At 46.6% G+C, this 143069-nt stretch overlaps 3 protein-coding genes and 4 non-coding genes across 9 annotated transcripts; 6 read left to right on the top strand and 1 right to left on the bottom strand.

Moving 5' to 3' along the window:
• Positions 1-2946: 2946 nt before the first annotated feature.
• On the top strand, positions 2947-17039 carry ING4 (inhibitor of growth family member 4; the record flags this gene model as incomplete). Its single annotated transcript, XM_089663004.1, has 5 exons — positions 2947-3061; positions 5855-5963; positions 6039-6183; positions 13284-13345; positions 15437-17039. Coding segments are annotated over 5 exons (471 nt in total), but the record flags the coding sequence as incomplete, so codon positions are not given.
• Positions 17040-23832: 6793 nt separating this feature from the next.
• LOC149435103 (uncharacterized) lies at positions 23833-94686 on the bottom strand. 2 transcript variants are annotated; one of them, XM_089663011.1, is made up of 5 exons: positions 94386-94686; positions 72218-72314; positions 42421-42577; positions 28238-28333; positions 23833-24422 (listed from the first exon to the last, which is right to left on the bottom strand). In XM_089663011.1, the coding sequence occupies exons 1-5, from the start codon at positions 94491-94493 to the stop codon at positions 24305-24307; spliced, it is 576 nt and encodes a 191-aa protein (XP_089519137.1). In that variant the 5' UTR covers positions 94494-94686; the 3' UTR covers positions 23833-24304. The 2 variants fall into 2 exon arrangements, with proteins under 2 accessions (XP_089519137.1, XP_089519138.1); XM_089663012.1 differs by lacking the exon at positions 28238-28333 and having other exon boundaries at positions 94386-94685.
• On the top strand, positions 35880-110264 carry NCAPD2 (non-SMC condensin I complex subunit D2). Of its 2 annotated transcripts, none has more exons than XM_089663010.1 (32): positions 35880-35964; positions 37602-37728; positions 44141-44216; positions 48314-48372; positions 50707-50888; positions 51216-51355; positions 54290-54417; positions 61366-61489; positions 63373-63520; positions 63633-63830; positions 63936-64070; positions 64175-64262; positions 67586-67757; positions 67839-67957; positions 71389-71610; positions 72964-73138; positions 76148-76232; positions 76314-76447; positions 76531-76663; positions 79984-80068; positions 85096-85245; positions 87247-87422; positions 89871-89976; positions 90075-90198; positions 90279-90434; positions 92498-92675; positions 92761-92855; positions 96251-96331; positions 98758-98941; positions 108022-108151; positions 109673-109810; positions 110063-110264. In XM_089663010.1, exons 2-32 carry the CDS (start codon positions 37611-37613, stop codon positions 110146-110148), a joined length of 4125 nt encoding a protein of 1374 aa, XP_089519136.1. In that variant the 5' UTR covers positions 35880-35964; positions 37602-37610; the 3' UTR covers positions 110149-110264. The 2 variants fall into 2 exon arrangements, with proteins under 2 accessions (XP_089519136.1, XP_089519135.1); XM_089663009.1 differs by lacking the exon at positions 35880-35964 and adding an exon at positions 37342-37460.
• LOC149435107 (small nucleolar RNA U85) lies at positions 44275-44578 on the top strand. Its single transcript, XR_016308556.1, has one exon. It is a non-coding gene; the product is annotated as a small nucleolar RNA U85 (small nucleolar RNA).
• LOC149435106 (small nucleolar RNA U85) lies at positions 48491-48794 on the top strand. The gene has a single exon (XR_016308557.1). It is a non-coding gene; the product is annotated as a small nucleolar RNA U85 (small nucleolar RNA).
• Positions 53913-54214, top strand: LOC149435105 (small nucleolar RNA U85). Its single transcript, XR_016308558.1, has one exon. It is a non-coding gene; the product is annotated as a small nucleolar RNA U85 (small nucleolar RNA).
• On the top strand, positions 57863-58164 carry LOC149435104 (small nucleolar RNA U85). Its single transcript, XR_016308559.1, has one exon. It is a non-coding gene; the product is annotated as a small nucleolar RNA U85 (small nucleolar RNA).
• Positions 110265-143069: the final 32805 nt, after the last annotated feature.

The raw sequence follows: 143069 nt of genomic DNA, 5'->3' as shown, positions 1-143069 counted from the left end.
CGACAGCCTTAGTGGCTGAGGAGCACCATGGTAGTTGATTGAAGCTTCCAGTCGGAATATCTGCTTGACTGTACATCCCCTACATCCTGTGTATCCCGTACATCCCCTGCATCCTTTACATCCTGTACAATCACCTACATTCCGTACATCCCCTGCATCCTGTACAATCGCCTACATCCCGTACAATCCCCTACATCCCGTATAATCCTGTACAATCCCCTACATCCTGTACAATCCCCTACATCCCGTACAATCCCCTACATCCCGTACAGTCCCCTACATCCCGTACAGTCCCCTACATCCCGTACAATCCCCTACATCCCGTATAATCCTGTACAATCCCCTACATCCCGTATAATCCTGTACAGTCCCCTACATCCCGTACAGTCCCCTACATCCCGTACAGTCCCCTACATCCCGTACAATCCCCTACATCCCGTATAATCCTGTACAATCCCCTACATCCTGTACAATCCCCTACATCCCGTACAGTCCCCTACATCCCGTACATCCCATACACCCTGTACGGCAAGCAGATAGATCTGTAGAAGACCTGCATGACATCAGTGATCTACTGATCGCTGGTGCAATACTTTCCAGGCTCCTGTAGACAAAAGTAATAAATGCACATTTTTTTACCTGCAAAAAAAAAATGTGCATTTATTACTTTTGTCTATAAGGTGAACTTATCTTTTAAAATCACTTTTTTTTTTTTTTTTTTTTTTTTTGCATTGCAGCCTGAAATGAAGATAGACAGCTTTTGTTTTATCCAGCTGAAAGAACACCAACATGCCAGGAAAAAACTAAAACAAAACCCCAGAATTACTGAGTTGGAAAAAGGATCCCCCCCCCTTGTGTCAGTGTTTTGTTGAACCCTCTTTTGCTTTAATTCCAGCTTTTAGTCTGTTGGGAGATGTCTCCACTAACTTTGCACAGCTAGACTTTGCAACATATGCCCACTCTTCTTTGCATAACTGCATTCACTATATCCGCTCTCCCTGGACCCTGCATTCGCTATATCTGCTCTCCCCGGACCCCCATTCGCTATATCTGCTCTCCCCGGACCCCCCATTCGCTATATCCGCTCTCCCCGGACCCCCCATTCGCTATATCCGCTCTCCCCGGACCCCCCATTCGCTATATCCGCTCTCCCCGGACCCCCCATTCGCTATATCCGCTCTCCCCGGACCCCCCATTCGCTATATCCGCTCTCCCCGGACCCCCCATTCGCTATATCCGCTCTCCCCGGACCCCCCATTCGCTATATCCGCTCTCCCCGGACCCCCCATTCGCTATATCCGCTCTCCCCGGACCCCCCATTCGCTATATCCGCTCTCCCCGGACCCCCCATTCGCTATATCCGCTCTCCCCGGACCCCCCATTCGCTATATCCGCTCTCCCCGGACCCCCATTCGCTATATCCGCTCTCCCCGGACCCCCCATTCGCTATATCCGCTCTCCCCGGACCCCCCATTCGCTATATCCGCTCTCCCCGGACCCCCCATTCGCTATATCCGCTCTCCCCGGACCCCCCATTCGCTATATCCGCTCTCCCCGGACCCCCCATTCGCTATATCCGCTCTCCCCGGACCCCCCATTCGCTATATCCGCTCTCCCCGGACCCCCCATTCGCTATATCCGCTCTCCCCGGACCCCCCATTCGCTATATCCGCTCTCCCCGGACCCCCCATTCGCTATATCCGCTCTCCCCGGACCCCCCATTCGCTATATCCGCTCTCCCCGGACCCCCCATTCGCTATATCCGCTCTCCCCGGACCCCCATTCGCTATATCCGCTCTCCCCGACCCCCCATTCGCTATATCCGCTCTCCCCGGACCCCCCATTCGCTATATCCGCTCTCCCCGGACCCCCCATTCGCTATATCCGCTCTCCCCGGACCCCCCATTCGCTATATCCGCTCTCCCCGGACCCCGCATTCGCTATATCCGCTCTCCCCGGACCCCGCATTCGCTATATCCGCTCTCCCCGGACCCCGCATTTGCTATATCCGCTCTCCCACAGTACAGAGAACATGGAAGTGCAATTATTTTAGTAAATATAAACTGCTAAATTAATTTTCTCAACAGCAGTATATAGCAGTCTTTTGACTTCTATCAGTGTCCAGCAGAGCACTGGTTAAAGCTTGTAGGAGGAGCTTTCTTTCTGCTCTAGGAGGCTGCAGAACCCCTGACCTCTGTCTGGACAGTGCTGATTGGCCCTGTGTTGATCACATGCAGGAAAAAAAAAAACTTTTCTAGCAATACACAACAAACTGAGCATGTGCAGAGTGACTCCACACGATATGTCTTATCAGGTGATAAGAGGAGGACACTTTAAGAAGGGGAGGATCAGAGAAGACAGGATCAAACAGTATTTTTACACAATGCAGAGGATTAACCCCTTAGGTCCCACAGTGAGTATACCAAGCATGCTTTACTGCATCTACAGGCTGATTGTACTGTTGTGGGTTTAGTAACACTTTAAATGAGCTCCTAAAAAATAAATTGCTAGGCAGTAGAGCTTTTATGGCAGACTTTGTATGTCTCTTCCCCTAGCAATTCTTTCTGCATTTCCAGAGGCACATACCATGGGCAGTGCACATTTGCGGTCTATGAGAGAATGGCGCCAGGAGATAATAAAACCGCCACGTGCAAGGGCAGGATATATATTGTCAAAAGAGAGAGGATACCGACCTGAAAAAAGGAGCTGAGAAGAAGGCAGCAGTGACGGGGGGGGGGGGGGGGGGGCCAGGGAGCTGTCAGTGCTGGAGCTGCAAATCCCGGAGGTCATTCCGCCACAATGTGCCAGCTTGCTATGGAGAGTTCCATACTTTGGCTGGAGCTGCCAACTCTTGGCTACTTTACAGCTCTGCTGCAAGGCAGGTTTGCTTTAGTGGACATGGGTGGGTTTTACTGTTTTTAAATCTTTATTTTCCCTGTCCCCCAGGTAGATAAACACATTCGGAGGCTGGACACGGACCTGGCTCGGTTCGAAGCTGACCTGAAGGAGAAGCATATTGAGTCCAGTGATTACGACAGCTGCTCCAGCAAAGGGAAAAAGAGTGAGTGGCTGACCATGACCATTCAATTTGTTGTTGATTCATAGTTCATGCTCATTGAAGGTCTCTAGGTGTGGCTCAGCGGGGGGTCGTGTGGGAGCTCAGCGGGGGGTCGTGTGGGAGCTCAACGGGGGGGGGGGGTCGTGTGGGAGCTCAACGGGGGGGGGGGGGTCGTGTGGGAGCTCAACGGGGGGGGGGGTCGTGTGGGAGCTCAACGGGTGGGGGGGTCGTGTGGGAGCTCAACGGGGGGGGGGGGGGTCGTGTGGGAGCTCAACGGGGGGGGGGGGTCGTGTGGGAGCTCAACGGGGGGGGGGGGTCGTGTGGGAGCTCAACGGGGGGGGGGTCGTGTGGGAGCTCAACGGGGGGGGTCGTGTGGGAGCTCGGGGGGGGGGGGGGAGGATCGTGCGGGAGCTCAGCCGGGGGTCGTGTCGGAGCTCAGTAGGGCTGTAAAAGCAATCATTTCTCTTTATCTCTGGATGCATTCTTGCAACCGTTGAGAAATACTGAGAGAGCTGTGATTGGTCACATGGTACAAGGCTGTTGTGAATAGCCCTGTACCATGTGATCTCTGTGATCATTCACAGATTTCACACGTAGTAAGCAATGATGTCAGAAGTGACATCTTGCTTACACCTATTCATGTGATCACTGATTGCCCAATCAGTGATCACATGATCGGGACCTCATACAGAGGGTCCTGTACAATGATCGGACACAGTGAGCACCGGATCCCAGGGAGCATGCAAAATCCAAAATGGCAGGCGCCGTTTATGAACGGCAACCCGCCCCTGCGCTGCCACCGTCCGGCCGTTTATATACATGGGCCAGACGGGAAGTGGTTAATTCAATAATATAATCAAACCAAAAACACTGAAATGTGAAATAGAGCGCCAAGTTCGCACATCGCTGAGCAAAGTCGCAGAATCGTTTTCAGAGTCTGATGAGGAATTTTCCCCACGAATCATTATCACTCAATTCTGCAAGTGGTTCTGATTTACTATCGCTGTTCTCTAGCCGGTCTAAAACCGCGTCTGACCTAAAGGGACGCTTTTTGGACGCCATGGACGTTTCTCAGTTTCCAGGCAGAAAGAACAGTAAAAATGCAGGCAGGGCGCCGGACAAAGCACTCGGGACAAAATGTATGTGAAATGGTTTGATACAGGAATGGAATACTATCAGATTACAGTGTATTGTGTGAATGTCAAATTTTTACTATTTTGAATCTCCCGCCTGTTTCCCCCCCCCCCCCTACCCCCATTCATCCGGACGCTCGCAGGGAATGGAACCCGGAAGACTGATGCCAGCATCGGCCGGAGGACATGGCCAGGGGACACAGCGGGAGGACCTCGCGGGATCGTGGGACAAGGTAAGGCTCGAGTGATCTCTGCAGTGTAATCCCGAGTGTTGCTCGGGGTTACCGCTTCTAATACTGAAATTAACCCCGAGCCACACTCGGGATTACCACCTGGAAGGTTAATTAACCGCTGTAGCAGGAATACAGCTATAGGGCGATGGGGGTGCGCAAATATATATACAGGCGTACCTCGGTTTACTAATTTAATACGTTCTCCGGGACGTTTCGTATTGTGCAAAATTCGTAAACCGAAACACGGTTTCCCATAGGAATGCATTGACAACCAATTAATCCGTTCCGGAGGTCAGAAATAAGTAAAATAAAAGTCTTTTATCTGTTCAAAACTCTTTATAAAGTGCACTTTAAAGGCATAAATACTGTACAGGGACATGATTAATCAAGTATTAACTCGATGCAGAAACCGCTACAACACCTCCACACTCGACGCCACGTGCTACCATAGACTCCAGCATGCACGGGTGCAGCGCTATAAACCTCCCAGGCGCAATGCATCCTGGGGAAACTTACTTTGTATTGCGAAAAAAAATTTGTAAACCGAGGCATTATTTTCAATGGATCTCAATTAATCGTAAACCAAAAATGACATTACATAGTTAGTCTGGCTGAAAAATTACAAAAGTCCATCCAGTTCAACCATAACTGCAACACCATTCACAGCCTCACCTGTTGATCACTGCTTTGTATGGCTCTGTATAGCACAGCCATGCAAAGCAGTGTGCTTACAGTGTAAAGTAAAAAATCTTCAGGGGGGCAAGTGGTTTATGGCAATAAAACCTGGAAGCTGATTGGTTTCTATGCAGAAGTGAGACGGATTTTGAACCCTCCAGCTTTACCAAATAAACCCCACAATATGGGCATGTGTCCATATGAGGGCACTGACGCTACCATTATTCCACCCCTTTGTATACAAGTTCTATGGGGTGGGAAATTATCTGCATTTTTATCTCATTATTTTACCGGAAAGGTAACAAGTATCTGGAACACACAAAACTCAAAGGTGGACATGGACTGAGTTGGGAAATGTTGGCAGGGAGATCACACAGTTGCAGTACTGCAGGGCTGGAGTGTGAGAGGAAGAAGCAGCACAAGAAGCCTAACAGTCCATTTGCTGACGAAGCATGCTAATAGGAGGAGAGAGCAGAGTGACAGAGAGAGGAGCCCATCGCTGTGCTGTTTCTCCTTTTACTGTCCAATCACAGGCTGGGGGTGGGTCCAGGATGATTTAGGCTTAGAGGAAGTGGGTTGAATGATGTTGGCCTCAGACTGAGGACCTCAGCGAGACGCAATGTTCTGCAAGGGAAATCTCTAGATCGAATCTGAATATTACACAAAATGCTGGCTTTGATTTTTCATTTTTACTTAGTTTTTTGCTGGAATTTAGCTTTTACCCCAGACTTACACTCTGCTTATTCTCTCTGCAGAAGGAAGAGGCCAAAAAGAGAAGAAAGCCCCAAAGGTTAAGTCAAAGGTCAAAAATTCTGACGATGAGACGGCAAAAAGCGGTCAGAAGAAAATCAAACTCGTTCAGACGTGAGTGATCCGTTGGGTTTATTCATTGGCCCATGTATCCTGCACCAGTGCTGACCCTTCTCCTTTCCTCCCCAGGACAGAGTACGGGACCCCAGCTACTAACTTCACCAAAGTCCACCCATCCGATGTGCTCGATATGCCAGTGGATCCCAATGAGCCCACGTACTGTCTGTGCCATCAGGTGTCCTACGGAGAGATGATCGGCTGTGATAACCCAGATGTAAGCGTGTGTGCAGTCAGCTCTTTAACTGTTTTGCTGCCAGAGCATCTCAGGTTACATAAAACCCCCAAAATAGTATATATTGTCTGAAATCTGGTGGTTGTCACAATTTTTGTTATGTCACACGATATTATCGTCATGAATAATCGCTCTCCCGCCACCCTATAGTAGAAGTACAGACCGGTAGGGCTGCGCAAAATCACGTGTGTGTGTATGTATGTATGTGTGTGGCTATATAGATGTGTGTATGTGCATAATATATATATGTGTGTGTGTGTGTGTATATATATGTATGTGTATATGGGTATATATATATATATGTGTGTGTGTGTGTGTGTGTGTGTGTATATATATGTATGTATGTGTATATATATATAATGTATGTATATATATATTATGTATGTGTGTGTGTATATATATATATATATATATATATATATATATATATATATATATATATATATATATGTGTGTGTATGTATGTATGTATTATGTGTGTGTATGTATATATATATATACATACATACATACATACATACATACATACATACATACATACATACATACATACATACATACATACACACACAGTGGGGCAAAAAAGTATATAGTCACCACCAATTGTGTAAGTTCTCCCACTTACAGAGATGAGAGAGGCCTGTAATTGGCATCATAGGGAGACCTCAACTATGAGATACAAAATGAGAAAACAAATCCAGACAATCACATTGGCTGATCTGGAAAGAATTTATTTGCAAATTATGGTGGAAAATAAGTATTTGGTCAGCTACAAACAAGCAAGATTTCTGGCTCTCACAGACCTGGACCTTCTTCTTTAAGAGGCTCCTCTGTCCTGCACTCATTGCCTGTATCAATGGCACCTGTTTGAACTTGTTATCAGTATAAAAGACACCTGTCCACAACCTCAAACAGTCACACTCCAAACTCCACTATGGTGAAGACCAAAGAGCTGTCGAAGGACACCAGAAACAAAATTGTAGACCTGCACCAGGCTGGGAAGACTGAATCTGCAATAGGCAAGCAGCTTGGTGTGAACAAATCAACTGTGGGAGCAATGATTAGAAAATGGAAGGCATACAAGACCACTGATAATCTCCCTCGATCTGGGGCTCCACGCAAGATCTCACCCCGTGGGGTCACAATGATCACAAGAACGGTGAGCAAAAATCCCAGGACCACACGGGGGGACCTAGTGAATGACCTGCAGAGAGCTGGGACCAACGTAACAAAGGCTACCATCAGTAACACGCTACGCCGCCAGGGACTCAGATCCTGCAGTGCCAGACGTGTCCCCCTGCTTAAGCCAGTACATGTCCGGGCCCATCTGAAGTTTGCTAGAGAGCATTTGGATGATCCAGAAGAGGATTGGGAGAATGTCATATGGTCAGATGAAACCAAAATAGAACTGTTTGGTAGAAACACAACTCGTCGTGTTTGGAGGAGAGAGAATGCTGAGTTGCATCCAAAGAACACCATACCTACTGTGAAGCATGGGGGTGGCAACATCATGCTTTGGGGCTGTTTCTCCGCAAAGGGACCAGGACGACTGATCCATGTACAGCACAGAATGAATGGGGCCATGTATCGTGAGATTTTGAGTGCAAACCTCCTTCCATCAGCAAGGGCATTGAAGATGAAACGTGGCTGGGTCTTCCAACATGACTATTATTATTATTATTATTATACAGTATTTATAAAGCGCCAATAGTTGGCTCAGCGCTGTACATTAACAAGGGGGACAGAACATGTGACAGAACAATACCAATACAATGCAAAACATGAGGGGATCGAGGGCCCTGCTCTTTCGAGCTTACAATCTAGGAGGGAGGGGGTGGTGGCACAGGAGGAGATAGCTGTGGGGGATGGAGTGGTAGGAAGAGTGGAGGAGGTCGGCAAGTTAGCAGGGGTGGGGTAGGCTTCCCTGAAGAGATGGGTTTTCAGGGTGCGCCTAAAGGAGAGGAGAGTAGGTGATAATCTGATGGGTTGGGGCAGGAAGTTCCAGAGGATGGGTGACGTCCTGGAGGCGGGCATGGGAGGAGGAGACCAGGGAACTAGAGAGAAGGAGGTCTTGTGAGGAGCGGAGTGTGCGTGTTGGGCGGTACTTGGATATTAGGTCAGTGATGTAGTTCGGGGCAGTATGGTGGACAGCTTTGTACGTCAGCGTTAGGATTTTGAATTTGATCCGTTGCGCAATCGGGAGCCAGTGGAGGGATTGGCAGAGGGGGGTGGCGGAGATGGAGCGGTTGGAAAGGTGAATGAGTCTGGCAGCCGTATTCAGGATGGACTGAAGCAGGGATAGCCAGCGGCGAGGCAGGCCAGTGAGGAGGGAGTTGCAGTAGTCGAGTCGTGATATGATGAGGGAGTGGATGAGCTGTTTAGTGGTTTCTGGGGTTAGGAACGTGGGCATTTTGGCGATGTTGCGGAGGTGGAGTCTGCACGAGTTTGTTAAAGATTGGACTTGGGGCTGGAAGGATAGGTTGGAGTCCAGAATGAAACCCAGTACTCTGGCCTGCAGGGCGGGTTTGATGGTAGCGTTGTTGGATGTGACGGAGAAATCAATGGGGGGTGGTGTCCGGACTGGGGGGGAGGAAGACAAGAAACTCGGTTTTGGAGAGGTTCAATTTAAGGAAGTGGAGCGACATCCAGTCTGATATGTCGCTCAGTAGGTGTGTGATTCGGGCTGAGACCAAGGGGGTGAGGTGGGGGGTTGAGAGATAGATTTGTGTGTCGTCGGCATAGAGATGGTAGTTGAAGCCGTGAGAGTGTATGAGTTGGCCAAGGGAGGAGGTATAGATGGAGAAGAGAAGGGGCCCGAGGACAGAGCCTTGGTGGTAGCATTATAGGTAACGCTGAAGGAGCGTTGTGACAGGTAGGATGAGAGCCAGGAGAGAGCAGAATCTCTGAGGCCCAGGGAGTGTAGTTTTTTGAGGAGGAGGGGGTGGTCGACTGTGTCGAAGGCCGCAGAGAGGTCAAGGAGTAGGAGCACTGAATAGTGGCCATTAGCTTTGGCAGTTAGCAGGTCGTTGGAGAGTTTGAGTAAGGCAGATTCGGTGGAGTGTAGGGGACGGAAGCCGGACTGTAGGGGATCGAGGAGGTTGTTGTCGTTGAGGTGAGAGCATAGGCGGGTGTAGACTAGGCGCTCGAGGAGTTTAGATGTAAATGGGAGCAGGGAGATGGGTCTGAGGTTGTTCGGGTCATTGGGGTCCAGGGAGGGCTTTTTAAGTATGGGGGTGATGTGTGCATGTTTCAGAGGGGAGGGGAAAGTGCCTGAGGAGAGGGAGAGATTGAAAATGTGGGTGAGGGAGCGTAGGATGGAGGAGGAGGAAGGTCGTAGGAGTTGTGAGGGGATAGGGTCGAGGGGGCAGGTGGTGAGGCGGGCATCAGAGAGGATCTTGGAGACTTCCTCGATGGTAGTAAGGTCAAAGGTGCGGAGTGTGGGGGGAGCTTCAGTATGAGGAATGTAGGGTGGGGTGGAAGAGGAGGTCAGAGCAGTGGTGGGGCCGTGGGAGAGGGGTGATGAGGGGGTAGCTGAGTGAGGGTGAAGGGGGTTGGAGAGAGTTTGAGCAGCGACGAAGTCCCTGTGGGTTATGTCGAGGGGGAGGGGGGATAAGGGGGTAGCTGTGTGAGAGGGGACGGGTTGAGAGGGTGTGTGAGTTGCGGCAATGTCCTTGCGAATTGTGTCAATCTTGTTTTTGAAGTGATTGGCAATCTCAAGGGCAGTGAGTGAGGTGCTGGGTGGAGGTGGGGGTGGAGAGAGTAGAGAGTTGAAGGCAGAGAAGAGTAGGTGAGGATTGGAGGAGAGGGCCTTGATGAGGGTCAAGAAGTAGGCCTGTTTGGCAGCATGGAGGGAGGAGGTGTAGGTGCGGAAGGCAGATTTATAGCGGGTGAAGGCTTGTTGGGATTTGGTTTTGCGCCATAGTCGCTCCAGGGCACGACTTTGTCGTTTGAGGGTTTTGGTGTGATTAGTCTGCCAGGGCTGGAGCGGTCGGGGTCTGATGTTGCGTGTGGTTAAAGGCGCTAGTGAGTCAAGGGCTGTTGAGAGCGCATTGTTGTAGGCGGTCAAAGCCAAGTCGGGGCAGGACAGGGGGAGGATGCGGTCGTGGAGTTGGTCAGCTGCAGAGTGGAGGGAGGCAGGGTTAAGGTTGCGGAGGTTACGGCTGTTAGTAGTGTGACATTTGGAGGGGTAGGCGTTGGAGGACGAGGAGATAGAGAAGGTGATCAGGTTGTGGTCAGAGAGAGGGAAGGGGGTGTTAGTGAGGTTGTGGGGAGCGCAGCGGTTGGAGAAGACAAGGTCCAGGATATTTCCGTCAGAGTGGGTGGTGGATTGTATGCACTGTGCAAGTGCAAAGGAGGAGGTTAGGTGGAGGAGACGGGCTGTGTCTGGGTTGTCGAGGTTGACAGGGATGTTGAAATCCCCAAGGATGATGGTGGGTAGCTCAGAGGAGAGGAAGAAGGGTAGCCAGGAGGAGAAGTCATCCAGGAAGCGGGGTATAGATCCAGGAGGCCGGTATATCACAGCAATCTTCAGGGGGGTTGGGGAGAATAGTCGGACGCAGTGGGCCTCGAAGGAGGAGAAGGATAGGGAGGGGGGGTTTGGGAGGACTCGGAAGGTGCTCTGCGGTGACAGGAGCAGACCAACCCCACCACCTTTACAACCGTTAGGCCTGGGTGAGTGGGTCCAGGTGAGACCTCCGTAGGAGAGTGCAGCAGGGGAGGTAGAGTCAGTGGGCTGGATCCAGGTTTCCGTGATCGCTAGGAGGTTGAGGGAGCGGGAAACAAAGAGGTCGTGGATGGCGGTAAGCTTGTTGCACACCGAACGGGTGTTCAGGAGTGCACATGAAAACGGGGGGGAGATTTTAGGGAGCAGGGGGACAGATACTAAGTTGTGGGGGTTGCAGTAGGACGTGGAGGTGGGAGGGTGTTGAGCGGGTGAGGGAGGTGGAGGGCCAGGATTCGGGGAGATGTCCCCTGCGGCTAGGAGGAGGAGAAGGGTGAGAAAGGTGGCATGGGAGCGGGATGTGCAGGAGCGTGTGAAACTACTAGTGGAGGTGTTGGGGTCAGTGGGAGAGTGGAGTAATAGGAGGAGGTGGTGGGTGCCATAGAGGGGTGAGGGAAGCAGTGAGGACACAATATACAATTGTTTGGGAGGGGCAGAGGGATATAGTGAATGGATTTTGGGAATGGAGGAGAGGAAAATGAGAAGGAGTGGAAGAGGCATTTTGGGGAGGTGAAGAGAGCAATAGTAGGGAGATGATAGCAGTGAGGGGGAGATGTACAGGTTGTGGGGTGGAGCAGAGGGGTAAAGAAATGAGATTTGGGAACAGAGGATAGTAATATGATAGGGAGAAGAGGGGTGTATTATATAAAGGTACACAGAGTGGGACTCAGGCATGTAAGAGGTTTCCCAGGGTGTTTGCTTGCAGTCTTCCAGCATGCAGTAGAGTTTCTTGCTGTTGTGTCTTCCTGCTGCTTGGGTTCTCCTGCTTTAGTTCAACTGCTGCGTTTAACTGCTTCTTCTATGCACTCGTTCTAAGCCGCACTCAATCTGAAGCAGCACCCCCATCAGAGACTGTGCCCCCCATCAGAGATCTCCCCCATGAGCTGATCTAAATTTATAGGGAGATGCTCAAATGAGCATTCAACTCCACCCCAATTAGAAGCTGATAAGGATCACATGAGTAGTGAGGGATGTTTCCCTCAGGAAACAGACACCAGTCGTAAAACGGGTGCAGCTAAAGGTGAGAGCGACAATGATCCCAAACATACCGCCCGGGCAGCGAAGGAGTGGCTTCGTAAGAAGCATTTCTAGGTCCTGGAGTGGCCTAGCCAGTCTCCAGATCTCAACCCCATAGAAAACCTTTGGAGGGAGTTGAAAGTCCGTGTTGCCCAGCGACAGCCCCAAAACATCACTGCTCTAGAGGAGATCTGCATGGAGGATGGGCCAACATACCAGCAATAGTGTGTGCCAACCTTGTGAAGACTTCCAGGAAACGTCTGACCTCTGTCATTGCCAACAAAGGATATATAACAAAGTATTGACATGAACTTTTCATATTCACCAAATACTTATTTTCCACCATAATTTGCAAATAAATTCTTTCCAGATCAGCCAATGTGATTGTCTGGATTTGTTTTCTCATTTTGTCTCTCATAGTTGAGGTCTACCTATGATGCCAATTACAGGCCTCTCTCATCTCTGTAAGTGGGAGAACTTACAAAATTGGTGGCTGACTAAGTACTTTTTTTTTTGCCCCACTGTATATGTGTCTGTGTATAGATAGATATGTGTATGTGTATATATATATATATATATATATATGCACTGATGGGCGGCACTGATGATGCTGCACTGGTAGGCAGCAATGATGGGCACTGGTGGGTGGCACTGCTTGGCACAGGTGGGTGGCACTGGTGGGAAGCATTGCTGGGCACTGATCAGTGCCTATCTGTTCTCTGACAATTGCCGGTTATCGGCAGCACTTTTCTCATGCTGTGACAGCTTCAGGAAAGTGCAGCCGATAACCAACAACTGTATTTACCCGGTGATCTGCTGTGTCGTTGGACGCAGCTGATCACATGGTAAAAGGCCGCTGTGATTGGCCATTTACCTCATCACGTGATCAGCTAGGACACAGCAATCACAGAGATTGCCGGGTACGCACCGCTGGGGGTGCGTGGGAGGGTATCATATGACGCCCTCCCACAACTGGACAACTGCACTGTAGCCGTCATTTGACTATAACGCGGTTGGCGAGTGGTTAACTAACGTACATGGTCACTGCTGACCTAAGGTTGGCCTGTCCCTTCTGGGTGGGGGATGGTATTTCGAACGATCTATGAAACCTCTTTCCAGGCCCACGTACGATAATTCTGCCAGCAGTTTAAAAACTAAAACTGAATAGTTGCTGTTGGCCACACCCCTGCTGTTTCCCAACTTTATAGAGTAGACTTGTTGGTCTCTGCTCTCATCATGGGATAACTTGTAGCACATCGTTGAGTATTTTTCCTTTTCGGTCTATAATGTACCTTCTCTCATGTTTGTGTACTTTATTCTCACTGTCTTGGTTGTTCTTCCGCAGTGCTCCATTGAGTGGTTTCACTTTGCCTGTGTCGGGCTTGCTACAAAACCTCGTGGAAAATGGTGAGTCTGCCAATACCATACTGGTTATGTAACCATGCGCTCATGTTCCCTGTGTCTGTGTGTTTCTTCCTCCTTATGGCTGCCTCTCCACATTATGCTTTGTTGTCTCACCCCCTCAGTCCGTCTTCTGGCTGCTTTGGAGGACAGCAGACACAGAGGGGGCCGCGTCATAGGACGATGGACATGGGTGGGGTGGTGGTGATTGGAAGACGACAGGGGCGGGTTGTGAGTGCATAGAAGACAACGGGCATTGGGGGGCACTTTGGAGGATGACCAACACGGGGGGGTGCATTGGAGGACTACAGACTTGGGGGGGGGGGGGGGAAGGGCGCGATCAGGAAATGACGGGCACGGGGGGGCCACGTCGGAGGACGACAGTCATGGGGGGGTGGGGGAGCAGAGTGCGCATCAGAGAACGATAGACATGGAGTGGAGAGCGTGTGTTGGAGGCCGACGGGCACAGGGGTGGGTCGCTGCGCTGGAGGATGATGGGTATGAGGGGGTGGAGGGCACACATCAGAGGATGTCAGGCACTGGGAGAGCTGCATCGGAGGACGACAGGCACAGGGGGGGGGAAGAACTGCGTTGGAGGATGATGGGCTTGGGGGAGGGGGGCCACGTCGGAGGACGACAGTCATGGGGGGGTGGGGGAGCAGAGTGCGCATCAGAGAACGATAGTCATGGAGTGGAGAGCGTGCGTTGGAGGCCGACGGGCACAGGGGTGGGTCGCTGCGCTGGAGGATGATGGGTATGAGGGGGTGGAGGGCACACATCAGAGGATGTCAGGCACTGGGAGAGCTGCATCGGAGGACGACAGGCACAGGGGGGGGGAAGAACTGCGTTGGAGGATGATGGGCTTGGGGGAGGGGAACCTTGTCGGAGGATGACGGGCATGGGGGAAAGTCGAGTCGGTGTATGACTGGCACAGGGGAGAGCTCTGTCAGAGGATGACGGGCACGGGGGGGGGGGAGCTGCGTCGGAGGATGACGGCCACGGGGGGGAGCTGCTTCGGAGGAGGACGGGCACGGGGGGGGGGAGCTGCTTCGGAGGATGATGGGCACGGGGGGGGGAGCTGCGTCGGAGGATGACGGGCAAGAGGGGAGCTGCGTCGGAGGATGACGGGCACGGGAGGGAGCTGCGTCGGAGGATGACGGGCACGGGAGGGAGCTGCGTCGGAGGATGACGGGCACGGGGGGGAGCTGCGTCGGAGGATGACGGGCACGGGGGGGGAGCTGCTTCGGAGGATGACGGGCACGGGGGGAGCTGCGTCGGAGGATGACGGGCATGGGGGGGGGAGCTGCGTCGGAGGATGACGGGCACGGGGGGAGCTGCGTCGGAGGATGATGGGCACGGGGGGGGGAGCTGCTTCGGAGGAGGATGGGCACGGGGGGGGTCCTCCCTTGTTTTGTTTCCCTCAGAAATATCTCTCACTGCATCAGTCTTTGTCATTACCATTCCTTCCTGCTCCTCCGTACCATTGTACCATCCACTTGGCTCCTAGTGTCACCTTTCTGTCTCCTCCCCAACCCCCCATCCCCCCAGTTCCATCTCTCTTTTTTCCTTCCTTGTCTATTAAAGTGGAACTTTAATCAGAAAATGAAGTTCTGCTAGATCACTTCATGCTGGTCCCTTTTGCAGGTGTAGCTATATGAAACATTAAAATATAAGTGCCTATACTATTTAAAATCCAGTAATACACTGGTCTCACGCCGCTCTGCACATGCTCAGTTGCTCTTTATTTAAGGCACTATGCTGAAAATATAGAGGCCGATCTGCTGACAGCCTAACGATTTACTGCTGCTCAGGAGCTCTGGGCTGTAGCAAAATGGCCGCCTCCAGCAAGAAGAAACAAAGACAATGCTGGAGGCAATTTACAGCACAAACTCATTTTGGTGGCATAATTATTAATATGGAATGTATGTTCCTTGCTAAAGAACATTATTTTCTATCAGGTTGTTATGGGTAAAGTTCTGCTTTAGCATCTCCATTCTCAGTCTCCTCTTTCTGTTCTTGCCCCAGCATCTTATTGTTGATATCATTCCTTCACCTAGTCCTTTGTATTTACCGCTCCCCCTCCTTTCTTCTCTCTAGGTATTGTCCACGCTGCTCCCAGGAAAGGAAGAAGAAATAAGCACAGAGCAGGCTCCCCTTAGGGGAGAGAGCAGCGAGTATTTGGGTTGTGTGGTACCTGCATTTCTCTGTCTGTCTCAGGAGGAGTGAGTGCTGATCAGCCTGATGGGAGATATAGGCCATGTTTGTGACAGTATTAGACTTTTCCTCTCAGACCCTGCAGGAGGCGCACTCCCATAGTGACCGCATTCACTAGTGTTGGTTATTGGGACTACACACCATGCAGGGTCTGTCTCCAGCTCTTATCTGGACTTCTGTCCTTCTAATTCCCCATGCCTTCTTTGCTGATCTCTCCCATCCACCATTTTCAGGCTAATTTATTAAGGCAGAACCAAGAGCAGTGAGGATATGAAATGCAGTAGCCCCCAGCAGCCAATCAGAATGTATAAATTACAGTGGTCAGATTGCTGATTGGTTGACGCTGGATATTGGCCTCTGCCTTATTAGATGCCCCTGTTAATGTTGCCTGCTCTCCCCGTCCCATTGTATAATACTCCCAGCGGTTCTCTGTCTTTACCTTGTCCCATCTTGTAGAGTTCTTGGTTCTCGCCTCTTGTACATTTCTCTCTTGCCATGTAAACTACCTCCAAATTTTCTATTCCTGTTACAGATGGTCCTGCTGGGGCTTTTCTTACATTGTGACACACTCCTAAGCTGTGTTGCTATGAATTGTTTCCTTTTTTATTCTATATGAACCGGAAAATGGAAAAATGTGGTTACAAAACGCAAGCAGCTTCTGGTGCACCCCATAGAAAACACTACAAGTGCCATCACACTCCTCGGTTTCCTCCTCTTTACATTGGAGCGAATGTTTACATCTCCATCTCTCTCTCCACTAAAATGTCAACCTTTCCTTTGCCTTCTCATTTACCTTAAAGTGTATGTCTGGGCAGAATAAACAAGAAAAAACCATACTAAGGCTGCATGCCAGGTAATGTAAATTGGGCATAACCTTTTATTAATTGCATGGGTTGTTCCTTCCTTCTTTCTTCCTCTGTCCTTCTTCTTTCTTCCTCTGTCCTTCTTCTTTCTTTCTCTGTCCTTCTTCTTTCTTCCTCTGTCCTTCTTCCTTTCTTCCTCTGTCCTTCTTCCTTTCTTCCCCTTCCTTCCTTCCTTTCTCTCCCTCCACCCTTCCTTTCTCTCCCTCCACCCTTCCTTCCTTTCTCTCCCTCCACCCTTCCTTCCTTTCTCTCCCTCCACCCTTCCTTCCTTTCTCTCCCTCCACCCTTCCTTCCTTTCTCTCCCTCCACCCTTCCTTCCTTTCTCTCCCTCCACCCTTCCTTCCTTTCTCTCCCTCCACCCTTCCTTCCTTTCTCTCCCTCCACCCTTCCTTCCTTTCTCTCCCTCCACCCTTCCTTCCTTTCTCTCCCTCCACCCTTCCTTCCTTTCTCTCCCTCCACCCTTCCTTCCTTTCTCTCCCTCCACCCTTCCTTCCTTTCTCTCCCTCCACCCTTCCTTCCTTTCTCTCCCTCCACCCTTCCTTCCTTCCTTCCTTCCTTTCTCTCCCTCCACCCTTCCTTCCTTCCTTCCTTTCTCTCCCTCCACCCTTCCTTCCTTCCTTCCTTTCTCTCCCTCCACCCTTCCTTCCTTCCTTCCTTTCTCTCCCTCCACCCTTCCTTCCTTCCTTCCTTCCTTCCTTCCTTCCTTCCTTCCTTCCTTTCTCTCCCTCCACCCTTCCTTCCTTCCTTCCTTCCTTCCTTTCTCTCCCTCCACCCTTCCTTCCTTCCTTCCTTCCTTCCTTTCTCTCCCTCCACCCTTCCTTCCTTCCTTCCTTCCTTCCTTCCTTCCTTTCTCTCCCTCCACCCTTCCTTCCTTCCTTCCTTCCTTCCTTCCTTCCTTTCTCTCCCTCCACCCTTCCTTCCTTCCTTCCTTCCTTTCTCTCCCTCCACCCTTCCTTTCTCTCCCTCCCTCCCTTCGTTCCCTCTCCTTTCCTTTCCTTTCCCCCTTCCTTCTTCCAGGTAAATAATGGGTTCCAAGCAGAAGCAACATGCTGTCATTGAGTACTTGATGGAGGGGTACACGCTGTCCGACGTTCACAGAATGAGGTGACACCATTGAGTAGAGCAGCGACTTGCCATTGGTGACTCCTCTCAATGGTGTCATCTCTGTAAACATTCTGTAGCCTTCTGTGGATGTTGGACCGCCTGCACCTCTCCTTCATTAAGAACTCAATGACGGCACATTGCTATTGCTTGGAAGCCATTATTTAACTGCAATGAAAAAGTAGAAGGTTTACTATAGAGGAAGAGTTGCTCGACCAACATGTGAAACTTGGACAACCTATGTAAGTTGAGTAACCCTCTCTAGTAACTCTTTTTCATTGCAGGTAACTAATGGATTCCAAGCAGAAGCAGCGCGCTGTCATTGAATTGTTGATGGAGGAGGGGTGGAGGCTGTCCGACATCCACAGAGGGCTACAGAATGTTTATGGAGATGACACCATTGACAAGAGCAATGAATTGCCATTGGTGTCATCTCCATGAACATTCTGTAGCCTTCTGTGGATATTGGACCGCCTGCACTCCCCCTTCGTCAAGGACTCAATGATGGCACATTGCTATTGCTTGGAATCCATTATTTAACTGCAATGAAAAAGCAGAAGAGAAGTTACTATGAAGGAAGAGTTACTCTACCAACATGAAATTTGAATGCGTTAATAAAAAAAATACAAAAAAAAAGAAAAAAAAAAAGGTTATGGCCACTTTTGCATTACTTTTGGTACATGCCTCATATTGAGTACATCTCTGCAATGCTTGCACAGTTCCCAAAGTTTTATCTCATTTTTGGCTAACCTAAAGCAAGCGAAATGTTCTAAGCAAAGAGCCATTTAACTGTTCTTAAAGCTTTAGGGGGGTCGGATTGTGGCTACTGGGTATAGAAAATGCCCTGACATCAATGTCCTTTCATTGGTTTTAATGTGAGGAATAGTTCCCCATTGATGGTGTCAGTAGGGGGATGGTGCCCCATCATTGGTGTCAGTTGGTGGAATGGTGCCCCATCATTGGTGTCAGTTGGTGGAATGGTGCCCCATCATTGGTGTCAGTTGGTGGAATAGTGCTCCAAGGGCCAAATAAGGCAGGCAAAGGGCCATGGGTTGCGGGGAAAAAAATGGCTCTATTCCCCCATCATCAGTGTTGATGGGGAAATCCCTCCTGCAGCACTATTATGTTCTGCTGGCAGGGTGCCTTCTCTTTCGGCAGAACACAATGATCTGTAGCCACCAGCAGTAATCACAGGTAGAAAATCCAAAAAGCTGGTTGTACTGAAGTCTATTGATGGATCACTACAACCAACCTGCCCATAGATGAATCGAATCTCGGCTGCTGTCTGCTGAACCAGCTCAGATTTGATCCGTCTATGGCCAGCTTAACAATTGTCAGTTTGCCCAGAAGCCTTTTAGCTTCTCCACTAATTACTCCTAATCTACTGATAATTTTGTCTGGGTTGTGGAAGGGCCTACGCTGTCCTCGCGTCCAGTGCAGTACACTTGATGACGTCATCATGCAACCACTGCCTGAATAGAAGAGTCTTCAAAGGGGTGGAGCTATTCATTACTGCAGGGGTAATTTTTTATTTCTGGGGTGTGGCTTAAAAACCCTACAATCCTCCCACTTCTATCAGGTACTGCTCATTGTGTTGGTGAGTCTCTTGAACTTCCATTTAAAATTCTAAGAAGTTGAGGCTGTATATACAGCTGAAGTGAGGTGATATATATATATGCCTAATATTGGGAGGTCACCACCCTACAGACCAAAATACCAATAAACAAAAAATGGGGAATCTAAAGGGTGACCGACCAGTACCAGCATATGAAAAGTCGAAAAGATACACATATATAATAGTATAAAATAGCATCACGGTTTTATTCAACGAGAACATACAAACAAACTACATATAATAAAATGATTGAAGAATCATGATTTGCACAATACACTTGTTGGGTGATAACGCGTTTCGCGGTAACAACCTCACTCAAGTGTGACAAATATAACATCTCTACAAAAAAAAAAATCCAAATTTTATATATATATATATATATATATATATATATATATATATATATATATATATATATATATATATATATATAAAAAAATTGTTATGTACCCATGCATATACATGTGTTTATATTTTTATTTGTGTGTAATAAAAAAAATATATATATATGTATGTACACACACTTTATATATATATATATATATATATATATATGTATATATATATTTACGTGTGTGTATGTATGTAATATATATGTGTGTGTGTGTTTATATATGTATGTATGTATGTGTATATGTATATATATATATATATATATATATATATATATATATATATATATATATATATACTGGCCCATAGGAGGAGAAAGATGGACACAACATCAAGAAGGATAATAGGCAAACAAACAAAAAAAAGACACAAACCACACAAGCAACTTACAAAAACCTTCAGATGTGGTCGTCTCCATATAGACCGGGAAGGGGTCATACAAAGGAGATACCATAGACCGGCGACAATGCTCAGGAGATCCTCAATTTTATAGTATCAATAAATGGGTAATAAATATCTCTAAAAATAGATCAATAGACTGTAGTCATTAACCCCTCACCCTCCAGAGGATTTACCCCCCCCCTCCCCTTCCTGACCAGGCCATTTTTCGCGATACGGTGCTGCGTTACTTTAACTGACAATTGCGCGGTCATGCAACGCTGCACCCAAATTAAATATATGTCCTTTTTTTTTTTTTTTCTCACAAATAGAGCTTTCTTTTGGTGGTATTTGATTGCCTCTGCGTTTTATTTTTTGCGCTATCAACAAAAAAAGACTGACAATTTTGAGGAAAAAAACAATATTTTTGCTTTTTTGCTATTAAACACGTCCAGTAAAAAAATGTAAATCAAATTTCGTTATAACTTTAGGCTAAAATGTATTCTGCTCCGTGTCTCTGCTATAAAAAAAAGGGCAGGAAGGGGTTAACATGAGGGCCGATCAAAGGGTTAACTGTGTGCTATGTGTGCTGCAGTGTAAGCACACTGCTTTGTATGGCTGTGCTATGTAGAGCCATACAAAGCAGTGTGCAGGATCTGACAGGGGAGAGAACTGTATTGTTTGCTTACAGTTCTCTCCCTCCTTTGGTAATACTCCTTGATCGCTGGGTGCCGGCGAATAGTGGCACAGATAGGGCTTGCATGCGCCCCCTACCTAATATAAAGCACAGACCCTGTACTAATGGCACTGGGCAGGAAGGGGTTAACATGAGGGGTAATCAAAGGGTTAACTGTGTGCTGTGTTTCACTGTGTCAGCACATCTGCTATGCAGAGCCATACAGTGAGGAACAGAAGTGTTTGAACACCCTGCGATTTTGCAAGTTCTCCCACTTCTCCATCATGGAGGGGTCTGACATTCACATTGTAGGTGCATTCCCACTCTGAGAGACAGAATTTAAAAAAAAAATTCAGGAAATCCCATTGTATGATTTGTAAAGAATGTATTTGTCTCGCACTGCTGAACATCAGTATTTGAACCCCTGAGAAGATCCGTGTTAATATTTGGTACAGAAGCCTTTGTCTGCAATTCCAGAGGTCAGACGTTTCCTGTAGTTCCTGACCAGGTTTGCACTGCAACAGGGATTTTGGCCGACTCCTCCACACCGATCTCCTCTAGATCTGTCCGGTTTCGGGGCTGTCGCTGAGCAACACGGAGTTTCAGCTCCCTCCAAAGATGTTCTATTGGATTTAGGTGTGGAGACTGGCTAGGCCACTCCAGAACCTTGATATGCTTCTTACGGAGCCACTCCTTGGTTATCCTGGCTGTGTGCTTCGGGTCGTTGTCATGTTGGAAGACCCAGCCACGACCCATCTTCAATGCTCTGACTGAGGGAAGGAAGTTGTTGCTCAAAATCTCACAATAAATGGCCCCATTCATCCTCTCCTTAATACAGTGCAGTCCTGTCCCCTTTGCAGAAAAGCACCCCCAAAGCATGATGTTACCACCCCCATGCTTCACAGTAGGTATGGTGTTCTTGGGATGCAACTCATCCTTCTTTTTCCTCCAAACACGAAGAGTGAAGTTTAGACCAAAAAGTTCTACTTTGGTCTCATCTGACCACATGACTTTCTCCCATGCCTCCTCTGGATCACCCAGATGGTCATTGGCAAACTTCAGACGGGCCTGGACATGTGATGACTTGAGCAGGGGAACCTTCCGTGCAATGCATGATTTGAAACCATGACGGCGTAGTGTTCTACCGACAGTGACCTGTGAAACTGTGGTCCCAGCTCTCTCCATGTCATTGATCAGCTCCTCCCTTGTAGTTCTGGGCTGATTCCTCACCTTTCTTATCATCAGTGATACCCCACGAGGTGACATCTTGCATGGAGCCCCAGTCCGAGGGAGACTGACAGTCGTCTTTAGCCTCTTCCATTTTCTAACAATTGCTCCAACCATTGATCTATTTTCACCAAGCTGCTTGGCAATTGCCCCGTAGCCCTTTCCAGCCTTGTGGAGGTCCACAATTTTGTCTCTGGCGTCTTTGGACAGCTCTTTGGTCTTGCCCATGGTAGTAGTTGGCGTCTGACTGACTGTGGGGTGGACAGGTGTCTTTAAAGAGCTCAGGCAGGTGCTACTAAGTTAGATTAATGAGTGGAGTAGAGGTGGACTTTTTAAAGGCGCAGTAACAGGTCTTTGAGAGCCAGAATTCTCGCTGTTTCTTAGGTGTTCAGCAGTGCGAGACAAATACATTCTTTACAAATCATACAATGGGATTTCCTGAATTTATTTTTTAAATTCTGTCTTAGAGTGGGAATGCCCCTACAATGTGAATGTCAGACCCCTCCATGGTTTCTAAGTGGGAGAACTTGCAAAATCGCAGGGGGGTTCAAATACTTCTGTTCCTCACTGTACAAAGCAGTGTGCAGGAGCTGACAGGGGAGAGATCTTTGTTGTTTACATACAGGTCTCTCCCCCGTCAGTGATACTCGGCGATTGCCAGGTGCCGGCGGGGAATCACCGGATGGGACCCAGTGATCGACAGCTGAAGCCGCCAATGGCTACGCGCGTAGGGCGCGCGTGCAGCGGGTGGGCGCGCGCCCCTCCCCCCCACCTAGAAATGCATAAACACACACACACACACACACACACATATATAAAATATTTTGTATGTATATATAATGTGTGTGTGATTTTGCGCAGCCCTGCCTCCCTGTATTTCTGCAATAAGGCGGCGGGAAAGCGGTTAAATAAATATTGAATATATGTGGATTATGTTTCCTCGTCCACAACCTACATACTCCAACCGAAAGACGATGTAGTTTTTCAATCCTTTTTTCATTTGTAGTTTGTGTGATCACTTTGAATAAAACCGTGATGATATTTTATACTATATGTGTATCTTTTAGATTGTTCATATACTTGTACTGGTAGATCACCCTTGATTTCCCCCCCCCCCCCCCCCCCCTTTTTTTTTTTTTTTTTTTAATTGGTATTTGAATCTCCTGAAACTTTCCTCTGCATGTTGAATAGTTGCAGGTCACCCATGCTTGGTTCTTGCAGCTGGAACATTTTAGGCTGGCCATACACTATGCAATTTTCTTGAGAATTTTGCCTTAGATTTACCAAAAACCATTTAATACGAGGTCAAATCTAAACAACACTTCCAATTAGGCTGGCCATACACTATGCAATTTTCTGCCCAATTTCCTGTAGATTTACTTTCAACTATGTAGTGCAAGGGCCCGCCTAGGTGGATACAATTGAAAGTGTTGTTTGGATTTGACCTCGTATTAAATGGTTTTTGGTAAATCTAAAGCAAAATTCTCAAGAAAATTGTATAATGTATGGCCAGCCTAAAATGTTCCGGCTGCAAGAACCAAGCATGGGTGACCTGCAACCATTCAATATGCAACGGGAAGGTTAAGACATTCAAATACCAATAAACCTGAAGAAAAAAAAAAAGGGAATATCGTGTATGGCCAGCCTTAGGCTGATCTAACAGTTGCCCAGAACCCTCGCAGGGGCGTCCAACTGGCGTCCCACCAGCTGTTGCAAAACTACAAGTCCCATCATGCCTCTGCCTTTGGGAGTCATGCTTGTAACTGTCAATCTTGCAATGCCTCATGGGACTTGTAGTTTTTGGCAACAGCTGGAGGGCCACCAGTTTGGCCCCCCTGTGAGCGCGTCTCCACTACTTCCCCCTAATCTCCTGCCATTTCTTTCTGTCCTCCTTCCTCTGAAATGTGGTGCTGATATAACCGTCTTCCTCTTTATACGAAAAATATGAATTGCGTACTTTATGGTCAGAACTTTGGAATACGGTTGGAGTTTGTATCTGTAGATTTCGGCGGGGGGGGGGGGGGGGTTCGGATATATGAAAAATGGAGCGATAGCACGGCGATATCTAGGGTCCAAGTGCTTTCAGTTGCTCCAGGTTTCATAAATCGCTCCCATTCTGGCTCATTTATAGTCAATCGCGTCGAGCGGCGACAGCATGCCTGGCGCCATTTACCCGCAGCAGCCAACCCGCTTTCACTTTACTGAACCCTAGGTCGCAGGAATAATCTGATTGGGTGATACGGGTTCTGGCCCTGTTGCCTGTCCTCGTTGCTTTATGCACCAGATTGCTGTATGAGCTTGCCGGCGTGTGTGTGTTTGCGTGTGCGTGCGTTTTGAGCGTGTGCGTGTCTCAGAGAGGATTCTTTATTTATTTTTGGGGTAGGACACTTCTGCTCATCAGCTGGTGCTCAATAATTCTCGTGGATCCTGAGCCAACCGGACTGCCAGAATTCATCGTTTTTACTGTTTCTGATTTACTGAACCGATCCGGTAAAACACTAATTTGTACATCCTTCGGGATTCTCTCCGGTGGCACGAATTCTCTCCCCGTCTTGTCCTTCGCTAACAATCTCTGAGTGCACCTTTTCACAATCAACTGTTGTTTCCCAGAAATTCCTGATTAAAAAAATAAAAAAAAATTATTTAAAAGTAAATCCGTGTGCTTTTGTGTTTCATTAACCCCTTCACTGCTGAGGGTAAAACAAATCTAAATGCCTAAGCACAATTTTGCAACGTTGACATGTGTTCGTAAGACCGTCCATATCATCACAACTACTTCGTACATCCAGGTGGATTATACCCAGGGGCGGACTGACCGTTTGGAAACTCAGGCACTGCCCGGGGTCAGTAGGGGCCCCATGAGATGCCCCTGGTACCTTTTTCATAGGCTTTTGTGAGTGTGGGCAAGGACACAGGGGCCCCATGATCCCCTATTGCCCGGGGGCCCCATGAGTTGTCAGTCCGCCCCTGATTATACCGTGTTTTTTTCAGGACAAATTGGGCTTTCATTTGGTGGTAAATGGTAATGGATATCTCCTGAATTTTTTTATTATCAAAGGAAAACTGGCCCAAAATAGTTAAAAAAAATGTTTTTTTTTATATTTAGCTGTGTGTTTCTTGTTACTACCATAACCTACCACCATAGAACAACCCACAATAAATTTTCCAGCTCTTGGTGATTGCAGTGATACCACATATGTGTATGTTATTTGTTTGTACCCGGAGTACAGCCCAGAAACAATAGTGTGCATTTTTGTTTGGTTTTTTTTTGTTTGTTTTTTTTTGTTTGTTTTTTTTAACGTAAAACACACTGACATTAAGGCTACGTTCACACTAGCCTTGTGTGCAGGCGGCAGAGAGGCGTTTGGGAAGCGTTTTTACCGCTTCCCAAACGCCTCTGCCAATTCTGCACATTACAGCACATGGTGCTGTTCTAACAGGAGCGTTTGCGTCGCGTTGCGTCGCGGCAAAACGGACGCCTCTGGTCGAGTCAGGAGGCTTTGAAGCCTCCTATTCTCGTCTATGGTGCCGCTCCGCAAACGCCCGGCCGGCGTTTGCGGTGCGGTTGCGACGCGGTTGCGGGGTGTTTGCGGAGCGGTAACACCACTCAAATGCATTATAGGCGTTTGTGGGGCGTTATTAACGCTCGGCAAACGCCTAGCAACCGCTGCTAAACCGCGCATGCGTTTGCCGAGCGTTAAAAACGCTCCGCAAACACCGGACCAACGCTTGCCAAACGCTATAGGGGCGTTTGGCAAGCGTTGGCAAAACAGCCTAGTGTGAACGAGCCCTAACTGACACCAATTTTTTTTTAAAATCCTGACCTTGACCTTGACCCAAACACTAACCCTGGTACTGAACTAGATCAAACCTTGATCTAGGTATGTTTTCTTTATTTTTTTATTTTATTTTTTAATATTTATTTATCTTTTTTTTTTTTTTTTCTTTTTTTTACAAACACTTTTTTTTTTTTCTCTCTCTCTGTCAGGAGTTAGAGAGATACAATGTATAATATAATGATACAATGTATAATATAATGATACAATGTATAATAGGATGTATATAACGATACAATGTATAATAGGATGTATATAACGATACAATGTATCTCTCTCCTCCATTCATAGAGAGAGAAAACAAACAAGGGGGCCGGGCTGCACAGTGACTGATCGCTGTGATAGCCTCTGATTGGCTATCACGTGACCCGGATTCGGGGGTCCCGATCGTTAGAACGGACGCGGGGCTCTCAGTGACACCGCGGTCTCTGTGCTGGGAGCGCACCGAGAACAGAGACAGGTATGCAAATATGCGGCCCCACAGAAAAAGAGCCCAGTTCTGTGAGGCCGCACATTTGTGTGCCGTCGGCGTCAAGGGGTTAATGCAGCAAATAGAAGTTCTGCGTGCTCGTTCACACTCGTTTTGCTATCTGAAGAGTGATCCACATTCGTGTTGCTCTTCGGAGAGCATTTGACAAGGCGGTGAGGAGGCATTGGGGTTGATTTACTGAAGCTGGAGAGTTCAAAATGTGGTGCAGCCGTGCATGGGAGCTTCTAACATCAGCTTGTTCAATTAAAGTGTTACTAAACCCTCAACCGTACAATCAGACATTCAAATAGAACACCAACATTTTTACTGCCTTTTACAACCTGAGAAAATCCCAAAATAAACATGCGAGGTTTAAAGTGTTACTAAACCCACAACAGTACAATCAGTCTGTATCTGCAGTAAAAAATGCTGGTTATACTCACTGTGGAACCTAAGGCGTTAATCCTCCACGATGTGTAAAAACGCTGTTTGATCCTGTCTTCTCTGATCCTCTCCTTCTTCCAGTGCACCCCTCTTATCTCCTGATAAGACATCGTGTGTGGAATCACTCTGCACATGCTCAGTTTATGTATTGCTAGAGACGTTTTTTTTTTTTTTTCTCCTGGGAGAGTGCATGTGATCAGCACAGAGCCAGTCAGCACTGTCCAGACAGAGGTCAAGGGTCCTGCATCCTCCTAGAGCAGAATAAAAACTCCTCCTACAAGCTTAAACGTGCTCTGCTGGACACTGATAGAAGTCACAAGACTGCTATATATTGCTGATGAGAAAAGGTATTTAGCTGTTTTATATTTACTAAAATAATTGCATTTCCATATTGTGTGTATTATGGGAGACCGGATGTAGTGAATGCGGGGTCCGGGGAGAGCGGATGTAGTGAATGCGGGGTCCGGGGAGAGCGGATGTAGTGAATGCGGGGTCCGGGGAGAGCGGATGTAGTGAATGCGGGGACCGGGGAGAGCGGATGTAGTGAATGCGGGGGCCGGGGAGAGCGGATGTAGTGAATGCGGGGGCCGGGGAGAGCGGATGTAGTGAATGCGGGGGCCGGGGAGAGCGGATGTAGTGAATGCGGGGGCCGGGGAGACCGGATTTACGATATCCGCTCTCCCCGGACCCCGCATTCGCTATGTCCGCCCCCCCCCCCCGGACCCCGCATTCGCTATGTCCGCCCTCCCCCCGGACCCCGCATTCGCTATGTCCGCCCCCCCCCTCCCGGACCCCGCATTCGCTATGTCCGCCCCCCCGGACCCCGCATTCGCGATGTCTGCCCCCCCCCGGACCCCGCATTCGCTATATCTGGTCTCCCACAGTACACACAACATGGAAATGCAATTATTTTAGTAAATATAAACTGCTAAATCCCTTTTCTCATCAGCAGTATATAGCAGTCTTGTAACTTCTATCAGTGTCCAGCAGAGCACCTTTTAAAGCTTGTAGGAGTTTTCTCTCTGCTCTAGGAGGATGCAGGACCCATGACCTCTGTCTGGACAGTGCTGATTTGCTATGTGCTGATCACATGCACTCTCTCAAGAAAAAAAAAAAAAAAACTCTAGCGATACTCACCAAACTGAGCATGTGCAGAGTGTCTCCACAGGATATGTCTTATCAGGAGGTAAGAGGGGACACGCTGGACGAAGGGGAGGATCAGAGAAGACAGGATCAAACAGCCTTTTTACACTGTGCAGAGGATTAACCCCTTAGGTTCCACAGTGAGTATAACCAGCATGCTTTACTGCATCTACAGATTGATTGTACTGTTGGGGGTTTAGTAACACTTTAAGGATTTAGGTTCAGTATCACCTTTAGTGCACTTTAGAGGTTTCTGTATGGGCCGGATTGTATTGATATACTCCAAGAAAAATGGAGAATACTCATGAAAAATCATATAACACGCGTGTTTCTTTTAATTTCCCCAAATACTTGACGGTATCATTTTAGAATGCAGGAAAGAAGGGCAACTGGTCAGTTTCCAACACCAGGAAGAATTCTCACCTCCTAGATCTCCTAGTTCTGTCCCTTTAAGTAAGGCTATGCTGCTCTGCACAGACTGTCCCTTGTCCTCCCCTCCCCCGTTGTCATCCGTGTTCATACAAGCTGCCACCACTTACTTCGGAAGCAATTTGGCACGTCGCATGTGCTGCTGTCTACGTGATCTGGCATCCTGCAGAGCTCTGTACAGAAATGTAAATTCCTGGGCACTAAATCTGCAAATGGAAAATCGGAGTTAAACGAATAATAATTCTTCCCTGTTTAACCATCGTGACTGAATGGGAATCGTTTAACCCCTCGAGTGTCAGCCTGCAATACTTCTTCAGGTCAGTTTTCAGCACTGCGATAGTTTGACAATTACTCTGTCATGCAACACTGTACTAGGGACACACTGATACCTTTTTATTTGATCGTCGAGTACGAGTATCGATACTTTCAGTCAAGTGCTCGCCGATATCAAAGTCCCGATACTTTGCGGTGAGATTTGCATCAATACAAAAATGTGTGGACTGCAAAGAGTAGCATGCGATTTGAACAGGAATGTGATCCCTGTCCCAATTACATGCGACTTCCTCCACTGTTCCTGTGTGAACCTAGACTTGTCATATCCCCGAGTTCACACAGGAGAGGTGCGGGAAACCTTCCTGCACTGATCACATGCTGAGCGGAGAGTGGGGAAGAAGGACTTGCGGGGATGTATTCCATGGACGCAGATGCTCCAGATTCTCAGATTTGAAATCCCCAAGGCTTCCTTTCCTCTCCTTGCAGGGATGACAGTTCAAGCTAGAGGGCTTCTGATTGGTCAGCACCATCACATGGAAGGTGTTGGCCAGCCAGAAGTCATCTAGCCTGTACTGTCATCTCTGCAAGAAGAAAGAAAGCCGTTTCACGGGTTTAGGGATATAAAATTCCTGCAGCTTTCTCTCCTCTCCTTGTAGGGATGACAGTACAGGCTAGTCTGCTTCTGATTGGTCAGCACTGTCACATGGAAGCTGATGGCCAGTCAGAAGTCATCTAGCTTGTACTGTCATCCCTACAAGGAGAAGAAAGAAAGCCGTTTCACAGGTCTGGGGATATGAAATCCCTGCAGCTTTCTCTCCTCTCTTTGTAGGGATGACAGTACAGGCTAGTCTGCTTCTGATTGGTCAGCACCGTCACATGGAAGCTGAGGGCCAGTCAGAAGTCATCTAGCTTGTACTGTCATCCCTACAAGGAGAAGAAAGAAAGACGTTTCACAGGTCTGGGGATATGAAATCCCTGCAGCTTTCTCTCCTCTCCTTGTAGGGATGACGGTACAGGCTAGATGGCTTCTGATTGGTCAGCACCGTCACATGGAAGCTTTTGGCCAGTCAGAAGTCATCTAGCCTGTACTGTCATATCTTCAAGGAGAAGAAAGAAAGCCGGTTAACAGGTCTGGGGATATGAAATCCCTGCTGCTTTCTCTTCTCTCCTTGTAGGGATGACAGTACAGGCTAGTCAGCTTCTGATTGGTCAGCACCCCGAAATCGGTCCGCAAAACAGTGCGATGTGCAGAATTGCAATTGCACAGTCATGCAACGCTGTACATCAATGAAATTCTTGTCAATTTTTCCCCCCACAAATAGTTAGAATAATGCAGAACCGTATCACAAAAAAAGCTCTATTTGTGGGGGGGAATGACCTGAATTTCTTTGATGTGCTGCGTTGCATGACCGTGCAATTGTCAGTTAAAGTAATGCAGAACCGTATCACCAAAAAAAAAAAAAAAGGCCCGGTCAGAAAGCGGGGTAAATCTTCTGGAGGGCAAGGGGTTAAAGCAGCTGATGAGGAGATATGCCTCCTCCCCACCTGTCAAATGCTCTGTGAAGCGCAATCTGAATGTGAATCGCACTTCAAAGAATAAACCTTTAGTGAAATAAATCGTTTGTCTGGCTCAGCCCGGCCCAAAGGAACCATTTAAACTTTACTAAAGCCGGAGTTCTGCTTTAACCAGACCAACATGGATAAATAATAGAAATGGGTTGTTAGGGATTTCTATGCCCTTTGAAATGCCGGATATAATAAATGCTGGTGACTGTCGCCTGCGCTGATGGAAGCTGATATGTGAGAACAGATGGAGCCGGGTTAATAATAAAGACCGTCTCTGCCTCCCATCCCGCAGGTGGCAAAGTACGCGTAGGAGCGCCATCCTGCCCCCGCCGTGCTAGCACTTGGCACGCAGCACAACTTCTCTATATTCGTCTTCTACTTCTTTTTGGTACGTATTATACCACATTCATGAAGCCCCCCCGTTCAAAAACCAAGGGGGCCCGCATACCCCGTATTGTACTGTACATATCATCACGTCTACTTTGTACATCCAGGTGGATTAATAAATAAGTGTATAACCACCTCCACCCCAAAATTTCCAAAAAGTCACACTTTCTCCCCAGAAAGCAATTCAATATTATAACCTTTTTGTGATAGAATTACAAAAACATATTAATATTCAAATTACATAATAATAAATACTCAAAAACCAAAAAAAGTCCAATAGAAAAGTGTCCCAATAAAAAACAGTAATGTCCAAAAAGAAGTCCCAAATATTCAAACTTTATCATCCAGTAGGAAGAAATCCTATTTCATCCCGTGGTACCTCAAAAAAAACAAAATTGAATAATCTAGTGCATTACCTTTGTAAACAATATATATTCACTCAGTGCAAAAAAACACAAAAAACACAAAAACTGTGCAAAAACTATATATATATATATATATATATATATATATATATATCTCGTGCACATATGGATTAACTGTGACCACTCCGTGAACACTGCAACACTGTGTATCCACCGACACCAATAGTATTACATACTATTATTACCCTCTGTATCAATATAACCAGCATCCAGTCAGAGATCTTCTATTTCCTCTCCAAAGAAATTTTTCCAAGGTCCTCAAAAGACAAGAAGGGTCTCAAGGCTCATATTCAAGGTATATCCCTTCAGACGAAGTCCAGAAGTGACGAAACGCGTTAAGGGTGTGACGTCGATACACACGCACGCAGACCGGAAGTGTCGCCGCGGCCATTTTGTGGGTTGTTTTCACATGGCTTACTGCATTTGTTTGGCAGAACTTGCATAGGAACCATGTTGGGAGCTGGATATGTGGAATTTTAATGTAAGTGGCTATTAAAACCTTTTATATATACCTTGAATATGAGCCTTGAGACCCTTCTTGTCTTTTGAGGACCTTGGAAAAATTTCTTTGGAGAGGAAATAGAAGATCTCTGACTGGATGCTGGTTATATTGATACAGAGGGTAATAGTATGTAATACTATTGGTGTCGGTGGATACACAGTGTTGCAGTGTTCACGGAGTGGTCACAGTTAATCCATATGTGCACGATATATATATATATATAGTTTTTGCACAGTTTTTGTGTTTTTTGTGTTTTTTTGCACTGAGTGAATATATATTGTTTACAAAGGTAATGCACTAGATTATTCAATTTTGTTTTTTTTGAGGTACCACGGGATGAAATAGGATTTCTTCCTACTGGATGATAAAGTTTGAATATTTGGGACTTATTTTTGGACATTACTGTTTTTTATTGGGACACTTTTTTATTGGACTTTTTTTGGTTTTTGAGTATTTATTATTATGTAATTTGAATATTAATATGTTTTTGTAATTATATCCAGGTGGATTATACCGTGTTTTTTTTCAGGACAAATTGGGCTTTCATTTGGTGGTAAATGGTAACGGATATCTCCTGAATTTTTTTTTTTTTTATTATCAAAGGACTATCAAAATAGTAAAAAAAATCTTTTTTTTTTTTATTGAGCTGTGTGTTTCTTGTTACAACCATAACCTACCACCAAAGAACAACCCAAAATAAATTCTCCAGCTCCTGACGATCGCAGTGATACCATATATGTGAATGTTATTTGTTGTTTGTACCCGGAGTACAGCCCAGAAACTATAGAGCGCATTTTGTTTTTGTCTTTTTTTTTACCTAAAACACACTGACATTAAGGCTACGTTCACACTAGCGTTGTGTGCAGGCGGCAGAGAGGCATTTGGGAAGCGTTTTTACCGCTTCCCAAACGCCTCTGGCAATTCTGCACATTGCAGCACATGGTGCTGTTCTAACGGGAGCGGTAGTGTCGCGGCAAAACGGACGCCTCTGGACGAGTCAGGAAGCGTTGAAGCCTCCTATTCTTGTCCATGGCGCCGCTCCGCAAACACCCGGCCGGCGTTTGCGGCATGGTTGCGGAGCGTTTGCAGAGCGGTAACACCATTCAAACTTCATTCTAGGTGTTTGTGGGGTGTTTTTAACGCTCGGCAAACGCCTAGCAACCACCGCTAAACCGTGCATGCGGCGTTTGTGGAGCGTTTGCCGAGTGTTAAAAAACGCTCCGCAAACGCCGGACCAACACTTGCCAAACGCTATAGCGGCGTTTGGCAAGTGTTGGTAAAACAGTCAAGTGTGAACGAGCCCTAACACTAACTGACACCAATTTTTTTTTTTAAACCCTGACTTTTGACCCTGACCTTGACCCAAACACTAACCTGTCCCGGAATCACCATGTCCCTGGCAGCCTCCCCTAACCTGTACTGTGCACTCCTAATCCCTTGTACCCTCCTGATCCCCCCTCCTTGTACTGAGACTTCTGCCCCCCCCCCCCCCTGTACTGTGCCCATTGTGTCGATTAGTCTTCGATTTACGTCATGTTTTCTTATTGTTTAAAATCAATTTGATTGAAAGTACTAATAAATATACACGGCTCAAAACAATGCAAGGAAGACTTTGTAATCAGAGTCTAGCATCAAGTCAGTGAGACTCCTGGGATATTGATCTGGTCGGGTAAGTCGCAGAGGGGGTTGTTAATCAGTTTCAGCTGCTTTGGTGTTCATGAAATTAACAGGTGCACTGGATGGGCAATAATGAGACGACCCCCAAAACAGGAATGGTTCTACAGGTGGAGGCCACTGACATTTTTTCTCTACTCATCTTTTCTGTTTTTCACTCGTTGTGCATTTGGCTCGGGTTAGTGTCAAAACTGGACCCTACAGAGGTTGCACAGGCACGGAAGGGAGGGTGGGCATAGTTGTCACTCTTGATGAGGGCTTATGACAGGTCCAGTGGCTTTATTACCCCCACAACACTGCAGGATGATTGCTGATGGAAATGAAAATGATCGACCTACAGAGGACTGAACTCAAAGACACCCCGAAAATCAAAGTGAAAAAATGATGCAGCAGGCGAGTCCATTGTGCTGAAATGTCATTGCAGCAACTCAGAATGGTCCTCAGTAGTTTGTGTGGCCTCCACGTGCTTGTATGCATGCCTGACAACATTGGGGGAGGCTGCTAACGAGACCACGGATGGTGTCCTGGGGGATTTCCTCCCAGATCTGGACCAGGGCATCACTGAGCTCCTGGACAGTCTGAGGTGCAACCTGGTGGCGTTGGATGGACCGAAACATGACATCCCAGAGGTGTTCTATTGGATTTAGGTCAGGCGAGCGTGGGGGCCATTCAATGGTATCAATTCCTTCATCCTCCAGGAACTGCCTGCATACTCTCCCCACATGAGGCCGGGAATTGTCATGCACCAGGAGGAACCCAGGACCCACTGCACCAGGAGGAACCCAGGACCCACTGCACCAGGAGGAACCCAAGACCCACTGCACCAGGAGGAACCCAGGACCCACCGCACCAGGAGGAACCCAGGGCCCACCGCACCAGGAGGAACCCAGGACCCACTGCACCAGGAGGAACCCAGGACCCACTGCACCAGCGTAGGGTCTGACAATGGGTCCAAGGATTTCATCCCCATACCTAATGGCAGTCAAGGTGCCATTGTCTAGCCTGTAGAGGTCTGTGTGTCCCTCCATGGAGATGCCTCCCAAGACCATCACTGACCCACCACCAGAACGGTCATGCTGAACCATGTTACAGGCAGCAGAACGTTCTCCACGGCTTCTCCAGACCCTTTCACGTCTGTCACATGTGCTCAGGGTGAACCTGCTCTCATCTGTGAAAAGCACAGGGTGCCAGTGGTGGACCTGCCAATTCTGGTGTTCAATGGCAAATGCCAATCGAGCTCTATGGTGCTGTTAGGAATGGACTGGCCAGCAATGGTGGGACTCACCTGCCTTTTGATCTGCAGTACCAGGGCTGGCCAGCGGGTGTTCCCAGCAATCAGAGACTCAACTCTGCAGCCAGCTAACACCTGTAACTGATGATGCTGGGGTATTTAAGGGATGGCCAGACCCACAGACTCTGCCTTGGTGTTGTGTTTGTCCTGGGCCCTGTATCTGTCCTGCATCCTGTTTCTGTTCCTTTGCTGACTTCTCCTGCTCTGATCCTGGCTTGTGACCCTGACCATCCCTCTGTCTGACCCTCTGTACTACGCTGCTTGCTACCTGCTGAACCTGGCCTGTGACCCCGACCATTCTCCGCTTGCTCCCCCTGTACCTACCTGCCCAATTGATATTGACCCGGCCTGCCTGACGACGCTTGCTTGTATGTACTGTTATCTGTGGGTGGTTTGGTTTGGTTTGTTTGCACTGTATTATGTTTTAGTATTGCACTGCGTTTATGTTTGTACTGTTAGTGTTAATAAATTATATTGTTTATAACATATCTGAGGTCTGCGTTTCCCTGCTTCAGTCACACACCTCTGGTCATACCTGGGAGCCCTGACAGGTGCCGGGCAGTGAGCACAGGGCCCACTAGAGGACGTCGGGTCCTCAGGTCACCCTCATGAAGTCTGTTTCTGATTGTTCAGAGACATTCAGACCAGTGGCCTGCTGGACGTAATTTTGTAGGGCTCTGGCAGGGCTCATCCTGGTCCTCCTTGCACAAAGGAGCAGATACCGGTCCTGCTGATGGGTTAAGGACCTTCTATGGCCCTGTCCAGCCCTCCTAGAGGAACTGCCTGTCTCCTGGAATCTCCTCCATGCTCTTGTCTCCTGGAATCTCCTCCATGCTCTTGAGACTGTGCTGGGAGACACAGCAACCCTTCTGGCAATGGCATGTATTGATTTGCCATCCTGGAGGAGTTGGACTGCCTGTGCAACCTCTGTAGGGTCCAGGTATGGCCTCATGCTACCAGTAGTGACACTGACCCTAGCCAAATGCAAAACAGAAAAGATGAGTTTGGGAAAAAAAATGTCAGTGGCCTCCACCTGTAAAACCATTCCTGTTTTGGGGTCGTCTCATTGTTGCCCATCTAGTGCACCTGTTGTTAATTTCATTAACACCAAAGCAGCTGAAACTGATTACCAACCCTCTGCTACTTACCTGACCAGATCCATATCCCAGGAGTTCATTGGCTTGATGCTAGACTCTGATTACAAAGTGTTCCTTTCATATTTTGGGGCAGTGTGTATAAAAAAAAAAAAAAAAAAAATTATATATATATATATATAAATTTTATTTATATAAATATTATTTTTTAAATTTATTTTATATATATTATTATTATTTTTTTTTAATCTGTCCATTTCGGTTTTCGGAATGGACAGAAATGGACAGATTCACCTCTTCCAGCCCATTGGCTGGCTGGCCTGCTCATCAACTCAGCCGTCCAATAGTGCCAGCAAGCTTTGCCTCCCCAGCGCGATTGCCCAGCGGAGCCGTCAATCTTTTTTTCTCGGCCTTAGTTCATTGGTTCATTTTAGCTTAGGTGTGATTGGTCAGCCGGCCCGGCTTGCTAGTTTCGGATTGGCCGGCGCTCTGAATGCGTAAGACCCGTACGCTGACTGGTGATTGGCTGGCTTTTGGCGGGAGGAGCGGATTTGAAGTGATCGGTGGGTGCTGGCGATTGGATATCCGCTGTCCGGTTCCGGTGTGCGAGGAGGAGGGGCTCCGGGTGAGTGCGGCCGGCGCTGGGGGGGGAGGGGTTGTGACTTGTTTTTACATCTGAAGGATTCAGGAGAAGTCTCTTCGTCACAGCTGCTGGAGGTCTTCACTGGCTGCATGCTGCTTACTGTCTGGGTGGTGGGGCCCCCTGGGAGCTGCTTGAGTCCGGGCCTGTGGGTGGTTGTGGTGATAGTGGGGGCCCTAGGGTGCTTGAGGTGAGCGTAAGGGGCCCCGGGGTTTCTTCAAATCAAGTTGGTGGGGTGAGGGGGCACTTGGGATGAATATGGGGGGCCCCGGGGTGAGGGGCATGAAGGTGGTGGGCCTTGAGATGGGGTGAGGGGTCACAGGTGAGTCGCCAGGGAGAATGAAGTTGGGTTGCTTGAAACTGGGGTAGCCAGCCCCAGTGGTGCTTGGGACGTAGGTGAGGGGCCACGGGGGTGCTTGGGATGTAGGCGAGGGGCCACGGGGGTGCTTGGGACGTATGCGAGGGGCCACGGGGGTGCTTGGGATGTAGGCGAGGGGCCACGGGGGTGCTTGGGATGTAGGCGAGGGGCCACGGGGGTGCTTGGGATGTAGGCGAGGGGCCACGGGGGTGCTTGGGACGTATGCGAGGGGCCACGGGGGTGCTTGGGAGGTAGGCGAGGGGCCACGGGGGTGCTTGGGAGGTAGGCGAGGGGCCCCGGGGGTGCTTGGGAGGTAGGCGAGGGGCCCCGGGGGTGCTTTGGAGGTAGGCGAGGGGCCCCGGGAGTGCTTTGTAGGTAGGCGAGGGGCCCCGGGAGTGCTTGGGAGGTAGGCGAGGGGCCCCGCGGGCGCTTGGGAGGTAGGCGAGGGGCCCCGCGAGCGCTTGGGAGGTAGGCGAGGGGCCCCGCGGGTGCTTGGGATGAGGTAGGCGAGGGGCTTGGCTTTGGGAAGATGAGCTCCAGTGCTGCTTGATATCAGGAAACAGGGGGCCCTGTGGATCCTGGTGACGGCTCTGTGCTCTGCGTGTTGTATGACCGTTCATCCGTGTCAGGTTCTGTATTTCTCTCGCATGTTCACTTTTAAAGTGGCCCTGTCATCCCGCCTATGGAGGAAGGCCAGCCCTGTTACTGCCAGGGTCTGTATCTGTAAATGCCACTTCATTGCTCCCCAGCTTCTGCAGGTATTCAACCCTCCTGAATGGAGTGAGAACCAGCTGCTGCACACAATGCTCCTCTGTCTGTACATCTCTATGGGATGTATGATTCGACGGGAGGGTCCACATTGTGTGGCGGGGGGGCTTTCTTTTATAAGTGACAGTCACTTCACAGCAAACCCGGCCTCTGCCCATTCAGGGTAGATCTACAGGAAAGCTTTAATTCCTCCCCCAGCAGCGAACTGACCCCCCCCCCCCCCTCTCTACAGGTTCTCACAGAGGCCTATGGACTGATTGGCCCAGTGCCATCACATGCCCCTCCATCCCTGGAAGTAGTAGATATTGCCTTTCACTCCCCACACTGGACGAGCCATTGGATGACTGGAGGGAAGGTGAGCGTACATTGGGGGTGTACGGAGCTTTAAAGGTGAACTCCGGGATTTCTTGCCTGCCCTCCTTATTGGATGCCGCTGTATCGACTTTCCATCCTAAGTGCCTAGATCCATATAACATTTCCTTCCATTTTCTTGCAGGCTTCCATCATGTCTGTGCAGTTCATCATCCCTCTGGCCTTCAGAGACCTCCTGAAGAGCGGTGGTGTGGGGCAGTATGTGGTCCAAGAGGTCCAGCCTGTGCGGCAACTGCCATCCCAGCTGAGCGGTGAGACCTGAAAATTGTCTTCTGTCATCCTTATCTTTGTTGTGGTGGTGGCCGGTGTCGCTTGTCGTGGTGGTGGCCGGTGTCGCTTGTCGTGGTGGTGGCCGGTGTCGCTTGTCGTGGTGGTGGCCGGTGTCGCTTGTCGTGGTGGTGGCCGGTGTCGCTTGTCGTGGTGGTGGCCGGTGTCGCTTGTCGTGGTGGTGGCCGGTGTCGCTTGTCGTGGTGGTGGCCGGTGTCGCTTGTCGTGGTGGTGGCCGGTGTCGCTTGTCGTGGTGGTGGCCGGTGTCGCTTGTCGTGGTGGTGGCCGGTGTCGCTTGTCGTGGTGGTGGCCGGTGTCGCTTGTCGTGGTGGTGGCCGGTGTCGCTTGTCGTGGTGTTGTCGGTATCGCTTGTCGTGGTGGTGGCCGGTGTCGCTTGTCGTGGTGGTGGCCGGTGTCGCTTGTCGTGGTGGTGGCCGGTGTCGCTTGTCGTGGTGGTGGCCGGTGTCGCTTGTCGTGGTGGTGGCCGGTGTCGCTTGTCGTGGTGGTGGCCGGTGTCGCTTGTCGTGGTGGTGGCCGGTGTCGCTTGTCGTGGTGGTGGCCGGTGTCGCTTGTCGTGGTGGTGGCCGGTGTCGCTTGTCGTGGTGGTGGCCGGTGTCGCTTGTCGTGGTGGTGGCCGGTGTCGCTTGTCGTGGTGGTGGCCGGTGTCGCTTGTCGTGGTGGTGGCCGGTGTCGCTTGTCGTGGTGGTGGCCGGTGTCGCTTGTCGTGGTGGTGGCCGGTGTCGCTTGTCGTGGTGGTGGCCGGTGTCGCTTGTCGTGGTGGTGGCCGGTGTCGCTTGTCGTGGTGGTGGCCGGTGTCGCTTGTCGTGGTGGTGTCGGTGTCGCTTGTCGTGGTGTTGTCGGTGTCGCTTGTCGTGGTGTTGTCGGTGTCGCTTGTCGTGGTGTGGCCGGTGTCGCTTGTCGTGGTGGTTGTCGGTGTCGCTTGTCGTGGTGGTTGTCGGTGTCGCTTGTCGTGGTGGTTGTCGGTGTCGCTTGTCGTGGTGGTTGTCGGTGTCGCTTGTCGTGGTGGTTGTCGGTGTCGCTTGTCGTGGTGGTTGTCGGTGTCGCTTGTCGTGGTGGTGGTCGGTGTCGCTTGTCGTGGTGGTGGTCGGTGTCGCTTGTCGTGGTCGGTGTCGCTTGTCGTGGTGGTGGTCGGTGTCGCTTGTCGTGGTGGTGGTCGGTGTCGCTTGTCGTGGTGGTGGTCGGTGTCGCTTGTCGTGGTGGTTTTCGGTGTCGCTTGTCGTGGTGGTTTTCGGTGTCGCTTGTCGTGGTGGTTGTCGGTGTCGCTTGTCGTGGTGGTGGCCGGTGTCGCTTGTCGTGGTGGTGGCCGGTGTCGCTTGTCGTGGTGGTGGCCGGTGTCGCTTGTCGTGGTGGTGGCCGGTGTCGCTTGTCGTGGTGGTGGCCGGTGTCGCTTGTCGTGGTGGAGTCGCGGTGGTGGTGGCCGGTGTCGCTTGTTGTGGTGTCGGTGTCACTGCTAAACTATGTATGGGTATAGTGAATGGCAGAACACCGCACACCCTGGCCAGTTGTCTAGATTTACATTACATGCTGCAGACCTCAACACATACCTTGTTAGCTGTGTGCTGTCCTTTGACCAGTCGCAGACTTTGGGTGTGCTACACATGCCCCAAAAATGGTCACAAGGCATGTGTAGCACATCCAGTCCTTCTGCTGAGACCGTACACAACAACTTGTCTCTGGTTAACCAAAGTGGCATTGCTGAGTACGCAGACAATTTTTATCGAGAACATTGCTCAACCATGAATACAGAAATATACAAAGTAACTTCTTATTTATTTCAGGTACTTATATAGCGCCATCAATTTACTCCGCGCTTTACATATATATTGTACATTCACATCAGTCCCTAACCCTCAAGGGGCATACAATCTAAGGTCCCTAACCCTCAAGGGGCGTACAGTCTAAGGTCCCTAACCCTCAAGGAGCGTACAATCTAAGGTCCCTAACCCTCAAGGGGCGTACAATCTAAGGTCCCTAACTCACATTCATACATACACATACTAGGGACAATTTAGACAGGAGCCAATTAATCTAGCACCAGGTCTTTGGAGTGTGGGAGGAAAGCAGAGCACCCGGAGGAAACCCACGCAGGCACAGGGAGAACATGCAAACTCCAGGCAGGTGGTGCCGTGGCTGGGATTTCGAACCAGCGACCCAAGTACTGCCAGGTGGAAATGCTAATCATTTAGCCCCTGTGCTGCCCATCATCTTATATTTGTATCTTTTTGTTCATCTGCAGATCAACGGGATGACTTCCATCTGCAGATGATGCCAGTTAGGCCCCTTTCACACGAGGACCCATCAGGTCCGCCTGTCCCTTTTTTTTTTTTTCAAGCAGACCTGCTCTCTATGGAGCGGCGGGTATAAATGGACATGTGGCACTGGGGAGCAACAGTTTATTGAGGGAACCATGAATGCCAACATGTACTGTGACATACTGAAGCAGAGCATGATCCCCTCCCTTCAGAGACTGGGCCGCAGGGCAGTATTCTAACATAACGACCCCAAACACACCTACAAGACCACCACTGCCTTGCTAAAGAAGCGGAGGGTGAAGGTGATGGACTGGCCAAGCTTGTCTCCAGACCTGAACCCTATTGAGTATCTGTGGGGCCTCCTCAAACGGAAGGTGGAGGAGCACAAGGTCTCTGACATCCACCAGCTCCATGATGTCGTCATGGAGGATTGGAAGGTGGAGGAGCGCAAGGTCTCTAACCTCTACCATGACGACATCACGGAGCTGGTGGATGTTCGAGACCTTGCGCTCCTCCACCTTCCCTCTTCCACTCCTCCAAGACGACATCACGGAGCTGGTGGAAGATGGAAGGTGGAGGAGCACAAGATCTCTAACATCCACCAGCTCCGTGATGTTGTCATGGAAGTGGAATGGAAGGTGGAGGAGCGCAAGGTCTCTAACCTCTACCATGACGACATCACGGAGCTGGTGGATGTTAGAGATCTTGTGCTCCTCCACCTTCCCTCTTCCACTCCTCCAAGACGACATCACGGAGCTGGTGGAAGACGGAAGGTGGAGGAGCACAAGATCTCTAACATCCACCAGCTCCGTGATGTTGTCATGGAAGTGGAATGGAAGGTGGAGGAGCACAAGGTCTCTAACATCTACCAGCTCCATGGTGGAAGAGGACTCCAGTGGCAGCCTCTGAAATTCTGGTGAACTTCATGCCCAAGAGGGTTAAGGCAGTGCTGGAAAATAATGGCGGCCACACAAAATATTGACACTTTGAGCCCAATCTGGACCTTGTCACTTAGGGGTGGACTCGCTTTTGTTGCCAGCGGTTTAGACATCAATGGCGGTGTGTTGAGTTATTTTGAGGGGACAGCAAATTTCCATGTTATACAAGCTGTACACTGACTACGTCACATTGTATCAAAGTGTCATTTCTTCAGTGTTGTCACATGAAAAGAGAGAATCAAAGATTTACACAAATGGGGGGGTGTACTCACTTCTGGGAGATACTGTACATTACCTTATACAAGCTGGCCCAGTGGGGGTCTCATTTATTGAGTACTTTTTTGCCTTTTCGATTATCATTTTATCTAACAGTTTTTTTTTTTTTTTTTTTTTTTTTTTTTTTCTTTCTTTCTTTTACTATAAACCACCTAGAGCTTAAGATCCTGTACCTGCTATGTGTGCTCTGTTGATGCTCACAACTACAGGGGTTAGACAAAATAAAAATGGAAACACTATGTGATTTTCAGGTGTGAAAGTGATGACATGTTTTGCGTTTGAAAGCAGAAGTGATGTAACACTTTTGCTTCCGCTGTGTGATGAGACACCTAGCTAACAGGTGGGAAGCCTCACTTTCGTCATTCACTGCTAGTGATACGGAGTCATGTCAGAGCTTACTGGGCTTCAAAAAGGACAAATTGTTGGTGCCACTTGGTCCCATGAAGACTGATCCCCTGTTCACATATATGGGGCCGTGCGGGCAGCGTTTTGTGGGGCACGAGAGCCCTTTCATTTGAATGGACTCCCGTGCCCTGTGACACGCAGGGAAGAAGTCCCTGCACTTCTTTGGAAAACACAGCCAGTACGCAGGGGCCGACTGAGAACTCATGGGGCCCCCGGGCAATAGGGATCATGGGGCCCCTGTGTCCTTGCCCAAACTCAAAAAAAGCCTATGAAAAAGGTACCAGGGGCATCTCATGGGGGCCCCGTACTGACTCCGGGCCCTCGGGCAGTGTCCGAGTTTCCAAATGGTCAGTCCGCCCCTGCCAGTACGGTTGCGTTTTCCATTGCAGGTCCGCATTCCTCTGTGCGGCTGCAGGGATTTTCGTGCGAATCCGAAGAAGCACCACCCACACAGATGTGAACCTAGGGTTAGATTTAGCTTGGCAGTCACTTTTGCAGCAGTGTTTGGGTTTTTTATTTTTTAATTCCGGGTCACAATCCTGCACAATGTACTTTGTATCTTTCGGTCAGTTGACCGTGCCGACCACGCTTATACTTATCACACAACATTTTCCCGGAAACTATACGCCGCCATCACCTCTGACACGCCGCCTCCCGACACCTCTTATAAATTGTCAACTTCAGTCCAGAGGCACCAGCTCAGCAGCACCAACAATTTGCCGTCTTTGAAGCTCCCTTAGCTCTGCAGATTGCAAAAAGCCACTTAAAACAATATATGTATTACCTTGTTCTCTTCGGAATGACAAAGTGATCGCCGAATAGACGGGCCCATAGCGGAAATGAGAATTTCTCTGGTCCATAGACTGTGAACGAGTGCGGGAGGCGAAGTGGTTGAAGTAGACCTTGCGGTAAAATGTGGAGAATGCTGATTACTGCAACACCTGTGAAGGCAAACGGATAATAAAACAATTTGTAGTGAGCGCTCTCAAATTATATACAGCAGCTAGAACACTCCAGGTAACCACAATACCTTCAAAATATATGTATATAAATGTAACAATAAACAGTGCAGCGCTAAAAAAATAAAGGCAATATAAAGTCTATGCGATATCCATGGTGTTGTCTGGATTAGATGAAGAACTTGCAGAGTATGTACTGCTTCAAAATAATAGCAATGCGCACTCACCAGAAACGCATGTACAGCCTCCCCTCTGATGTGCCTGTAGCACGAAAGGCCTAAGGAGGAGCTGTGCAGAGCGTGACGTCATTTCCTACCGCCGGAGCCACGAGGAGGCCCGGCGGCCATCTTTATTGGGGTCAGTAATGCTGTCTTTCACTTCCTAATATATGTTGTGATGTGCATACTGCCCTATTGCTGCTTTTGACAAATCACCTAAGAACATACTACACTATCTCTGGCACCTGTTTCTTGGGGCTCCTTTGTGGATCTATTACTCCCACAGAGAGGGTGCCTATACCAGCCAGAAGAGGGATCAATACTATCAGTGTGGATTACCTGACTAACCTTAAGGGGACCTCTGGATCTGATTTGGAGTCTTTGATGACCCACCGTGAGAAGGACGCCCACCACTTGATCTTCGATGGATCTGACATCTGGGATGATTATTCCTACATACGCATAATCCATGCGTTTCTGGTGAGTGCGCATTGATATTATTTTGAAGCAGTACATACTCTGGAAGTTCTTCATCTAATCCAGACAACACCATGGATATCGCATAGACTTTATATTGCCTTTATTTTTTGAGCGCTGCACTGTTTATTGTTACCTGTGAAGGCAGCCTAAGGGCCAGTTCACACTCCATGCATTTTCAGTTGCTTTTTTTTCTGCATCCAAAACGCACAGAAAGTAGGTTGTAGGGTTGTTGGTGTCATAGTTCACATCAGGGCTTGCCGTACCAGTGCGTTCCGGTTGCAGAAAAAAAAATAGAACAGGCTGCATTTTTCTGGAACGCAGTAAAACGCACCAGCCTAAGAGCCAGTTCACACTACATGCATTTTCAGTTGTTTTTTTTTTCTGCATCCAAAATGCGCAGGAAGTAGGTGATATGGTTGTCAATTTCATAGTTCACATCAGTGCTTGCAGTTCCAGTTGCAAAAAAAAAAATAGAACAGGCAGCATTTTTCTGGAACGCACCAAAAACTCACTGTCCCTATTTAAATTGAAGAAAAAGAGGGGGTGAAAAAATGAACCAGAATGCATCAAAAAGCGTAAAAAACGAGCATACAGAAATTCATCCTGAATGTATCTGGACTGCGTTTCTATGGTGTGAACCGGCACGAAAACCTGCAGACAGAATCCCAAGTGAAATGGAAACCAAAAAAAAAAACATTTGGCAGTAGAAGAGTACAAAACTGTAATCTGCTGTTCTATGGAGGTTTAGCTGATGTATTTATTGTGCTGTGAATGTATTCTACTCTTGTTACTTTTTTTTTCCTTTTTCATATTCATTTTTTTTGTTTTTTTTCTCTCCCCGTTTCAGATTATAAAGCGGCTCTCCGCTCTCAGGGTCCACAGTGCGTCCTTCAGCACTTTGATGCCCTTTACAGCATGGTATAGTAAGTATCTCCTTCATCTGATGTCCTCTTTCAGCGGGAAGATGTTTATCTTTATCCAGCCACATGATGAGTCCAAGGTGAGTGTGACTCCTCCTTCCTCTGGGTGTGATCTCTGCCTGTGGCCCCCGGTCTGTAATCTTGGTGGCCGTGTAGAAGGATCTCGCTGCCGCTGTAAGGCCAGACCTACATCAGCTTATTCGCAGGTCTGTCTCATTCCATTCCTGCCCTCCGAAGTCAGAGTGTGCAGATTCTGAGGGGACCTACAGACTGAGCGGGGTCCATCGAGGGGCAGGGCAGAGCTCATTACTCGCTAAGAGGTGACGGGGGAGATGTGAGCACATATCTTTGGTAATCTGATGGCAAGTCGACATCCATGGCTGCATTTTATAGACTTTGCTGGATGTGGGTCTGCTCCATGGAAACAATCGATCAATATTTACTGAAGATGTTTTCTATTCACTAAGAGTTGCTGTAGGACACAGCGATCATGGAGATCACCGGGCGATCATGGAGATCACCGGGCGATCATGGAGATCACCGGGCGATCATGGAGATCACCGGGCAATCATGGAGATCACCGGGTGCATGCCCCTGGGGTTAGCGGGAGGGCGTGTTTTGGGAGCACATCCTATAAAGCCCTCTCAGGATTGGACAACCGTGCTGTAGCCATCGTTCGGCTATAGCGCGGTTGGCAAGTGGTTAAAAATCTTTAGGGCACATCATGCTGAACGAATATCTTTGTTACTCGAGTTATTGGATAAACTGTCTGGGGTGACTTGACGTAAAGCAGTTGATTTCTGGCGCTATTGTTTGCAACCAATGAAGCTATGCCCAGTTCATAGTTTCTGCCTCCCATATCTTGTACTGTATAGGTCTGCTTTACATATACCGATCGGTCTGTTTAGTGGACTGTTTCATTAAAACCCAACTCCAGGAAACCTGAAAAGCCTCCCTTGCAGTGTGGCTGCACCCAGACTGTGGGGGTTAACTACTCCTTTTTTTTTTTTTTTTTTTTTTTTTTAATTCTAGGAGACCTAAAATCACTTTTACTTGCCCAAAGCTCCCCTTAACCACCACCTCATACTCCACCTGTTCTCCATGTCCTCCTGACCAGTGCAGAGCTCTAGTCCCTACTTTGGCCCTGATGACACCAGAGGACCTTGGAGTGCTGGAGCATATGGGAAAAGAGGCTGCAGGGGGATCAGGTAACTAAAAGGGCACCAAGTCCCTTGAACATAACGAGCAGTTAACCCTGGCAGTGTAGGTGCAACCCTCCTGCAAAAGAGGATTTTTAGATTTTCCTGGAGTTTAGCTTTAACCACTTGCCGCCCAGCCACTGTAGAAATAGGGCGGCACGGGCAGGCAAAACCACGTGTGTTTTGTAAACAGGAGGCGCGCCGCCGCCCTATCTGTCCCGCCGATCACCGCCGCTGATGTCAGTCGCCGGGTCACAGCCAGTCCTTACCGGCTGTTTCCCGGCGATCGGCGGCAAACAGTGACAGACAGCACAGCTGCAGTAGCTGTGCTCTCTGTCACTTCCCTGACAGCTCGAGGAGCTGATGGAAAAAGAAGAGTTTCTCTCTCTCGATCAGCGGTGTCCCGTGCAGCACACACCCCCGCCCCCTAGTATAACACTCCCCCTCACTCCTATAACCCTTCCCTGCAAAATAAAGTTAACCCCTTCCTCCCCATTGCCATTAGTACAGTGTCAGTGTTTTTTTTTTTTTTTTTTTTTTTTTTTTTTTTTCACTGATCACTGTATTAGTCTTTTTGGGGATGTCAGTGACCCCAAGTCAGTACCCCCCAATGTCAGAATGTCCGCCGCAGTCCTGCCATAAGTCGCTGCCATAATTCGCTGATCGCCGCCATTATTAGTATAAAAAAAAAACCTAAAAATCCCAGTATCTTTCCCGCCATCTGTAAACGCTATAACTTTCACGTAAACCAATTAATTTACACGTATTGGTTTTTTTTTTTTTTTTTTTTTTTTTTAGCAAAGACATGTTGCAGAATACATTCTGGCAGAAATTTATGACTAAATTTGATTTTTGCATTTTTTCTTTTTTTTACTGGACATGTTTTTATAGCAAAAAGTCCAAAATATATATATTTTTTATTTTATTTTCCTCAAAATTGTCAGGTTTTTTTTTTTTTTTTTTTTTTTTTTTTATAGCGCAATAAAAATAAAAACCGCACAGGCAATCAAATACCACCAAAAGAAAGCTCAATTTGTGGGGAAAAAAAGGATGTAAATTTCATTTATGTACCATATTGCATGACCGCGCAATTGTCCGTTAAACTAGCGCAGCGCTGTATAGCAGGAAAATGGTGTAAATTGCAGTATCTATACCATAGTTTGTAGACGCTATAACTTCACACAAAGCAATCAATATACACTTATTGGGATTTTTTTTTTTACCAAAAACATGGAGCAGAATACATTTTGGCCTAAATTTATAACCAACTTTGAGCTTACTATATATTTTTTGTAGCTGAAAGTAAAAAATATTGTTTTTCTTCAAAATTTTTGGCCTTTTTTTGTTTATAGCGTGGAAAATAAAAAGCGCACAGGTGATCAAATACCACCGAAAGAAAGCTCTATTTGTGTGAAAAAAAGGACGTAAATTTCGTTTGGGTGCAGCATTGCATGACCGCGCAATTATCAGTTGAATTAGTGCAGCGCCGAGTAGCAAAAAGAGGCGTGGTCATTAAGGGGGGTAAATCCTCAGGAGGGCGAGGGGTTAAAGTGAATTTGACTTGTCGGCTATATTTTGTTTTCCCCTTGTGTACTGGACTGTGTGGTGGATTTGTGGGATTTGTAAATATGGCAACTCGGGATCACTAGCCAGGCACCTGTAAAAGTAAATGGTCCTTTTTATTGGTCTCTCAAAACAAGCAAACTGTTTTCTTCAGCAAAAAAAGTAAAGCAAACCTTTCAGTCCTGGAATAAAGATGATCACACAACATGGCTCACCACCAGTATCTCAGTCCTACATCTAGGTTTGGGGTTCCCATCTGTTTTGGGACACAAGACAAACCACAGGAGCTCCAGGGAGTCCACACTTGATCGCCGCTGTGATCCACTCCACTGCACTCCACCTCGTAGACGTGCTGATTCTTTCCTGCAGCTTTTCAAGACTCCCTTGCAGGTGTCTTAACCCCTTCAGTCCCTGTAATCTGGGTTTGTAGGCTTTCCCACCCCAAACATCTCTCCTGAACCTCTGAATTCAGGGTCCCAAAGAGCACTGAGTGCACTGTAAATCGGTCCTCTCCTCTCTATGTGGACTACTCGGGAACCCCCCCCCACCCTGCATGGGTGAGGACACCCGAATACTTGTATATATTTTCAAGTCATCCCCCTTAACCACTTGCCTACTGGGCACTTATACCACCTTCCTTACCAGGCCAGTTTTCAGCGCTGTTGCACTTTTAATGACAATTGCGCGGTCATGCAACGTTGTACCTATATGAATTTTTTTTTTCTCACAAATCGCTTTCTTTTGTTGGTGTTTATTCGCCACTGGGTGTTTATTTTTTGCACTATAAACAAAAAAAAGGTAAAATATTTGAAAATAAGTTTTTTTTGTTTCTATTATATAATTTTGCAAACCAGGTAATTTTTCTCCTTCACTGATGAGGCGGCACTGCTAGGCACCGATCATCAGTGCCGATCCCTGCTCTAACAGCTGGTTCTCAACAGTTCTTTCCTCACTCCCTGACAGTGTGAGGAAAGTGCAGCAGAGAACCGGCAATTGCATTTCCCAGTGATCAGCGTGTAATTGGACACAGCTGATCACGTGTCAATAGGCCGCTGTGATTGGCCTTTTACCACATCACCTGATCAGCTGTGTCCCTGGGACACGGAGATCACCGGGGGCGTGTAGGAGAGCGCGTTCTGGGAGGATGTCATATGATGGCCTCCCAGAACTGGCCGGCCGCAGTGCAGCCATCATTCGGCTACCTGCGGTTGGCAACTGCCACAACCCAAATAACAGGAGGACATATCTCGTGGTCAGGACCCATCTCTGGTATCCCGTGCAGATTATATATTGTCAGGTTTTTCTCTTTCCTGTTCTGACCTTCCTTTCTTCTTCCAGCCATTTCCGCACTTTGGATGCCTCCTTGAAAGAAGATTTGCTGGAGCTACTTGTGAAAGGTATATCTCTACTCCTACTAGAAGCATTCTTCAGTCTGGTGTTGTGTTTTTTTGTTTGTTTTGTTTTGTTTTTTTTATGTTTCAAGAATTTTGTGTATGATCTTTAAAGATTTCCCCAGCCACATGATGAGTCCAAGGCGAATGTGACTCCTCCTTCCTCTGGGTGTGATCTCTGCCTGTGGCCCCCGGTCTGTAATCTTGGTGGCCGTGTAGAAGGATCTCGCTGCCGCTGTAAGGCCAGACCTACATCGGCTTATTCGCAGGTCTGTCTCATTCCATTCCTGCCCTCCGAAGTCAGAGTGTGCAGATTCTGAGGGGACCTACAGACTGAGCGGGGTCCATCGAGGGGCAGGGCAGAGCTCATTACTCACTAAGAGGTGACAGGGGAGATATGAGCACATATCTTTGGTAATCTGATGGCGAATCTGAAATTCACGGTTCCCTTCTTAGACTATGCTGGAGGCAGGACTGCTCTGGGAAAAACTATCCCTTTTTACTAAACAAACGTTTATATTGAAATGGAGTTGCTTTCTATGAGGAGACTTTGCTGTCCGTTAGTGGTGCACCGAAATGAAAATTCTGGTGCCGAAAACCAAAATTCAAAATCCACTTGACCGAAAACAGATGTGCTTTTTTTTTTTTTTTTTATTTATTTAAATGAATATATATATTTTTGGGAAAAAAATGCACATTAATGAAAAAAAGTACCCCAATTTGTTCCTAAAATATGAAAGAGGATGTTATGGCGAGTAAATGGATACCCAACATGTCACACTTTAAAATTGCGCACGCTCGTGAAATGGCGTGAAACTGCGGTACTTAAAAAATCTCCATGGGTGATGCTTTAAAAATTTCTACAGGTTAGCAATGCAAAGTTAGAGGAGGTCTGGTGCGAGAATTATTGCTCTGACGTTCGTGGCGATACCTCACGTGTGGTTTGAACACAATTTACATATGTGGGCATGGCCTGCGTATGCGTTCACCACTACATGCGAGCACAGGGGCACCTTAAGCGCTTTTTTTTTTTTTTTTTTTTTTTTTTTTTTCTTCCCCCCCCCCCCCCCCTCTCTCAATCACTGAGCTAATGTGACCCCAGCACTGACAGAGGGGCGAGGGAGGGTTAAACTAGGATACTGGGCTGGCAGCTGACATCCTCCTTAGCAGCTGATGTCATTGGTTGTCAGGATGCCAGCAGCCTGGGTCGGCTTTTTGTAACTAAAAGGCGAGCTTGTTCCACTGAACGGCTTGTATATAAGTTATGGGCAATTTTTGGACATTTTGCCAAGGCACCCCTAAAGAAACCTCAAGACATCCTGGTTGAGGAAGGCTGATCTAAGGTACCGAACTCGCATTCCTACCCTCTAGGGACAATTTTTAGACCGGAGCCAATCAACCTACCAGCATGTCTTTGGAGTGTGGGAGGGAAACCCGCACAGGGAGATCATGCAAATTCCAGACAGGTGGTGCCGTGGTTGGGATTTGAACCAACGACCCTAGTGCTGCCAGGTGGAAGTTCTAACCACTTGGCCACTATGCTGCCCGATGTTAGTACATAACCCCCAATATAATGTAGAATTGAAGTGTTTTGCAGGCTTGTAGTAGGAATCAGGGGCGGACTGACAACTCATGGGGCCCCCGGGCAATAATGGATCATGGGGCCCCTGTGTCCTTGCCCAAACTCAAAAAAGCCTATGAAAAAGGTACCAGGGGCATCTCATGGGGCTCCCTACTGACCCCGGGCCCTCGGGCAGTGCCCGAGTTTCCGTCAGTCCGCCCCTGGTAGGAACATTGGCGGGTAAGGTGTATTGGGGCAGAGGTCATGTGATGAATGGTTCTTTGTATGTTTTAACACACTGAGATAAGTCGGTGCAACATAAGTCAGTGTTTCCCAATCCATTGCTTGTGCAACACATCTGTTGGTTCCCGCACATGAGATGTCAGATTTCCTAGGGCTGTTTGGCAAAGGTATATCTCTGCTCCTACTAGAGGTATTCTTCAGTCTGGTGCAGTGTATTCATAAAAACTATTTTTAGTCCAAAGATTATACTGACTTGTTCTAATGTAAAAGCTGCACTGCAGTCCATGGTAGTTGTCACTTTTTTACTCATTCTTTTACACCAGTAATGACTTTTTTTTTTTTTTGGTTGTGGTTGTGGGTGGTTTTTTTTTTGTTTGGTGTTGTTGGTGTTTGGTTGTTGGTGTGTTGTGGTTGGTTGGTGTGTTTGTTTTTTTGTGCATTGCAGGGGTATCATGAGCTAAAGCAAGCATGTGACTAGGGAGCCTTTGTAAATTCATGCAGTTTACTAGGATGCCTAATATCCCATCTTTTTCCAGCCACTTCCCAGCATGCGGCTGAGCTCCCTGCAGTCCTGGAAGATCTATCGCTGGCTCAGGCCGATAAGAACACTCAACTCAACACACTGAAGATGAATTGCTTTCTCCTTGTACATTTGGTTGAGGCCTTTGAGGTGGAGACTTACAAAGCCGCGTTGGGGAATGTGGAGCCCAGCGGTAAGGTAAGAGGTGAACCCGGTCTACGGCAGTTCTGATTGGGCATGAGCACTTTCCTAAAGGAAACCTTTCATTGGAACATTGGGACTCCCATTATGACCACTCCTTGTGCAAATCTTCGTTTCCTGGCTGTTGTGCCGGTTCTCCTGGTTTCAATACGGTCAACCACTGACCCCAGAGTTTGCTGGTAAAGGATTTGACTTTCCTGAGCTGTATCCCTGTTCCAAATTAGTGACATGCCATTGACAACAGATGGTCAGCATAGCAGAAAGGCAAATGGCTTCCAATATATTTCTCTCGTGGCAGGATTACGTGAGATTTGTTTTTCTCAGGGAAGGAAGACAAAGTCCAAAGCAGACGGCTTTCTTTGGGAAACGGAGCGAGAAAAAGTCCTGCAGACCATCACACACCTCCTCCAACTAGACATCCGGAGACTATGGAGCATGTCGCTGATCGAGGAGGAGTTTATCAGGTCTGACCCTTTTATTCTTGGCAAAGGGAATGGGGTGTTATACATCTAACACATTACAGAAGAGATCTGAGGTATCTGTCTTCACAAAGAAGCCATCAAAGATATTTAACCACTTCCCGTCCGTCCCATGTACATAAACGTCCGGAGGGGAGCAGTACAGGAGTGGGTTGCCGTTAATAAACGGCGCCCACATTTACAGCCTGTGCGTGCTCCTTGGGAGGACACAGCAGAACACCGATCACATGATTGGGCCCTTACACAGAGGTCCCTGTCACGACCCGCGGTCGCCGCCACCAACAGGGCGACAATCGCACAGCCGCGACTAACAGTAATACGTCACGCCCACGGCGTCAGACCCCAGACCTTCTCACCAAACTCGTGACCGAAGGACCAGCCGATCTAAAACCGCGGTGTGACGCGCGTAACAAGGCCACTCTCAGCTGCACCCTACACAGCGATTGCCCAGCTAATGGACTACAATCTGTGCCTGCAGCCTGAATGCGCTTGTTACTGGGTCGGGTTAATTACGCAACTATTATCAATAAATACCAGCGCAAACCCACATAATAAATTGCATCACCCAGCCTATTAAACAAACTTAAACTGTGACACAAAACCACTTTTGTGCTAATGAAATAAAAAAAAATATATATAAATAAATAATTTTTGAATTAATAAGTCCAGTGACAAAAATAACAGTCCCGTGACAAAATAAGTTAAATTGTAATTATATTGTAATTTTCATTGGATTCTTCCGTGCCTTTGATCCCTTCACCATCCACCAGTGCAAAAACCAACATTAACCGCACTCGCCAGATAATAGTGAGTGCGATTAATGTTGGTTTTTGCACTGGTGGATGGTGAAGGGATCAAAGGCACGGAAGAATCCAATGAAAATTACAATTTAACTTATTTTGTCACGGGACTGTTATTTTTGTCACTGGACTTATTAATTCAAAAATTATTTATTTTTATTTATTTATATATATATTTTTTTATTTCATTAGCACAAAAGTGGTTTTGTGTCAGTTTTTTAAGTTTGTTTAATAGGCTGGGTGATGCAATTTATTATGTGGGTTTGCGCTGGTATTTATTGATATAAGTTTTTTTGGTTTTTGCACCTGTGTACAGCAGCATCTCACGGGGAATTGTGTGTTTAATAAGAGAGTCCTGGGCGCTGAGGTTTTCTTTTTTACATAATTACGCAACTAACCCTCTACTGCCACCACCACTTTTGTCGGAGACTGGGAAACTCCCGTTATCAAATATACACTATAATGATTGAAATATTGATCTATATAGCACGGCCCGCGGACCTGCTATACAGAGATATAACAAACAGTAGCGTCTCTTCAAAGGCAGGGATTCGTGAATTGCAAGTAAGCGCTTAGAAACAGTTTAACACTTTCAGAAGGAGAGATTTATTACTAAAAGCGTCGGATGCAAATAAATATTTACAAAGAGATGTCACAAAAATATATATATGTATATAAAGACACAGCAAAGAGATAATTAGGAAGAAGATTACAGGGTTGAGTTACTTGCCCATATGCCTGGGTTTGCAGTCCAAGTTGTGAGCAGGGTGATTTCTTTGATCTCCTCTTGTTACGATGTTGCTGGGAGATCTGTGTGTGTGTGTGTGTGTGTGTGTGTGTGTGTGTGTGTGTGTGTGTGTGTGTGTGTGTGTGTGTGTGTGTGTGTGTGTCTCTCTCAGACTAACTCACTTGACTCTCTTAAAAGTCCCTCTCAAAGGGGAGGGGGGGGGGGGGGGGCTCTGACTGCACGTTTTGGGAGTGGTCATAGGGAAACTCTAACTAAATTACCAGCTTCATATCCCGTGATATGAACCATACAGTTGACCTGAGGAATGTTCAGTCCTGGGTCAGTTTGATAATGTGTGGGCTTACATAGCTGTGGGTGACCAAAGTGACACCTCCGCAGACGGGCTGGCTCCACTTCTCATGTCTTAGCCTGGTTGTTCCACATCATCTGCCAGGAGATAAAGTCTGCCTCACAGGAATGCAAAGGGGGGGGGGGGGGGATGTGAGGAATGATTCAAGGAATACCTCAAATACAACAAGGTAAAGGAGAACTCTGCTTCCAGCTGGATGAGCTAGTTTGCTACAGTCCCGTACAGTGATCACTGATTGGCCATGATCACATGAATAGTAGTAAGCATGATGTCACTTCCTGACATTGTTTACTACTAGTGAAATCTGTGAATGATCACAGAGGTCACATGGCACAAGGCTATTCACAACAGCCTTGTACCATGTGACAAGCTGTGACTAATCACAGCTCACAGTATTTCTCAATGGCTACAGGAATGCAGCCAGAGAGGAGACATTGATTTTACAGCCTTTATGGGTGTAAAAGCAATCAGTGTGTGGGGGGGGGGAAAAAAAAATCTTCATCACCCCCCCACAAGTAGTAGTGTCACTAGGGTGACAGTATGTTAACAAAAACAAACTCAAATAATAAAAAAAAAATTAAATTTTTGGTTATAAACTTTTTTTTTTTTTACTATTTAAAGTTTGCCCCTTTTTCGTCTTATACTGCCATATGATGAGTCCAAGGCGAGTGTGACTCCTCCTTCCTCTGGGTGTGATCTCTGCTCATCGCCCCGGTCTGTAATCTTGGTGGCCGTGGAGAAGAATCTCGCTGCCGCTGTAAGGCCAGACCTATAGCAGCTGTATTGCAGGTCTGTCTCGCCTATGTCTGCCCTCTGAAGCCTGAGTGTGCAGAGACCGAGAGGACCTACAGGATGTGCGGTGACCAGCAATGGGGCAGGGCAGAGCTCATTACTCAATAACGGGTAAAGAGGAGATGTGAGCTCATATCTTTGGTAATCTGATGGCAAAATCTATGACCTCCACTATGACTCTAATTGAATGTTTGCTTTGCCTTTCATCTGTCCTCCCTTTTCTATTTCAGCATGGTAACCGGCTGCTGCTATAAAATGATGGAAAATCCAAGTATGGGAGCTCTGAAGAACAAGCCGCTGTGGGAGGCATTATCGCACCTTCTGGGTGTGGCTGTAAAACGCTCCAATGATACCTTAAGTAAGTACAGGAAGTTTGATTCTTAAAGTGATACTAGAATAAAATGGTTTTTTACCTTTTTAATGCATTCCTTGCGTTTAAGCTAAAAAAAAAAAGCTTTTTATTTCTATTTCCTTCCCTTTCCCTGTGACTAGGAGGAGAAGGGAGACTAGATGTAGTGCTGTGCACGGCTGCATCTTTTTCCCCCTTCGTCCTCTTAACACAGGGACTTGAGCCATTGGCTCCTGCTGCTGTCAATCAAATGCAGAGAAGAGGAGGGTTGGGGCCTCTCTGCAATACCATTGCACAGAACAGGTGAGTATGACATGTTAAGTCCTGTGAGTCCCGTCACTTGATCCACTATTAGTCAGTGGCAGCTGCAGGGAAGAGGAAGGACAGACTATGGCTGTACCATGGAAGCCTATGGGTGATGTCATCGCTCCGGTCTTTCACAGCCCCTTGCCACGTGCTCTCCCCATTCCTCTACAGCCGACACTGGCTGAGGCGATCATGTGACCAGAACGAGCTGAAAGTACTACTATTTTTGCAAAGCTTAGTTAGTATAGATCAGTGATGAGGAACCTTTTGACACCCGAGTGCCCAAACTGCGACCCAAAACCCACTTTTTATTGCATAGTGCCAACACTGCAATTTAAACCTGAATATTAAGGTTCAGTTTAGAAAAAACTCTTACATTAACATTTTTTGTGGTTTTTTTTTTTTTTTTCTTTTAAAACGGAAGATAACAGAGGTTTCAATGATACAAACAGCTGACTGGTGGGGCAGTGTTTCGCTGACCACCAGCGTGGCGGGGCAGTGTTTTGCTGACCACCACCGGTGCAGCACAACATTTAGAAATGTCAGTCTGTTTAAATATGTATAAAAACTCACATCCAGTGCAGCAAATCCACAATCTTGTTTGCAGCATCTGGCTGCTGTAGCAGATCCACTGCTGGATGACCGTGCTGGCTGAAGGTACGAGCAGCTAGGGAGGTAGTCGTGGCTTACGATTTCGAACGTGCATGCACGGGACCCAATACTCGGCTGCAGGACATTAGTAGGGCGACTTGGCTCATGTGCCGGCGTCTATAGACATCCTCCCAGAAGGTGCCTTCCACGCGCCCCCTGGGGCACGCATTGGGCAAACTCTGGACACAGCTGATCACATGGTAAAGGACCACTGAGATTGGCCTGTTATTGCAATCTGATCACAATCACAGCTGATCACATGTTAACAGACTTGCCGGTTATCGGCAGTCTTGCACTGTCTGTGAGGAAGGGACACCCGATTCCTGGAAAGGCTGTCAGCACTTTATTTGCACTAAGTGTCCTGATGATCAGTGCCACCTTGTCAGTGCTGCCTTATTAGTCCCCATCAGTCAAGAATAATTACTTATTTGCAAAAAGTGTGTTGGGGAGGAGGGAGTTGTTGTTGTTTGTGTGTGGGTTTTTTTTTTTTTTCCCCCTCCTGTTTTTTGGCAAAAAAACCCAGTGGTGATTAAATACAACCAAAAGAAAGCTGTCTTATAAAAATTTAATTTGGATACAGTCTTGCTTGACCGCACAATTGTTGAAGTGTGACAGTGCTGAAAGCTGACAATTCGCCTGAGCAGGAAGGGCGTGAAAGGGATCAGTATTAAAAGTTAAAAAAAAAACAAAAAAAAAACCACATTTTATCGTTTTTGTTTTTTTTTTTTGTCCCAACAGGCAGGAAATTTTAACCACAGCAGACTTTAAAAAGCGGTCCTAAGTAGTCAGCTATCGCCTCCTGTGGATGGAGGCAACTTCATGCCAGTTTTAACCAAAGAACAACCCCCAACCACCCCCCCAGCTTTCCTGCTCTACCTCCCTGTTTACCAGTTTGTTTCTGTGGTAGGTGAGCAGCACCTTCTATCCCTAATCCCCATGGACTGCCCTTCTGACTGTTGGGAGTGCTATCCAGGGCTCCCTTCTCATGCTCCACAACAGCCATCTTCCTGCCACCTAATTCTAATGCGGTTTCAACATTTTCTCCTTAACGGAAGGCACTGCATGTTGCTTCAATGGATGCACTGAGCTTGGAAACAGGCATAGGGCCTTGAATTCTGACCCTTGCAACATATGGAAAGGGGCCTCCAGCTGGCCACTTCTACTTCCTACTGCGGGGACAATGAAATCAGTAGCCCTTAAAGTGCTTGTTTATGCCTCTGCATCATAGATCAAGATGGAACCACCCAGATTCTTCTTGGGCTTAGTGGCTCATTGTCTAAAATTGGTTCTTAAAATCAGTGGGATCCCTTGTTTAAATCTTCCACAAGGTCCAGGATTGTTTCCCGGCGTTAGTTTTTGCTGGAAAAGAAAATCCACATACAGATGGATTGGGCCATTTATGTGAGAATGAGATGCTGGATTGTATGTGTGTGTGGTGCCTGCTGAGGATTGGCTCTCTGGCCTCTGAAGAGTGGTTATGTAGAGGCTGAGCCGTTTGGAAGGAAGTACATCGTGCACAGGCCTTTAGCAGCTGACCGCATGACTACAATTTTAATTCCTCCTACAGTGTTTCAGTAGCATATTCTAGAATATAAAATAGGGGATGGAGACAGAGGGATGGATATATGTGTGTATGTATATGTATGAGAGATCTATATATCTATTTATTTTTTATAATACAGTAGTAGCAAATTGGGTTTTGTTGTAATATTAACTGCCTCCTGCCCGCCATATAAGGAAATGACAGGCGCAAGGTGGTTCTCTCGTTCTGGGAGGACGTCCTCCCACTCTGACTGTGCATGCGCGCTGATCGCTGGTGCGCTGTGTCCCTGGGGAAACGGCGGATCACTGATCAACGGAAAGAGCCGAGGATGTCAGTTCTGTCATGTGATCAGCTGTGTCCAATCACACCTGATCGCATGTAGATAGGGAAATGTTTTTTTTTTTTTTTTTTTCCTCCTCTCCTCATGAGCTGTCACGCTGACGGCTCATGAGGAGAGCCGGTAATCTGCATTACACAGAGGGGACATGTACACTGATTATTAGGGCACTGATCATTAGGGCACTGATGATCAGTGTAGCCCAGCAGTGCCACCAGTCAGTGTCCATCAGTGCCTACCAGTGCACATCAATGCCACATCAGTGACCATCTGAGCTGCCTTTCAGTGCCACCTACTAGTGCCTCCTCATCAGTGCAGCCTCATTAGCACACATCAGTGAAGGAGAAAAATCACTTGTATACAATTTTATAACTGAAAATTTTGAAAAGTTTTTTTTGTTTTTTTGGTTTAACAAGAAATAAAAAAAAAAAGGTGATTAAATACCACCAAAAGAAAGCTCTATCTGTCAAAAAAAAAAAAAAAATATTCATATGGGTACAGTGTTGCATGACCGCGCAATTGTCATTCAAGGTGCGACAGCACTGAAAGCTGAAAATTTGGCCTGGGCAGGAAGGGGGGATAAGTGCCCGGTAAGCGAGTGGTTAAATCTTAGTCCTGCCAAGTGATGACACAAAAAGGCAAATGTGACTTTCCTTCCTCTGGGTGCGTCCTCTGCCCATCGCCCCGGTCTGTAATCTTGGTGGCTGTGGAGAAGAATCTCGCTGCCGCTGTAAGGCCAGACCTATAGCAACTTAATAGCGGGTCTGTCTCATCTATTTCTGCCCTCTAAAGTCTGAGTGTGCAGAGACTGAGCGGACCTACAGGCAGTGCGGTGCTAGATAAGTGGGCATGGCAGGGGTCATCACTCGCCAACAGGTGAGGGGAGATGTGAGCACTTATCTTTGTTAATCTGATGGCAAAATCAATTACATCTGCTATGCTGTTATGAATGTCTCGGACAAATGTTGTTTTTGTCTCTGACTTTCTTTTCATTGTTGCAGTAAGCTGAGGAGAAACGCAGCAGGCCCTTCTGATTACCTTGCCTTCCGCAGTGGGATGTGCAAGGGATTAGGATTCCAGCAGGGGGCAGAGTTCATTGCGTGCTGACATGGGGGAGGTGAGAGCCCAGATCTTTAAGAATCTCATGACCGTTACACACAAGAACAAGGGTACAATGCGTTGCAGGCTAATTTTTGCAGAAAAAAAAAATTCCATCTGCAAATATACAGTGCATTTTATTTATTATATTTATTTTGCAAAGGGGTCTTTGGTTTTTAAGTAATCACAGCTATTCTTGGGTAAACAACCAAGACCTGTCTCAAGCAGGCATGCACATGCATGTTCCGTGTCAGCAGCTCACCAAGGTGGGAAGTAGGATGAGGAGGGCGGCCCTGAGCTGGAAATGGGAGCGGGTAACTGTCAGAACCACGTTTTAGTGGAACTCTGCTTTAGCTTGCATAGATTTGAATGGCTTCCATTGAAGTACATGGGCTGTGATTTTGTCATGTGACTGTGTCCGAAGTCACATGACGTGTTGCACAAATGTGAATGGAGCCTTAACAATTGTACTGTCAACAAGCACTTGGTGTAACTATTCTGCAGTGTTTATCCCCCGGGATAATCTTGGATGGAGTGTGGGTTTTTGTTTTTTTTCCCCTGCATGGAAATAACCCCTCGCCCTCCAGAGGATTTAACCCCCCCCTTCTTGCCCAGGCCATTTTTTGCGATACGGCGCTGCATTACTTTAACTGACAATAGCACGGTCATGCAACGCTGCACCCAAATGAAATTTATGTCCTTTTGCCACAAATAGAGCTCTTTCAGTGGTATTTGATCGCCTCTGCATCTTATTTTTTGCCCTATAAACAAAAGACTGACAATTTTGAAGGAAAAAAAATATATATATTTTTGACTTTTTGCTATAAAACCTGTCCAGTAAGAAAAATGTAAATCTAATTTCGTCATAAATTTAGGCCAAACTGTATCCCGCTCCATGTCTTTGCTAAAAAGAAAAAAAAAATACATGTAAATTAACTGGATTACGTGAAAGTTATAGTGGCTACAAATGGTGGTATGTATGTTTTTGGGTGTGTTTTTTTTTTTTTTTTTTTAATACTAGTAATTGGTGGCGATCAGCAACTTATAGCGGGACTGCTGCGGCGGGCATTCTGACACTCGCTAACTGCCATTGACATCCCCAGTGACACTAATACAGTGATCATAAAAAGCACTGATCCTGTACTAATGAAACTGGGCAGGAAGGGGTTAACATTGGGGGTGATCAAAGGATTAACTGTGTGATACCTTGTAAGCATGCTGCCTTGTATTGCTCTGCTATGAAGAGCACAACAAAGTAGCACGCTGGAGCTGACGGGAGAGATCTGTATGGTTTACATGCAGACCTCTCCCCGTCACTGTTCTTTAGCGATCGCCGGGTGCCAGCGGAGAATCTCTGGCCGGGACCCCCTACCCGGAAAAGCAAAATCCTCTATGTATTTTTCGCAGCCCTGCCACCCTGTAGCAGTATTTGTGCTATAGTGCTGCGAGGAAGCAGGTAAGCAACTTTTAGCCTGGGTTCACATGTGGGGTACATTCTCATAGGAACCGCACCACATTCCTGCACAAATCACATGTGATTTGTGTGCAGTGCGATTGGAGCCATACATTTTGTATGGCTCTATTCGCATCACACCCGCACCAAAAATGTACAGGACCCTTTTTTTGGATCGGATCGCTTGGGTATTCACACCCCTGCGACCTTATTCTGCACATCGCACCGCATTTTGCAGACCACTTTCAGGTGTTGCCATACACACCTTCAGTGGTTCACATGAACTGGGTGCGATTCTGATGCGGTGCGGAATTCACACTGAAAACGCTGCAAATTCCGCACCGCATCAGTGTGAGCCCGGGCTTTAAGCTGCACTTGAATTTAAGTTGTTTAATTCGTTTTTCTATTAAAATAATTCCGTGTACTTTAAAAGCGTACTGTTTTAAGGACCCCCAGTAATTCTAGATGTGTAGTCCTCACCCTATAATTATCACCTTTTTGCTGAAAATCTTGTCTGTATGTAAATGTGGGGAAAAATATATAAAGGCCAGTGAAATATACCATTCATGACATCAATGTGTTTTCATTGTAGTTGCAAGAATATTTTTACTGTTTCATAGAAGCTGTACTATAGCTTCAATGAATGGAGGAGGCAGACCTTTTCATTCATCGGCCTGCCCTCCATTCATAGCTTTTCATTAAAGTAGAATTATAGGCAAACTCCCATTGGGTAGATTTTACTTTTAAAAAAAAAAGTTTCTGTCTCCTAGCCAAAGTGAAAGGAAATCCCTGCAAAATTCAAAGAATCCATCGGGGGCCCCCAGGTCGCCGGACCACCTTCCCCATTGGAAGATTTTCCATTTTTAATTACTGTTCTGTCAACCCAAAATTTTCCCTATATTAATAGGTGCATCTCCCTAGTTGGGACAGAGGTAGCGGTGAAAACCTAAGTAGGTTTCTACTCCATCTCCACTATTCAAAAATTATTTTGGATAGCGTCATCAATTTACGCAGCTCTTTACATATATATTGTACATTCACATCAGTCCCTAACCCTCAAGGGGCGTACAATCTAAGGTCCCTAACTCACATTCATACATACACATACTAGGGACAATGTAGACGGGAGCCAATTCACCTTCCAGCATGTCTTTTGGAGTGTGGGAAGAAACCGGAGTACCCAGAGGAAACCCACGCAGGCACAGGGAGAACATGCAAACTCCAGGCAGGTGGTGCCGTGGTTGGAAGTCAAACAAACGACCCTAGTACTAAAGTTTTTATGCCTTTTTAGATATACTTTAATGGAATCCCATAGGGACACGTCAGATTAAATGCAAGGACCCCTATTCTCCCCCCCCCCCCCCCCCCCAGGCTAAAGAGGATGGCCACACACTGATCAAAATTCTTCTGGTCCTCTCCAAATCAGCCAAATTTTGACCCATCTATGGACAGCCTAAGTGGAATGAATGTTTAGCACTTTCTTGAACCTATTTGCATTTTAAGGGCCTATGCAAGCTCTTCTCTTCCCTCTTTTATTTATTTCATTGTCTCTCTATATCCTGTTTTTAGGTGTCAGTGTGAAAGTAATCCAACTCCTTCAGCACTTTGAGCACCTGGCTCCTGTACTTGTCCATGCGTTGACATTGTGGGCTATGGAGTATGGGATGAAGTCTCTAGTGGGGGAGATCATGAGGTGAGTGGCTCGTCCTACAACAGTGGGCAACTTTTTTAACAGTGTGTGCGTACAAAAGTGAGTCCACCCCTCACATTTTTTGTTTTATATTTTACTATATCTTTTCATGTGACCGCACTGAAGAAATGACACTTCGCTACAATGTAAAGTGCATACACCCCTAAGTGACAAGGCCCAAAGTGTGGCCGCCATTATTTTCCAGCACTGCCTTAACCCTCTTGGTCATGGAGGTCACCAGAGCTTCACAAGTTGCCACTGGAGTCCTCTTCCACTCCTCCATGACGCCATCACGGAGCTGGTGGATGTTAGAGACCTTGTGCTCCTCCATCTTCCATTTGAGGATGCCCCACAGATGCTCAATAGGGTTTAGGTCTGGAGTCGAGCTTGGCCAGTCCATCACCTTTACCCTCAGCTTCTTTAGCAAGGCAGTGGTCGTCTTGGAGGTGTGTTTGGGGTTATGTTGGAATACTGCCCTGCGGCCCAGTCTCCGAAGGGAGGGGATCATGCTCTGCTTCAGTATGTCACAGTACATGTTGGCATTCATGGTTCCCTCAATGAACTGTAGCCCCCCAGTGCCGGCAGCACTCATGCAGCCCCAGACCATGACACTCCCACCTCCATGCTTGACTGTAGGCAACACACACTTGTCTTTGTACCCCTCACCTGGTTGCTGCCACACATGCCTGACACCTGGTGACACCAAATTCAACTGATTTGGTTCAGATGACCACAGGACATGGTTCCAGTAATCCATGTCCTTAGTCTGCTTGTCTTCAAGCTGTTTGTGGGCTTGCTTGGGCATCATCTTTAGAAGAGGCTTCCTTCTGGGATGACCAATTTGATGCAGTGTGTGGCGTGTGGTCTGACAGGCCGATTTCCCCCCACCCCCCCCCCCCCCCCCACAACCTCTGTAGCAATGCTGGCAGCACTCGTATGTCTATTTCCCAAAGACAACCTCTGGATATGACGCTGAGCATGTGCACTCAACATCTTTGGTGGACCATGGCGAGGCCTGTTCTGAGTGGAACCTGTCCTGTTAAACCGCTGTATGGTCTTGGGCACCGTGCTGCAGCTCAGTTTCAGGGTCTTGGCAATCTTCGTATAGCCTCGGCCATCTTTATGTAGAGCAACAATTCTTTCTTTCAGATCCTCAGAGTTCTTTGCCATGAGGTGCCATGTTGAACTTCCAGTGACCAGTATGAGAGAGTGAGCGATAACACCTGCTCCCCATTCACACCCGAGACCTTGTAACTTAAACAAGTCACATGACACCGGGGAGGGGAAATGGCTAATTGTGCCCAGTTTGGACATTGGCTCATCAGTGATCACATGAATAGTAGTAAACAACATGTCACTTCCTCACACAGATGTCCCGTACAGCGATCAGTGTTCCGTTGTGTCCTCCGAACACAGCGGGCACTGATCATGGTGCCGCACGCTCCACGGGAGCTGCACAGGTAATGGATGCGGGGGGCATTTAGAAACGTCCACCCACCGAGGCAGAGCTCCCGTCTGGCCGTTTATCTACATAGGCCGGATGAGAAGTGATTTAAGTACTGAATCCAGGCAACAGGAGGCTGGCGGTTTTGGGTTTGGTTTTGGTTTTGGGTTTGGGGTTTTGGGTTTGGGTTTTGGGGTTTGGGTTGGGGTTGGGTTTTGGGGGTTGGGTTTTGGGGTTTGGGTTTGGGTTTTGGGGTTTGGGTTTGGGTTGGGGTTTGGGTTGGGGTTGGGGTTTGGGTTGGGGTTTGGGTTGGGGTTTGGGTTTGGGTTGGGGTTTGGGTTTGGGGTTGGTTTTGGTTTTTGTTTTCCCCTCAGACCTTGTTTACTTTTAAAATCTAAAGATCCTTTATAATGTCGCTGGAAACTTTCTGCTAATTTTACAGGAAGATTGGCCAGAAGTCTTGTCAGGATCTTTCCAAGGAAAGCTCAAGTGTGAAGACCTTGGCCACCTTTATTACTCAGCTGGCTGAGCGGATTCCTGCCATTGTCATGCCCAATATCAGCGTGCTGCTGGACTACCTGGATGGCGAGGTGTGCTGAGGAGCCATTCGGTTATGGTGCATGGTTTTTTTTCATATGATCCCATATTTACTTGTGGTTTTTTTTTTGGTTTTTTTGGGTTTTTTTTTTTCTGTTTTTGCAGCCTTACACGATGAGGAACGCAGTGCTGACTGTCATGGGAGAAATGGTTGTCCGTGTGCTTAGCGGCGATCACCTGGATGATACAGAGAAGAACACCAGAGATAATTTCCTGGACACTCTGCAGGAACACATTCATGATGTCAACACCTTTGTGCGTTCCTGCGTGCTGCAGATTATCAATCGCATTGTGCAGGAAAAGGTGCCTTTCTAGTGTATCATGAACTGTACCTCTTACCACACTATCATTGACTTAGAGAATTCCTACATATCAACATCACTCTAATCCCCTCGTTGTCTTTTCCAGGCTCTGCCTTTGTCACGTTTCCAGGCTGTGGTCACTCTTGTGGTTGGTCGCCTGTTTGATAAGTCGGTGAAGGTTTGTAAGAATGCCATACAAGTTCTGGCCTCCTTCCTCGCCAACAATCCTTTCACTTGTAAGGTAATAGTCAGAGGGTCTGTCAGAAGTTACTGTGTACTGATTGAGTTGGATTATGTATGAAATTGGAATCCTAATTTTGGATTTTTTTTCTCAATCATTTACAGCTTAGCAGTGTGGATTTGAAGGAGCCTCTAGAGAAAGAGACTAAAAAGCTGAAGGAACTTAAGGAGAAGCAGAGGGTTAAACCCCCAGGTATGTGTGACTGAACAGACGTGTGGTACAGATTGGGTCCTTTTTGCATCCTATAAATCGGGGGTGGGCATTTTACCTTTCCCAAAGGGCCACACGAGAAACTGGGACTGTTGTGAAGGACTGAATTTCTTCTCAATATTAATTTTGGACCTGGGAAGGTCCATAAGTACATAAACCTATAAAAACCTAGCGCTAAAAATAATGGGTACAAAATAGGTCTTTCAGATGAGCACTCGTGGGTGGTAAAAATGGGTGGCTGAGTTGCAGTTTTACTGCCCATCTGAACTGTAAATTAACAGCTTGGATTGGGGCTGTTCACATGCCACAATGCATTGCACCGCTGTATTTTTAAAGTGGAGCTCCACCCAAAAGGGAAAGTTCTGCTTTAAAGACTGGTCCCCCTCTCCACATTAAGAATTGGCACCTTTTTGGGGAGCGGGTACCTGAAATTGACAGGTACCTGTTCCCACTTCCGCTGCGATCGCCTAGGCCAGGAGTAGGAAACCTGCGGCTCTCTAGCTGTTGTGGGACTACATTTCCCATGAGGCATTGCAAAGATTTACAAAACTGACAGTTACAGCTCTGACTTGCAGAGGCATGATGGAACTTGTAGTCCTGCGGCTCTCGGGTTGCCTACCCCTGGCCTAGGCGATTGGAAACGGAAGTTGTCGTCCTACCCTCCCTCACCTGAAGTCTTGTGGGACACGTGACAGGTCCCAGAAGACAGGGCCATTCAGGAAGTGTAGCACTACTCTAGCATGTGCAGTGGGCACCCGGCTGTTAAGCCGCAAGCTGTCACAGCCGGGTGCCCACACTGAAGATGCCGGCGCCCGTAATTCAGGATGGCTGGTGAAACGGGCTGCGGCGGGATCATGGGACAGGTAAGTGGCTGTTTTTTTAAAAGTCAGCAGCTACAGTGTGGTTTTTTTTTTTTTTTTTTTTTTTTTTTTGTAGCTGCTGACTTTTTTTTAACGGAGTGCGTGGAACTCCGCTTTAACTCTTATAGTGCAGCATTAGAGGGGTAAATCGGGTAGTGAGTAGGTGCTATAACATCACCTCACCACCTGTCAAATGCCCTAAGAAAAGCATGACTGGAAGGAGAGAGCGACTGACTTCAGTACAGCAGGGATTTCTGCAGAGCTGGAGTACAGATGCATGGGACCTGGGGTTGGCAGGAGGTGACACCGAACTTGGCCAGGTAGCTGAGTGGTGGGAGAGTGTCAGGACCTCTGCTAGACAATGCTGTCCTGCCAGAACCAGGCCTCCCCGCTGTACCGATCAGCTTCCCAGACTCTCTCCTTCTAGTTCTTGCAGCTCTCCACACGGACATCTGAGGTAGGCTGACAGTGGAGGCATCAAGAGCCCAGGTCAGCTAAGAATTGTATTAGTTTTGCTGACATTTATTTGCCTTCTAACTTTTTGATTATTATGATGCCTATTATGCTAATAACTAAATAATGTGCACTTATCTTCTTGGATCTAGTATACCAAAAGTGTGTGTGCATGCTTGACAAGGAAATGATGGACGGGCGTCGGTTCTCTCGTTCTAGGAGTACATCATAGAATGTCCTCCTACTCTAGCTGCACGGGGCGCAGTGATCGGTGGTGCACTGTCCCTGGGAGACAGCGGATCGCAGTAAACAGCCAATGACGTAGGCTCTATCATGTGATCAGCTGTGTCCAATCACAGCTGATGCATGTAAATGGGAATTGCCAGTTATCGGCAGTCCTCACCTCACGATGACAGCGCGCGAGGAGGACAGCCGGTAATTGGCATTCCTCAAAGGGGACATGGTCACTGATCTTCAGTGTAGCTCCATCAGTGCCCATAATTGCCACCTATCGGTGCTGCTTAACAGTTCCAATCAGTGCTGCCTTCCAGTGCCCATAAGTGATGACTGTCGACCATCCCTGCAGCCTCATTAGCGCACATCAGTGAAGGAGAAAAATTACTTATTTACAAAATTTTATAACAGAAAAACTTTTTTTTTTTTTTTTTTCTTTTAGGGTTTTTAGTTTTGTTTCGCAAAAAATAAACACATTCGTGTTTAAATACTACCCAAAGTAAGATCTATCTGTCTCAAAATTATGATGAAAATTTAGTTTGGGTACAGTGTTGCATGACCATACAATGGTCCTTCAGAGTACGACTGCACTGAAAGCTGAAAATTGGCCTGGGCAGGAAGAAGGGGGTAAAAGTGCCCTGTAGGCAAGTGGTTATTTTAATCAACTAGCCTGGATTTGTTTTTTTTTTTTCCCTGGTAATTATTTGATGGATTCTGGTTTCAGGGTTACATTCAGACACTTGTCAGAGGGAGGGATTTAGGAAACCTTGCATGGTCCCTTTTTTTTTTTTTCTTTTTTTTTTTCCCTGGCCTTTTGAAACTAACTATTAATCGAACAAACCAGTCACACACTCAGCCCAAATGTCAGCAAAATACCAGTTCCAGTATCATTCAAAGTTTTTGTTATGCGATGCAGGGATAATAACAAAGCATTGTAGAGAGAGCATGCCTGATGTACATACACAACTGTGATCATGATGTATAACTTAAAAAAAAAAATAAAAAAAAAAAAATTATGCAATAAAAAGAAAATATAAACCATTCAATGCCATGTATAATATTATTATTATTAATATATATATATATATATATATATATATATATATATATATATATATTTTTTTTTTTTTTTTCTTTTTAAATTTTAAAGGGCAATCTCTGTTTGGTAGACCTGGTTTCTGTCTGGACAGTGCATGAGTTATCAGTTTCTTTTTGTTTTTGGTTTTTTTGTTTTGTTTTGTTTTTTCAGGGTTGGCGGGTAAAGAGATCCATTTTTGGGCATACAACTGGCCTGGAATAATACCCAAGTAATGGGGACACATTTTTATCCTTCTTATACCCCCCCCCCCCCAATCATATTTAATAGGTCTACTGCTGAAGCTACCAGAAAAACCAGACTTATAATAGCTAAAACATCTCACATTGTATGCTCTTTAAATATAATGTTGCTGGGGCTTCCACACCCAAACCATTACACAGATTACCCTGCTGCTCCCCATGAGCTGTCGGTAAGGAAACCTGCAAGTGATATTGAATAGAGTCCTGGAATTCCCTGATGACCATACATTCGATTAAAGCTGGATATCAAATATAAACTTTACCGGGGGGCAATGTAGAGATCCAAGTTTGGTGAACATAGCTGATATACTGCTGTATAAACATTTTTATACTTTGTTTATTTCACTCTTTCTGTGACCTTTGTGCTTTCTCTAAAATGGGTTCCCCCTTCTTCCTCCCCCCCCCCCCCCCCCTTTTAAGTTGTAGTAATTTCTCCGGAGGAAGAATGGGAAGCCATGCTCCCTGAACTAAAGGAAACTTTGCACGCTGTCGCACAGGAGAGTAGTGGAGATGATGACTTTCAAGAAGAAATTGATACAATAGAGAAGTTACATGAGCGTGTTCTGCATCTCCTGAAGAACACCAGTTACAAGTCAGTGCGGGGGGCGCTGGGATGTAGATAACCGGCACCAATGCTATGGCATTTCTCTTCTCAATCTCTGCCTCTTTGTAGACACGCCATCTTCTTGGTGAGGAAAGGCATCTCGAGCTTCCCGGATGATTCCTTGTTCGGAGTGGGTGAAGATGCAGAGGACGAAGACCTGCTGGGGATTCTGGAGGAAATCTTCACAGGTAGCGTCTGATTTATATTGAGATTTAAGATGGTTAACCCTTTCACGCCGGCGCCTCCCGGCTCTTTAAGAGTTTCAGAACCCGGGAGTCAGGGCGGGGTTTAGGGTCATGTGACGTGCGATCACATGATCGGGAAAGGTCCCGATCGAAAGAGGAGATCAGGACCTTTCCATGAGTACCAGACGTGTGTGCTGGGAGCGCACAGGGCGCGCACTCTCGGCACATATGTCCTTTTTTAATGGAACGCAAATGTGTGGCCGCTCGGCGTCTAGGCCCAGACGCCGGGAGGCCGCACATTTGCGTTCGGCTGGCATGAAGAGGTTAAACAGTTATGGGGTGAACCCACAGTACTAAACATACTCTACATGTGCACCGTACGGTTTGTGTTTTCTGTCAAAGGCGTATGTCAAGGCAAAATTAAGACCAAAAGTTATTACATTTCTGCAAAATTTGCAAACGTTTCCATGTGTTTTACCCTCTTCACGTACTGCAGGTACAAAAGGATAACTAATGTGTCAAAATAAAAAAGAAAAGCAAATGGCATGCTTGGTGTTTCATCCTACCTAGTTTCTGAATAGATGGGGGGCCTGTCACCACTGGGTGGTACCGTGGTAATAGGAAGCTATTTGGTGCCATGTCCTCTAACTTGAGACGCATGCTTGAAATATGAGCTTTATAGGCACATAAACTATATACACCATTTATTATAAAAGTCTTCACAAAGCTACTTGTCACAATATAAAAGTTCCTGCACTCAGCAAGTGGAGTACGGCGTGTTCCCCCCAGTAGTCAGATGCTTCTTATTTATATTGCAAATGTAGGTAGCCCAATGTTCCTAGCTGCTGATTGAGATCTGTCTCGCACCAGTCCTCCTGAAAGTTTGTAGATAACATAGCTTGCCAAGAATATAAAATGACAAAGACCAATGGTTGACAATGTTGTATGTACATTTTTGCTGTTGTGCCACAAAACCAATAAACATTTTATTGTGGGAAAAAAATAGCTTGCTCCTAACTTCCTGTTTTTAAGCTGACAACACAAATGTGGAGGTATTTACTAAAACTAGAGCCGGCAGAATCGTGGTGACCGAGCTTCTAGCTTCAGCTTGATTAACCTCCCTGGAGGTATTCCTGAGTGTAGCTCGGGGTAAAGTTTTAGCACCACAAGCGGTAACCCCCCCGAGCTACACTCGGGAATACACTGCAGCGCTGCTCCGGGATCTCTTCTGCACTTACCTTGTCCTGCGCTCCCGCGATGTCCCCCCTGCAGTGTCCCCGGCAATGTCCTCCGGCCGATGCCGGCATCTGTCTTCCGAGCTCCATTCCCTGCGAGCGTCGGGACGTACGGGGGATGGAAGTGGTGGGAAATTTGAAAATTGTAGAAGTGACATTCACTAAAATCACATAGTATAACATTCCTGTATCAAACCATTTCACATACATTTTGTCCCGAGTGCTTTGTCCGGCGCCCTGCCTGCATTTTTACGGTTCTTTCTGCCTGGAAACTGAGAAACGTCCATGGCGTCCAAAAAGCGTCCCTTTAGGTCAGACGCGGTTTTAGACCGGCTAGAGAACAGCGATAGTAAATCAGAACCACTTGCAGAATTGAGTGATAATGATTGGTGGGGGAAATTCCTCATCAGTCACTGAAAACTATTCTGCGACTTTACTCAGTGATGTGCGAACTTGGCGCTATATTTCACATTTCAGTGTTTTTGGTTTGATTATTGAATTAAATTCAATTTTTTTATGATTTATTAAATTCTAATTTATGATTTCGTGTTTCAAATTTTAAAATACCCGGGATGTTTACTAGACTTTTGTTCGTACAGATTTAAGCAAGTTATTCCTAAAAATTACAGGCCTACAATAAAAAGACGACATATTTCCATGCAAAAGTACCGCTTTGAGCACAGAAATACTGACATAATCAGACCGCTAGGGAGGTTAAAGCTTTGAAAGTGAAAGCTTGAAGCGAATTGTTCCCATACCCAGCTGTCTGCTCCAGTGTTAGTAAATTCTACTCAAGGTCTTTGGGGTCATCCCTGCCCTACTACATTTCTGATGCTGCCATCTTCTTGTATATCCCCCTCCTTCCCCATCATCTCCATAACCCCTCATTGTGTACGGGAAGGTATAGGCTTATAAGATTCCTGGAAGTTGTGCTCTTTCATATTTTGGCCTTCCATGTCCTAATGTCATTGCCCCTTCACCTCAAGAAGAGGTCTTTTTAGGTCACGCATTCTGATGTCTGTAAAACTGAACATCCTTGACCGTGTTTGCATGAATTGTAGATCCCTTTTGCAGTTGGCATTTACAAGCAAGCTTGCCTAATAAAATATCCATCCACTGTCTGTGTGTATAGGTGTCTTGTTTGCGCACCAGTACTATTACACTATGAATCTGTCAATACTATATCCGTAAAAGGAATATAAATATTAACCACTTCCCGTCCGGCCCATGTATATAAACGGCCGGACAGGAGCAGTGCAGGGGCGGGTTGCCGTTTATAAACGTCCTCCTGCTCCCTGCTTGTGCGCGCTCCCTGGGAGCATGCAGCACCACAATCCTGTGCCCACTGTGTTCTCCGGACACAGTGGAACACAGATCGTTGTGCGAGGTCCCGATCGTGTGATCACTGATTGGCCAATCGGTGATCACATGAAGAGCAGTAGGCAAGATGTCACTTCAGACATTATTGCTTACTACGTGTGAAATCTATGAATGATCACAGAGGTCACATGGTACAAGGCCATTCACAACAGCCTTTTACCATGTGATCAGCTGTGACCAATCACAGCTCACACAGCCTTTCTCAATGGCTGCAAGAATGCAGTTGGAGAGAAGGAGAAATGATTGCTTTTACAGCCTTTATGGGTGTAAAAGCAATCGGTGTATAGAGAAAAAAAAAAACTTCATCACCCCGCACAAGTTGTACAGTGTACTATGGTGACACTGTACTGCTAGGGTGACAGTATATAAAAAAAAATCTATATAAAAATGTAAAAAAAACATTTTTGAATGTTATAATTTTTGGTTATAAACTAATTTGGGTCTTTTTAGTAAAAAAAAAAAAAAGGTAACCGAATAAATTTTGACCAAGATTTTAGAAGAAAGATTCATTATTTGCAACGTTTTATTTAAAAAAAACTTCTCTTTTTTTTTTTTTTTTTTTTTTCAAAATGTTTGGACTTTTTCATTTATATAGCAAACAAATATCCCAGTGGTGAATAAATAGCACCAAAATAGTTTTTATCTGTCTCAAAAAAAGCTAAAAAATTAATATGGGTACAGTGTTGCATGACTGCGCAATTGTCATTCAAAGTGCGATCGCACTGAAAATTGGCCTGGACAGGAAGGGGGTGAGTGTCCGGATATGAAATGGTTAATATAATATATATATATTTATTTATTTATTATTTTTTTGAGCAGCAAAGGACAAAAATATGGAATCTCCATCAGTTGAGGAGCAGGTCCCTCCCACTGATGAAGAAAGCAAGAACTCTGAAGCGAGTCAAGAAGAGCAGGACAAGACCGAACTGAGCAAGCAAGAAATGCTGGTCCAGTACCTGACAGACGCTCACTATTTTGCCTTAAAGATTGAGGAAGCCATTGATGTCATCAGCAAGATGATGTATGAAGCTGCATCGTCTGGTGAGTGCAAAGAATTGATTGGCCAAGCTCTTTTTATAAACCACAAAAAGCTAGAATATAAAATACAGATAGTAAATATATGGGATAAAAGTCCAATTCTTAAGCTGATTTTTGTGTTAAAAGTTAGTGTTTGAAAGCCTCCACTGTTCGTGTCTGCGTCAACAGACGTAAAAAGTGTCTGTGACATCTGATTGGCGTTTGAAATGTTTGAGACTCCCCAGGTCAGTGATCTGACATTGCTACAAGTGGGATTTGCCTTTCCACAGACTTGTATTGTAATGCAAAACCCATATGAAGGAAACAAAAGCCTGTTAGCGCAGTCCTTTGTGCGAAACTACTATGGCCCCTCCCCACCTCCTGTTCCCCTGTATTGATTTTTGGGATCTGCAGACATTTCATATGCTTGGTCCCGCCAACAGGTTTTTGAGGGCCTTGGAGCCCTGAAGTGTGGTTTTAGATTCACTGAAAACCGAATGTATGAATATTAACCCCCCTGGCGGTATTCCCGAGTGTAGCTCGGGGTAAAGTTTCAGCACCACAAGCGGTAACCCCGAGCTACACTCAGGAATACACTGCAGCGTTGCTCCGGGATCCCTCCAGCACTTACCTTGTCCTGCAGTGTCCCCGGCAATGTCCTCCGGCCGATGCCGGCATCTGTCTTCCGGGTTCCGTTGCCTGCGACGTCTGGACGTACGGGGACGGAACTGGCGGGAAATTTGAAAGACAAAAAATGACATTCACTAAAATCACATAGTATAACATTCCTGTATCAAACCATTTCACATACATTGTGTCCCGAGTGCTTTGTCCGGCGCCCTGCCTGCATTTTTACTGTTCTTTCTGCCTGGAAACTGAGAAACGTCCATGGCGTCCAAAAAGCGTCCCTTTAGGTCAGACGCGGTTTTAGACCGGCTAGAGAACAGCGATAGTAAATCAGAACCACTTGCAGAATTGAGTGATAATGATTGGTGGGGGAAATTCCTCATCAGACACTGAAAACGATTCTGCGACTGAGCTCAGCGATGTGCGAACTTGGCGCTATATTTCACATTTCAGTGTTTTTGGTTTGATTATATTATTGAATTACATTTATTATAATATTTTTATGATTATTTATTATATTCTAATTTATGATTTCGTGTTTCAAATTTTATCATCCCCGGGATGTTTACTAGACTCTTGTTTGGACAGATTTCAGTGAGTTATTCCTAAAAATTACAGGCCTACAATAAAAAAAACATATTTCCATGCAAAAAAAAGTACCGCTTTGAGCACAGAAATATGGACATAATCAGACCGCCGAGGAGGTTAAAAATGATTAAAACTTAGAAACCTTTTTTTTCTTCTCTGCAGTGGTACAGGAAGTCATCGAGTTCTTTGTCACGGTGTCACAGTTCGGGGTGCCTCAGGCTGTGATTGGTGTACGCCGCATGCTGCCACTTATCTGGTCGAAGGAGCCTGGTGTTCGTGATGCCGTGGTGGGTGCTTACCGCCAGCTCTACCTTTCTTCTGGCTCAGAATCTGAAAGGTAAGTGGTTTGTCCCCTACCAGCTGTAGTCAGAATACCAGAGCCATCTTTCTAGATGTTCAGGTCTGACCATGTGGTATTGTTAGCTGTTTGAGTGGAGCCAGCCGGAGTTCTTTGCTACAGGTCATCCTGTATGAGCTGGGCCAGCACCTTTTTATTCATTTGTGTGTGGCAAGTTTACCTGGGTTCACCTGGAATGGGGTTTTTCTTGTACAAAATGAGGAAGTCTGTCAGCCAGGTTGGAACTGACCTATAGACTTGATCTGAGAGGGGGGAGTCACCATGCAGTACATTTTAAGCAGGAAGTCGCCTGTTCTATAGATGCATGTATGCTTTATGAATGGGGACATGGGACAAATATAAAATAGGGGCTATCCCAATTTGGGTGCAAAAGTGGAAATGCACTTTTAAAGTGGAAGTTTACTCAGAAAATGAAGTCCTGCTAGATCACTTCAGGATGGCCCTTTTTTAGCAGGTATATGGACTATGTAAAACTTAAGTGCCTGTACAGTTTAAAATCCAGTATTACACTGTCTCAACCTGCTCTGCACATGCTCAGTTGCTTTTTTCTTTTTTTTTTTTTTTTTTTTTTCTTTTGACACACTGCTGAATATCTGTGCCACTAGAGGCTGATCTGTTGACAACCTAATGATTTTACTAAGGAGGGGGTTGGTGCTACGCTAATCTAAATGAATCTAAAACTACAAAAGGTGGGAAAAATGGATAACCCACAGAAAACGTAACATGTGAACCACAACGTAAACCGCACAAATAGCACAAGTGCACTACCATATGTGAACACAACGCTTATTATTATTATTATTATTATTATACAGGATTTATATTATACAGGATTTATATTATACAGGATTTATATTATACAGGATTTGTATTATACAGGATTTGTATTATACAGGATTTGTATTATACAGGATTTGTATTATACAGGATTTGTATTATTATTATTATACAGGATTTGTATTATTATACAGGATTTGTATTATTATACAGGATTTGTATTATTATACAGGATTTGTATTATTATACAGGATTTGTAAGTATTATTATACAGGATTTGTAAGTATTATTATACAGGATTTGTATTATTATACAGGATTTGTATTATTATACAGGATTTGTATTATTATACAGGATTTGTATTATTATACAGGATTTGTATTATTATACAGGATTTGTAAGTATTATACAGGATTTGTAAGTATTATACAGGATTTGTAAGTATTATACAGGATTTGTAAGTATTATACAGGATTTGTATTATTATACAGGATTTGTATTATTATACAGGATTTGTATTATTATACAGGATTTGTATTATTATACAGGATTTGTATTATTATACAGGATTTGTATTATTATACAGGATTTAGATTATTATTATTATTACAGGATTTAGATTATTATTATTATTATTATTACAGGATTTATATTATTATTATTATTATTATTATTATTACAGGATTTATATTATTATTATTATTATTACAGGATTTATATTATTATTATTATTATACAGGATTTATATAGCACCAACAACTTGCTCAGCTCTTTACAATATAACGGGAGACAATGCAGTTCAATACAAGAGGGATAGGAGGGCCCTGCTCCTCAGAGCTTACAATGCAAATAAACACGTCCTCCGTTCAAGACACGTGCCATAGTAATATACGTGAACTATACATATGAAAGAGGAATAAAGTAGTAAAAGTATATAAATAATGAGATATTGAATAATAAACTGGTATAACAATCAATACATGAAAAGCCCAAAAGTGATTATATACCAGTGCAAGACTATACATGGATGACATGAATGTCAGAAAAGAATAATAAACAAATGATGGGTGACAAATAAGCAACACATCATAAATGGTATAAATATTGCCACAGAAATGTGAATAAACACAAGTGCACTAACATATGTGAAAACAACACAAATAGACACGTCCTCAGCTCAAGACATGTACCATAGTGATAAAAGTGAACTGTACATATGAAAAGGGAGGAAATAATGTAAATGAAGTGGTAAAAATATATAAATAATGAAATGCAAGATAAACTGGTATAACAATCCATAAAAAAACCCAAAAGTGACATACCAGTGCAGGACTAGATATGGATGACATGAATGTCAAAAAGGAATGTAAGTAAAGTATGGAAAATTAAGTACAAACCTGTCATAAATGGCATTAATATTGTCACAAAAAATGTGAATGAGCACAAAAGATGGTGTAAAGTCCACGATACACGAATACGTGTAAAGTCCAATATATGAATTCGATAGGTGAAAGTGATCGACTTGACAAGAAATCCACCACCGGCTAAATTGCCTCCTCAACCTCACTCAGCGACCCCCTAGGGGCCAACATGCTTCCAAGGCGCTCAACGCCAAACAGATCAGCATCCCATGGGGGCCTTCTGCACTAATCCAGGAATAATCAACAACAGTGGTGGTATCCCCTTCGTGGAGAAAAATGCACCGGACAGCCTCTTAAACTATCCCCTTTTTTTTCCACACTTTTCCAAAGTAGAACAAAAAGGGTGCTGCGGATCAGACCTATACAATCTGCTTCTGTAACCAAGTAACACACCGTTCCCCCCCCGCCTTCACTGAGGAAGTTGCCTGGCGGACATAGGCCCATGTGTTTGGTTTGGTTCCTTCTACTGACCTTACAGGACACCGTAGTGACTTGGGGTTCAGCATTCTAGAAGTAGTTCTGCTTTTCCATAGTGTGGTTTGGTTCCTTCTACTGACCCTTACCTTTCTACAGGACACCGTAGTGACTTGAGGTTCAGCAGAAGGAACCACGGTGTGCAGTGTGGTGTGCATGTGTCTGTTCCTGAAAAATTCTTTGGGCATCTGTTGAACAAAACAAAGCTCAGATGAACTGGTGGTGGGCCAGGCCTCTTCTTTTGTGGGTGATAATTGGCTATATAGTTTTAATCCAGCAAATTTATTTATTTTTTTTTATTTAATCTTTCTTGTAGGGTGAGAGCTCAGAATCTGATACGAAATCTTTCTCTGCTTATGGTTGACTCTTCTGCCGGAGTGATCCAGTGTTTGGAGGAGATAGTGAGTATGAAGTATTTCTTGGCTTAGTTTTGGGTTTTGTTACATTTGAGTTGAGCTCTACTTGTATGTCAAATCCAATAGGTTCTGGAGTTTGTGCAGAAGGGGGAAATCAACCCTGCCGTGTCCCAGCTGCTTTGGGAGAAGTTTACTCTCAAGTCTCCTTGTTCTGACCTGGAGCGCCAAGCTGCTGTCATGATGCTGGGGATGATGGCTCGGTAAGTCGTCGGTATATGTGCCCTGATCAATGTGTTTTTAGAAGCCGCTTTCTGTAACCTTACTGGCCTATACTGCTTTTCAGGGGTCAGCCGGAAGTTGTGCTCAGTAATCTGGAGACTCTAGTGAAGGTGGGTCTGGCCCAGGATGGGCAGAAGGATTATCGGCTCGCTCAAGACGTCTGCAACTGCATCTTGAAAATTTCCGATGGCCAAAAGGTTGGTCTAAACTTGTGAATGTGTAGTGAGTGATGTGAAACCCATAGCAACAATTTCCCTCTAGATTGATTGTTGTGTTTTGTTTTGTTTTTTTTTTGTTTTTTTTTTTTAAATCAAGTAGTTTTTATTGGTATTTTTGCAAGTCATACAACGTATCAACTAACAAACTATGACATGGAACAACATGTCAGCACCAGCAAACGCCAAGCTGATCGTCATATGAACAGTCCAAACAACAAAAGAAGAAAGGGGGGAAACCCAATAACTGAGGTTATAGGTGTCTTGGAAATTCGCTTTAACGAATTTCTCCTTACCGCGAGTACTTGCAGTTGGATGCGCAGAAATCCCCCATAAAGCTGTGCGAATCTCGCTTACCACGACTGCAGCTAAACTACACGATTCCTGCCCATCCAACTACTTTTAGCTTCTGTTGAGATGTAGGTGATGGAGCTCCGTTACCCTAGAATAATCACACGACACTCTAAGGCTGGCGTTGCAATTCACATAAGGGCCGGTTTCAGACTCAGCCTTTTGGTTTTATTACAAATACACACATGCCCCCCACATGAATAAAGTCAATCCCCTCCCACCGAACAATGCAATGGGGAGTGCCTATACACAGGATGTACATTCCGATTGGAGCATAGCCTTTCCTATTATCTATCACTGGTCCTCCCCCATGAGCCTTCTGAGGTCAGCAGACTTCCTCCCCTTCCTCCCATGAGCCTTCTGAGGTCAGCAGACTTCCTCCCCTTCCTCCCATGAGCCTTCTGAGGTCAGCAGACTTCCTCCCCTTCCCCCCCATGAGCCATCTGAGGTCATATTTCCCAGCTCCTAGCAGTATGTCCATTCCCTGTACAAGCAACCCCTAGAAATATCAGTCTGTACCTGGATGGGCCCGATACGATCTTTATTAAAACACATCCATCCAAGATACAGTTCAGGTCGATAATGGGTTGTAAGATATGCATAAGCCTACACGTGGAGTTCACACCGCTTGCGCATTGCGTTACGAAGTCCATGTGGTACTATGCTGCTGATATGTGGATACAGGCCCGTGGTCTACTGCCAGCGGCATTCGCATCGAATGCCGTGGTGGTATACACGCCGGTCTATAAGTGCAGATCCGCCATCTCATCCATACCGAGCTGAGTACTGTAATACATACATTGTACATGCGCATGGCCCAATTGCAGCCTTCAGAGCTTTAATGAAGCCACACGAGAGACATATGAATAACACTCATATATGACACATTTAAAGTTCGACCAACAATACAAAATTTCCATGACATAGGGCATATACAGTAAATCAAAGAACAAACTTTTTTTGTCATATACAAAGATCGTGCAAAATTGCAGTACACACACATAAGATACTCAGAACCAGTGTGGTCAGGATCACCAGTAAAACCCGTATCCTAGCACATCATATCCTAAGGATCCCTCAACAGCAGTAACATTGCACCCACCACAGCAGAAATCTAATGTAACGGAACTGACACCGACTGATCTTGGGTACTTCTGTTAGACTACCGCTTCCCCGTCCAAACACCGACAACAGACACCACAGCTGACCACACAAAACTAGACGACACCCGTCTGTCTGAACATGGAACTCTTTATTGAACTGGCTTTTTACACACTCAGGGGACAGTCTTTTCCCCCCCCCCCCCTCTCTGCAGAAGAGGCAATCTGCACTGAGTAACAAGAGACACACAGGTATTCAAACTTCACACCAGCAGACAGTCCCATCAGGAGGGAGGGCTGCTGGAGACCCCCCCCCCCCCCCCCCCCCCCACTAAGCTAATACACATAAACACATACATCCAGTAATAGTTTGCTCCCAAGCAAGACACACAATAGAACAATGGGATGCTACCACATGGCATTAAACAATCACCAACCCCCCACCCCAATATTAGGACAGGTCACCCCGTACCCCTAACAGGCACAGGGTGACTTACACATAAGAGGGATATGGGGAGTTGAGACAGGGGTCTCCCCACCTCTCCAAAGTGAGCTGGGCTCCTTGGACCCCCACCCAAAATGACTCCCGTCACATCTAACGCTCATCCGTTCCCATGGATAGTGATGGAAATGTTGAATCACGAGACTCCAGCCACAGCGACCATATTTTCCTTAGATCAGTCCCTATGCTTATAAGTCAGCTCCTCCCTTCTCAAAGTAGCATTTGTAACGTTACACCATGGACTATAAGTTGTTGGCCAATGGGAAACCCATTTTTGAAGGATAAGTTTAAAGGCTATATACAGAGTTCTAATCCACAACAAGTGCATCTCTACAGGAAGGATATCCTCAGAAATGATACCCAATAACGCAACTTTGGGATCAAGTTGCACTCGCGTGGAACAGATCGAGTTAAAGGTATTCAATTTAGAGGACCAGTATCGGTGAAGCTCAGGACAACGCCATAGCATATGAAGAAGTGTACCAGTATCTAAGTGACACCTACAACACAACGGAGAGTCTAATCTTCCCCAGGAGTAAAGCTTTTTAGATTCATTTTAATAGACTGCAAATAATTTCCTCAAACTGTTCCTTGCTTTTGTAGAGGATCAGAGAAAACCGTTCCAGTGCTGTGTGCTGGAACGGGGCTCTTTTAGTAGTTGCTCTGCCCAGTAATCATGTGATCAGCTCCCATTTTAGGAGACGTGCCAATGGAATCCCTTCCTCACCAAAGCAAAACCTGTGAATGTACGTATTGCTGGGGATGACTGTAATTTGACTTTGTTGTACAGGAAAACACTTCCCCTTTTGAATGGAGCTCTGCTTTAATGGTGAACTTTTCCTTAACTGGTGGCCTTTTAAAGAGGAGCTCCAGTCTTCTGTGTTTAAAAAAAAAAAAGTCAGCAGCTACAGAAACTGTAGCTTCTGGCTATTAACAAATGGCCCCTCCACCTGTCCCAGGATCCTGCGGTGTCCTCATCCCAGCCACCTATCCTGGCGCTGACACGCCCACTGTGCATTCGTGAGCCACATTGTGAATGGTCTTCTGGGACTGGGGGAGGAGAATTTCCACTTCCAGTCGCCTAGGTGGTGGAAGCGGGTACCTGTGGAGCTCCACTTTAAGATTCCATTGTTGTTCAGTGGAATCAAAGAGGGATTTTGTTTGTGTGTTTTTTTTTTTTTTTTTTTTTTTTTTTTTTTTTTCTTAATTTTTGAAAATCGACCTGATAGACTGATGGCAACCCATTTATTTCAGCAGTGATCTTCCCATAAGATTTAACAGGGAAATCGGATAATTTTAGATTTTTTTTTTTTTTTTTTTTTTTTTTTTTTTTCTTTCTTTCTTTGCAGTCGCCCCTTGGTAAAAAATCAGCACCCTTACGCCTTCCGAATGACCATTGTCTCTTCCAAAATCTGAAAGAAGCTGTTGTGGGAGGTAAGGCTTGAATTTTTCAACTGCATAAATATAACTCAGTTCTGCGGTCCCGTGGTGGTGTGGGGGGGGGGGGGGTGTTGTGTTATTGAAGGCGTTCTTGACAGACTTTTTAAACTTTTACTTAAATTTTATTTTAACTGGAACCACAAGGTGCCTAGTGTCCCCCCTCCATCAAATAGTCGAGTCTCAGTAGCCAATAATAGCGTAGCGTTTGGTTCCTGTCTTCTATTTTAACCCCTTGCCTACCGGGCACTTATACCCCCTTCCTGCCCAGGCCATTTTCCAGCTTTTAGCGCTGTTGCACTTTGACAATTGCGCGGTCATGTAACACTGTACCCATATGAAATTTTTATCATTTTTTTGTGACAGAGCTTTATTTTGGTGGTATTTTAATCACCGCTGGGTTTTTTATTTTTTCTTACACCAAAAACCACTGAACATTTTGAAAAAAAATGTCTTTGTTTTTGTTATAAAATTTTGTAAATAAGTGATTTTTCTCCTTCACTGATGTGCGCTAATGAGGCTGCAGTGATAGGTGGCACTGATGAGGAGGCACTGGTAGGTGGCACTGATAAGCACTGACAGGCATCACTGATGGGCACTGATATATGGCACTGATATCTGGCACAAGGCACTGCTGGGGCTACACTAATCATCAGTGCCCTGATGATCAGTGTACATGTCCCCTCCGCGGAAAGCCGATTACCGACTCCTCCTCTGTCAGCCTGACGGCTCGAGAGGAGAGAAATGCCGATAACCGGCATTTCCCTGTTTACATGTGATCAGCTGTGATTGGACACAGCTGATCAGATGACCGAGCCAACATCTTCGGCTCTTTCTGCGATTGGTGGTCCACTGTGTCCGAGGGACACAGCGCACCGCCGATTGCCGAGCTCCCTGAGCCGCGCATGCGCAATGAGAATGGGAGGACGTCATATGACGTCCTCCCAGAACGAGAGAACCATCTTGCGTCCATCATATTACTATATGGTGGGCGGGAGGCGGTTAAAATGGGTGAAAGGATTGTTTTCATAGGTCTCGTTTGTTTTAAAAGCACCTCTGTCAGAATAAGAAAATGGAGAGGCACACAATGCAAAAGTATTTTTGGCTTACCTGTAAATTCCCCCCCCCCCCCAACCGAAAAGCAGCAGCTTACTATTGCTTTAAGGAACCATGGGGACCGGACAGGCAGCACAATCTGCATGATTCCTTGAACGATTGCTGTTACCAAGGAATTAAATGTAATAATCCTCTGGAAAGACTGTCTAAGGCAGAAATATGATCCTTAAAGTGTTTACTTTACAGGGTTGTACTTTACAGGGTTGTACTTTACAGGGTTGTACTTTACAGGGTTGTACTTTACAGGGTTGTACTTTACAGGGTTGTACTTTACAGGGTTGTACTTTACAGGGTTGTACTTTACAGGGTTGTACTTTACAGGGTTGTACTTTACAGGGTTGTACTTTACAGGGTTGTACTTTACAGCGTTGTACAACGGGGACTGGGAGGGGGCTGAGAGGGTGTAGGCTTTAAGTGTTCAACATTTTGGAGAAAGAGTACTCACGGCCAGAGGAAATTGCAGATCAGACTGAGCCTGGGTTCACACTGATGCAGTGCAGAATTTGCACCAGTTTCTGTACGAATTCTGCACTGCATCATAACCGCACCCGCGTTCATGCGAACCGCTGCAGGTGTGTATGTTAACGCCCCGAAATCGGTTGGCAAAACAGTGCGATGTGCAGGTAGGCATGCTTGATATGCACAGACTCCATGAAGTCCTCTTACTGACGTGAAGCAATAATGAGCTGGGTGGACTTCATCCTAGACTTATGCACTCCCAATAATTTTTTGAGACCCTTTGAACTCTAGTATAGGCCAATTGACTTGGTTTTGGAACCGTAAAGGGCTTTGGGTTGAAGCTGTGAAAACTTCCCCCCTCCAGGACGAGTTGGTTGACTATGCTTCTTGCAGCGAAATTCAGCAAATCAGCATTTGAGCCACGGGATTCTGCTCATATGTACTGACATCGCCTAGCCTAGAGAGCTGCCGAATGGAATCCTTCAAAACATCCACTGAGAATTTCAAGGTTCTCCACTGTCAAATTACAGGATCACCATGATCAGATTAGCTGGACTGGAGTATATATTTTGTCCATACTTTGAGCACTTGGCAGACCACCATCAGCTGCTGGGCTTGTCCCACCAAGGCGATATGGCCCTAAAGAGGACTTGAACCTCTTATCCATATCTACCCTAAAGCCCAGAATCTTTCCTCCCTGGACCCAGTAGTGGCTTGTTCAGGTAGGACATGGCCAGCTTTACGGCTGGAGAACTCCCCCATAGGGTATTGCTGCAAACTGCTTAGTAGGCAGAAACCTCTTCGTTGCAGAAGTGATGTATGCCAATTGGCTCATCCAAAGGACGATGCACAGGAAAAGATTTGGCAAGTTTAAGCAGCTGCCAGCACCCAAATCTAGTGATCTTCACAGAAGTGGTTTCTGGAAGTGACATTGTTTTCTGACCGCATCTGCCAAAAACCAACACTGGTCCTCTGTGTCTGTGACAGTCCTGAACCCTGAGCCTCTTGAGGACTCCTAAGGAGAACGCCTGATCCTCAGCAGGTTCTCCCTTCTCTTTCCACCCCAACATCCTTGACCACAGGATGGTCCAATGATACCTTCTCCTTCAGCTCTGGAGGAAAAGAGGGCCATCCCAAAGGAATAGCAACAGGCAACCCCGACTTTAAAGCAGAGTTCCACCCAAAAAGGGAAGTTCCGCTTTTTAAGATTGGTCCCCCGTTCCGTTCCTCCGTAAGGATTGGCAGCTTTTGGGGAGTGGGTATCCAAAATTGACAGGTACCCGCTCCCACTTCTGTGGCGATCGCTTAAGTGATCGGAAGCGGAAGTTGTCCTCCTAGCCTCCCTCCCCGTAATCTTCAGGAACACATGACAGGTCCCAGAAGACCGGGCTATTCAGGAGGTGCAGCGCTACTTGCACATGCGCAGTGGGCACCCGGCTGTGAAGCCGCAAGCTGTCACAGCCGGGTGCCCACACTGAAGATGCCAGCGACTGGAACACAGGACGGCCAGTGAAACGGGCTGCGGTGGAGGACACCACAAGCGAGTGGCTGTTTTTTTAAAAGTCAGCAGCTACAGTTTTTGTAGCTGCTGACATTTTTTTTTTTTACAGTGTGAGCAGAACTCGGCTTTCAGGGATACCAACTCCTTTAGTCCACAGCTATGGACCCATTGAGCAATCTGCAATCGTTTGGTACCAGATACTATGGACCCATTGAGCAATCTGCAATCATTTTGGTACCAGATATTATGTATTCTGGTTAGCGCTGCTTGCAGAATCCAGTGCTAACTGGTAACATTAGACCTGCCCCCGATCTCTTGCTGCAGGATCTGGGTATTGATCCTCTGGGCCCCAAGGCCATAGGTGATTATTCTGGATAAAGCCCTCTTCCCTCACAAAGGTGTATGGAAATGGATAATCCAACACAACAAACACTTTACTCCTGCGCTAGGAAAGGACTCAGTAGACCCAATAGGAATGTTCTGGAATATGCACTGCTTGCTGCCCTCAACAGACCGGGGTGGTCCAAATACACTGGATACAAGTGGAGAAACAGAAAAAGGGCGCACCGACCTAGTGCATTATCATTTAAAATAATTTAATTGAAGAAACAAAATGGGTATCATACTCACAATGGACATAATAACCCAGGCATGTCAAACTGAACAAGATGTATGATCCAAACAACATCTGAGTCCATACGATGGAACCCTGGATGACCAACTGGCTAACGCGTTTCGAGGACACAACCTCTTCCTCAGAGCCAACACTACAGGAGTCTGCACTTCTCTTTATATGACCGGGTCATGTGATGTCAGGCTCCGCCTTCAGGTGGTTCTGATACAGCCCTTTTGTTACCATTTAGTAAATTGTATAAAGAGAAGTGCAGACTCCTGTAGTGTTGGCTCTGAGGAAGAGGTTGTGTCCTCGAAACGCGTTAGAAGTTGGTCATCCAGGGTTCCATCGTATGGACTCAGATGTTGTTTGGATCATACATCTTGTTCAGTTTGACATGCCTGTGTTATGTCCATTGTGAGTATGATACTTCTTTTTTGTTCAATTAAATTATTTTAAACGATAATGCACTAGGTCGGTGCACCCTTTTTCTGTTTCTCCATTTGTATCCATCGTATGGAAATGGATGGTTAAATCCATAGATTAAGTCCAAACAGATTTTCATATAGACTTTCAGAGGCAAATCCACCACCGGAGGACACTTGCACAAAACTGCAGCTGTGCTGAGTAGGGGGAAACTTTCTTCCTTCCTTCCTCCTATTTTCCCCGTTTTTTTTTTTTTTTGTTTTTTTTTTTCCTTTTTCACTATCTTTCTGTCTCCTATTTTCCCTGTTTTTTTTTTTTCTTTTTTTTATTTATTTTTTTTTATTTTTTTTCTCTTTTCCTTTTTCAATTGTGTTGGACAGCATGTCTTCTGCTGGGTACTGTGGCTCTCCCATTGACTACCACAACACTTCATGGCTCAGCAGTGATGTAACAGCCAGTAGAAGCAACCAGGGCACACAGCAGTAAATATGCTATACAAAACACCCAGAACTGTCATCGGCAGCCATGGCTCTTAAACCTAGTGAAGTTTTTGGACTTGCTGGAAAGGTAAGTATTCGTAATTGCCAAGTGTGGTGTTTTTTTTTTTTTTTTTCTTGACAATGGAGCAGATTTCAACTTTGGAAGATAAACTGTGGGCACTCCTGACTGTGGCTTAGAACATGGCCAGAATTTTAGAATGGGTTGCTGCATGTGAATAATCAGCTAATTTGAGCAAAATGTACATTTTCTATGAGTCCTCAAAACACTGTGTGGTGGTAGTAGACCCCCCTCAATCCCTCCAACCCCGGTGTTCTTTTCAAGAAATCAAAATGAGTTCTTGTCGCTATACTTTTAATACAGGATTGTATCTGGTTGATGTGCTCCTAAATCTGCTTTCATCTATGTCAGGGATCGCCCATCAGAACCCGTACTGGTTGCCCTTCAAAGAGACTGCTGTGAGGTTGGTCTATGAAATGGCAGAAGAGCCGGAGGAAATCTGTGCTGAATTGTTACAAAGATGTAGCCAGCAAGTTTTGCAAGAGCTGAACAACCAAGAAGGTAAGAGGATGATGTAAGGAAAGTTGTGAGATGGGGCCTCTGCTCAGCGAAATCCGCCTTTTTTTTTTTTTTTTTTTTTTTTTAAATTTGTTTTTAAATCATACCCTCAGTAGCCAGTACATGTGCAAGATAGCATTTAGTGGATTTCAAATACAGTGTTTATTCTCCCCCCCAACCCCCCAATCTACCTCCCATGACCACAAACAAACCCAAGAGACCACCCAAGTCTGCAAGCAACCAAGAATGGGGGTTCATTTTTAATCCCAATGACTCAAGGACTTCTGGGATTGGGTTAGGATTTTCTATAGACCTGAATCCAAGCTGTCCAACAATGGACAGGGATAGAGGCGTGAATTTAAAGGGTGTTTTTTATATTTTCAATACCCGTTGCTGCAGTTACTCAAGAACATAGTTTGTGAAGTTGATCCTGTAGGAATCTGTCTAAATACTTTTTACAACACACCAGTTATGCAGTTTTAGGATCCCACAAAAAATATGTCCAGTCAGGTACAGGCGCATTCTTTTAAAGTGATAAAGGCTCAGTTTAAATTTAAAAAAAAAAACTACCTGTTCTGTGCAATGGTTTTACACAGAGTAGCCCTGATCCTCTTCTGTGGGTCCACCATCAGCACTTCTGGCTCCTCCCTCTTGGGTGCCTCCAGAGTAAACTGCTTGCTATGGGGGCACTCAAGCAGGTGCCTTCCAAGCCACTACCCTGTGTGTCCATTCACACATGGAGCTGCTGTTTGACTCTCCCCCTCTCTCTTCTCATTGTCTTTCACTGCTGTCAATCACAGCTAGTGAGCTAATGTCTCAGCCAAATGAGGCAGCAAGCTGAGACTTTCGCCGGATCGTGATGGGGCTCAGCTGAGTATTAGGGGGGCTGCTGCACACAAAAGGGTCTTTGTTTAGTTTTTTTTTTTTTACCTTCATGCATAGGAATGCAAGTAGGTAAAAATCCTTCAGTCTTTACAACCACTTTAAAGGACTGTCTAAGCAGTTTGGACTAAAATTTTAAACAGCATTGAGTTGCGTGTTCAAAAGTCCGTTGGGAGGGTCTCTTTTGTTGTACTGAGAAATGGGTGTGAAAAAAACTTCAATAGCTATTGTACTTTTTCTGGTTACGGGCAGCTTGGTCTGAATATAGAGTAAACACTTGTGAAATTATTATTATATAGGATTCATATAGCGCCAACAGTTTGCTCAGCGCTGTACATTATAACTTTATAATGGGAGACAGTACAATGACAATACAATACACGAGGGGTTCGAGGGCCCTGCTCCTTGCAGCTTACAATCTAGGAGGGAGGGGATAGTGGTACAGGAGGAAATAGCTGTGGGGGATGGAGTGGTAGGAAGAGTGGAGGAGGTCGGCAATTAGGTGAGGGTGGGGTAGGCTTCCCTGAAGAGATTTTCAGAGTGTGCCTAAAGGTGAGGAGGGTAGGTGATAGCCTGATGGATTGGAGTAGGGTGTTCCAGAGGATGGGGGAAGCCATGGAGACAGGCATGGGAGGAGGAGACCAGGGAAATAGAGAGTAGGAGGTCTTGTGAGGAGCGGAGTGTGCGTGTTGGGTGGTATTTGGATACCAGGTCGGTGATGTAGTTTGGGGCAGTATTATGAACAGCTGTATACGTCAATGTTAGTATTTTGAATTTTATCCGTTGGGCAATCTGAAGCCAGTGGAGGGATTGGCAAAGAGGGGTGGTGGATACGGAGCGGTTAGTAAGGTGGAAGAGTCTGGCCGCAGCATTCAAGATAGACTGAAGCGGGGATAGCCTGCGGTGAGGTAAGCTGATGAGGGAGTTACAGTAGTTGTGAAATAAATCAGTCATTAGTGTTTATGTAATACCTGTCGTGTGTGATTTTTTTTTTTTTTTTTTTTTTTTTTTTTTTTTTTTTTGTTTATTATATGGAAAATGCAGCGCAGCTTCGTTTGCGCTTTTAGCAGTTCATGTGGACACCAGGCAGTTAAGCTGGTTTTTATTGTCTTCTTTCTTTAGAGTCTGTCATTCCTGCTTTCCTCCTCACCCATCTGCTGTCTCTAGCTGGAGATGTGGCCTTACATCTGGTGGTACATCTGGAGTGCACTGTCAGTGCAGAGCTCAGGAGGCATAGGCTGTTGAAGGAGGAACAGGAAGCTGAGAAATTGGGAAAGAACAAGCGGAGAAAGTCTAAGGTAAGTGCTGGAGGGTGTACAATGCAAAACGCCAGCCATCAGGATTTCTAGTCTTGTGCAGTGTGAGAGGATTAGAACCTCCTGTTGGTTTGCTTTTTATCACCTCAGACACAGGTGAGGGGAAATTCTTCTCTTATAACTTTTGTATTTAGAACATTTTTCCTGCATTGAAATTTCCCTTCTCCCCTTGTTCTGAGATCTCTAAAATTTCTTTCTTGGTAGAACAGTTAGTGACCAATGCAAACTGATGGCGATGGAGAAAAAAATTGAGCTAACACTTCCACACACACTAATCAAAGCTAGATAACTTTAACCTCTTCCCTACTGTGCTATAGCCGAAAGACGGCTATAACGCGGTTGTCTAGTTCTGGGACGATGTCCGTGGACGTCATGCCAAAACGCGCCCCCCAGCAGCGCACACCAGGCACCACCGGTGATTGCTTTGTCCTACAGACGCAGCTGATCACGTGATGCGGTAAATGGCCAATCACAGCAGCTTTTCACCACGTGATCAGCTGTGTCCAATGACACCGCAGATCACCGGGTAAATACAATTGCCGGTGATCGGCTGCACTTTGCTCGCACTGTCGCAGCATGAGGAAAGTACTGCGGATGACCGGCAATTGTTACAGAAGTGATCGGCGCCGATCATCAGAGCACTGAGTGCCCAGCAGTGCCACCCATCAGTGCAGCCTCAAGCACATCGGTGAAGGAGAAAAATGACCGGTTTGCAAAACTTTATAATAGAAACACACTTTTTTTACATTTTTGTTGCTGTTTGTTTATAGCGCAAAAAATAAAACACCCAGCAGCAATTAAATACCACCAAAGAAAGCTCTATTTTGTGTGGGAAAAGAATGATAAACATTTCATATGGGTACAGTGTTGCATGACCACGCAATTCATTCAAAGTGCGACAGTGCTGAAAATTGGTCTGGGCAGGAAAGGGGTAGAAGTGCCCGGTAGGCAAGGGGTTAATATAGGAATAAACAATATTAAAGGAAGCCTGTACTGAAACATGTAAGCTGGCATTGCTGGTCTGGAAATTTTACACTTTTGCCTCTAAACTCGATATGACTGGGAGCAAAAAGGCCGCTTGGAAATTAGGAACTCCTGCTCTCTGCATGGTCAAGTTTTGAAGGCACTGGGTCATATCAGTCAACAAGAGTTGTACTTTCTTTGGCTAAGCCACCAATAGCTTTTGTTTCACTTAACCACTTTCAAATCCGGACACTTTTTCTTATTTTTTTTTTTTTACCCCCTTCCTGCCCAGGCCAATTTTCAACTTTCACCACTGTCACACTTTGACAATTGCGCGGTCATGCAACACTGTACCCATATGAATTTTTTAGCATTTTTTTGAGACAGATAAAACTTTATTTTGGTGTTTATTCACAACTGGGATTTTTATTTTTTTGCTATATAAATGAAAGTCCAAAGATTTAGAAAGTGTTTCTTATAAAATTTTGCAAATCTTTTTTCATAAATCTTGGCCAAAATGTATTCCGCTATCTTTTTAGTAAAAAAAAAAAAAAAAAACCTAAATTAGATAACCAAATTTTCAAAATTTTTTTACTTTTTTTTTTTTTTAACATACTGTACTGCTAGGGTGACAGTATCACCATAGTGACACTGTACTACTTGGGGGTGAAGATTTTTTTTTTCTTTTTTTACACGGATTGCTTTTACACCCATAAAGGGCTGTAAAAGCAATCATTTCTCCTCTCTGGCTGCATTCCTGCAGCCATTGAGAAATACTGTGTGAGCTGTGATTGGCCACAGCTTGTCACATGGTACAAGGCTGTTGTGAAATCTGTGAATGATCACAGATCACATGGTACAGGGCTATTCACAAGTAGTAGGCAATGATGTCAGGAAGTGACATCTTGTGTACTATTCATGTGATCACTGATTGGCCAATCAGTGATCACATGATTAAGTCCTCACACAGAGGTCCTGTACAGCAATAGGGCACTGGATTACGGTGCCACGCGCTCCCAGAGAGCGCACAGACTGAAAATGCGGGCGCCATTTATGAACGGCAACCCCACCTGCCTTGCTCCCGTCTGGCCGTTTATGTACATGGGCCGGACAGGAAGTGATTAAAGAACTAAAGGTTAAATTTCCTGGTTCTTATCCTGTCCGACTTGGGAGTTTTTGGGTGAACATATTGCTCCTGTTTTTCCCTCCTTCAGGATGTCCAAAGAGTTCTTCCATTGCTCCTAAGTAGGGTTTATGGTGGGGCTCTTCCTTCATGCCATACCTCCGGTACCCAATTTGTGACGAAGTCCGTCACTTGAGTTACACGCAGTGGTTCTGGTTAACAAACTGCTAAATGTGTGAAAGTCCTAAATTCATCAAAAGAAGTGTTTTGCCTGTAAAGACTTGTAATAGAATAGTCCTGAACCTGGTAGAAAATGTCTGTCGTCCTGTGCTGTGTCCCTTCAGGGCAATGAGAGTATGGGAGAAGAAGACATGGGGCTGGTCGGTGTGTCTGCTGATGATGCAGATGCTGAACTCATCCAAAAGATTTGTGAAAATGAACTTCTGAATAGTAAGTGTTCGATTTGGTTTTGTTTACAAGTCTGTCTGTCTGAAGGTGGTGTGTAGAAATTGATAAGCTCGGTGACCTCATATTTTGTCATCCCTTAGCCCAACAATGTCTCTCTGCATTCCTGCCTCTGGTGCTCAAGGTGTGTAAGAATTCTGGAAAAGACAGCGATCCTGTCCTGTGCACAGCTGCCACTCTTGCCCTCACTAAGTTTATGATGATCAGGTAAGGTTAGGGAATTCTGTTGCCTTTTTATTCTATATTTTTCTGAATGGCTCTATAATCGTGTTCTACCACCTCTCCAGCTCCGATTTCTGTGACTCCCACCTGCGTCTTATTTTTACTCTCCTGGAGAAGTCATCTTTGCCTGCTGTCCGCTCTAATATCATGATTGCTCTGGGAGATCTCAGCATCCGCTTCCCGAATCTCATTGAACCGTGGACTCCGCACCTCTATGCAAGGTAAACCAGAACCATAAATTTGTTTTTGGGTTTGTTTTTTTTTTTTTTCTTTTTCTCCCCCTTACCTGGAAACGCAAGTTATACTTTCCTAAGTCCCCCCTTCCAGATCCCTCACCCTCCAGGTGTAGGGGGCACTAATCCACATTCTGATTGGCCACCTACTGTCCCCTTACGTCACTCCCTTTCTAAAGTCTGAGAGGACCTTAAAACCAGATGGTAAATAGGAGGTAAAGATAATAAGAAAAAAATTGCCATATTTATCGAATATATCCTTCTAATATCTCCGACTCACTTCTAATTTAAGTGTGGATTGTAAACCCAGCAATACTATGAAAAACAAAATGGCAGTTGACTAGTGCAAACCTGCCTAAAAGATGGTTTATATTCCTATGCGGAGTAATCTATCACAAAGTGAAACAAAAAACAAGAAGCGCACCAACCTTGCGCATTACCTCAGTAACATAATTTATTAATAGAAGATAGGTACTCACAAACAGCGAATAAAATCAGGCATGTAGTCCTCAAAGGGACAAAGCCAGCGCGAATCCCATCATGGGGGTAGACACTCAATATACCTGATGCGTTTCGAAGGCTATGCCTTCTTCCTACCTTCCTGGTGTTGGTTCCATCTATTTGCCGCCGGTCTGGGCCCTAGAGCGCAGGAGAAATCGCAGCTGAGTAATCTATCATTACATTGGTGAATGCAATGTTGAATTTATTTGATCTCCTAGATCGTAGAAAAGATAGACATGGTGAACATGGTACAATCATGTTTTAAACTCAAAGAATTAAAATAAAGAACCGTTCGGCATCTTCAAGATGGCTGTATGGGTAAAAGTAATCAATACGAGGCTGTAGGGATTCTTCTGTGTTCATCAGATGAAATTGCCATACTTGATGACCTAGTAAACTCATTCTCCTCTTTTAACTGTTCCTTAATGAACATCAAAAAATGTATGAAAGGTTCCTAGGTATAAATTGTGGATAATCACGAATTCAGAAGAATCAAATTGCTTGTCATCATTTCAGCCTAGTAGGATGCACATATGCAGGTTAATTGGGTGATTAATAATCATCTCATTACCTTCTGTGTGAGTGTACCATATCTTGTAGGTATGGATATTCTTGTGTAACCAGAAATGGTGGAAAATAATCCAAAGAGCTGGATTTGTAATTGTAAAGTTTTCTAAAATGAATAAAAAATCCAGTGAATTGATACATAAGCGTTGCTCATATATTAATATAGTGAATTTACCATAGTGAAAACCTGATCAATTCCCACTGGTGAAGTGAAGAGCATTCATATATGGATAATGATGATGAAGTCCAAAAAAATATTATGGAAGTCTCTATAAATTGCATTCAGATATTCATGGTTCCTTTTTAGATGTGCCCCTCTAGGGGTTCTTAAACCTCCTCTTATGTAAGAGCTGATGCGGTTCCTATGGAGGTTCATCAGACTAATGTCCCATATCAAAACACACGGTATAAATATACCTATAGAGGTAAATAGGAGGTGTCCACATCACCCAGCGATTTAAACACCCAAAGAAGGGCAGTAGTTAATGTAGCCCCTGCGCAAAGACGCCCCCGGGAAGGCAGCGTCCCCAATACCGTGTGTGTGTGTTAATCTTCGCCCGCCCCCACCAATTTTGATTTCCCTAACAAGAATGATTGGTAGCTTACAGGCCATTTATTTAGGGAGGATGCATGAATTGGACCCTAGATGACTGCCCTCTATACAATTTTAGTACCAGTTGTACATTGTAATACTTGAACTAGATTGTAAGCTCGAAAGAGCAGGGCCCTCGATCCCCTCATGTTTTGCATTGTATTGGTATTCTGTCACATGTTCTGTCCCCCTTTGTAATGTACAGCGCTGAGCAAACTATTGGCGCTTTATAAATACTGTATAATAATAAAAATAATAACTGGTATAGTGAACCTCCCTGCACAATGTCATATCTCAGTTTTATTTTCTTCTGCCAAAAGGCAGTGCTTAACGGCAAATATTCTGGTACCAGACATACTGCCTTTTATTCACTCCAGTTCTTCTCCTACAGACTCCGAGATGAGTCCCGGGAAGTTCGTAAAACCTCCGCCATTGTAATGACCCATCTGATCCTGAAGGACATGGTCAAAGTCAAAGGACAAGTCAGTGAGATGGCCGTTCTTCTCATCGATGCTGATCAAGAGATCTCCTCATTGGCCAGGAATTTCTTCACAGAGCTGTCCAACAAGGTGTGCCGAGTGAGATGTTTTTGGGGTAAATGTCAACCACTTACAAAGAGAAATTGTTTACTAGTCTTTTCTCTTGTGCCCCCAGGGCAACGCTGTTTACAACCTTTTACCTGATATTATCAGCCGCCTGTCTGATCCGGACTGTGGAGTGGAAGAAGAGGCTTTTCACACCATAATGAGGTGACTACAAGGGGGTTATTCTGACACAATTCTCCTGTAAGAGGTTTTATCCAAAACTTTTTCTGCTCACAAATCTTTGCACTGATCACTACATCTCATTAATACCTCCCTCTTCATGTCACGTCAGGCTGCCGCCATCTTTCGTTCCCTAAATGTTCCTTCGCAGAAACCGACTCCTATTTTTTTTTATGATCGTCCAAAATTTGCTAGAACAAGGAATTTTATTTCATCCCGGGATGTTTCCTTACTTTGATACTGCACTTATATGCTTTGCCAGCAGGGGTCCTCAGCACCAGCAAATAAAGCGGAAGGTCCTCTTCCTGTGATAATGGGTGTGAATGTGTTGATACAGCAATATTGACTGTTTAGGGGAAATGTTCTGGTTTTTGTAGTTGGCAAAGTTTTTAAATGCTGCAACGAAGAGTGCCTCAGGCTGTCATGTAGGCAGCCTGACGTGACATGAAGAGGGAGGTATAAATGAGATGTAGTGATCAATGCAAAGATTTGTGAGTTGAGGTTGTAATGTCCTTTCTCGGCACAATCATTCTTTAGAATTGTCGGTCGTGATCCCTTTGGGGGTCGAACGACCCTTTCACAGGGGTCGCCTAAGACCATCGGAAAACGCCTATTTCCAATGTGTAGAAAGCAGCTGCTGTGTAGAAAGCGGCAGTATTGGAGGTGAAACCGCACTTCATGAATTATAATTACTGGGTAAATAATTTTATGGTTGGGGGTCACCACAACATGAGGAACTGTATTAAAGGGTCGTGGCATTAGGAAGGCTTACCTAGAGGTAGAGCTGTCCTACTCAAGGGGGCTGCCAGAGGATGAATTGGGGGTGTCAGATGAAGGAACCACACACACTCTGTCCTGCTATGCCTGCAGGATCAGGAGATGCGGCTCCCTCTTATGGGATCCCAGCTTGGAATGCCAAAAAGCGCAGAAAAACGCCTGGCCGTGGACGCTATTCTTAATATATGTAACTGATGTGTATGGGGTACATTCCTATAATAAAGTGATTTAAAAAAAATATATTTTTGGCGCAGTGCCTGTAAAGTCCGCAAATGGCCTTTGCTTTGTGTTCGAATTATTAGGTTTAATGTTAAGGGACGTGGCACATAGGAGCCTATTATATCCCCCTACAGTTAGTCACTCTGTACGGGATATTCATTCATGTTATCATGCTTTAGACCACTTGTCGCACCAAACTCACATGCTCGTTGTTGAACAAGTGTAGATGCAAATGTATCTCATTTCACCTTTTCAGCAAATACTTAAATACTAGGTTAATTCCCCTGACATTGGTCAGCTTGTGGGGTTGATCCGCAGATGTTCCCTACTGCTGTTACAACAGAATACAATGGTTTCAAACTATGCCTTCTGTCCTTTAGTGTGATGTATAATCTTGAAAGGTCACATTTAAAGCCCATCTACAAGTTAGGTTTACCCGGGGAGTGGGATACCCCCACACTGCATAGGTTACATGCTCTATTGCACTTATTACTTTCCCATCCCGAGCAAAATTCTTACCTTGTTCTTCACTCCCTTGGCAATTTGTCCCATGGCTCTGGAGATGTTGTTAAGTCTTTGCCATCGTCTGGTATACTGCAGAACTAGCAGTCCTACTTTGTACGGCATGACATTGGAATGCTGCAGCTAGCTGGGCAGTAAAGTGAACAGACATTGGGGGACTGTTTGCACAGAGGAGAGAGCCTGCAGGACACAGGAATAAGCAAGAATTTGTCATTCCATTTCTTCCAGCCAAACCAACCTTAAACTCATGGAGTGAAGGGGGAAGCACGGCCCGATACATAGAAAGATAGAACCGCAGCCTGCAGTGGGGCTTTGTTGCTCCTTTTGCTCAGCTCTATGCTATGCATCCTCCTGTGTACTGCATACTCTTCAAACTTCTCCTGGTCTGCTCTTCTTCTTGCATGTTAATATTGCCATCTCCATTCCCATGGCAAGTCTGTACTGCAGTCATACCAACAATGTACAGACTTTCTATTGGGACAAGCCAGGATTTTTTTTTTCCCCCCTTGCCCCTTCTTCCCTTTCTTTTTCTTCTTTCCTTTCCTCCTTCTTCCCCTTCCCCTTCCCCTTTCCTCCTTCTTCCCCTTCCCCTTCCCCTTTCCTCCTTCTTCCCCTTCCCCTTTCCTCCTTCTTCCCCTTCCCCTTTCCTCCTTCTTCCCCTTCCCCTTTCCTCCTTCTTCCCCTTTCCTCCTTCTTCCCCTTCCCCTTTCCTCCTTCTTCCCCTTCCCCTTTCCTCCTTCTTCCCCTTCCCCTTTCCTCTTTCCTCCTTTTTCCCCTTCCCCTTTCCTCCCTCCTTCTTCCCCTTCCTCTCTCCTCCCCCCTTCTCCTTCCCCTTCCCCTTTCCTCCCCCCTTCTCCTTCCCCTTCCCCTTCTCCTTCCCCTTCCCCTTCCCCTTTCCTCCCCCCCTTCTCCTTTCCTCCCCCCTTCTCCTTCTCCTTCCCCCCTTCCTCCCCCCCTTCTCCTTCTCCTTCCCCCCCCCCCCTTCTCCTTCTCCTTCCCCCCTTCCTCCCCCCTTCTCCTTCTCCTTCTCCTTCCCCCCTTCCTCCCCCCCTTCTCCTTCTCCTTCTCCTCCTCCTCCTTCTCCTTCTCCTTCTTCTCCTTCCTCTTTCCTCCCTCCTTCTCCTTCTCCTCCCCCCTTCTCCTTCTCCTCCCCCCTTCTCCTTCTCCTCCCCCCTTCTCCTTCTCCTTCCCTCCCTTCTCCTTCTCCTTCCTTCCCCTTTCCTCCCTCTCCTTCTCCTTCCCCTTTCCTTCCCCTCTCCTTCCCCTTTCCTTCCCCTTTCCTTCCCCTTTCCTTCCTCTCTCCTTCCCCTCTCCTTCCCCTCTCCTTCCCCTCTCCTTCCCCTCTCCTTCCCCTTTCCTTCCCCTTTCCTTCCCCTTTCCTCCCTCTCCTTCCCCTTTCCTTCCCTCCCCCTTGAATTTTTAAAGCAAATTATAGACTTGGGGCTTTTCCACTTCTCCTTCCCAAAGCACATCACTCTGCTGCACTTTAAATACCAGCAATACATATTGAAAGCAAGTGCAAACATGAAATGGGTTTCTGCACTTGACCGGGCCCCTCCTCCTTTTACAGACAACTGTCTCCTCTTACTTTCCTTTTCTGCTCCTGGGTGGAAAAGTGTGGTGTGTTTGTTTTTCTTTCTTTTTTATACTGTGACAACTGTTCGAGTAAAATATGTTCTGGTATGTGTTAAAATACAGTAAGGTTTTGACTTGTTGCCCAAAAAAAGGAATATACCCCTTGGGGGGGACTTACCTCTGTCCTAGACTTCAGAAAGTATTGCTGAGTATTTCTATATTGAAGTGACTATCTTCTCTTCTTTTTTTTTTTTTTTCTTTTCGTATTTGTTGTTTGTTCTTCTCAGGCATCTCCTCTCCTACATCACGAAGGACAAGCAGACTGAGAGTTTGGTGGAGAAGATGTGCCACCGCTTCCGAACTGCCAGGTGAGAGCTGACAAAGATGAGGGTTAATGTTTGCCCCTAATTACACTGCTGAATGCTGTACTAACCTTCTGACACTTCTGGCAGTGTCAGAGGCGTCTGTGTTATGAGATTTCCACAGGCCCCTGCCCCTTTACAGGGTGAAACTGCGTCTGTCTGACCACTTGCAGAGCTCAGCAGGGGATCAGGCATCTGACCTTCCCAGAAGTGCCCGATTCTGAAACCAGTGAAGGTCATCGGCACAGGAAGGATAAGAATTTTATTCCTTTTTAGCAACTGTCCCTTTAAAGTGTAACTAAACCCTCTCCTCACCTCCTACCCTTTCTATCCATCTAGGGTGGAGCTAGCTATTACCCTGGGTTCACAGCTGTGCGGGTGGTGCCGCTGCGGATCCACACCAAAATCCATGCAGCCGCACCACCTGCAGAGTAATGTGGACCCACGGTCGGGTGCCATTAGTTCTAATGGCACGCCGCCCGCACTGGAAAACGCAACCGTACTGGGCTGTGTTTTCCAAAGAAGTGCAGGGACTTCTTCCCTGCGTGTCACGGGCACGGAAGTCCATTCAAATGAATGCGATCTCATGCCCGTGAAAAACACAGCCCACACGGCCGCATATATGTGAACCGGGGGTTAAAGTTGAACTAGACCCTACTATCTTTTACAGCCAAGAAAGCTGCCATCTCAGCCTCTGTTTTGATCTGCAGTTGCCATAGTGCTGCACATGTGATCGGCCATTTGATTGGCTTGACAATTCTGTTGGGAGCACAAGCAAATGTGATGGTTCTCATTCATGGCTGCCTTGTAACGGTTTTAGGAAACCGTTAGATTGGTTTAGTTCTGCTTTAGGATGTGCAGTTGGTGCTGCACACAAGCATCTGTTTGGTGTGTTAAGTGTTTCTCAATCGGGGTCCAACAGCAATCTACCCATCAATCGCCCGCCGCTGGTGGGTATATCGCATCCATGCTGCTTACACGCCCCTAAACGGTGTCTCTGGTCTTCACGCTCTTTCAGGGGTTCCCGAGATCTCATACTTTTTTGCCCAGGGTTCCTCCAAGGTAAAAAGGTTGAGAAACACCGGCTTAAATTGATCAGGTAAGGGCAGACATGAGCACGCTGGCACCTGCGTAATAGTTTGACTAGAGGGGTGCTGTGAATGTAGCATCCAGTGTTCATGCGCTAGTAGGAAGAATGTAACTAAAAATGCACTAAAACACTAGTATTTTTCACTATAAATTTTATTCACTTTTTATTGAACATTTTAACCGGAGTTATCTTTTAGAAAACAGTTCAGTCAGTGGTGGTCCACTTTAACCCCTCGCCCTCCAGAGGATTTACCTCCCCTTCCTGACCGGGCCATTTTTTTTTTTTTTTTTCCATACGGCACTGCGTTGTTTTAACTAATTGTGCAGTCATGCAACACTGCACCCGAGTTTACGTCCTTTTTTTTTCCTTTCTTTTTTTCTTTTTCTTTTCCTTTTTCCCTTTTTCTTTTTTCCCTTTTTCTTTTTTTCCTTTTTCTTTTCCTTTTTTCCTTTTTCCTTTTTTCCTTTTCCTTTTTTCCTTTTTCCTTTTTTTCCTTTTTCCTTTTCCTTTTTTCCTTTTTCCTTTTTTTCCTTTTTTTCTTTTTCTTTCTTTTCTTTTTTTCCTTTTTTTTTCCCCCCAAATAGCTTTCTTTCAGTGGTATTTGATCACCTGTGCGTTTTTTTTTTTTTTTTTGTTTTTTTTCTGTACTATAAACAAAAGACCAATTTTGGGAAAATATATTTTCACTTTTTGCTATTAAACCTATCCAGTGAAAAAAATTGAAAAATCTAAATTCGTCATAAATGTAGGCCAACATGTATCCTGTTACAGGTCTTTGCTAAAAAAAAAAAAAAAAAAAAAAAAAAATATCCCGATACGTGTAAATTAATTGGTTTACATGAAAGTTATAGCATTTACAAATGGCTGTGTATATGTATTGGAATTTGTTTTTCTTACTAGTAATGGTGGCGATCAGCGACTTTATAGTGGCACTGTGGCGGGCATTCTGACACTTTGTATGCAGAGCCATACAAAGCAGTGTGCAGGAGCTCACTGGAGAAATTTATATTTTTTTTTTTTAGATACAGGTTTCTCCTCAATCGATAATACTTGGAGATTGCAGGGTATCACCGGCTTGGACCCGGTGATTGACAGCTGAGGCCACGAATGGTGGCGAGGGTACAGCCCTCGTGCTCCCTACCCGGAACTGCAAAATCATGTGTATATACGTGATTTTGCGCACCCATTCCGCCCTGTAGCAGTATTTGTGTGCTGAGGCTGACCAGGTAGCAGATCACTTTGAGCAGCTTGAACAAATATGTGCTACAGAATGTTCACCACTTTAGAACCGCCACTCCTGTAGCCATATCCTTTTTTTGTAAGATTTTATTTTCCTTCACAGAACTGAGCGCCAGTGGCGGGACCTCGCTCATTGCCTCTCCCTCCTGCCGTTCTCGGAGAAAGGACTGGTTAAAATGCAGGATTGCTTTGACTGCTACGGGGACAAGCTGAGCGATGACGCCGTGTACAGTTCCTTCCTGAGTGTCATAGGGAAGATGCGCAAAGGAGCAAAACCTGAACTGAAGGTGAGAAGATGAGCAGACTTGGCGCTAGAATTGTGTGAAGTTACTGTTCTTGGCCATGGCAGATTTTCTAGGGTTGAACCTTCATTTATTCTTTATTACAAGGCACTAGACTGTAGGATGAAGACCCATAAGTGCCATTTTCCTGTCCAATGAGCCATGCTGCCTGGATAGGGGGATGGCAGGAAGGCTTGGTATAGGTTAGGGGTAGGCAATCTGAGAGCCGCAGGACTACAAGTTCCATCATGCCTCTGCAAGTCATAGCAGTAACTCAGTTTTGTAATCTTTGCAATGCCTCATGGGAAATGTAGTTCCACAACAGCTAGAGAGCCGCAGGTTGTCCACCTTCTGGTATAGGTGGACAGGGCTTGGTCCCTGAGCAGTCCTGTTGATTGGTGCAGCACTCTGATCTGTGAAATCTAGGGCACAGACTTCCATTGTACTGTTCCATTGGCACTACAATGTTAAAAATAATTAAAATGTTACTCAAGTCTGTTATTTTAATTGAAGAAAAAAAAAAAAAAGATGTTCAAACATTTTATACTCCCCTTCTCTGTGCAGTGGTACTACACAGACCAGGCCGGTCCTTCCCGGCGATCGCGGCTCCTCTGTGTGTCACGCTACATGCACACTCCCAACCTGTCTACAGAGCTGCCCACCCACCTTCTCTTCACTGCTTTTGATTGACAGCAGCAAGAGCCAATGGCTCTCTTACCTCCTCTCTTCCCCTTCACACAGGGAGACTAAAAATGTGTTTTTACCTTAATGCAAGCAATGCATTTAAGGTAAAAAAAAAAAATGTTTTTAGGTTTAGTATCACTTTTGAAGTGTTAGGTCACCTTTACTGAAGAAATGACCAGGTGACCTAATATTACCGCCTCCTCTGTGCAGCACTTCCTGGATGGACCAGAGCGATTCACTGTGCGGGTGATGACCAATTGTCATCGCTCTGATCTGTCCTGGAAGCGCAGCAAAGAGAAGAGCTGGAATTTCAAATCTCCGGACTGCCTGACCAGCTGCGTGGGCACTGACAGCTCGGTGTTCCTGGAGGTAAGTGAAGTGGGGGTGGGGAGGGTGTACAGTGTTGGCTTACCTTTTTTTTACAGAAAAATTAAAAGGGGAACTTTAAACCATTTCAGACTTTAAAAAGTGTTTTTTGTTTTTAGTATTTTTTTTGTTTTTAGTGGTTTTTTGTTTTGTTTAGTGGGTTTTTTTTTTTTTTGTTTTTAGTGGTTTTTGTTTAGTGGTTTTTTTTTTGTTTTTAGTGGTTTTTTTGTTTTTAGTGGGTTTTTGTGTTTTTGTTTTGTTTTTAGTGGGGTTTTGTTTTGTTTTTAGTGGGTTTTTTGTTTTTAGTGGGTTTTTGTGTTTTTGTTTTGTTTTTAGTGGGGTTTTGTTTTGTTTTTAGTGGGGTTTTTTTTTAGTGTTTGGGGTTTTTTGTTGTTTTTTGGGGTTTTTTGTTGTTTTTTGGGGTTTTTTGTTTTTTTAACCAAGCATCCTGTTAATAAATACATGGGTCCAGTTGGACTTTATTGGGTAGACTCCCTAAAACTGGAGCACTCACAATCTGGTGCAGCTGTGCATGGCAGCCAATCGGCTTCTAACTTCCTCTTGTTCATTGACCATAAAACCTGGAAGCTGATTGGTTTTTGTGCAGAGCTCCTCCAGATTTTTGCACCATGCAGTTTTCGTTAAATCTCCCCCCTGTGTCTGGTGGATCAGTTTCCTCCTGGGACGGGGCGTTAGGCTGGCCATAGACGGGCCATTTTTTCTGATAACTGGTCAACTAAATAGGACAAAGTGTTTTTATGTTGGTGTTCATATAATTACCAGAGTAATTGGGTTTCAAGTCCTGTCATGTCGTCCATCCAATTCACATCGACGTTCTGCATTCTTCCGTCTCCAGTGTGCCGTTCTTCCCCCCATTAGGGAATGGCACACCGTGGAAAAAAAATGGAATTGCTGTGTGCCAGAGATGGAGGATGAAGAATCTGCTCCTGTTCAGTCTGCCAAGACAGGCAGTCCTTACAATACGGCATTGTTCTGAGCCAAATTGTGAACCAACTCTCCTTCCCTGTGCTGAGGGGTCGGCCTCGGCTATAATGAAGTGAAGTTCTTGTGTTTATAGAACCGTGTACACCAAACCTACATCGGAAGACTTTTAACCCCTTCTTGTCCGGACAGCCCCCCCACCCCCCCCCCACCCCCTTCCAGTCCGGACATTTCCCCCCCCCCCCCCCCCCCCCCCTCCAGTCCGGACACTTCCCCCCCCCCCCCCTCCAGTCCGGACACTCCCCCCCCCCCCCCCCCCCTTCCAGTCCGGACACTTTCCCCCCCTTCCAGTCCGGACACTTTCCCCCCCCCCCCCCTTCCAGTCCGGACACTTTCCCCCCCCCCCCCCTTCCAGTCCGGACACTTTCCCCCCCCCCCTTCCAGTCCGGACACTTTCCCCCCCCCCCTTCCAGTCCGGACACTTTCCCCCCCCCCCTTCCAGTCCGGACACTTTCCCCCCCCCCCTTCCAGTCCGGACACTTTCCCCCCCCCCCTTCCAGTCCGGACACTTTCCCCCCCCCCCTTCCAGTCCGGACACTTTCCCCCCCCCCCCTTCCAGTCCGGACACTTTCCCCCCCCCCCCCCTTCCAGTCCGGACACTTTCCCCCCCCCCCCCTTCCAGTCCGGACACTTTCCCCCCCCCCCCTTCCAGTCCGGACACTTTCCCCCCCCCCCCCCCTTCCAGTCCAGACACTTTCCCCCCCCCCCCCCCTTCCAGTCCAGACACTTTCCCCCCCCCCCCTTCCAGTCCGGACACTTTCCCCCCCCCCCCCCTCCAGTCCGGACACTTTCCCCCCCCCCCCCCTCCAGTCCGGACACTTTCCCCCCCCCCCCCCCCTCCAGTCCGGACACTTTCCCCCCCCCCCCCTCCAGTCCGGACACTTCCCCCCCCCTCTCCAGTCCGGACACTTTCTCCCCCCCCCCCCCCCCCCTCCAGTCCGGACACTTTCTCCCCCCCCCCCCCCCCCTCCAGTCCGGACACTTTCTCCCCCCCCCCCCCCCCCCCTCCAGTCCGGACACTTTCTCCCCCCCCCTCCAGTCCGGACACTTCCCCCCCCCCCCCCCCCCCTCCAGTCCGGACACTTTCTCCCCCCCCCCCCCCTCCTCCCCCTTCCAGTCCAGGCCAATTTTTCAGCTTGCAGCGCTATCACACTTTGAATGACAATTGCGCGGTCATACAACACTGCACCCATATGAATTTTGTAGCATTTTTTTAAGACAGATAAAACTTTATTTTGGTGGTATTTATTCACTGCTGGGACTTTTTTTTTTTTTTTTTTTTGCTATATAAATGAAAGTCCAAAAACTTTGAAACTTTTTTTTTTTTTGCAAATAATATTTCATCATAAATCTTGGCCAATATGTATTCAGTTATATTAGTAAAATAAAATAACCCAAATTAGTTTATAACCAAAAATAATTTTTAAAACTTTTTTTACATTTTTATTTTTTTTCTACATACTGTCACCCTAGCAGTACAGTGTCATCATGGTGACACTATAGTACTTGTGGGGGGTGATGAGTTTTTTTTTTTGTTTTTTTTTACACTGATTGCTTTTACACCCATATAGGATGTAAAAGCAATCATTTCTCTTTCTCTCTGTGTGCATTCCTGCACTCATTGAGAAATACAGAGTGAGCTGTGATTGGTCACAACTTGTCACATGGTACAATGCTTTTGTGAATAGCCTTGTACCATGTGACCTCTGTGATCATTCACAGATTTCACACGTAGTAAGCAATGATGTCACAAGTGACATCTTGCTTACTACTTTGCATGTGATCACTGATTGGCCAATCAGTGATCACATGATCGGGACCTCGTACAGAGGTCCCGTCCGACGATCGGTGTTTCACTGTGTCCGGAGGACACAGCGGGCACCGGATCGCGGTGCTGCGCGCTCCCAGGGAGCGCGCACAAGCAGGGTGCGGGGAGGCCGTTTATAGACGGCCACCCGACCCTGCAGTGCCACCGTCCGGCAGTTTATATACAACGGCCAGTTGGGAAGTGGTTAAGAATCCCTAGAGGGGCACATCTAAACAGGAACCATGATTCGCATACTTTCAGGCAGCCCAAATAGCACAACTATCTTGTACTACAGCCAGGGGATATTTCCCCCAATGGGTTGGGATTGAGGCTCTTTCGTGCCGTCCATATGCTATTGGTAGTCTCATGTGGCTTCCCAGTAGATTGCGCCCTCCTATTTTGTGTCCTACTCTATACTATAACAGCAATCCTTTCTCCTTCTCTCTGGCTGCATTCTTGCAGCCATTGAGAAATACTATGAGAGCTGCGATTGGTCACAGCTTGCCACATGGTACAAGGGTGTTGTGAATAGCCCTGTACCATGTGACCTCTGTGATCATTCAGATTTCACAAGTAGTAAGCAATGATGTCAAAATGACATCTTGCTTACTACTCGGCATGTGATCACTGATTGGCCAATCAGTGATCACATGATCAGCACTTCGCACAGAGGTCCCGTATGACAATCGGTGTTCCACTGTGGCACCGGATCGCATTGCGCGCACAGTCCCAAATGGCAGGCGCCGTTTATGAACGGCAACCCGCCCCTGGACTGCCACAGTCTTCCCGATTTTTTTTTTTTTTTGTTTTTTTTTTGTTTTTTGTTTTTGTTTTTTTTGTTTTTTAATTCGGCTGGACGGGAAGTGGTAAAAGAACCATGTACACAAAACCTACATCTGAAGACCTTTACCGGTTTAGAAATATATTTGAGGATCACGTACTAAAAAAAACTTTCTATTTTGAAGTGGCTTTACTAAAGGCAAATGTGTGCAGTTTCTCCAGAGCTTAGTAAATGAGCAAAAGCTCTGCTGACCTCCAATCATGTGCAAGCAAACATGCAAAGAATACCCAATCATGTGCAAGGAGGAAAAAAAGTGAAACTTTACCTCATTTGCTAAGCTCTAGAGCAGGAGTCTCCAAACTATGGCCCTCCAGGTGTTGAGGGACTGCAAGTCCCATGAGACCTTGCAAGACACCCAGAGGCAGAGGAATGATGGGACTTGTAGTACTTGAAGAGCTGGAGGGCCATAGTTTGGAGACCCCCTGCTCTAGAGGAGCTGCTGTTGGAAGAGTGTAACTACACTTTGCAAAGTGCACAGTCTATTTGACATTTTTAGTAAATCTTTTTCACCCCTTTGCGTCAGCGGTGTGTCCCATGGTCCATCCCATTCATACAATTCTGTCCACGGCGTGTAGCTGGCAGAGACCATCTTTGGTTAATGGATCACAGAAAGCTCTGTGATTGGAGGTGGGCTAGTCATGTGACTTTAATAGACCATATGATCAAGCATGCCAACTGGTCCTCAGTTCCTCAGTTCTGTTATGCCCTGCTGGCACCCAGCAGCAGTCTCAGACTTTTTGGATATTATGTTAATGCCTGAAGACCTCCAAAAAGCCTGAGCCTCCCGCTAAGTGCCACCGTCTTTTGGATGTGAGGTTGACACTGAGCTGTCACTCAAGTTACTGTATAGTATTACCCAGGGGCGGACAGACAACTCATGGGGCCCCCGGGCAATAGAGGATCATGGGGCCCCTGTATCCTTGCCCAAACTCAAAAAAGCCTACGAAAAAGGTACCAGGGGCATCTCATGGGGCCCCCTACTGACCCCGGGCCCTCGGGCAGTGCCAGAGTTTCCAAATGGTCAGTCCACCCCTGGTATTACCCTTCCCTCTTCCTCTTGCAGTTACAAGGGGGAAGCTGGGCCAGCACAGACTGCAAACAGACACTTCCGGAAGAGAAGAGGGCTATGATGTGCAAAGGGGGAGGGGCTTAATGGAATAGACTCTCTTGGAGTAGTCTAATTTTCTAGCAAGTTCGGAGGCACAAAACGTATGTAAATGAGGCGCACTTCAAGGAAACATTTACATAAGTTGGTGACCGTTTCTCTTTAATGTGTTCTTTAGTGTGTGTCTGGGAAATAAAACATGCAATACATATCATCTGCAACATTTCCAGCATTTTTTTTTTTTTTTAAAACAAAACCTGAAAGTACAGAAATTCTGGCCAGAAATCCAGTAAGTTCTTAAAAATGAACTTCAGTCTCCTTCTGGCCCTCCCTCCCCTCCCCCTTACTTGTGCCTCCACCCTTTGGATTGTTGCAGCGGATCTGCGGGTACACGAGTGCGGCATGATTGGGATGGTACAGGAAATTGTGTTCAGTCTGCGTGTGTACTGATACTTCAGCATGCGCATACCAAAGACAAAGTCCTGTACCTCCCTATGTGCAGAAGGTCTCTGCCAGGTACTGAAGGCTGGGCAGAGCCCTCGATCACATTTGCGCATGCGTGGAACGGGCACATCGCTGTTTTCTCATGTGCAAGAAAGGTGGAATTGCAGCAGAAAAGTATTAAAAATAAGAACATCAGATTCTGGGTGACGGATCGGCTTTGACTTTCTGTACAATGCTGCCTCTGCTGCACTGAAATCCCAAGCTTTATCAGCCCTGCCCAGTTCTTCCCCGCCAGACTACCGAACCTCCCCCCAACCCAGCCATTCCTACTCCTTATCTCACTAACATGGTGGGGCAGGTCTCCTCTACTAAAAAAAAAAAAAAAAAAAAAACCCAAAAAACAAAAAAAAGAAACCCCCAAACACTCTACAACAGTGGTTCTCAACCTTCCTAATGCCGCGACCCTTTAATACAGTTCCTCATGTTGTGGTAACCCCCCAACCATAAAATTTTCGTTGCTACTTCATAACTGTAATTTTGCTACTATTATGAATTGTAATGTAAATATCTGATATGCAGGATGTATTCTCATTGTTACAAATTGAACATTTTTTTTTTTTTTTTTTGCAGTAGTTATTACAGTACATAATTTTAAATTTACCCAGTAATTATAATTCATGAAGTGTTTTACCTCCAATACTGCTGCTTTTAACAAAGTAGCTGCTTTCTACACAGTAGCTGCTCTTTACACACGTGTGACTTCTCCACATAAGTACATTATGGTGCCAACCCTGTCACATACACTTGTATTTGTACTGGGTGTATGTGATGGGGTTGGCGCGATGATGTCATCACACCGGGTACTCATATGTGGGTGTATCTGCATGTGGGCGGACCCGCCTGGAGACTGATAGAGGAGCGGTGTCTCAGTTCCTAAGACCAATCGGAAATGTGTGTTTTCCGATGGTCTTAGGCGACCCCTGTGAAAGGGTCGTTCGACCCCGAAAGGGGTCGTGACCCACAGGTTGAGAACCGCTGCTCTACGATGACTGAGCGCTTAAGACCGACTCATAACTTGATTGTAAAGGTGTTTTTTGTTTTGTTTTTGTTTTTTTTGTTTCTGTGTTTGTTTTTTTTTTTTGTTTGTTTGTTTTTACTAGAGGAGACCTGCCCCACCATAAGTTATGAGTCGGTTGGTCTTAAGCGCTCAGCAATTGTAGAGGGTTTGTGGGGTTTTTTTTTTTGTTTTTTTTTTTGGGTTTGTTTTTTTAAGTAACCTGTCATACATACTTTTTATCTGTTTAATAATTTTGCACAAAGCAACCCCGATCCTCCTCCTCAGTTCTCTCTCCGGTGTTAATGGCCCCCCCCCCCCCCCCCATTCCTCATTAAGGAGGCAGTTGTGCATGCTCGCTCCCGAGCTGGCACTGTGTCCGTAAAACAGAGCATGGCTCAGCCCTGCCCCCGCTCCCTCCTCACTGGCTGCGATTGACATCGGCGAGAGCCACTGGGGTGTAAGCCAATGAAGAGGGAATAGAGCTGCACATTGCTGGGTTGAGATCAGGCTCGGGTACATATTGGGGGAAAGGAGGGGGGGGAAGCAAGCTGCACAATGAAGCAATGCAGATTTTTACCTTCATGCATGAAATGCATAAGGGTAAATAAGAAAAATTAATAATAGCGCCTATGGTCAAAATTATATAACTTACTAATAGTGTACCAGCTGCAAAAAATCACCATATATAAAGTGTACCAATAAATAAATAATTTGCGCTAGTAAATGTGTATAAATATATATAAAGAAATCCTCAAATCATAAGTCCAGAAAAAAATATATATATGCCAATACCACAAAAAAAATATAAAAAACTTTTTTTGCACAAAAGTTTTTTGCACTTAAAAGTTGTCTAAATATGAAAAATTTCACCAAAAAACCTTGATAATATAATGGCAGATCATCCATAAATATATCTTCAGAAACGGAAACTCTGCAACACACCGATCCTCATCGATCGAAATAACAGGATGAAAAACTTTGTAGTTAATCGAAAATCCACTTCTCCAATAGATAAAGGACCACCTTCAAACGTATCCATGGGGGGAAATGCCAAGCACTCGAGAGAAACAGAAAGACTTCATGGCGCAATATTATAAAAACCAATTCCTTTATTAGGTACTCATTGCACTTACTCAAGAGGTGTCCCAGCCGACACCAGCATCAACAGCATAACAGCAATCACATAAACGAGCCTGGCTACTCAGCACATGCGCAGTAGCTGGCAGCCAAAAACGTAATGACGTCACATCAATCAAGCTCCGCCCAGTGGGTGATGAGGATCGGTGTGTTGCAGAGTTTCCGTTTCTGAAGATATATTTATGGATGATCTGCCATTATATTATCAAGGTTTTTTGGTGAAATTTTTCATATTTAGACAACTTTTAAGTGCAAAAAACTTTTGTGCAAAAAAAGTTTTTTATATTTTTTTTGTGGTATTGGCATATATATATTTTTTTTCTGGACTTATGATTTGATGATTTCTTTATATATATTTATATATTTATACACATTTACTAGCGCAAATTATTTATTTATAAGGGTAAATAACCTTCAGCCTTTTAGTACCAATCTAACTGAGATATCTAAATCCGATCTCTGTATAATTGAAACCGGGAGAGCTGTTCATATGCAATTCCAGAGACATGTCTGTGCCCACACACCATTGCCACCTATGACATTCTGTTATGTTCATATCGCTCATTCCCCCCCCCCCCCCCCCCCCCCCCAAAAAAAAAAAACGAATTATTTGTTGACCACCTTGATTGAACTCTCATTGCAGACTATGATTGATGAGTTTGAAAACAAGCTGACTGTGTGTCATAACAAAGGTCTGGAGAACATGGTTCCAGAGGAGGCGATCCCAGATGGCGAAAACCCTCCGCCTTCCGCTGTGAAGAAGAATGCTCCAGGTAAGTCCTGGAATTTGCAAATTGATATCAAGCACTTAAAGTAGTTTTTTTCCTTTCCTGATGCCAGTCCATGGCAGCTTACATGTGGTAGTATGCTTGGTACCAGGAAAAATACCATCATTTTCCTTTCCTGGTGCTGATCCGTAACTGCCTACTACCACATGTATGCTGCTATGTTGGCGCCAGGAAATTACCTGGTAAAAGTCACAGTGACATCTTCACCGTGCTGGACATATTCTAAGCAAAGCTGTGGGAGGGGCCCAGTAGGCCCACCCACTACATGCCTGCAGAAAATTACAGGAGGGGGCAGAGATGAGACCAGTCGCCCTGCACAAGGTAAAATCAGCAGTGAGCGGTCTTAAAGTTTTACAGGAATCTCTGGATTACTTCACAGATCTGTAAGAAATGGACAAAGCACAGCAAGATTCAGGGCAGCCTACACATGGCTTTTGTACCTAATCCATTATTGTTGCTTCAGCCTTTAACCCCCTTGGTGCCGGCGCCTCCCGGACCTTTAAGGGTTTCAGAAGCCAGGAGGCAGGGTGGGGTTTAGGGTCATGTGACCGCCGTGATTCTCTGGCACAGCGATCACATGATAGAGAAAGGTCCCGATCTCTTCTGATCAGGATCTTTCCCGGAGTACCGGATTTGTGCAGGGCACGCTCTCGGCACGTTTTTTTTTTAATTGCACACAAATGTGCGGCCGCTTGGTGTCAAGGCCCAGGCGCCGATAGGCTGCACATTTGCGTGCGCTCAGCGTGAAGAGGTTAAGTAGGGACCGTATTAAAGCGGCGTGCCACCCAAAAGGGGAAGTTCCGCTTTAAGGACTGCTCCCCATTAAGGATTGGCACCTTTGGGGCACGGGTACCCTAATTTGACAAGTACCGGCTCCCACTTCCGGTCTGATCGCCTAGGCCAGGGGTAGGCAACCTGAGAGCCACAGGACTACAAGTTCCATCATGTCTCTGCAAGTCATAGCTGTAACTGTCAGTTTTGTAATCTTTGCAATGCCTCATGGGAAATGTACTTCCACAAGAGATAGAGAGCCACAGGTTGCCTACCCCTGGCCTAGGCGATTGGAAGGTGTCCTCCCTCCCTCCCTCCCTGTAGTCTTTTTGGACACGTGACAGCTCCCAGAAGACTACAGGACCATTCATGAAGTGCAGCGCTTTTTGCACATGTGCAGTGGGTACCCGGCTGTGAAGCCACAAGCTGTCAGTCGGGAGCCCACACTGAAGATGCCGGCCTCCTGGAATACTGGGTGGCTGGTGAAACGGGCTGTGGGGGACACACCGCTGGACCCAGGGACAGGTAAGTGGCTGTTTTTTAAAAGTCAGCAGCTACAGTTTTTGCAGCTGCTGACTTTTATTTTTGATAGGTTGAGTGGAACTCCGGGATAAGCAATCATGTCTGTTAAAGCGGAGTTCAGCTTTAACCAAGTCAAATTGGAAAGATTTTTACCACAAATAGCTGCCCTGGTCCTTACTGACCTTTGACATCACTGCATGTATCTCTCCCCAGCCAAGCGGCGCCCTCTTAGGTCTGTGAACAGATCGCAGAAGGTAAATGAAGAGAGCGAGTTCCAGACTCCCAAAACTCGCGCCCCAAGGAGACCACAGAGGAAAGTGACAGTTACCTTCTCCAGTGATGAGGAATCTGGTGAGTGTCACTAAAAGGAAACATTGGGGGAGATTTACTAAAACTAGAGCGTGCAAAATCATAGAAACCAATCAGCTTCCAGGTTTTATTGTCAAAGCGTAATTGAAAGAGCTGAAGTTAGAAGCTGATTGGCCCCCATGCACAGCTGGACCAGATTCTGAGTGCTCTGGTTTTAGTAAATCCCCCACATTGAGTGGTTTTATTTTCTAGTGAAACTGCCTTACCAATCCTTGCACCCCTTTTATTTATTAGACCTGGAGGCGGAGCTGAGTGAAGCTGACACACCCAAAAACCCCACCCCCATCAGGCGCACAAATACCCGCTCCCGGGCTCGGTGACCTTAAACGCCTCTCTGGTGTCTGTCCAATGTCTGTTTTTATCATCTTGCTTCCCTTTTCCTCGTCTTCCTTTTTATATTTGTATGATCTTCATATTAAACCTTCATAATACCGAATTTGAGTTGTTTTTCCTATTGCTGGTTTATATTGCTGGACCCAACTGTGCTCATCACTAAAAGTGCTACACGTGAGCAGCTTGATGCCTCAGTATGACACTGTGACCTTGCTGCACTGGGGTGCTGGGTTCACTTACAAGTAGCGCAACTTACCGTATTTTTCGCCTCTTAAGACACCTAGATTTTAGAGGACGAAAACGAGAAACCATTCTGAACCAATAGACTGCGGAGGCGGTGCAGGGGATGACCGGAGACTGCGGAGGCGGTGCAGGGGATGACCGGAGACTGCGGAGGCGGTGCAGGGGATGACCGGAGACTGCGGAGGCGGTGCAGGGGATGACCGGAGACTGCGGAGGCGGTGCAGGGGATGACCGGAGACTGCGGAGGCGGTGCAGGGGATGACCGGAGACTGCGGAGGCGGTGCAGGGGATGACCGGAGACTGCGGAGGCGGTGCAGGGGATGACCGGAGACTGCGGAGGCGGTGCAGGGGATGACCGGAGACTGCGGAGGCGGTGCAGGGGATGACCGGAGACTGCGGAGGCGGTGCAGGGGATGACCGGAGACTGCGGAGGCGGTGCAGGGGATGACCGGAGACTGCGGAGGCGGTGCAGGGGATGACCGGAGACTGCGGAGGCGGTGCAGGGGATGACCGGAGACTGCGGAGGCGGTGCAGGGGATGACCGGAGACTGCGGAGGCGGTGCAGGGGATGACCGGAGACTGCGGAGGCGGTGCAGGGGATGACCGGAGACTGCGGAGGCGGTGCAGGGGATGACCGGAGACTGCGGAGGCGGTGCAGGGGATGACCGGAGACTGCGGAGGCGGTGCAGGGGATGACCGGAGACTGCGGAGGCGGTGCAGGGGATGACCGGAGACTGCGGAGGCGGTGCAGGGGATGACCGGAGACTGCGGAGGCGGTGCAGGGGATGACCGGAGACTGCGGAGGCGGTGCAGGGGATGACCGGAGACTGCGGAGGCGGTGCAGGGGATGACCGGAGACTGCGGAGGCGGTGCAGGGGATGACCGGAGACTGCGGAGGCGGTGCAGGGGATGACCGGAGACTGCGGAGGCGGTGCAGGGGATGACCGGAGACTGCGGAGGCGGTGCAGGGGATGACCGGAGACTGCGGAGGCGGTGCAGGGGATGACCGGAGACTGCGGAGGCGGTGCAGGGGATGACCGGAGACTGCGGAGGCGGTGCAGGGGATGACCGGAGACTGCGGACCTGGTGCAGGGGATGACCGGAGACTGCGGACCTGGTGCAGGGGATGACCGGAGACTGCGGACCTGGTGCAGGGGATGACCGGAGACTGCGGACCTGGTGCAGGGGATGACCAGGGACTGCGGACCTGGTGCAGGGGATGACCAGGGACTGCGGACGTTTTTGGGGAGGGGGGCGGGTACCTGTATTTGACAGGTACCCGCTCCCACTTCTGTGGAGTTGTCCTCCCTCCCTCCCTGTAGTCTTCTGGGACACGTGACAGGTCCCACAAGACTACGGGGCCATTCACAAAGGGCAGCGCTACTCGCATATGCTGTGGGCACTCGGCTGTGAAGCTGCAAGCTGTCACAGCCAGGTGCCCACACTGAAGATGGCGGGGAGAGAAGACGGGCGATGGAGGTAGGAAGGAGGAGAAGGTTCTTCTGCACAGTAGAGCACAGCGACTGGCCCAGTATTCTAACATGGCGGTGGGAATACCAGGCCAGCCACTTCATAAGATGCACAAACCTTTCCCCCATTTTTCTTTGGGGGGGAGAGAAGTGTGTCTTATGGAGTGAAAAATACAGTAAATTTTTTTCTTTTCTCTGTATTATCTTTGCGTTTACTCCAATCAGCAAAACAACTGTTTATAGATTGTGCATCTATATTTTAGTTAAGGTGAGCATACCTAAAATGTGTATTTTTTTTAATGCAGTGGGTTTTCTTTAGTTTTTAAAATGAAGGCAAATGAATAGTTATGTTCAACTACAGAGAGACCACTGGATGCAAAATTCATGAAGTAGTTGTAAACCCACCTATATAGATAGATCCCGAGAGCAACCAAACACACAAAAAAATATTTTAAAGATCGCTGGGGAGCAGGTGGACAAGATTTAAAGCCCGTTGAGGGAAGGAGTGCCAACAGAGGAACTTGTATCTTTTGTCCCATTTTTAGTGGACACAAGCGTGGTGTGACAAACATTGTATAATGTGATGTCAAAAAGCTCCAGGTAAGAGCACAACTTGGGTGTTGGTGGAGGAACACTGCGATGTCGTATGAAGATATAGTATTGAAAGTAGAAGTCGTGTCAAGATCTGGAACTTTATACATTCACTATTGTGCACAAGAATTTTTTTTTTCTATGTCTATATACTGACTGCTTTTCTTGTAAGGCGATGCACTTGACCTATATATACCTAATGAAGGGAAGAGATGAAACTAATTCTCCTATAGAAATTGTACCTGTTTATCTGTATCCATCCCTCTAAAGCACACCCACCGGCCACTTTATTAGGTACACCTTGCTAGTACCGGGTTGCACCCCCTCCCCTTTGCCTTCAGAACTGCCTTCGTTCTTCGTGGCATAGATTCAACAAGGTGCTGGAAATGTTCCTCAAGAGATTTTGGTCCATACTGACATGATAGCATCACATGGTTGCTGCAGATTTGTCTTCTGCACATACGTGCACCACATCCCGTTCTACCACATCCCAAAGGTGCTCTATTGGATGGAGATCTGGTGACTGGAGGCCATTGGAGTTCAATCATCTCATTATATCCAAGAACCAGTGTGAGATGATTTGAGCTTTGTGACATGGGGCATTATCGTGCTGGAAGGAGCCATCAGAAGATGGGGACACTGGAGTCATAGAGGGATGGACATGGTCAGCAACAATACTCAGGTAGGCCGTGGCATTTAAACAATACTCAATTGGTACTAAGGGGCCCAAAGTGTGCCAAGAAAATCTCCCCCACACCATGATACCACCACCAGCCTGAACTGTTGATACAAGGCAGGATGGATCCACCACACCATGACACCACCACCACCAGCCTGAACCGTTGATACAAGGCAGGATGGATCTACCACACCATGACACCACCACCACCAGCCTGAACCATTGATACAAGGCAGGATGGATCCCCCACACCGTGACACCACCACCACCACCAGCCTGAACCGTTGATACAAGGCAAGATGGATCCCCTACACCAGTGGTTCTCAACCTTTCTAATGCCGCGACCCCTTAATACAGTTCCTCATGTTGTGGTGACCCCCAACCATAAAATTATTTTCGTTGCTACTTCATAACTGTAATTTTGCAGGGGGAGGAATAGCGCCCCATCGTTGGCGTCAGTGGGGGGAGGAATAGCGCCCCCTCGTTGGCGTCGGTGGGGGGAGGAATAGCGCCCCCTCGTTGGCGTCGGTGGGGGGAGGAATAGCGCCCCATCGTTGGCGTCGGTGGGGGGAGGAATAGCGCCCCATCGTTGGCGTTGGTGGGGGGAGGAATAGCGCCCCATCGTTGGCGTCGGTGGGGGGAGGAGTAGCGCCCCATCGTTGGCGTCGGTGGGGGGAGGAGTAGCGCCCCATCGTTGGCGTCGGTGGGGGGAGGAGTAGCGCCCCATCGTTGGCGTCGGTGGGGGGAGGAATAGTGCCCCATCGTTGGTATTAGTGACACAAATGATGGGGCACTATCCCTTCCACTGACACCAATGATACTTACCTTGCTGACTCCTGCTCCAGCCTGGGCTCGCTCTCCCTCTCCCATCTACAGCCTGCATACCTGGCTGCAGCAGCAAAATTTGCACTTACCTGTCAGCTGTCTTCCTTCTCTGGCCTCTCTCTTCACTCGTTCCTGCAGCTCCCTCGATCTTCTTCGATCTCCGCGCGCTGCCGCTCGGCTCCTCCTCTCCAAGCTCCACCTTCTCGCCGGTGATTGGCCGCCTGTGTGCCTCTCCTGAGCTACAGTTCCGGTGGCCAATCAGCGGCGAGGAGGCGGTGACAGGGGCAGCATATCATCCCGCCCACACATCGCCGGAGACAGCAGCGGTGTCTCGGTTCCTAAGACCATCGGAAATATGTGTTTTCCGATGGTCTTAGGCGACCCCTGGGAAATGGTCGTTCGACCCCCAAAGGGGTCGCGACCCCCAGGTTGAGAACCGCTGCCCTACACCATGACACCACCACCAGCCTGAACTGTTGATACAAGGCAGGATGGATCCACCACACCACCACCACCAGCCTGAACCATTGATACAAGGCAAGATGGATCCCCTACACCAGCGGTTCTCAACCTGGGGGTCGCATTGATACAAGGCGGGATGGATCCATGCTTTCATGTTGTTTACGCCAAATTATGACTCTACCATCTGAATGTTGCAGTAACCAGTCTGCCCATTCTCTGACATCAACAAGACCTTTTCCTCCCACACAACTGCCACTCACTGGATATTTCCTCTTTTTCGGACCATTCTCTGTAAACCCTAGAGATGGTTGTGTGTGAAAATCCCAGGAGATCAGCAGTTTTTTTAAATGCTCAGAGCAGCCCGTCTGGCACCAACAACCATGCCACATTCAAAGTCAATTCCCCTTTTTTCCCCCATTCTGATGCTCTGTTTGATCTTCAGTAAGTCGTCTTCATGTCTAGATGCCTAAATGCATTGAGTTGCTGCCAAGTGACTGGCTGATTAGCAATTTGTGTTACCAAGCAATGGAACAGGTGGACCTAATAAAGTGGCCGGTAAGTGTATTTTAAACAGCATCTCCGCTTCAAAGGTAGGGAGGAATCTGATGTCGCACACTGTGCAGCAAAGAACAAGGCACTGAGTGTAATCTGAGACCTGTACGGCAGGAATAGACAACCCCCCTACTGTATTTTAGGGAAACGTGCACAGCTGAGGCTATCCATCAATTGTGTGCTGGAGGCGGTGTAGGGCCATCCCCCAGGATTCTATGGTGTCAGCACAGACCGTCAGAAGTGACTCTAGATGGGAATCTTTCTAGGTACTTTGGATTGAGGCAAGTGGACAATGTAACGGGATATGCTTTGCTCATCTTTTATTTGAGGACCACAACGACTTTAGTGCTGAAATCCAAAAATCTGGCTTGCATGCTTTGGTCCAGCCTGGCACAATGTAACTACACAGAGCTCATTCCTGAAGGGCCATTAGAGAAGCTGACTCACTGTATTGGTCGGCACTACTACATCGATTGCACAAAACACCAGCAGGAACCAAAGATTGTGGCAATCGGCTTTCTCTCAGCACACTCGCCACAGGGGGGGTCACCCTGCTGCCATTCATAGAATGCCTTGTACTTTGTCCATAGAATGTATTGTATCGCTGAAAAAAGTGGAGCGGACGGGTGTTGGCATCATGAAGTCCACCTTGTCCAATCAGAGAGCACCTTGTATTCATTATAAAATTAAAGTTCTTTAAATGACGCCAAGTGAGTGACCCCCTACCCGTGGTCAGTGTGCAAAGGGGAAAGCGCACTCCCGCAGAACATCAGCAAGAAGATCATGGCTGTCACTGTAGTGCATCGGCTATCACTCGCTACCATTTTTGGTCCTTTTTGACCAGCGTTTCTCAATTGGGGTGCTGTGAGCGTGGGACCCAGTTTGCCCTGGATCATTGTCATAGTTTACCATGGTGTCGGTCAGTTTAGGGTTGCCACCTCATCCCTTTAAACCCAAAAACATGAACAACACAAGTTCTGTTGCTGTTAAGGTGGTAATTAAACTCCGTGCCTTATCTGCAATAAATAAGCCCCAGATCCTGTGTTTGGTTTTAAAGGGATGAGTTGGCAACCCTAGGTTGGTTGGCCACCAACGCCATAACCGATCACCTAGGACAGCGGTTCTCAACCTGTGGATCGTGACCCCTTTGGGGGTTGAATGACCCTTTCACAGGGATCGCCTAAGACCATCGGGAAAACACATATTTCCGATTGGTCATAGGAACAGAGACGCCGTTCCTCTCAGTCTCCAGGTGGGTCCGCCCACATGCAGATTCGCCCACATTTCCCTGGACTGCCATGTGTGGGCAGGATGACATGCTGCCTCTGTCATCTGGCCACACCCCTGGGATCACTCAACAGCTCCGCCTCCTTGACGGTGATTGGCCGGCGCAACTGTAGCTCAGGAGAGGCACTCAGGTGGCCAATCACCGGCGAGGAGGTGGAGCCTGAAGAGGAGCTGAGAGGCAGCAAGAAGATAGTGAGGGAGCTGCCGGAGAAGGAAGACAGCTGACCCGGTAAGTGTCTCTACTGTGCAGATGGTGCTGCTGCAGCCAGGTATATTGGCTGTAGAGGGGAGAGGGAGGGAGTGAGCCCAGGCTGGAGCAGGAGTCCGCAAGGTAAGTATCATTGGTGTCAGTGGGAGGAATAGTGCCGCATCATTGGTGTCAGTGGGAGGAATAGTGCCCCATCATTGGTGTCAGTGAGAGGAATAGTGCCCCATCATTGGTGTCAGTGGGAGGAATAGTGCCCCATCATTGGTATCAGTGGGAGGAATAGTGCCCCATCATTGGTGTCAGTGGGAGGAATAGTGCCCCATCATTGGTGTCAGTGGGAGGAATAGTGCCCCATCATTGGTGTCAGTGGGAGGAATAGTGCCCCATCATTGGTATCAGTGGGAGGAATGGTGCCCCATCATTGGTGTCACTAATACCAACGATGGGGCACTATTCCTCCCACTGACACCAACGATGGGGCACTATTAGGAAGGTTGAGAACCACTGATCTAGGGCCAGGAAGCATGATGTCATTAGCTGGTACGGTGAAAGCGGCGGGCTCACCTGCATCATGGCCGCTCATGACTCTAATGCAGGGCTTTCTCCAGACCTCCTCCAACTCCCATCCTCTGCTCCACTACTGGAATCAAAAGGTAGGGCTGTGATGTGAAGTTGGATGTATCAAGGTGTGCGTGTGCAGTATCCAAGGCTCAGACTTTCCAGCAGTGTTTTTTTTTTTTTCTTTTAATTTTACAGTGCTTTGAGTTTTTGAAGTTTGAACTACAAAGAATATTGCTCAATTAGAGGCTACATTTTCCTTTCAAAGGCACGTTAGGGTGGGGTTGGGCTGAGACTTTTCAAATGCAGGAAAACCGTGCCTGTTGACTTATCCCCTGAAGGTGTTCCCTCCTCTGATAGCTTTACTGGCTAAGTTCACCTTGACTAATGTGTTACCTGCTCCTAAGTAACCCCCTTGAGCCATTCTCCATTACAGTGTGCAAGGGTTCCAACCGCTGTTGCATTTAGAGTTGGCCCGCACAGCCTCATCATGCATTCATGGGTCTGCGGATGAAAAAAGCTACAAGTCCCATCTGCCACTGCGGCAAACAGACTTGTAGTTCTCAATAGGCTGCGAGTTCAGTAATCGGTGCTTTTGTAGTCCATCGTGACTTCCTGACTCTGACAGCCTGTACAGAGGAGATTGTAGGTGTGCAACGCTTTGCAGGCTCGTGTGTGTATATACAGTTGTGTTCAAAATAATAGCAGTCAGACATCACTAACCGGATCAATCACTGTTTTTGGTGGAAATGATATTTCTACATGGCAAATAATTTCCTAGCAGGTGTAGTAGAGTAATAGAAATCCAACAGACCCAACAGTCATGACATGCATGCTGCTGATTCTGTGTCATTGAATCACTCATTGAAAGGGGCGTGTTCAAAATAATAGCAGTGTGGAGTTCTATTAGTGAGTTCATTCATTCTGTGAAAAACCGGTGGCAGTTATTGCCCTTATTTAAGGAAGGAAGGCAGCAAATGTTGTACATGCTGGTTACAGTGCATTTCTCTCTGAAATTCTGAGGAAAATGGGTCGTTCCAGACATTGTTCAGAAGAACAGCGTACCTTGATTAAAAAGTTGATTGGAGAGGGGAAAACATATAAAGAAGTGCAGAAAATGATCGGCTGCTCAGCTAAAATGATCGCAAATGCTTTAAAATGGCAACCGAAACCTGAAAGACGTGGAAGAAATTGAAAAACTACCATTGGAATGGATAGAAGAATAGTCAAAATGGGGCGGACTCAGCCAACAATCAGCTCCAGGAAGATGAAAGAAGGTGTGACGTTCCCTGTGAGGACTGTTACAATTAGAAGACGCCTATGTGAAGCCAAGCTATCTGCAAGAAGTCCCCGCAAAGTCCCACTGTTGGGAAAAAGACGTGCTGAAGAGGTTACAATCTGCCAAAGAGCACATTGACCGGCCTAAAGAGAAATGGCGCAACATTTTGTGGACTGATGAAAGTAAGATTGTTCTTTTTGGGTCTAGTGGGCGGAGACAGTTTGTCAGACGACCCCCAAACACTGAATTCAAGCCACAGTACACTGTGAAGACTGTGAAGCATGGTGGTGCAAGCATCATGATATGGGGATGTTTCTCATACTACGGTGTTGGGCCTATTTATCGCATACCAGGGATCATGGATCAGTTTGAATACTTGAAGAGGTCATGCTGCCTTATGCTGAAGAGGAAATGCCCTTGAAATGGGGGTTCCAACAAGACAACGACCCCAAACACACCAGTAACCGTACAACATCTTGGTTCCAGACCAACAAGATGGACGTTACGGAGTGGCCAGCCCAATCCCCGGATCTTCATCCAATAGAAAACTTGTGGGGTGACACAAAAAATGCCGTTTCTGAGGCAAAACCAGGAAATAGAGAAGAACTGTGGAATGTGGTCCAATCATCCTGGACTGGAATACCTGATCACAGGGGCCAGAAGTTGGGGGACTCCATGCAACACAGATGTACAGCAGTTCTCAGAAACAGTGCGACTACAACCAAATATTCATGAAGTCATTCAAAGGAAAGCAAAATCTTCAAACATTTCTCAGTTTATATAGTGAATATTTGTATTCATCTTTACAAACTCAAACACTGCGATTTTTTTTTTTTTTTTTTTTTTTTTTTTTTGAACCGTCTAATCACTTTACTTCCATTTTTTTAGAGGAACAACACAAATTTGATGTATTTTTCTTCATGTTGTGATTTGGAATAGAATGTGTTGTGTTCCCAATGCATTTGTGTGGATGGAAATAAAAGCGATTAGAAGGACTTTCAGCTTTATTCACTTTTTTTCAACACACTATTTTGAACACAACTGTATGTGTGTGTATGTATTGCACATACTGCTCAAAAAAATGAAGGGAAGACTTTGAAAACCAGATCTCAATGGGGGAAAAAAATCTGCTGGATCTCTATACTGATATGGATGGGGTAATGTGTTAGGAACATAAGGATGCCCCATCGTTTGATTTTCAGGGTGTCTTTGAATTCAGCCTGCTGTAGGTCAATCATTCTCATCAAAATGAAAAAAATGATGCAGCAGGTGAGTCCATTTTGCTGAAATGTCATTGCTGCAACTCAGAATGGTCCTCAGTAGTTTGTATGGCCCCCACGTGCTTGTATGTATGCCTGACAACGTCGGGGGAGGCTCCTAACGAGACCACGCATGGTGTCCTGGGGGATTTCCTCCCAGATCTGGACCAGGGCATCACTGAGCTGGACAGTCTGCGGTGCAACCTGGCGTCAAATGGACCGAAACATGACATCCCAGAGGGGTTCTATTGGATTTAGGTCAGGCGAGCGTGGGGGCCATTCAATGGTATCAATTCCTTCATCCTTCAGGAACTGCCTGCATACTCTCCCCACATGAGGCCGGGCATTATTGTGCACCAGGAGGAACCCAGGACCCACTGCACCATCGTAGGGTCTGACAATGGGTCCAAGGATTTCATCCTGATACCGAATGACAGTTAGGGTGCCATTGTCTAGCCTGTAGAGGTCTGTGCGTTCCTCCATGGATATGCCTCCCCAGACCGTCACTGACCCACCACCAATACAGTCATGCTGAACCATGTTACAGGCAGCAGAACGTTCTCCACGGCTTCTTCAGACCCTTTCACATCTGTCACATGTGCTCAGGGGGAACCTGCTCTCATCTGTGAAAAGCACAGGGTGCCAGTGGTGGACCTGACAATTCTGGTGTTCAATGGCAAATGCCAATCCAGCTCTATGGTGCCGGGCAGTGAGCACAGGGCCCACTAGAGGACGTCGGGCCCTTGGGCCACCCTCATGAAGTCTGTTTCTGATTGTTTGGTCAGAGACATTCCCACCAGTAGCCTGCTGGAGGTCATTTTGTAGGGCTCTGGCAGATTTCATCCTGTTCCTCCTTGCACAAAGGAGCAGATACCGGTCCTGCTGATGGGTTAAGGACCTTCTACGGCCCTGTCCAGCTCTCCTAGATGAACTGCCTGTCTCCTGGAATCTCCTCCATGCTCTTGAGACTGTGCTGGCAGACACAGCAAACCTTCTGGCAATGGCAGGTATTGATGTGCCATCCTGGAGGAGTTGGACTGCCTGTCCAACCTCTGTAGGGTCCAGGTATGGCCTCATGCTACCAGTAGTGACACTGACCCTAGCCAAATGCAAAACTAGTGAAAAACAATCAAAAGATGAGTAGGGAAAAAAAATGTCAGTGGCCTCCACCTGTAAAATCATTTCCTGTTATGGGGGTCGTCTCATTGTTGCCCATCTAGTGCATCTGTTGGTAATTTCATTAGCACCAAAGCAGCTGAAACTGATTAATTTTTTTGAGCAGAGGGGGTTGTTAAACTCCTGGGATATTGATCCGGTCAGGTAAGTAGCAGAGTCTAGCATGAGTCCCTTAAAGGAACACTTTTTAATCAGTGTGTATACTTAATATTAACAAATGTGTGTGTATATGTTTATTTTTTTATTTGTGTGTAATATAAAATTTCAAAAACGTACATTAATTTTTGTTTTTCTCTAAACGGTGAACATGGTGTGTCAGTAGATATACACCTCCTCCTTGGTAGTGCTGTGACGTGAATGTTTGCTCTGTTCTGCAAATCCTGGAAAAGGTTTGACTTGTCCTTACAACCGGTAGAACTGCTAAATGTTGCCTCTTATCTATATGGAGAATTTAAACCTACAAGATGTGCCCCCAGGCCCCTTCCAACCCAAATGTTAGGCCAGAGGTTACAAACTCCAGGCCTGTCTTTCACCATTTACACGAGCAATGGAAAGCTGGGAAACCAGTTTCCTCCTCCTATAAACAGGTGTTCCTCCAGGCTGTTCTGAGCCGTCACCCCAGTGTTGGTGTTGTGTAATCCATGTCAGCCGTTTACCACAAGCCTGTGACCGGGACCTCTGTGTTTGAATGGAGATGGGCTTCAAAAGCAGAATAACTCCTGTAAAGGTCCCTTTTTTTTTTTTTTTTTTTTTTTTTTTTTTTTTTTTTTTTTAAAATGAACAGCTGAGAGAAACCGCCAAGTGTTGTAACCGATCGTCTCGTCTATATTGGATTAGCTGATGGTGTTCATTTCTAACCACCAGCCATGTCTGGTTTTTGGTTCTCTTTGGCATTTGAGCGCTTGCATTAAAATGGGTGTATTGCAGGAATGGGCAACCGGCCCTTCAGCTGTTGTAGAACTACAAGTCCCATGACGCATTGCAAAACTGACAGTTACAAGCATGACTCCCAGAGGCATGATGGGACTTGTAGTTCAACAGCTGGAGGGCCACAGTTGCCCACCCCTGGGCTCCTGTAGTTTAAATCAATAACCCCAGAAATCCCAGAGCCAGACTAGTAGAACTGTCTAATTTGTTTGTGAGTTGGACGAGGGGCTATTTCTTTGGGGAAAAAAAATTAAAAATCTTTGAGACATTTTAATTTCCGATTGCAGCTGAATTATTTTACGCATACGTAGGTCACGCATGCATATGTGAATGGTGTTTGCACCGCACATGTGAGGAATCGTGAACGGTATAGCAGGAGCATCACTTCTAGCACCAGACCTCCCTGTGTAACACTGAAGTGGTAACCTGTAAAGGCGTTTATCCTGGGTTCACATATGTGCGGTGCGGTACATCGCATGTGATTCGTACAGGAACCGCACGGCATTCCATGCAAATTGTGTGCAGTGCGACTGCAGCCATACATTTTGTATGGGTCAGATCGCACCGCACCAAAAATGTGCAGGACCCTTGTTTTTGGTCCGCACTAGAATCGGATTGCATAGGTGTTCACATCTATGCAATCCAATTCTGCACATCGCACCGTGTTTTGCAGACCGTTTTCGGGGTGTTGTTAACATACACACCTGCAGCGGTTTGCATGATTGGGGTGCGATTCTGATGCGGTGCGGAATTCGCACTAAAAACACTGTCAATTCTACCCCGCATCAGTGTGAACCCGGGCTTAAAGCGCCGCCTATGAAGATTTTTAGGTACTGTAGTTTTGAGCCGTTCCACGGATGTACACTAGTTTAACCAATTCAATACCGGGCAATTTTACACCTTCCTGCCCAGGCCAGTTTTCAGGTTTCAGCGCTCTCACACTTTGAATGACAATTGCGCGGTCATACAACATTGTACCCAAACTAAAATTTTATCATTTTCTTCACACAACTACAGCTTTCTTTTGGTGGTGTTTAACCTCCCTGGCAGTATGATCATGTGAGGAATTTTGTGCTGAAAGCGGTACCATTTTTTTGCATGGAAATGTGTAGTTTTTAATTGTAGGCTGTAATTTTTAGGAATAACTCACTGAAATCTATCTGAAAAAGAGTCTCTTAAACATTCCGGATATGATAAAACTTGAAACACGAAATCATAAATGATAATTTAATAAATAATCATAAAAAATATTATAATATTAAATTTAATTCAATAATATAATCAAACCAAAAACACTGAAATTTGAAATACAGAGGCAAATTCGCACATCGCTGAGCAAAGTCGCAAAATCGTTTTCAGTGTCTGATGACGAATTTCCCCACAAATCATTATCACTCAATTCTGCAAGTGGTTCTGATTTACTATCGCTGTTCTAAAACCGCTTTTGATGTAAAGGGATGCTTTTTGGCCGCCATGGACTTTTCTAAGTTTCCAGGCAGAAAGAACAGTCAAAATGCAGGCAGGGCGCCGGACAAAGCAGTGGGGACAAAATGTATGTGAAATGCAGTGAAACAGCAATGACAGCAAAAATGTCATTTTTAAAAAATTTCAAATTTCCCGCCGGTTCCGCCGCCCGAACGTTCCGACGTCACGGGGACCGGAACACGGAAGCCAGATGCCGGCATCCGCCGGAGGAGATGGACGGGGACGCTGCAGGGGAAACATCGTGGGAGCAAAGGACAAGGTAAGTGCTGCAGGGACCCCCAGAGAACGCTGCATGGTAAGCCCGAGTGTAGCTCGGGGTTATCGTTCTTGGTATAGAAATTCTACCCCGAGCTACACTCGGGAACACCGCCAAGGAGGTTAATCACCGCTGGGGTTTTTATTTTTTGCTAAATTAACAAAAAAGACCAAAACTTTTGAAAAAAACACATTTTTCTTTGTTTCTGTTATAAAGTTTGCGAATAAATAATTGTTCTTCATAAATTTAGGCCGAGATGTATTCTGCTACATGTCTTTGGTGAAAATAACCCAAATTAGGATGTATTTTGTAGGAAAGTTATAGAGTTCACAAACTATGGTATAGATCTGAATATTGATCAATCCTGAAGTACTGACAGCCAATCTATTTTCTTGAGGTCCAAGAATGTCAGAATAGTACAGATATCCCCCAAATGACCCCTTTTTGCAGAGTAGACAGTCTGACGTACTTCATAAAAGGCATGGCGAGTTTTTTGAAGTTGTATTTTTTTTTTTGGGAAAAGGAAAAAATTTAAAAAATTAGTTTCACTAAGTTATTTTTGTTTTTTTGTTTTTTTACGTACGGTCACCAGTGCAGTACAGCGTCATCATATAACTGGCATGGCGGTGATCAGAGACAATGGTGACAGTATGAAAAAAAATATTTTTTTTTTATTTTGTATTAAATTTTTTTTTTCATATTTCACTATGACCAAAGTAGTACAATGTTACCATAGTAACATTGTACTACTTTGGGGAAGTGATCAGTATATAATTTTTTTTTTTTTTTGACATGTGCATGTGCTCGCTGTGACCATTCACAGCTAGGCACTAGTATACAATGGATGGCATGAATGAAGCCATCCATTGTATACAACTGTCATGTGACCTGCTGTGATTGGTCACATGGTACTGGCAACGGGGGCCGATACTCGGATCTGTCATCGGCCGTGTCCGAGGTACACGGCCGGTGACAGATCGCGCTGCAGAAGCGCAATCTGCGCATGTGCGGGAGGATGCCATATAGCGTCCACCCGGAATGCTGATGACATTTGCCAGCCGCCATTCGGCCATAGGGCGGGCAGCAAATGGTTAAAAGTGACTTGTTTTGTATCTATTTACTCGCATAACACCTAGCTTATGGTCTCCACCCTGGAACCTAGGTATTGGTCTACCACATTATGCTGCCATGTTGGTGCCAGAAAATGGAAAACTGGCATCAGGATTCCAATATTTATGGGATTTGATACAATCCATGGTAGCATACTAAACCCACTCACTTCGTTCCTAGCAATGTACAGAGAATGAGCTGTTGTGTGGCTGTCAACTATTTATAGTAGTGCACTGGTCACGAAGGTGTAGACCAGTGGTCTCCAAACTGCAGGCCTGGGACTGGATGTGGCCCTTTGCTTGCTTTTATCTGGCCCTCGAGGCGTAATTCCTGCCATTGACACCAACAGGACACAGATTTTTTTTTTTCCATTGACACCAACAGGGCACAGTTTCTTCCACTGACACCAAGAATGGGGCATAATTACTTCCACAGAATCTGGTGCAGCTTCCAGGTACTATTGTCAAAGCTTAACTGAACAAGCTGAAGGTCAGCTTCACGTTTCTGCGTTGCTGTGAGCTGCATTTTACAGGGCACAAGAGCCCATTCATTTGAATGGATTCCCGTGCCCCGGGACACTTTGAAAAACGTAGCCCGCAGGGGAATCTTGGTTCCCAGTATGGTTGCGATTTCTGGTGCGGGTGGCGTGCCATTAGAATTAATGGCACCCACCCGCTGGTCCGCATTCTTCTGTGTGGGTGCACGGATTTTTGTGTGGATCCTTAGCGGCACCAACCACACAGATGTGAACCAGGGGGAAGGTAGAAACTGGTTACTAGGTACACCTGCACTGATTTTAGTAAATCAAACCCCCCCCCCCCATAGTGTGAGGGTAATGGTTCGACACCCCCCCCCCCCCTCCCCCTGGCGCAGAACTTGCACAATCGGGCGGACTGACCATTTGGAAACTCAGGTACTGCTCGGGGTCAGTAGGGGGCCCCATGAGATGCCCCTGGTACCTTTTTTTTTTTTTCATAGGCTTTTTTGAGTCTGGGCAAGGACTCGGGGGCCCCATGTTTCCCTATTGCCCAGGGGCCCCATGAGTTGTCAGTCTGCCCCTGCTCTGGCACTGCCCGAGGGCTCGGGGTCAGTAGGGGGCCCCATGAGATGCCCCTGGTACCTTTTTCATAGGCTTTTTTGAGTTTGGGCAAGGACACAGGAGCCCCATGATCCCCTATTGCCTGGGGGCCCCATGAGTTGTCAGTCTGCCCCTGCGCACAATGCCAATGCTTTCTTAGCCGCATTGTTTGGGGCGGTGGGTTGGGCTTTGTTGTGATACAGGAAAACCATGTGCGCTACCACAAAAAGTAAATGAGCTGCTGCAATAACACTTTAGCCCGGGTTCACACGGATGCGGTGCGGGATTTGCAGCGGTGTCTGTGCCAGTTCCGCACCGCATCACAATCGCATCCAGTTCATGCGAAGCGCTGCAGGTGTGTGTTAACACCCCGAAAGCGGTCTGCAAAACGCGGTGCGATGTGCAGAGTCGGATCACATAGGTGTGAATATCCATGTGATCTGGTTATAGTACTGACCAAAAAAAGGGTCCTGCACATTTTTGGTGCAAAATGTACGACTCCGATCGCACCGCATGCAAATCGCATGTGATTTGTACAGGAGTGGTGGTGGTGGTGAGAATTACATGCGATATACCGCACAAGTGTGATCCCGCATTCAATGTATAGGAAATCATATAACTAGTGTTGTGTTAACTCATCGCAATCATGAAATTAATAATAATAAATGTCAGGTTAGGGGCCGCCTCTACAGTCTAGAAGGACTGGGTCCACCTCAGAACTGGAACGCAGGACACAAGTGTTGCAGGTAAAACTGCTCCCATGTATGCATTTCATTTGTGTATTGAGCTGTTTGCCCCGAGATCAGCATTCAAGTTAATCTACATTATGTAATCCTGCTTTGATGGGTGTTGTAATTTGATTTATCCACCGTCTGTACTTCCACATTCCTCCTGAGTACATTTTATGTAGTGGGGCTCTACAAACCTTTCATTACGAGGGCCACAGGCCCTATTTTACGGTTATATAAATGAACAAATCAAATTTTAAATTCACAAATAAGGTTTTATTTTGGGTTAATATAATTTGATTTAGGACAAGGGTCTCCAAATGGAGGCTCCAGGGCTGGAAGTGGCCTTTTGCTTGACTTTATCTGGCTCTTGGGGCCCTCGTCCTCCCATCGCCGCCAGAGGACGGGGGGGCCCTCGTCCTCCCATCGCCGCCAGAGGACGGGGGGGGCCCTCGTCCTCCCATCGCCGCCAGAGGACGGGGGGGGCCCTCGTCCTCCCATCGCCGCCAGAGGACGGGGGGGGCCCTCGTCCTCCCATCGCCGCCAGAGGACGGGGGGGGCCCTCGTCCTCCCATCGACATTAATGATGGGACGTTGTCTACTGGCAATATCAGCCAAACATTTTGCTTTGCCAATGGTGCCCCCTACTCCTGAAGCCAGAGAAAAAAAAAACTTAAACCAAGCAGGAAAATTCCAGATTAACTTGACACCATTAGAGTTCCCATTAGAACCTCCTTATATCCGTGTCCCCACTTACATCAGAGTCCCCTTTGGAGCCCCTTTCTATCAGGGTATCCACTTAATGAGTCCCCATCAAACTCTCCCTTACATCAGAATCCTGCAGCTGGCTGGACTTGGCCCACTGACTGTAGTTTGGTGTGTGTATAGGGGCAGCACAGTGGCTAAATGGTTAGCACTTCCACCTGGCCCTACTAAGGTCATTGGTTCGAATCCCAACCCTGGCACCACCTGTCTGGAGTTTGCATTTTCTCCCTGTGACATATCCCCCCTTATGTATTATACATGGAGATCATATCCCCCTTATGTATTCTACACGGAGATCACATCCCCCCCTTATGTATTCTACACGGAGATCACATCCCCCCCCTTATGTATTCTACACGGAGATCACATCCCCCCCTTATGTATTCTACACGGAGATCACATCCCCCCCTTATGTATTCTACACGGAGATCACATCCCCCCCTTACGTATTCTACACAGAGATCACATCCCCCCCTTACGTATTCTACATGGAGATCACATCCCCCCTTACGTATTCTACACGGAGATCACATCCCCCCTTACACAATAAACTATTTATTTCTTGTTCCCATACCCCCAGATGCAAACACACATAGGCCGGTGCCCATGGAGCCCCCATTGACCTGGCCCTGGTTTTTTGATCATTTGCACCAAGGAGTTGGAAATTTATAATTTAACATAAAATCTAGTAAATCCAAAATTAATTCCTTTGTAACAAAACCGGTACCCAGACCCCACTTGGGTATCTCTGTTATACTCCAGCTTCCCTGTCCGAACACCATCCACGGACTACACCCGCTGATCATGCAGGAAATAAGATAGTATCAGACTCTTCTTAAGACAGGAAGTCAACTCCTTTTATTTCTACACAAAACACAAGTTATATACACAGGGCGGGGAAACACAACCAGGAACAGGAAACACAGCATCAACCTGCCCCATCAGTGGGAAGGGCTACAGGAAACACATCAGCCCGCCCCATCCAACCAAGACACAGAACAATGGGATGTAGCACATGGCAAAGGACAACACACCAATACACAATACTAGGACATTCACATTCATACCCTGTACCCCTTTACAGGCACAGGGTGGATTAAACATAATGAGGGGAACATGAGCTGACACAGGGCCACCCCCAAAAGTCACTTCCGTCACATCCTTGAATTGCATTATCCTGAAATGGGAACCCAAAATGAAGTGGACCATTGCTATGGTCCCCCCATTTATGAACGATGGAAGTGTACAAAGATTCCACATCCACCCCACCTAGTAAGGTTCCTTCTGGGACCTCCTCCATATTATGAATTTTGGATAGTACGCCCCTAGTGTCTTGGACTTAAGATGGTAACTATGCCACCATATCTTTAATCACATAGTCTACACACTTTCCAATTTTTTTTTTTTTTCTTTTTTCCTAAATCGCAGAGACTATAGGTCTACCGAGCGGTTTTCTAGAATTTTTATGGGTTTTAGGTATCACATAAAATATAGGTATGTTGCAAATATTGATCTTTAAACTATCATATTCAGATTTAGTCAATAAATTGGCCTCATTGGCCCATAGAAATTTGCGATTCATAGTGTCAGTAATTCTTTGGAATGGATTTTTCTACAAGTTTAGTATATGTGTTAGGGTTGTGCAGTTGTCTTCTGACCTTCTCTTCATAATCATTGCTGTTCATGAGGACCACGTTACCTCCTTTTTTATCTTTTTTTTTTTTTTAAATTATTATGTTGGGTGTGTTTCTTAATTTCATGGAGGGCCTTTCTTTCCTCTTTTGTTAAATTATCAGGTCCATTTCTATTCCAGTCCTTCTTTTTAAGGTCAGAATGTACCAGATCCATCAACAGACCCACCTATTTGTTCCTACTTAGACTTGGCATTCTTTTTGATCTTAACCTCAGTCGAGTTTTCCATTTCCATGGCCTTCCATCACCAAGTGCAATACAAAGCATCGGATGCAGTGGTATAAAGCACGCCGCCACTGGACTCTGGAGCAGTGGAGACGTGTTCTCTGGAGTGACTAATTGTGCTTCTCTGTCTGGCAATCCGATGGACGTGTCTGTGTTTGGCAGTTACCAGGAGAACTGGTAATTGCCTGACTGCATTGTGTAAAGTGTGGTGGGGGGGGGGATTATGGTGTGGGGTTGTTTTCAGGGGGTGGGCTTGGCCCCTTAGTTCCAGTGAAGGACACTCTTAAGGCATCAGCATATCAAGACATTTTGGACAATGTCATGCTCCCAACTTTGGGGGAAGAGTTTGGGGATGGCCCCTTTCTGTTCCAACATGACTGCACACCAGTGCACAAAGCAAGGTCCATAAAGACATGCAGGAGCCAGTTTGGGGTGGAGGAACTTGACTGTCCTGCACAGAGTCCTGACCTCAACCCCATAGAACACCTTTGGGATGAATTAGAGTGGAGACTGTGAGCCAGGCCTCCTCCCCCGACATCAGTGCCTGACCTGCCAAATGTGCTTCTGGAAGAATGGTCCAACCTTCCCATAGACACCCTCCTAAACCTTGTGGACGGCCTTCCCAGAAGAGTTGAAGCTGTTATAGGTGCAAAGGGCGGGGCCAACTCAGTATTGAACCCTACGGGCTAATGCAGGCCATACGTGGGTTGAATTTTGAACAAATTGTCTTTAGAAAATTGGAAATTTTGTGCATTTTGTATTCCAATGGTGCTACCATTGATTTTGAAATGCAACCAACCAAGCCTTCCATTTCATCTCATGTTGCTTCAGTAAAGAATTTTTGTGGCCAAAAATTTTTCTTTTCAGGTTGTAGCTCACGTGGTTTTCTGTTTTGGTTATATTTCCCGCACGATCCTCCCACTATTGAATTGCATTTCGTCCGTTCACTTTTCAAAAAATTTCCAACATGCCCAATTGCTCAAATTTGATGGTCCCGTGAAAATCGACCGTTTCTGTGACCCACTAATGGTGAGAAATTTGAATGAAAATTCTTAGAAAAGATTTTTGGAGGAAGATTCTATTGGAATTTGACCCGTGTGTAGCCAGCTTAAGACGGGGAGGCTATTAACGGTCATAGGCGGGGGCAAGGCCGGCGGCCCAATACTTTTGGCAATATCGTGTGTATCACTTCTGACAAGTCATGGGGCCCCTGGGCAATAGGGGATCATGGGGCCCCTGTTTCCTTGCCCAAGCTCAAAAAAGCCTATGAAAAAGGTAGCAGGGGCATCTCATGGGGCCCCCTACTGACCCCGGGCCCTTGGGCACTGCCCGAGTTTCCAAATGGTCAATCCGCCCGTTTCTGCCTTTAGTGGAAGGGAAGTAATATTTTTAAAAATTTGTAATTAAGATGATGTCTTCTACAATTGCATGAAATCTTTCTGGTGAGGAACATGGAGGCTGCCTTGACGGTGAACTTTAATAATTGTTCAATGTACAAATGCCAAAAAAAATTACAATTGAGGGGAAAAAAAATTTACAATTGAGAGAAAAAAAAACAAACTCTACCCATTTAACAATCATGTCTCTCCAGTTCCCTTCTTTTAGCTCTGATTATAAAGGTGAGCGGGGTGGAGGATGCTGTGGGTGACGCTCATGTCTGTTCCTGTGTTGTGTGGCTGCCTCTCCGCCCTGATATTTCCCTCCCGTCCTCCATACTGATGCATGCGGTGACGCAGCACTCTGGGCCAATGTCACCTTGGACACAGAGCAGCAGGCGTGGAAGGATGGCTCTCTGTCTGACCCCGATGTATTGCCCGGGGCCCTGAGCCTGTGCTGGTCACTGAGCACGTTCAATAATTCCTCTCCATTGCCGCCAATGTGATAGAGCAAGTTTTATAATACTGGAACTGAGGGAAGAAACCGAACAGTGGGGGGAGAAAAAAAAAAATGAATGGCCTGAGAGGATGGGGTGGTCCATCTATTCCTATTCACATACTGGATATGGTTCTACAACACCATTCACATGGAGCCAGAGGTGCGTGGACTTGGAGTGACAGCCATACACACTGAACATTGGTCACCTGTAGAGGAGTGGCAGGTCGTTATGAAATATATAATGGTACAAAAGATTGATCGTTCTAACATGCTGACACCTTTTTTATATTTATACACACATGTACTGTAATTATTATTAATTATGTGTGTAATTATATATGCAAAAAAAGATGGTTGCAGCACCCCTTCTCTTTGTTAGCTCAGTAATCTCCAAACTGTGGCCCAAGGGCCAGATGAGGCCCTTTACTTGCTTTTATCCAGCCCTGGGGGCACTATTTCATTCACCGACACCAATAATGGGGCACAGTTCCTGCCAATGAAACCAAGGATGGGGTACAGTTCCAACCAAGGATGGGGCACAATTCCTCCCAATGATGGGGCACAATTCCTCCCAATGATGGGGCACAATTACTCCCAATGGTGAAGCACAGTTCCTCCCAATGACACCAACAATGGGGCACAGTTCCTCCCAATGATGCCAACAATGGGGCTCAATGATGAGGCACAATTCCTCCCAATGACACCAATTATGGGGCCCAATGACACCAATGATGGGGCACAATTCCTTCCAATGATGAGGCATAATTCCTCCCAATGACACCATCAATGGGGCACAGTTCCAATGACACCACCAATGGGGCCCAATGATGGGGCACAATTCCTCCCAGTTACACTAATGATGGGGCACAATTCCTCCCAATGACAAGGCATAGCTCCTCCCAATGACACCAACAATGGGGCACAGTTCCTCCCAATGACACCAACAATGGGGCCCAATGATGGGGCACAATTCCTCCCAATGATGAGACACAGTTCCTCCCAATGACACCAACAATGGGGCCCAATCATGGGGCACAATTCTTCCCAATCATGCCAATGTGGGGTACTATTCCTCCCAATGACACCAAAAATGGGGCCCAATGATGGGACACAATTCCTCCCAATCATGCCACAAGTGTTACCCCGGTTAAAAGTGGCTGTGCTGATGCGTATTCTGCAGGCACTGGCTACCATCATAATCAGGAAGCCAGTCCAGAGCAATAATGTGTGGGTCCAGGACAACCTGGGCTCAGAGGAAGTGGGTCGAACGATGCTGAGGACATGGACTGATGTGAATGTTTTATATTTATCTATGTAAAGTGACGGCGCTATATAAGTACCTGAAATAAATCCTAAATCCAGTTGTAGAAAAAAAAAACATTCTGCGGGGAAAATCTCTGGATTGAAGGCGAATATATCAGCAAGAGCTGGTTTTGGTATTTTGCCATTTAATAAACTGGCATTTCAGGTATATTTGTCAATGTTTCTAAATCTAGCTTTTCATATTCAGTTACTTCTTGGTATATGGCTGTGGTCTCCAAACTGTGGCCCTTTGCTTGCCTTTATCTGGCCCTTTGGCCACTATTCCTCCCACTGACACCAATGATGGGGCACTATTCTTCCCACTGACACCAATGATGGGGCACTATTCCTCCCACTGATACCAATGATGGGGCACTATTCTTCCCACTGACACCAATGATGGGGCACTATTCCTCCCACTGACACCAATGATGGGGCACTATTCCCCCCACTGACACCAATGATGGGGCACTATTCCTCCCACTGATACTAATGATGGGACGCTATTCCTCCCACTGATACCAATGATGGGGCACTATTCCTCCCACTGACACCAATGATGGGGCACTATTCCCCCCACTGACACCAATGATGGGACGCTATTCCTCCCACTGATACCAATGATGGGGCGCTATTCCCCCCACTGACACCAATGATGGGGCGCTATTCCTCCCACTGATACCAATGATGGGGCACTATTCCTCCCACTGACACCAATGATGGGGCACTATTCCCCCCACTGACACCAATGATGGGACGCTATTCCTCCCACTGATACCAATGATGGGGCACTATTCCCCCCACTGACACCAATGATGGGGCGCTATTCCTCCCACTGATACCAATGATGGGGCACTATTCCTCCCACTGACACCAATGATGGGACACTATTCCTCCCACTGACACCAATGATGGGACACTATTCCTCCCACTGACACCAACGATGGGGCACTATTCCTCCCACTGACACCAACGATGGGGCACTATTCCTCCCACTGACACCAACGATGGGGCACTATTCCTCCCACTGACACCAACGATGGGGCAATATTCCTCCCACTGACACCAATGATAGGACACTATCCCTTCCACTGACACCAATGATGGGACACTATTCCTCCCACTGACACCATCCATGGGGCACTATTCCTCCCACTGACACCAATGATGGGGCACTATTCCTCCCACTGACACCAATGATGGGGCACGATTCCTTCCACTGACACCAATACCTCCTACGTCCCACAGAATTTATTGTACCCCCACTGACACCAAGTCTGGGGCATTTTCTACTCCCACTGCCCACAGTCTGACCCTCCTAACCTCTGGAGGACAGTAAACTGGCTCTTTGCATAAACAGTTTGGAGACCCCTGGTCTACGGTGACAACTCTTTTCCAATTGTTGCTCCGGCGTTGTCACCCTGGCTACAACACACATTGGTCCAGAGCCACAATATGGGAGACATGCATGTGGACAAGAAGTGGCTAAAAGAGGCTGCAGGAGATCAGCAGCACAGAGATGCAAAAGAGGATCTAAAACAAAAGGAAAACAGAGGTTTATAAGTGGCATTCCAGCTCACACGTTTCTTCATACGCCCCGTGCAGTCTGAGCTCATTCCTGCTATGGGCCGGATGGGTGAGAGCTGTCGTTACATCGCTGGCTGCACAGTAATGGGTGTCAGTCCTGGAGGGAGGGAAGGTGACCTTGGACCGGGACATCCCATGTACACCATTGATCCTGTATCCAGGCCGCCTCTTCCGCTGTCTCACACACGGGTGACCTTGGTGGTTGGCGGATAATGGAAGATAATAAAATATTCATGCTGTTGCCGTCCTTGTACACAGGCACTGCAGGGAACTGGCCAAGGAGCCAGGAGGAGCTTAAGAGCTGGTGTACACTTGGGTACTCCGCACAGGGATGGTGGGAACCCCTCATAATGGGCACAGCGGGTGTACAGACCCAGGAACTCAGCACAGGGATGGTGGGAACCCCTCTGAATGGGCACAGCGGGTGTACAGACCCGGAAACTCAGCACAGGGATGCTGGGAATCCCTCATAATGGGCACAGTGGGCGTACAGACCCGGGAACTCAGCACAGGGATGGTGGGAACCCCTCATAATGGGCACAGCGGGCGTACAGACCCAGGAACTCAGCACGGGGATGGCGGGAACCCCTCATATTGGGCACAGCGGGCGTACAGACCCGGGAACTCAACACAGGGATGGTGGGAACCCCTCATAATGGGCACAGCGGGTGTACAGACCCGGGAACTCAGCACAGGGATGGTGGGAACCCCTCATAATGGGCACAGCGGGTGTACAGACCCGGGAACTCAGCACAGGGATGGTGGGAACCCCTCATAATGGGCACAGCGGGTGTACAGACCCGGGAACTCAGCACAGGGATGGTGGGAACCCCTCATAATGGGCACAGCGGGCGTACAGACCCGGGAACTCCGCACAGGGACGGTGGAAATCCGTCAGAATGGGCACAGCGGGTGCAAAAACCTGGAAAATGAGAGAAAGAAGCAGTAAAGGAGAAAAACAGTTAATGTAATGACAAGATACACGCTGATAGGAGGAGAGAGCAGAGTAACAGATGTTCTGCTTCTCCTTTCACTGTCCAGGCTGGGGGGCGGGTCTAGGACACCCTGGGCTCAGAGGAAGTGGGGTGAGAGATGTCGGTCATCAGCCTGAGGACTGCAGGAGGAAATCTCTGGACTGAAGGTGAATATCGCGGCATCAGCTGGTTTCATTATTTATCTTTTATCGGGATATTCATTGTTATCATGTTCAGAGGCAGAGTGACCATTTGGAAACTCGGGCACTGCTCGAGGGCCCGGGGTCAGTAGGGGGCCCCATGAGATTCCCCTGGTACCTTTTTCATACGCTTTTTTGAGTGTGGGCAAGGACACAGGGGCCCCATGATCCCCTATTGCCCGGGGGCCCCATGAGTTGTCAGTCTGATCTTGTTATTGCTTTAGGTGATGGCGGCATTCCAGGTCCGGACAGGAGTCGGGGGCCCCTCCAGGGACGCTCCCATGAAGCACGCATCGCTCCTTCTTGGCCAGGCCTTGAGCTCACAGCGCTGCCGTGGAAACCATCCCAGCTGGAAGACGTTGATACTGGATTGTGGTTGGACGTCATCGCTACAAAGTAACAAAACATGGAAACAAATGTCACCATAAAAGGAAGTTAGTGGCAGGGATCCCGATCCTCATGAAATATTCAGCGATCTGCCCGTCTGGATGCTCAGAGGTTAACCATCTCCTGCCCGCTCTGCAGTGGGGTAGAAGATACGGAAAGGGCGGCGTGCAGCAACCAATCAAATCCCAGATCTCATTTATAAAGCTGTTCTGGTGAAACGAAAGGAGGAATCTTACTGGTCACGATGTGCATCGTCCACGGGGGCATCTCGCTGACAGGGACGCCGACCGTGAAAACCAGAAGGCACTTTTAGCCCCAGACTTTTTTCTTGCTGGCTGTCGTGTTCTTCTTCTGCGTTTTTACTTCTTAAAGCAATCATTGGCCTGCAACCAGCGAAGCCAAAATTTTAGGCCTGAAGATTAGTGAAACCCCCAAACGTTGGTTTGGATTAAACAAACTAGTTAAAGGGAGCTGAAAGCGGGAATGGAAGGTGTCTGAGAGCCCCTACAGGTCTCCACTTGTACCCTTTCCTACCCTCAACCTGCCCTTCTCTCCGTCTTTGCATCCTTTCTTGTCCTAAGATTTATACTCTTCTTTAACCTTTGTTACTCACCAAGATGATGATGATGATGACTTGGCAGTTGGGTGGCCCTAATATCATGGTGATGTGTCATACATACAGGAGATCCAACAGATATGACTTTGGGTAGTAATGTCCCTGGTTCATGACTGTACCCACTTGATAAAATATTTCCTGGACATTCCAGGGATTGGGTGTTTTCCCAGCACCAAGGTTGTTTCCTCCCTTAACCGTTGTATCTCCACCTACCCCCAACCTTCCCTTTTCTTGACATCCTTTCCATCTTTACTCCCTTTCTTGTCCTAAGATTTATACTTTTCTCTACCCCTTGATACTCATCAAGATGACAATGACTTAGCAGTTGGGTGGCCCCAATGGGTTGTAATGTTCCTGGTCTGTTTCCTTTTGGTACTCCTCAGAATGACAATGACTTGGCAGTTGGGTGGCCCCAGTGGGTTGTAATGTTCCTGGTCCGTTCCCTTTTGGTATTCCTCAGAATGACAATGACTTGGCAGTTGGGTGGCCCCAGTGGGTTGTAATGTTCCTGGTCTGTTCCCTTTTGGTACTCCTCAGAATGACAATGACTTGGCAGTTGGGTGGCCCCAGTGGGTTGTAATGTTCCTGGTCTGTTCCCTTTTGGTACTCCTCAGAATGACAATGACTTGGCAGTTGGGTGGCCTCAGTGGGTTGTAATGTTCCTGGTCCGTTTCCTTTTGGTACTCATCAAGATGACAATAACTTGGTAGTTGGGTGGCCCCAATGAAATGGTGATGTACTCTACATATGGGTGATGCAACCAATGTGACTTTGGGTTGTAATGTTCCTGGTCTGTGCCCTTTTGGTACTCATCAAAATGACAATGACTTGGCAGTTGGGTGGCCCCAGTGGCATGGTGATGTACCATACTTATGGGTAATCCAACCAATGTGACATTGGGTTGTAATGTTCCTGGTCTGTTCCCTTTTGGTACTCCTCAAAATGACAATGACTTGGCAGTTGGGTGGCCCCAGTGGGTTGTAATGTTCCTGCTCCGTTCCCTGTTGATACTCATCAAGATGACAATGATTTGGCAGTTGGGTGGCCCCAATGGCATGGTGATCTACCATACTTATGGGTGATCCAACCAATGTGAGTTTGGGTTGTAATATTCCTGGTCCATTCCCTTTTGGTACTCATCAAAATGACAATGACTTGCCAGTTGGGTGGCCCCAATGGGTTGTAATGTTCCTGGTCCGTTCCCTTTTGGTACTCATCAAAATGACAATGGCTTGGCAGTTGGGTGGCCCCAATAAGATAGTGATGTACCATACATATGGGTGATGCAACCAATGTGACTTTGGGTTGTAATGTTCCTAGTCTGTTCCCTTTTGGTACTCATAAAAATGATAATAACTTGGCAGTTGGGTGGCCCCAATGGCATGGTGATGTACCATACATATGGGTGTTCTAACCAATGTGACTTTCGGTAATAACGTTCTTGGTCTCTACCCCTTGGTACTCATCAAGATTACAAAGACTTGACCATTGGGTGGCCCCAATAACATGGTGATGTACCATATACAGTATATGGATGATTTGACCATTGTGACATTGGGTAGTAAAGTTCCAGGTCTGTGCCCTTTGGTACCTCTGACAATGACTTGGCAGTTTGGTGGCCCCAATGACAAGGTATCATATAATATGATCGATCCAGCTGATGTGGCTATACTTTGACTTTGGGTAATAATGTTCCTGGTCTGTACCCTTTTGGTACTCAAGACAACAATGACATGGCAGTTGGATGGCCACAATAATATGGCATGGTGATGTACCATATGTTCCTTGGCTGTACCCTTTAGTGTTCATCAAAATAACCCGACTTGGCAGTTGGGTGGCCCCAATGATATATTAACGTATCATACAATATGATGGATCCAACTGATGTGGCCATACTTTGACTTTGAGTAGTAACGTTCCTGGTCTGCACCCTTTGGTACTTATCCAGATGACAATGACTTTGCAGTTGGGTGGCCCCAATGACATGGTGTTGCACCATACATATGGGTGATCCAACCAATGTGACTTTGGGTAGTAAGGTTGCTGGTCTGTACCCTTTAGTACTCCTCAGGATGACAATGATTTGAAAGTTAGGTGGCCCTAATGACATGTTAACATATCATATAATATGATTAATCCGACTGATGTGGTCATACAGTGACTTTGGGTAGTAATGTTCCTGGTCTGTACTCATTAAGATGACGATGACTTGGCAGTTGGGTGGCCCCAGTGTGACTGACCCAACCAATGTAGTCATACGGTGACTTTGGGTAGTAATGTTCCTGGTCTGTACTCATTAAGATGACGATGACTTGGCAGTTGGGTGGCCCCAGTGTGAGTGACCCAACCAATGTAGTCATACGGTGACTTTGGGTAGTAATGTTCCTGGTCTGTACTCATTAAGATGATGATGACTTGGCAGTTGGGTGGCCCCAGTGTGGGTGACCCAACCAATGTGGTCATACGGGGACCTTGAGTAGTAATGTTCCTGGTCTGTACTCATTAAGATGACGATGACTTGGCAGTTGGGTGGCCCCAGTGTGGGTGACCCAACCAATGTGGTCATACGGTGACTTTGGGTAGTAATGTTCCTGGTCTGTACTCATTAAGATGACGATGACTTGGCAGTTGGGTGGCCCCAGTGTGACTGACCCAACCAATGTGGTCATACGGTGACTTTGGGTAGTAATGTTCCTGGTCTGTACTCATTAAGATGACGATGACTTGGCAGTTGGGTGGCCCCAGTGTGACTGACCCAACCAATGTAGTCATACGGTGACTTTGGGTAGTAATGTTCCTGGTCTGTACTCATTAAGATGACGATGACTTGGCAGTTGGGTGGCCCCAGTGTGACTGACCCAACCAATGTGGTCATACGGTGACTTTGGGTAGTAATGTTCCTGGTCTGTACTCATTAAGATGATGATGACTTGGCAGTTGGGTGGCCCCAGTGTGGGTGACCCAACCAATGTGTCCATATGGTGACTTTGGGCAGTAATGTTCCTGGTCTGTACTCATTAAGATGACGATGACTTGGCAGTTGGGTGGCCCCAGTGTGGGTGACCCAACCAATGTGGTCATACGGTGACTTTGGGTAGTAATGTTCCTGGTCTGTACTCATTAAGATGACGATGACTTGGCAGTTGGGTGGCCCCAGTGTGGGTGACCCAACCAATGTGGTCATACGGTGACTTTGGGTAGTAATGTTCCTGGTCTGTACTCATTAAGATGACATGACTTGGCAGTTTGGTTGAGTCACCCACACTGGGGCCACCCATGTGTCCATACGGTGACTTTGGGTAGTAATGTTTCTGGTCTGTACTCATTACGATGATGATGACTTGACAGTTGGGTGGCCCCGTGTGGCTGACCCAACCAATGTGTCCATACGGTGACTTTGGGTAGTAATGTTCCTGGTCTGTACTCATTACGATGATGATGACTTGGCAGTTGGGTGGCCCCAGTGTGGGTGAGCCAACCAATGTGTCTATACGGTGACTTTGGGTAGTAATATTCCTGGTCTGTACCCTCTGCCAACGCCGGATCTCTTGTTCTCTTTGTATTCAGCTATTATCTTTTACATTGTAAAACTTTAATAAAACTTTATCAAAATAAAAAAACTTGACATTTTTGACAGAGATAACCAGAAAGGCCAAGCAGGGCGTTAAAGTGCCGGCACTATTTCTGTCTCTATCTCTGTACGAAGCTTGCCTCATCTCAGTGTGAAGACCCTCAGATCGCAGGAAACAAAATAAATACCCAAGCTGAGGGTTCCTGCAGCAGCAACACATGAATCGGAGAACCCAGACCATGTGTCCCTGTCCTTCCACAACTGACCTCGGCACCTGTCTCAGCCCCCAGCCGCAGTGTCAACTTCCTGACCCAGCAGCTCTGGGTCCCACTCTGACACCGCTGGCACGCCACCTCCTCCAACTTGTCTGACCTTTATGTAAAGGTCAAACCCACGACCCGCCGCTATTTTAAGACGCTGCCCTTCAAACACTCGCGTTCCTTCGGGACGCCAAGAATAGTGAGAGGGTCCTCTGGAGAGGTCACATTGGAACATAAGGGACCTGAGGCAAGGCAGCAGAATGTCCTCCGAGGGCTTCCCGGAGAAGCCACGGCTTGTGGATCTGCTCAGCGCAGGAACGCCGATTTCAGATGGGTGCTCATTGCGCTACGATTCCTGACAATTTTTTTTCTCTTTAAATTGCTTCGTTGTATGCGCAAAAAAAAAAAAAATCAGTTTTAAGGCCCATTCACACTACTGCTTCGTGGCACTGCACGCCACCGCAGCACGCAGGAACGCATTCGCTACGGGTAGTGTATTGTGCTGCCATTCATTGTGATGTGAACCATCTGGCACTGTGGTCTTCTAGCAGGTCTGGGAAAATATAAGCTGCGGCGCATTGGGCGCTCATTGGTGACACTTTGACTGTTTCAATGCAACGCACATGAATTTGGATCTGAACTCAAAAAGTGAAAATTTGCTGTTTTTTATAGATATATATATATATATAAAAAATATATATTAAAATATATATATATATATATATATATATATATCCTAAAAAAAAGCAAAAACTAAACCAGCCATCGCACCTAAGCACATAAGAAGTGTTTGCTTTTGAGTTTAATACCACTTTACAGTACATGTCAACCCAATCAAAGGTCATTTTTCATATGGGTGAACCTGCAGTTTTCATTAAAATGATGTCTGGTGTTCCTGCCATGAAAGGCATTGTAGAGACACTTCCTGTTCTAGAGTGACAACACTCTGTCCATGCCCCCAATTATGCCCCTGCGTTGTCACCCTCTCACACAAGCTTCAGGTGGAGAACACAAATGGCTGCGTCAACGCACATTACTCAGGCATAGCTGACCCCCCTGCGAAATTCCACGCAGCCATCGCTGGTGTGCATGCAGACAGGAAATGTGTGCAAAGAGGCTGCGGGAGATCACCAAGACACAACAAAGGGTGAAATCAGTATTCAAATACATGGACTTTGTTAACCTCTTCCACGCCGCCCTATAGCAGAAATGCTGCACGGGTGCAAAAAATTATGTATATATACATGATTTTGCATTGCTGGGTAGGGGGTGCGCATGCGCTTGCATGTGCCGCCATTCGCTGCCTCAGCTGTCAATCACTGGGTCCCAGCCAATGATTTCCGCCAGCACTTGGTGATCACCGAGTATCATCAACGGGAGAGACCTGTTTGTAAACAATACAGATCTCTCCCGTCAGCTCCTGCACACTGCTTTGTATGGCTCTGCACAGCACAGCCATACAAAGCAGTGTGCTTACAGTGCAAAGCACAGCACACAGTTAACCCTTTGATCGCCCCACATGTTAACCCCTTCCTGCCCAATGCCATTAGTACAGTGTCAGTGCTTTTTTTTTAAGCACTGATCACTGTATTGGTGTCACTGGGGATGTTAGTGACACCAAGTCAGTTCCCCCCAGTGCCAGAATGTCCGCCGCAGTCCCACTATAAGTCGCTGATTGGCGCCATTACTAATACAAAAAGAAAAAAAAAACGCAGTAACTATACCGCCATTTTTAGACGCTATAACGTTCACGTAAACCAATTCATTTACACGTATTGGATTTTTTTTCAGCAAAGACACGGAGCAGAATACATTTCGCCCGAAATTTGTGACCAAATTTTATTTTTTAAATTTTTTTCACTGGACATGTTTAACCTCTTCACGCCGGCCGCAGACGCCGAGCGAACGCACATTTGCGTGCAATTCAAAAAGGACATACAGTATGTCCAGAGAGCGCAGTTGTACCACGATTCAAGAATGAAGATATAATTATAAGTGGATATTATAAGAAAATTCAAATTCGTCATTAACCTCTTCACGCCGGCCGAACGCAAATGTGCGACCTCCCGGCATCTGGGCCTAGACAGCGAGCGGCCGCACATTTGCGTGCAATTAAAAAAGGACATATGTGCCGAGAGCGCGCACCCTGCCCGCGCCCAGCACACATGTTCGGTACTCACGGAAAAGTCCCGATCTCCTCTTTCGATCAAGACCTTTCCCAATCATGTGACGGCGCATCACGGCGGTCACATGACCCTAAACCCCACCCCCGCCTCTCGGCTTCTGGAACCCTTAAAGGGTCGGGAGGCGCCGGAGTGAAGGGGTTAATAGCAAAAAAGTCAAAAATAGTTTTTTTCCTCAAAATGTCGTTTTTTTTTTTTGTCTATAATAAAAACCGCAGAGGTGATCAAATACCACGGAAAGAAAGCTCTATTGGCCTGGAGGAAAAAAAGGCATACATTTAAGTTTGGGTGCCTTGTCGCATGACCGCGCAATTGTCAGAGTAACGCAGCGCCGTATCGCAAAAAAATGGCCTGGTCAGGGGGGGGGGGGGTTAATATATATTTTAGATTCATTATTTGGATGATATTAAAAAGCGATGGCTGTCAGGGGGAGGGGTTAAGCATCGCACTCCCGGGACAGGCCGGGTGATGGGTGTGAAGGGTTAATATGAATATGCCGCTCAGCAAGGATTACTATAATCCGGGATGGTTGCTGGGCTGCTTTCCTCCAGTGATTGTACACATGGAGAGTATTGGAAACCAACACGCTATTATCGGTCACGCCATTTCCCTGCTGTAGCCGAGGCGGGGCCGTACTTTAATTCTCTGCCCCTCTCCCCCCCCCCCCCCCCCCCATTTTTATTGGGCCATCCCATAAAACTGCACTGGTAGTTAGGTTAGATATTATATTATATGTAATTGTCTCCTACATGCTGTAATATATGTAAAACCACGGCACCACCTGCCTGGAGTTTGCATGTTCTCCCTGTGCCTGTGTGGGTTTTCTCCAGGTACTCCGGTTTCCTCCCACACTCCAAAGACATGCTGGTAGGTGAATTGGCTCTGGTCTGAATTGTCCCTAGTATGTGTATGTATGAATGTGAGTTAGGAACCTTAGATTGTACGCTCCTCAGGGGCGGGGACTGATGGGACTGTACAATATATATGTAAAACTACAGCACCACTTGCCTGCAGTTTGCATGTGCTCCCTGTGCCTGTATGGGTTTCCTCTGGGTACTCCAGTTTCCTCCCACACTCCAAAGACATGCTGGTAGGTTAA

Source organism: Staurois parvus, unplaced genomic scaffold, assembly GCF_062004578.1.
Source record: "Staurois parvus isolate SC_StPar_1 unplaced genomic scaffold, SC_StPar_1.0 ptg001612l, whole genome shotgun sequence".
Lineage (NCBI taxonomy): Eukaryota > Metazoa > Chordata > Amphibia > Anura > Ranidae > Staurois > Staurois parvus.
This window is presented reverse-complemented; position numbering and strand designations above follow the sequence as displayed.

Bases quoted from the DNA above. Each gene is read 5' to 3' on its own strand.
- LOC149435103 (XM_089663011.1), bottom strand. From the start codon at position 94,493: ATGCCGTACAAAGTAGGACTGCTAGTTCTGCAGTATACCAGACGATGG. The intron at 72,315-94,385 runs GTAAGAATTTTG...ATTTCCCGCCAG, and splicing joins CCAAGGGAGTGAAGAACAAG to TTCCGTCCCCGTACGTCCAG. The intron at 42,578-72,217 runs GTAAGTGCTGGA...TTGCCTTCACAG, and splicing joins CGGGGACACTGCAGGACAAG to GTGTTGCAGTAATCAGCATT.
- NCAPD2 (XM_089663009.1), top strand. The intron at 76,664-79,983 runs GTTGGTCTAAAC...CTTTCTTTGCAG, and splicing joins AAATTTCCGATGGCCAAAAG to TCGCCCCTTGGTAAAAAATC. The intron at 98,942-108,021 runs GTGAGAAGATGA...CTCTCATTGCAG, and splicing joins GAGCAAAACCTGAACTGAAG to ACTATGATTGATGAGTTTGA.